The sequence below is a fragment of the Lithobates pipiens genome, unplaced genomic scaffold (genome assembly GCF_037356315.1).
Source record: "Lithobates pipiens isolate NorthernLeopardFrog02 unplaced genomic scaffold, aLitPip1_a1.2 Scaffold_27, whole genome shotgun sequence".
NCBI classification, from domain to species: domain Eukaryota; kingdom Metazoa; phylum Chordata; class Amphibia; order Anura; family Ranidae; genus Lithobates; species Lithobates pipiens.
In genome coordinates, this window is record NW_027507788.1 from 155507770 (window position 1) to 155651948 (window position 144179).

General features: G+C 44.4%; 3 protein-coding genes across 8 annotated transcripts; 2 read left to right on the forward strand and 1 right to left on the reverse strand.

Moving 5' to 3' along the window:
• The first annotated feature begins 2171 nt into the window (after nt 1–2171).
• On the forward strand, nt 2172–41693 carry CUNH1orf167 (chromosome unknown C1orf167 homolog). The gene is made up of 9 exons (XM_077457724.1): nt 2172–2241; nt 4827–6118; nt 7484–7527; nt 14283–14490; nt 19762–19898; nt 25342–25550; nt 29268–29412; nt 35619–36041; nt 39463–41693. Exons 1-9 carry the CDS (start codon nt 2202–2204, stop codon nt 39746–39748), a joined length of 2784 nt encoding a protein of 927 aa, XP_077313850.1. The 5' UTR covers nt 2172–2201; the 3' UTR covers nt 39749–41693.
• Nucleotides 41694–41813: 120 nt separating this feature from the next.
• LOC143934265 (uncharacterized) lies at nt 41814–54345 on the forward strand. The gene is made up of 5 exons (XM_077457725.1): nt 41814–44307; nt 45763–45952; nt 48757–48889; nt 51617–51727; nt 52954–54345. The coding sequence occupies exons 1-5, from the start codon at nt 44298–44300 to the stop codon at nt 53059–53061; spliced, it is 552 nt and encodes a 183-aa protein (XP_077313851.1). The 5' UTR covers nt 41814–44297; the 3' UTR covers nt 53062–54345.
• A 5830-nt stretch (nt 54346–60175) lies between these two features.
• Nucleotides 60176–118360, reverse strand: MTHFR (methylenetetrahydrofolate reductase). 6 transcript variants are annotated; one of them, XM_077457726.1, is made up of 12 exons: nt 118240–118360; nt 107150–107387; nt 95259–95497; nt 71328–71438; nt 71054–71247; nt 68747–68997; nt 68500–68634; nt 67793–67973; nt 64862–65044; nt 63922–64023; nt 63646–63765; nt 60176–61794 (listed from the first exon to the last, which is right to left on the reverse strand). In XM_077457726.1, exons 2-12 carry the CDS (start codon nt 107365–107367, stop codon nt 61597–61599), a joined length of 1932 nt encoding a protein of 643 aa, XP_077313852.1. In that variant the 5' UTR covers nt 107368–107387; nt 118240–118360; the 3' UTR covers nt 60176–61596. The 6 variants fall into 6 exon arrangements, with proteins under 6 accessions (XP_077313852.1, XP_077313853.1, XP_077313857.1 ...); XM_077457727.1 differs by lacking the exon at nt 118240–118360 and adding an exon at nt 113322–113435; XM_077457731.1 differs by lacking the exon at nt 118240–118360 and adding an exon at nt 113349–113373.
• Nucleotides 118361–144179: the final 25819 nt, after the last annotated feature.

A 144179-nucleotide genomic window follows, 5' to 3' on the forward strand; every position in this document is an offset into this window, starting at 1 on the left:
TTTGAGGATTTGCATCATTTCATTTACAGAACATGAACACAACCTTGAAGATAACAAATAGGACAAAATAACAGAAAAAGTCAATGTGCATAACTATTCACCCCCCTAAAGTCAATACTTTGTAGAACCACCTTTTTGGATAAGTCTCTATGATCTTGCCACATCTTACTGGGATTTTTCCCCATTCCACCTTGCAAAACTGCTCCAGCTCCTTCAAGTTGGATGGTTTGCGCTTGTGAACAGCAATCTTTAAGTCTTGACCACAGATTTTCTATTGGATTGAGGTCTGAGCTTTGACTAGGCCATTCCAACACATTTACATGTTTCCCCTTAACTGGTTCCCGACCAGCGCACGCCAGTGTACGTCGGCAGAATGGCACAGCTCGGCAAATGGACGTACCTGTATGTCCCTTTAAATTTGCTGCCGTGCCATCGTGTGGCGCACCAGTCAGGACCTCTGTGAGTTGGGTCGCGGGTCCTGCAGATTCAATCGGCGTGGGAATACCCGCGATCACCTCACGGATAAAGTGTCACTTGTGATCGGGAGCAGAGATCAGTGACATATCACATGTAGCCACGCTCTCCCCCACGGTTAGAAACACTCCCCAGAACACACTTAACCCCTAAACTGCCCCTAATGGTTAACCCCTTCACTGCCAGTGTCATTTACACAGGAATCAGTGCATTTGTATAGAAGTGATTGCTGTATAAATGACAATGGTCCAAAAATGTGTCAAAAATGTCCGATGTGTCCGCCATAATGTCGCAGTCACAATAAAAAAAAATCACTGATCGATTACTAGTAAAAAAAAAAATTATTAATAAAAATGCCATAAAACTATCCCCTATTTTGTAAACGCTATAAGTTTTGCGCAAACCAATCAATAAACGCTTATTGCGAATTGTTTTTGATTTTTATTTTTTTACCAAAAATATGCAGAAGAATATGCCTGTATTTAGTACCATCCATCTTTCCCTCAACTCTGACCAGTTTCCCAGTCCCGACTGCTGAAAAACATCCCCACAGCATGGTGCTGCCACCACCATGTTTCACAGTGGGGATGGTGGTGTTTGGGTGATGTGATGTGTTGGGTTTGCACCAGACATAGCATTTTCTTTGATTGCCAAAAAGTTAAATTTTAGTCTCTTCAGACCAGAGCACCTTCCTCCATACATTTTGGGAGTCTCCCACATGCCTTTTCACAAACTCAAAACGTGCCATTTTGTTTTTTGCTGAAAGTAATGTCTTTCTTCTGGCCACTGTGCCATAAAGCCCAACTCTATGGAGTGTAGGGCTTATTGTCGTCCTATGTACAGATACTCCAGTCTCTGCTGTGGAACTCTGCAGCTCCTCCAGGGTTACCTTAGGTCTCTGTGCTGCCTCTCTGATTAATGCCCTCCTTGCCCGGTCTGTGAGTTTTGGTGTGCGCCCGTCTCTTGGCAGGTTTGCTGTTGTGCCATGTTCTTTCCATTTGGTTATGATAGATTTGATGGTGCTCCTAGGGATCAGCAAAGATTTGGATATTTCTTTTATAACCTAACCCTGACTTGTACTTCTCAACAACATTGTCCCTTACTTGTTTGCAGAATTCCTTGGTCTTCATGGCAGTGTTTGGTTAGTGGTGCCTCCTGTTTAGGTGTTGCAGCCTCTGGGGCCTTTCAAAAAAGGTGTGTATATGTAATGACAGATCATGTGACACTTAGATTGCACACAGGTGGACATCATTTCACTAATTATGTGACTTCTGAAGGTAATTGGTTGCACCAGAGCTTTTTATGGGCTTCATAACAAAGGGGGTGAATACATCCGCACATGCCAATTATCAGGTTTTTATTTCTGAAAAACTGTTTTATGTATATATTTTTCTAATTTTACTTCACTACCATTGTGTTTTGATCCATCACATATAATTCAGATGAAAAAAAACATTGAACTAAAGGTTGCAATGTAACCAAATGGGTAAAAAGCCAAGGGGGGAATACTTTTGTCAGGCACTGTATATGGTGATGAAGGCCTTGTATTAGACGCTTGCCTGATTGTGCTCATTTATTGACGAGGCCCTCATTAGATGGGGGTCAGTGTGTCTATTGTCTTATACGGCGACAGATTGCAAGGCCTGCGTATCGGACTAATCGGCAGGAATAAGCAGCTTAGATGCTCCTGAGAGACCTGTCGGCAGCCATCTCTCCCAGGACACGCTATGTCTGAAGAAAGGCGCAGACACCTGAGGTCCAACCGTGGTAAGTAAAGAACCGGGACCTTTTTGTAATTAGAGGATGACCTGTTGCTGATAAGGTATTCCTGCCCCTGAATTAAATACAAGGGACACTGGGGTATCTGTGCTAGAACTGAAACGGTTCCTTATTAAAAGGGATTCTCCTTGTTTTCAGTAAACCCCAGTGATCCTCCTTTCTCCTCCTCATCTGCCATCGCCAAATCCTGAAAAGCATCAGCCGGGAAGTCCAGATTGGGTCCAATGCACATTTTAACTTTATTTTTTTTCAACTGATGTTTTGCCTTTGCAGGCAGAAAACCCTATCCATGTGTTTTTGCAGCAAAGTCTGTTACAAACTACTGTAAATCTACAATATATTGTCAAAAGTACTGGGACGCCTGCCTTTACACACACACACATGAACTTTAATGGCATCCCAGTCTTAGTCCGTGGGGTTCAGTATTGTGTTGGCCCATCCCTTGCAGCTATAACAGCTTCAACTCTTCTGGGAAGGTCGTCCACAAAGTTTAGGAGTGTGTCTATGGTAATGGTTTTGACCATTTTTGCAGAAGAGCATTTGTGAGGTCTGGCACTGATGTTGGACAAGAAGGCCTGGCTCACAGTCTCCGCTCTAATTCATCCCATGTTTTATTGGGTTGAGGTCAGGACTCTGTACAGGCCAGTCAAGTTTCTCCACCCCAAACTTGCTCATCCATGTCTTTATGGATCTTGCTTTGTGCACTGGTCCAAATCATTTGGTGGAGGGGGGGGTTATGGTGTTGGATTGTTTCTCAGGGGTTGGAATTGGGCCCTTAGTTCCAGTGAAGAGAACTCTTAAGGAATCAGCATACCAAGACATTTCGGACAATTTCATGCTCCCAACTTTGTGGGAATAGTTTGGGGATGGCCCCTTCCTGTTCCAACATGACTGCTCACCAGTGCACAAAGCAAGGTCCATAAAGACATGAATGAGTGAGTTTGGGGTGGAGGAACTTGACTGGCCTGTCCTGACCTCAACCCGATAGAATACTTTTGGGATGAATTAGAGCGGAACCTGTGATCCAGGCCTTCTCGTCCAACATCAGTGCCTGACTTCATAAAGGCGCTTCTGGACTAACGGTCAAACATTCCTGTAGACACACTTCTAAACCTTGTGGACAGCCTTCCCAGAAGAGTTGAAGCTGTTATAGCTGCAAAGGGGGGCCAACGCAATATTGAACCCTATGGGCTAAGACTGGGATGCCATTAAAGTCCATGTGCGTGTAAAGGCAGTTGTCCCAATACTTTTGACAAGATACATTTGCAAAGGTTGCCTACACTGCATGTGGACATGATTGGCAGATCCAGAAATTGAGGAAGTTGAAGTTCTAGGCAGATGTCCAGTTTTTCTGTAAAAACTGACCATGGCTCCACCGCTTCAACTGCTTGTGCCTTCATGTTGGTCAGTTAAGCTGGTCATAGATGATTCATTATTATTTGATCAGCCAGATGGCTGATTTAAAAAAAAAAATACAGATACCCCATCCACACATTTTGAGGTGGATGTAGGAATCCTGCCTGAAGCACCATTGTATTCTGACAGTGGGACTTCTTCGCTCTAGTGTGGAGTGGCACAAGTGCCTGTAATTCATCCAGACATGGGCATGGCAGGTAGCTGGTTCTTCCATGAGACAAGCTGGGAGGCAATGGTGTGCGCAGGTGTGAGCTCAAACACTCATGCGTGTGTGTGGTGTGTGTGTCTATATATATATATATATATATATAATATATTTATGGCCCTGGCATATTGAGATCCCTGCCAGCACAGTGCATAAACACTTCTCTTATGGCAGAACCTGTAAGAGGGAGTTTTTTCCCATCTCCCCGCTGCTACATAGAGCGATAATGCTAATGCATACTAGGTGATTAGGGTGTGCCCAGGCACACCTGGCATACCCTGTGTGCACACCTATGATGTGTGGTAGGGTCAGCTGGTAGCAGCTGGGGCCTGACAAGACTGACTGAATAGCCCATAGAAGGTCAGGTGCTTCTGACAGGTAGCAGGTAAAGTCAGCAGGCACAGGACTGGTAGGCAGATGGCCAGCAGGCACTTGGCTGGCAGGCAACAGTATACAGGTACTTGACTGGTCAGGGAACAGCAGGAACAGCAAGCCGGGTCAGTAACAGATTGTCCAAGAATGTATGAACAGGAGTTGGGAGAATAATCAGAGTTCAGGCAGGAGTCAGCAACAGTGAGGTGGATCAGGTATAACGGAAGGCAGAGGCGTATTCCAGGTTTGAGCGGGGGTCAGTGCAGGGGGAGTTCAGACTTAGTCAGAGGCAGGTCTGATCAGTAACGAATGGACAAGCACAGCAACAGGTTGCAGGTTACACAGGCAACACTGTAGATAACACGGTAGTGAACCAGGGCAGCAGCTCTGTTTAAATAATCAGTTTGGCGCCAGTCTTCGGGACAGGCCCATGCGCATACAACCACATGCCTGCACGCACCTACATGGTTGCCCACTGGCCTGCACACCTACATTCGCTTTGGAGCACCATCTTCTCAATGGAAAAAGCCTTCTGTTACAACCACATTTTCTGTAATTATACCATTTTTTTTTTCTGTAGACGCACTGAACATGAAACAAAACACAAAGGTCAACGTTGACAGGGGTGTCAAGTCTAAGTCTATGACAGAAACACACAAGATTATTACTCCTGTGACAGTATCGAGCAGGCAGCCTTACAGAAAGAACAACTCGCATCTACATGTCAAAGGTCAAACAAGCAATGAACCACCCTTGGTCCAAGACAATATATACAATTGGTCACAGCATCAAGGGGAAGCCCCAACTCACAATAGGCCAATCAATGTTCAAAAGCAGCAAAATAACCTTTCTCCTCTAGGAGCGTCTGCCAGATATAGTAAATGTGCTCAAAGTAAGAGATCGACTTCAGTACATCAAAAGACTTTGAGGGCAACGTCACAATCGTGCTGCCGTAAAATAAAGCAGTGCGGTCTGCATTCAATAGAAAAGAGGCCTGTTGGAGGTTTCCAGGCTGTTTCTTGCCTCAAAGATGGAGAAAACCATACAGGTTCTGAATCTGTAATAAATCAAATCAACCCTTATATCAATATCACAATTCATCCCACCACAACGGCATTGTCCATGAGGAATGAACCAACAAATTATGAGCTGGATAATTCATTCATGGAACCTCCGGGACTGACTTTTCCAGCAGCCACGGGAGAGAAATTTGTCCAATTTCCAGAGGATCTCAACTTATCATTTACAGATGGAAAGAAATGTTGTCAGACCACCTCAAATCTTGTCTCTGGTTGCCTTGGTAAGTCCCATCCCTGGTTTGGAACAGAATGCTTCCAAGATCTAGATTCTTCGGAAAATACTTGTATGGAACCCACAAGAACATCTTCATATTCAAAAGTTCCACCATCATATTCACATTTGGAATTGGCTTCTGACAGTTTCCATGAAGTTAATCATTTAGGTTTTTGTCCAAATATTAAACATCCACCAAATGTTTGGCATGCCAAAATTCAAAAACCTATGCCTGATTGTATTGTGTCCAAGCAGAATGGAGAAACCAGCCCATATTCTGACCTTTCTCTGGACTACCCAGAGAAACAACCTCAATTTTATTTTTCCACTTTTGATTATGAATTGTTGGATGGGCCAAAATTTCCTTCTGAAAATGAAATTTGTAGAACTTCTACAAACCCACCTGGAGATTTTGTCTTTGGACAGTATAGTGGAAGACAGTTTACTGGGCTTGGCCCGTTTCTGCTATCTCAAGATGATAGGAATGTCTTCCATGAAAGGTTGGTTGATTCTGAAGAAGAATATGGTGGGACTTCATTGAAGAAACGTGATGCGGAGCTTCAGAGATTTCAAAGCAATGTAAGTTTCTAGCACATCGAGAGCTGAGTTTAGAGGAAGAACTGCATGCAGCTGTGGGTTATAAATTAAACATATGTTCACATTTACGTGATTGTGCTTTACTACTCCTAAAGGTAATCTATGGTTAGAGTATACACTTCTATTTTATAACATCAGCATTGTAATTACAATAGAAATTATACTTATTTTTGAAAATTCGATATGCAGTAAGCTTACTTGAAAAATCTCCTTTCATTTTGTGAGTCCTGCCTGTCTGTTGGCTATCGATCCCTACAACTTCATGGATTCCCTGCATGTTTTGTCGCTTCTTCTCCACTGTTAATCTCAATTTCTAAAGACTACATATCCCATGGTACCTTGCTGCCTCCAAGCAGTGATTCTGGTATTAAATCTGCCTACTCCAGTCTCGGCACTTCTGATAAAAGGCAGGAAGAAGACGGGCTCTGTGAATTCTGTGACACAGCAATGCCTTCTCATATGGCATAGTGAATAGGTGCCACAGAATGTCCATTTTGTTGAAGGGACATGCTGGAAAACCGGCATTTGATCAGCACTCGCAGCCAATGGCTGCAAGCGCTGATCAGTGTATTCTGCCGGAGGAATACAGTGTTGATACAGCGATCTGTTTTTTTTTTTCAACTCACTGGGTAGAACAAAAAAAAAAACTTCCAGTGTGTACCGGGCTTTAAGAGTAAAGTTGGGTATACAATAGTAGAATTGGCAATGTAAGCACTGTATTTCTGGCCTGTATTTAGCTCCTGTTACATCAGAGTTTTTTTTAAATTTATTTTTTATTATGAGTTAGCAAATTTGCATAGCTCCCAACTGTCCCTGATTTCAAGGGACTGTGCCTGATTTGGAACAAAGTCCCTCTTTCCTCCTCACGTGTCCCTCATATTGGTCTGATCTATATAGTTGTATATAAAATGCACTACTATCTATCAAAAAGTGTTTCCCTTTCATCCAATTTTAAATTGCTGCATTTGTAAATTCCCAAAGTCTATATAAAGGAATAGTCGTGGTAAGTTGAAAGGTATGCATTTGGATTGGCTAAACATTCCCTTTGCTATAGAGTATAGACACAGCATAGAAGTACAGACTGACATTTCATAACTACCTTTATGGAGACTATCATATTCTATCAGGTCATATCTGATCCCTAGACTTGTACTGAGAGAGAGGAACAGTAGAGTGCAATCACTATGTACCACTGCTGAGCAGAAGACAGAGCCTGTAAAAAATATGGCTGACCCCCCCTCCCCCCCCCCCCCCCCCCGTGTGTGTGTGTGTGTGTATAGATATGTAGATTTAAAAAAATAATAGGCCTTGAAAATTTAATATTTGTCATTTTATTTATACTTTTAGATTGAGTCACTTCCTGAAAGAGAAGTGAAAATTCCACCTTCCAGGTAAAATATTCACCTTGTTTTGCAAATAATTGCATTTCTCATACAGTCTTTACAAGTATTCATGTGTTATCTGTATGAAAGGGTTTCCATAGCTGTACAGAACATAGTGACACTCCTCCATTGTTACCTCTCTATCTCTTTCTTTCTCTCTCTCCCCCTCCCTCTCCTATTTCTCCTTGTTCCCTCCTTCTACTTTTCTCTCCCCCTCTCTCCCTCCCTTTCTCAATCTGTCTCACCCCTTATTCTCTGCTTGCTCATCCCCCCCCCCCTCCTCACTACCACCCTAGCTCCCTCTCTCCCCCCCTTTTCTCCTCTCTCGCTCCTCCCTTCCTTCCTTCCTTCCTCTGTCCCTTCCTCTCTTTCCCTCATCCCCTCCTCCCTCTTCCCTTGCTCTCTCTCCCTCCTTCTCTCCCCTCTTGCTAAATCCCCTTTCCTTTCTCCCACCCCACCTTCATTTCTCAATTTCTCTGCCCTACTTGCTCAATCCTCCCCCTCCCTCCTTCACCCTCCCTTTCTTCATTACCTCCCTCTATATCCCTTCCTCCCCCCTCCCTTTCTCTCTCACCCTTTCCTTGCTTGCTCTCCCTCTCTTGCTATCTCTCCATCCCATTCTCTCTTCCCCCTCTTTCCATTCCTTTCTCTCTCTCCTCCTCCCCCTCTCTCCCATTCTCTTTTCCCCTCCCCCTCTCTCTCCTATTCCATCCCCTTCTCTCTACCATTCTGTCTCCCGCTCCCTCCCTTTCTTTCTCTCCCCCACCCTTTCTCCGCACTCTCTCTCCCTCGTTCCTCCTCCCCCTCTTCTCTCCCCTCCCCCTTTTTCTTTCTCCCCCTTTCTCTCTCCCCCCCTTTCTCTCTCCCCCCCTTTCTCTCTCTCTCTATCTCTCTCCTCCTCTCTCTTTCCCTCTCCCGTGTGAACTGTGAAGTTAAGTCATGGATTGTGGAAACTAACTGTTACGCCGCTGGTGTCCCGCGATCAGGTCACAGAGCTGAAGAACGAGGAGAGATCTGTGTAAACAAACCTCTCCCGTCCTTCCTAGTGTGGCTGTCACCGATCGTCTGTTCCCTGTTATAGGGAAAGGCGATCAGTGATGTCACATGCCAAGCCACACCCCCAACAGTAAAAAAAACACACATACACATCACACATAACCCCTCACCGCCCCCTAGTGGTTAACTCCTTCACTGCCAGTGTCATTTACATAGGAATTGGTGCATTTAAATAACACCGATTGCTGTATAAATGACAATGGTCCCAAAAATGTGTCAAAAATGCCCGATGTGTCCGCCATAATGTCGCAGTCACAATAAAAATCGCTGATCGCCGCCATTACTAGTAAAAAAAATATTAATTAAAATGCTATAAAACTATCCCCTATATTGTAAATGCTATTACTTTTGCGCAAACCAATGAATAATTGCTAATTGCGTTTTTTTTTTACCAAAAATATGTAGAAGAATATGTATCGGCCTAAACTGAGGAAAAACATGTTTTTTTATATATTTTTTGGGGATATTTATTATAGCAAAAAGTAAAAAAAATATTGAATTTTTTTTTTCAAAATTGTCGCTCTATTTTTGTTTATAGCGCAAAAAATAAAAACCGCAGAGGTGATCAAATACCACCAAAAGAAAGCTCTATTTGTGGGAGCCACGTCGCATGACCGCGCAATTGTCATTTAAAGTGACGCATTGCCGAATAGCAAAAAGGGGCTTGGCCCTTTGGCTGCAAATTGGCCGGGGCTTAAGTGGTTAATCGAATACGAAAATTTTAATCAGTACCAGCCCTAAATTATTTGCAATTCATCTGATCACTCTTCATAACATTCTGAAGTATATGCAAATTGCCATCATAAAAACCGAGGCAGCAGGCTTTGTGAAAATGAATATTTGTGCCATTCTCAAAACTATTGTACACAGCTGTACATTGCAGGTGGCAAGCATTGCCAGCCCTCACATGGACACAGAGTCGCGTGATTCGAGGGGAAGAACCGAGGCGTATGACACAATATTTTCTGGATTTTGCTCAACCACATGTATCTGTGTGGGGTGATTAGGCGTCCGGGATGGAGACATCCTATAGATTATCGGGCCCAGAATGACACACACTTCCTCGTAAAGAGATTTCATTTCCTGATTTCACTTTCACGTCTCTTGCTGCGTACATTGAACATGACAGTCCTCCTTCACTAAACAGCGTTCAGTCTTTAATTGCAGAGCTAAACAAATGGTGCAGCTCACATGAGAATATTTCTCACAGATATAAAACCATTACTTTCAGATTACATACTGTCAATGGCAGTTGTGTCTGCAGTAACAGGAAAACTGGCCATACACAAGACAATTTTCTGCTAATTTGATGGCTTTCAATCAATTTTTATTATCCTTCACTGCAGACCAGTTGGCTTAGTTAACGGATAGAGTCCTCCAGAGGAAAACTTAGTGATTTTAAGCCCAAAACCAAAAATGTAACATATTTCAGTTTACCAATTATGAGATTTGGTGACTGCATATGTTTTTTTTTTCTCTTTTTTTTCTTGGGCCCAATTAACAATTTTTTCCTCCCCGGTGTCATGTGACTTATTCGTGTTACAAAGTCTAAGGTGTGAATGGAGAGCAGGTGTGTTAAATTTGGTGTTATTGCTCTCAATCTCTCATTGCCCAAGAAGGTTAAGGCTGTGCTGGAAAATAATGGTGGCCACACAATTGACACTTTGGGCCCAATTTGGACATTTCACTTAGGGGTGTACTCACTTTTGTTGCTAGTGGTTTAGACATTAATAACTGTGTGTTGAGTTATTTTGAGGGGACAGAAAATGTACATTGTTATACAAGCTGTACACTCACTACTTTACATTGTAGCAAAGTGTTGTTTCTTCGGTGTTGTCACATGAAAACATATAAGAAAACATTTACAAAAATGTGAGGGGTGTACTCACTTTTGTGAGATACTGTATACCTGGAGATGTTTCAGAACTGCTGTCGCAGGTGGGAATCACTGGACATAGACCTCGTGGCTTCCAGGGTCCACAAAAAACTGAGCAAGTTTGTCTCTAGGACCAGAGTGTTGTCACATGAAAAGATATAATAAAATATTTACAAAAATGTGAGGGGTGTACTCAATTTTGTGAGATACTGTATACAGTTTACAACATCCAAGCTAAGTTAAAGTTTCTTTGGATTCATTTGTGCTCTGGCGCTCTTGATGCTATCCTTCTCTATCTGCATTCTGATTCTGCATACGCCAGTTAAAGTGGTTGTAAACTCTCCCTCACAACTTTGTCCCATGTAAATCGGCATAAAAAATCCTAATGAACACTGCTTGTAGATATTTCCTTACTTGCTTAGTATTGTTGTAATCCTTGTTGTTCTGTAGAATGAAGTCACTGAGCATGCCCAGATCTCCCCTGATTTAAGGCACACTCTCTATGTGCTTATCTATCTGTTATCAGGACTTCCTATGGCACAACACTGAACTCTGCTAATCACTCAGAGCTTCCTCTTACACACCATGTGACCTCACATACAGTCTAAACTTGGCCATTACTGCAGTCTTATCAGCTGAAGCTGATAAGTCTGACAAAGGGAAACATTAGACATCGGCACAAGTAAATACTATGAAGTAAAACAAGTCAGCTATGAACAGGGAAGCAGGGTTGCCATAGAAACGTGGGATTGAGAAGGAGGCTTGGTTAACAGTACAGGAAGTGCTCAATGTAAGGGCAGAAATACACTCCACTGTGGACTCAGAAAGCAATACTTAACCACTTAAGGACTGCCGCATGTACTTCTACGTCAGCAGAATGGCATGTACGGGCACAAGCACGTATCAGTACGTGCTTGCCTTCCAGCTGGTGGGGGGTCCGATCGGACCCCCTCCCGCTGGCTGCGGCAGTCCGTTTCGCTTCAGAAGCGATCCGGGATGAGGGGATGGCCGTTGGTTTCTGGCCATCCCCTCTTGATCGCTCCTGGCGAATGAGAAGCTTCCCCTGCCTGTGTAGTGTAAACACAGGCAGGGAGGAAGTGATGTCACTCTCCTCGGGGCGGTCTTTTTGACCGGACTGCAAGGAGAGGACATAGTAAGTGTGCACCAACACTACACTGACACGTAGGTACACATAGGCACACAAATCACCCCCCGATCCCCCCCCTCCCAGTCACAGTGTCACTGATTGCAGTGATCATTTATTTACTGATCACTGCATTTAGTGTCAGTTGTGACAGTAAAAAGTGTCAGGGCAGTTGGTGTTAGGTTCAGGGTAGCCCCCTACCCCCCCAATAAAGGTTTAACCCCCTGATTGCCCCTAGAGTTAACCCTTCTACCCCCTTTTGCCAGTGTCACTAAGCAATCATTTTTCTGATCGCTGCATTAGTGTCACTGGTGCTGCTAGGTAGCTAGTTATTTTTTAGGTTCACCGCTAGGTTTTTATAGCGTTAGGTACCCCCATATACTACCCAATAAAGATTTTAACCCCCTGATTGCCCATAGAGTTAACCCTTTCACCAGCGATCACCGTATAAGTGTCACTGGTGACGCTGGTTAGCCAGTTAGTTATTTAGGTTTCCCGTCAGGTTTTTATATAGCGTCAGGGACCCCCATATTTTACCTCATAAAGATTTTAGCCCCCTGATTGCCCCTAGTTAACCTTTTCACCAGTAAAAACCGTATAAGTGTTACGGGTGACTCTGGTTAGTTAGTTTGCTTTTTATAGCATCAGGGCACCCACCATTTATTACCCAATAAAGGTTTAACCCCCTGATCACCCGGCGGGTGATATCAATTAGGTTTTAGGGTCGGGGTCTGCGTCGCCCCAGGCAGCGCTAGGTTAGTGCCAGTACCGCTAATACCCACACGCAAAGCATACACCTCCCGTAGTGGTATAGAATCTGAACAGATCAATATCTGATCTGATCAGATCTATACTAGCGTCCCCAGCAGTTTAGGGTTCCAAAAAAACGCATTGTTAGCGGGATCAGCCCAGATATCTGCTAGCACCTGCGTTTTGCCCCTCTGCCCAGCCCACCCAAGTGCAGTATCGATCGATCACTGTCACTTACAAAACACTAAACACATAACTGCAGCGTTCGCAGAGTCAGGCCTGATCCCTGCGATCGCTAACATGTTTTTTTGGTAGCGATTTATATTTAAATCCTTTTGAAGGCGGTGCTTGGTTTCGGGGTTCCCATACGCGGCTAGGCTCCCAAAAAGTACCCCACATGTGGTATCCCCGTACTCGGGAGAAGCAGCAGAATTTATTTTGGGGTGTAATTTCACTTATGCCCATAGCATGTGTGAGCAATATATAATTTAGTGACAACTTTGTGCAAAAAAAAAAAAAAGTTTGTAATATTCCAGCAACTTGTGGCAAAATATTAAATATTTAATGGACTCAACATGCCTCTCAGTAAATAGCTTGGGGTGTCTACTTTCCAAAATGGGGTCATTTGGGGGGGTTTTGTGCTATTTTGGCATTTTATGGCCTTTGAAAATGTGATAGGTAGTGAGGAGTGAAATCAAAAATTTGCACCCTTAGAAATTCTGAAGGCAGTGATTGGTTTTCAGGGTGCCGTACGCAGCTAGACTCCCAAAAAGTCCCATACATGTGGTATTCCCGTACTCAGGAGAAGCAGCAGAATATATTTTGGGGTGCAATTCCACATATAACTATGGCATGTGTGAGCAATATATCATTTAGTGATAACTTTTTGTAAACTTTTTTTTTTTGTGTCATTATTTAGTCACTTGGGACAAAAAAAAATATTCAATGAGCTCAACATGCCCCTCAGCAATTTCCTTGGGGTGTCTACTTTCAAAAATGGGGTCATTTGGGGGGGGGGGGGGGGGGTTGTACTGCCCTGCCATTTTAGCACCTCAAGAAATGAGATAGGCAGTCATAAATTAAAAGCTGCGTAAATTCCAGAAAATGTACTCTAGTTTGAAGGCGCTATAACTTTAACCAATAAATATACGCTTATTGACATTTTTTTTTACTAAAAACATGTGGCTGAATAAATTTTGGCCTAAATGTATGACTAAAATTGAGTTTATTCGATTTTTCTTATAACGAAAAGTAGAAAATATCTTTTTTTTTCAAAATTTTTAGTCTTTTTCCTTTTATATCATAAAAACTAAAAATCGCAGAGGCAAGCAAATACCATCAAAAGAAAGCTCTATTTGTGGGAAGAAAAGGACGCAAATTTCGTTTGGGTACAACATTGCATGACCGCGCAATTACCAGTTAAAGCAGTGCAGTGCGAAATTGTAAACACACTAAATTAAAAACACCTCTGTTCCTTAGGCTGACAATTGGTCTGGGGCTTAAGTGGTTAAGATGGCGCTGCCTAACCCCTGGAAACAAGTTTTTTTAAACAGTAAGTAATATGCAATTTGGGCTGGATTACAGTGGCTATAGTCTGATAATTATTTATTATAATTGACTAAATGAAAATAAGTATCAGAGTGGGAGAGTTTTCTTCCTCTTTAAGCTGGGTACACACTGCATTTTTTTTTTAATATACAACCCTGCTGGAACCACTGTACTAACCATGCAAGGTTAGTCCAGCGATCCCCCCTGCTGAGCTTTTGTGGTCTGTTGGCAGAGAGCGCTGATGGGCAGTCAGTTGGATGCTGGTTTTCCAGCATGCACGTCCAACAGAAGCCGGCCAAACGTACCTTTGTGAATTGAGCCTTGTGTGTTCATTTTAAATTGAACTTTAGTTCATTATGACTTTATCCTTATCCTTGTCCTTGCAAACAGGTATCTGAGTCTTGCAGACAGACATCTCCTCTCCTGCTGCCTGCGATCCTGGAATAAGTTCATCGTGGAGAAATATGAGTCAGCTCGGAAGCTCTATGAGTGCCACTTATTGCGGAAAGGGCTCCGAGCTCTGGCATGGGCCGTCATCCTACAACATAGCAGAGCGGGAGTTCTACAAGGGAAGTGCAGGCATGCTGTCGATAAGTATGTAAGTCTGGACATAAAGATTAATAACATGAAAAATATCCTGTAATGTGTTCCATATGAAGCCTGAAATTATCAGATTTCACAGACAATATTGATTCTTAAGCCTCGCACACACAATCGGATTTTCTGACGGGAAATGTGTGATGACAGACCGTTCCAACTGTTTGTACGCTCCATTGGACAAATGTTGTCGGATTTTCTGCGGACAAATGGATAGCAGGTTTTAAAACTTTCCGCGGACAAATGTCTGTTGTCTGATTTTCCGAGCTTGCGTACACAAGTCCGTTGGACTAAAGTCCAAAGTACAAACACGCATGCTCGGAAGCAAGGACGAGCCAGAAGCGGTCGGTCTTGTAAACTAGCGTTCGTAATGGAGAATCAACATTTGTGACGTGACAAATTATGAAATCTCGAAATGCATCGCACAATTCTCTTCTTCTTTAATGGGATAATAATGAAGCTGCTTTGCTGGTGATACTGATGGAGTTATTGCAAACTAATTTTAAAAGGCTTTTTTCTAGTGATATCAAGAATAATATTATTATTATGCTTTTTTTTTTGGGCAAGTTACCACAACACCATTATCCCGTAGTTTTTAAGATCAAAGATACAACTATGTTGGTGTCTCTTGTTAATTTTACATTGTATTTTTTTTAAATGTAACTGCCTACTCCCAAACTGTCATTTGAAGTAAAACACATAGCCAAGTATTATTCTACACAATTTTTTTTATTGTGCATTAAAAAAAATAAAAAAAATTTAATTGGACATGCTATCTGCCAATAGAACCAAAAAGTTAATTTTATACATCCAAAAATATAGAAAATATAACAATTCCAATTATTATTATTCAACCAAAAAATAAAATAAAAGCCTTATGCACATGTCCTGCTTCTTAATATAGGGGGTCAGCAATGCCAAGAGTTGGTGAAAGCAGGAGCCTGTCATCCGAAGATAATTCTGAAAATCAACTGGATTATTCTCCTGGAGCTTCCACAGCAAAGGCATATGACATAATTGGTCACGATTAATAAAACAACCAATTTTTGGTCCAAGAACTCCTCCTCCTCCTCCTGTTCCTGGACTGGACTTGAGTCAAAGCAATAAGACCAATAATAAATAACAGGTTATCTCCTCCGATTCCGCAACATGCCTGTTTGACGAACGGCCGCTCAGAAACTAACTGAAAAGAGCTAAATGAAAAGCGAAAAATCAACACCAAACTTCTACTAACACGAAATTAGCAGCCCAAAGGGTGGCGCTAAAGAGCTGAAAATCCACATAGTATGTCACTATGTCGTGTTTGTTGGCCGACAATTCCTTGCCATTTGTATGCAAGACAAAATCCAGACACATGCCTTCAGACAAAATTCCAAGGTTTTGTCTGCGGCAAATCTAATCATGTGTACGAGGATTTAGGCTGGCCATAGATGACTCTTTTTCTTTTGATTAGCTCACAAAAAATTGAATGATTCCCCCATCCACACAAGCAAAGAGGATGGAGGAACACTCTCCATTGAGACATGGGGGTTGATTTACTTATAAGAATGCAAAATCTGGCACCGGTATGCATGGCAGCCAATCAGATTCTAACTTCAGGTTGTTCAACTAATGCCACATTTACACAAGCGTAATGTCGGACAGAAAAAGTCTGATGGAATCTTTTCATCGTATATTCCGATCGTGTGTATGCCTCATCGTACTTTTTTTCGAAAAGTCTGATGGACCTAGAAATAGAACATACGAAAGTAGACTCTGGACTGCCGCACTCTTTAGAAAAAAATGCCTTTCTTTATTAAAAAATCACATAAAAAAACCCAACAAACACAGTAGGCAAAAAAAACCACTGACGTTTCGCACTAGCAGTGGTGCTTAATCATAGCTACTATTGCAGATAAGATTAAGATAAGATCTAAACCAGTTTAGATCTTTGAGATTTAAAATGGGTCTGACATCCCCATTTGGTTTTGGAACCGTGAAAAGGTTTGAATAAAACCCTAATCCTTGCTCTTCCAAGGGGACCACCGATATCACTCTTTGAGACAAGAGATAATCCAAAGCTAGAAAGAGAGACTTCTTTTTCACTGGATCTCTGGGAACGCTCGACCTGAGAAAACGAGGAGACGGAACTCTAGTTTTTAATCTAGAGATATTGAGGAAGCCAACCATCTGTCTTGACATTGTTCCTGCCAGATCCTTGAAAACTGTAGCAAGTGGGGGTACCCCTTCATAAGGAGGCTTAGTATTTTGGTTTGTGGGTTACCTCCCCCAGGTCCTCTTTTGACCCTGGGACTGACCCTGAGGTTTACCTCTTGCACTTGACAGAGAAGGCCGTCGTGACTGCCTGGAGGTTGATTCCCCTGGCACTGGAGAAGAAGCATATCTAAAAGAAAAAAACTTCTTGTTAACCAGAAAAGGGGGACGTTACCCATTAGAAATTCTTTGGATATACTTATCCAGATCGTCTCCAAATAACCGTTCCCCATGAAATGGGAAACTGACCAAGAGCTTTTTACATGGCACTTCGGATGACCAATTTTTAAACCATAGGATTGTATGCACATGTACCAGCCCTAGCATGAGCCGCGAGGCCTGGAGAATAGAATCTTTCATAGCGTCTACTCTAAGACCCCATTCACACCTGAGCGTTTTGTAGCTTGAAGCCTGAAGCTGCAAAACGCTGGAGGGGAAAAAATGTATTATTCTCAATGGAGATGGTTCACATCTCCACTCCATGTCGCCTGAAGCCGAACGCCTGAAGCTTAAACAAGTTCCGGACCCTTTCTTGTCGCTCGAATTGAGCAGATTTGGGCGTTTTTTTTCTTTTAACATTGGTGACCTTTTGCCCTGCACAAAATTGCGGTAAAAAACGCAGCGAATCGCGGCAAAAAACGCTGCAAAATCGCGCGTTTTTCTGCTTGAGAACGCTACGCTCAGGTGTGAATGCAGCCTGAGGCTGGGTTCACACTGAAGCGATGCGGGAACGCCACGAATCCGCGGCCAGTTCCCGCATCACATGCCTCCCGGCGGCAGTTCACACTGCCCTATGCGAACTGCTGGGAGTGTCAGTGAAACGTTAATGACACCCCCAGATCAGTTCGCATATCGCAGTGCGATCTGCAAACTCGGACAGGAATCGGATCGCATGGTGTGAACACCCATGCGATCCGATTCTGCTGCGGACCAAAAAAAGGGTCCTGTGCGAGTTTGGGGCGGGTGCGATGCGAATTCAGCCATACTATCTGTATGGCAGAACTCGCATCGCACAGAGATCGGATGTGATTTGCACTGCAGTGCGGTGTGAATCACATCCGGTTCTCCTAGCCGCAGCAGTGTGAACCCAGCCTGAAACACAACGCTTCTGATATCTCAGCCAAATCTTGGGCCTGCTGATCAGGATTAACCTTGAGTACCTCCATAAACTGGTCCTTTAAGGACTAAGATACTCCGATCGCACAGGCTGAACCTGTGAGTGAAATATTGTTTTTTCTTTTTATTTTCTTTTTTTTTTCTTTTTAAAGGAATTCCAACTTCATATCTGTTGGACCCTTTAGCATATAAGCATTGTCTACTGGACAAGTCAGGTTTTTGTTTACAGAGTATGTAGCAGCGTCAATGCCCCATTTTCTTATAAAAACTTACTTCATAGGATAAAGTATGGAAAACTTTTTCGGAGGAATAAAAATGTTTATCTGGGTGCTCCCACTCAGAATACATAAGCTTTTTTAAACCATAAATGGATAAGAAAAGCATGACCTGATTGGGGAGGCTTTATTGAACCCAAACCAGAAGTGGGCTCATCGTACTGACTGCGCTGCTGGCAGTAAAAATGTGAATTCAGTGAGAGATTGTACCAACAACCTTTCCTGCGAACCTAATCTTTCCGTATTAGGTTCTTTGGAAGAGGAGACATCAGCCTCTTCCTAGTCCCCTGAGAGAAATACGTCATCTCTCACCCCTTGTTCCTCAGCATGAGGGTCCTGAGCAAATGGACGGGGACTTGATACGCTTAGTCCCACTCTGGGATGCGATTAAGCAACAATTTTTTGCTCCAAACTAAAATGGTTGAAGAAAACAAACTCCTTAGTAATATACACTGGGCCTGCAATGTTAAGAGCAGCTGCAACACTTGCACCTCCTGATGGCTCAACGCTGTGTTAAGCCCCCCAATCCCCCCCCCCCCCCGTTGCCTACAGCCCTTCCCTTCTTTTTTTTTAAAATAGCTCTTTCCCACGCAAGCACGGGCTCTGATCCTATGGGATCCACAGGGAGGGAAGAAGGAATGGCGAGGGGGGGTCTGGAAGCAGCCAAGCGCCTTTTTTTTTTTTTTTTCAATTTCATGTAGCACTCTTTCCCCAAGAAGCTAATTCAGTAAATACATCGAGTTTTCCTATTTAATATATCCCGGATGAATATGCTGAGGATCCTAGGAGCCTGACACTACTAAAGAGCCCAGAGGTGGTTCACATGCGTGCTTTGACTTAGCTTAATTGCAAAGTCGCAAGCTCTAAGGTGAGCGTTCACCAACTAAAGGGGGCACCTGAGTGATGACACCCTAGCACGTCTTGGATCACATACCAATTTGTTTTTCAAATTACATGGACTATTTTATCACGTTATTAGTGACGCAGCTGGATGCTATTCATATGCACATGAGCACCTTGTCATATGACCTGAACCAAATATTTTGCTTGTATTGCTTTTTCCAGCATGGTCATTAAAGTTCCTCCATCCTAAAAGGGTTGAGAATGGCTATACTACAGACACACGAGAATGTTGGCTTGATCCAGCTGCCAGTGGGCAATAGCTGTTTCATGCCATGGCATAGAACACCTCCTTCTAAAAATCTTGTGTACACTACTTGCTCTGGACCCAAGAAGGTCACCATGAGAAACAGACACCCATGGTCAGAAAATATAGATTTCATAGACACCATCTCCAGCTCGGAGGAAAGAGCCTGGTAGCTTGTTATTAGGTTACGCCGGACTCATGTTACCCGTTAAGCTATGGGCAAGAACAATTGCTGAAATCCAAGCTGCAAAATGTTGATGTTAACTTAAACTTTTGACTCGGGCCTGATTCTCGGAAGGAGGAGCTGAAATTACCGGCGTACAAAAGGCACCAGGTGCACAATAGTGTCTCTCTCCTCCCGAACTGTCAATTAGACTAAGAAATTCTGGGTCAGAGAGTTTATCCCGAGTGTATTTCTGTGCTTGTTGTCAGCATTAAAGCATTGTGTGCACTTAAATACTCACGGTTCATTATTTCACAGGGGTCCGGAGAGTTGGAGGTTTGTCTCCAGACGGAGGTAGAGAAAAATCTGCTGAGAAGATGTTTCATGAGATGGATGAGACATTCTAGAAACATCCAAAGTGCACAAACGCTGCATAGAATGGCCCTCCAGAGAAGGTATCCAATTTATATAGGTCCTCTGGTTTCTGTATGATAGAGTATAGATCATCCACCACCTCTGGTAGAATATAAAACCATAAAAACACAATCCATCAGCTTCGATTCTTTTTTAAATGTCTTGAGTTTAAAGCAGAACTCTAGCCAAAAAATAGCAAGTTAAAAATGAATAGCCTATCAAAAGATAAAATAACAAAACCTGCTTTTACTGCCTTCAATGTAGAGATCTCCCCTGCATTACTGTTTTCTGTCACTAGATGCCCTCAGTCTGATGGCCAGCATAATTAAGCCCACACTCTCAGAGCCCACGTCATCTTAGACCCACCCCTGCTTGAGATTGTACATTGAAAGCAGCACAGTGATGAACTAATTTCTCTGTCACTCTGCTCCTTCCTCCTATAAGAATGCTTCTAGTAAGCCCATAAACTTATTGGCTTCTTTAGCTGTTTCTTCTCCCTGCCCTCCAGCCCTGTTGTAGAGGGGCTGCAAGAAGCTGATTCAGGTGCTTGCATTTAAAAGATACGTTAAATGTAATAGAAGGCCCCATTCACACCATCAGGGCATGTGTGTGGAGTTCCCCATATCACATGTAGGGCAGCCATTGATTTTGAATGGACTGCCTTACAAGCGAGAAATGCTCAAAAGAAGTCCCTGACCCTTATGAGAAATTTTGCTGCTGTACCATGTGTTGTGGTGCACAAAAACATGCATGTTTGCAGATGCATAGAGGGTGCCATTAACAATGAATAGCACCATTGTGCGTTTGCAAAAGGGCAGTGCATTTCTGTGGGTTGCGGGAAAGCATGAACGTATGAGTATGTAGCTGCATTCATTTGTGTCTTTTGTATCTGTCTGCTAATGTTAACCATTTGACAACTGGGCACTTAAACCCCCCTCGTGACCAGACCAATTTTCAGCTTTCGGTGCTCTCACACTTTGAATGACAATTACTTACTTATGCAACACTGTAACCAAATTAATTTTTTGTCCCTTTTTTCATACAAATAGAACTTTCTTTTGGTGGTATTTGACCACCTCCGGGGTTTTTTGGGTTTTTTTTGCGCTATAAAGGAAAAAACACCGAACATTTTGAAAAAAAACATTTTTCTTTGTTTCTGTGATAAAATTTTGCAAATTATTAATTTTTCTTCATAAATTTTGATCCAATTTATACGGCTATATATCTTCGGTAAAAAATAAACAAAATTAGTGGATATTATTTGGTCTTTCTGAAAGTTACAGAGTCCACAAGCTGTGGTGAAAATCATAAAAAAATTGATCACATCTGATGTACTGGTGGCCGATCTCATTTCTTGCAACCCGAAGAGACCAGGAAAGTACAAATATCCCCCAAATGACCCCTTTTTTGAAAGTAGACATTCCAAGGTATGCAGTAAGAGGCATGGTGAGGTTTTGATGTTGTCATTTTTTCCCACAATTATTTGCAAAATGAAGTTTTTTTTTTTTCTCACAAAATTGTCATTGTAATAGGATATCTCTCACATGGCATGTGTATACCACAAATGACACCCCAACAAAAAATTCTGCTACTCCTCCTGAGTATTACGATACCACATGTGTGGGACTTTTCCACAGCCTAGCCTCTGAGAGGCCCAACATGCAGGGAGCGCCATCACATGTTCTAGGAGCATAAATTACACATCTAACTTGTTGACTACCTATTACACTTTTGAAGGTCCTGGAGCACCAGGACAATGACACGTGACACAGACGTGGCACTGATGACAGATGGCATGGCACTGATGACAGGTGGCACTAATACATGGCGCTGATGGCATGTGACACTGAAGACATATGGCACTAATATGTGACACTGATTACACTTGCCACTTATACATGGCCCTGATGAAAGATGGCACTAATACATGGCACTGATGACAGATGGCACCGACACGTGACACTGATAACAGATGGCACGTGACACTGACAGGTGGCAAGTGGCACTGATGACAGATGGCACTTGGGGACAGATGACAGCGACATGTATTGTGGGCACTTTATTTTCGTTTTTCATCGAGAGCCGGCGATGAGAGATGATCTCATATGTTTACATATGAGATCATCTCTCATTGGAAACGCAGATCGTGCTGTAAACGGCCGCTGTGATTGGCCATTTACAGCGATCTGTGACTGGCTGTGTCCAAGGGACACGGCCAGCACAGAATTTCCCCGATGCGTGCTCACGCATCGTGGAAGTAAACAGGAGTACGCCCAGGGACATCCTCCCGGCAATTGGCGTCCGCGCTGCAGCCGTCTTTCGGCTATAGCGCGGATGCCTAGTGGTTAAAGTAAACATAAATCCTAAAAAGAGAATCATTTTTAATTTGCTAAAACAGCGTTCCATGAATAATGTTTGTTAAATACATTTTTTAAATTTTATTTATCCTTTGTTGCAAATTAACCGCTTCAGCCCCAGAAGATTTTACCCCCTTCCTGACCAGAGCACTTTTTGCGATTCGCAGCTGCATTGCTTTAACTGACAATTGCGTGGACGTCTGACATTGCACCCAAACAAAAATTTTTCCCCACAAATAGAGCTTTCTTTTGGTGGTATTTGATCACCTCTGCGGTTTTCCTTTTTTTTTGCGCTATAAACAAAAAAAGAGCGACAATTTTGAAAAAAAAGCAATATTTTTTTTACTTTTTACTATAATAAATATCCCCCAAAAATATATATATAAAAAAAATTTCCTCAGTTTAGGCTGATATATATTCGGTAAAAAAAATCACAATAAGCGTATATTGATTGGTTTGCGCAAAAGTTATAGCGTCTACAAAATAGAGGATGGTTTTATGGCATTTTTTTTATTTTTATTAGCAATGGCGGCGATCTGAGATTTTTATCGGGACCGCGACATTATGGCGGACACATTGGACACTTTTGACACTATTTTGGGACCAACGTCATTTATACAGCGATCAGTGCTATAAAAATGCACTGATTACTGTATTATTGACACTGGCAGGGAAGGGGTTCAACAGCAGGGGGCGATCAAGGGGTTAAGTGTGTCCCAGGGAGTGATTCTAACTGGGGGGGATAGGCTTCCACTCGCATGAAAGCGATCACTGCTCCTGATGACAGGGAGCAGTGATCTCTGACATGTCACAAGGGAAATGCCTTGTTTACATAGGCACTTCCCCGTTTTGCAGCTCCGTGACATGATCGCTGGGAGACCAGCGGACATCGAGTCCGCGGGTCCCACAGGCACGGTCATGATGTATGCGGCGGACGCGCGCTTGCTAGCCCCGCCAATTAAAGGGGGCATACAGGTACGCCCATTTGCCCACCGCTGCCATTGTGCAGACGTATATTGGCATGCAGCGGTCGGCAAGTGGTTAATGTGGTTGATCTCCTGTACCCTCTTTGCAGCCACTTCCTCTCTACATAAACTCTAGTGATTGCTACATGGCATTTCTCAGGGTGGATTTCATGATGGTGACAACAGTGGACCTAGGGTTGCCACTTTTTCTTCAAGTCAAATCCGAACACTTTAGCGGCTCATGACATTTTTTTTTTTTTTTAGAATATAAACTATACATATATTTTGCTATTAAATAACATTTCTAATCATATGAAGTTAATAACAAGAGTCTCCCTTTATAGCAGAGTCCACAGAGTTCCCCTTTTACATCTGAACTTGCAGAGTTCTCTTTCACTGGAAGGGGGGACTCTGCAGACTCTGATATAAGGGAAAACTCTGGGGCCTCTAGCATAAGGGATGATCTGGGAACCCTGATTTAAGGGGGAACACTGAGAACTCTGATGTACTGAGAAGACTCTGATGTAAGGGGAAACACTGTGGCCTCTGGTGTAAAGGGGAAATCTGATGTAAGGGGTGCTCTGAGAACTCTAATTTACCTTAGCGTACTCACTCAGAGGCAGGAGAGAGAAGGGGGGAGACTTTGGTCACAGACAGGGATGGATGAGGAGCTCAATCACTCCTTGGCCTCTTATCCAGATGTATCTGAGGCTGCTGGATTCAAATTTCTGGACCCAACTTTCCTTTCCTGAGGCACAGCGCCGGGGTCTAGAGTGTGGGCAGACACAGAGGGGTAGAGGTGGGGGGAAGAGGTGCTGATTGAGCCCTCTCTCCTGTCTGTCTGTGTGTGTGTTTGGGGTGGGGGGAGTTGTTAGTGCTGGCTTTGGGCAGTGTGAAAGAAAGTGTAACAGACACTCTCAGCTTAGACAACAGCAGCCAGCAACCCTGCTGGGAAGCCATAGTCCAGCCTATATAATGTGTCCGGGTTTCAGGCAGTCTGAAACCCGAACACATGATTCCAAACCCGAACTGTCCGGGTGAATCCTGGACAGGTGGCAACCCTAAGTGGACCATGCCTGTGTAATGTATGTTAATACAGCCACTTGTCTCCATTGTAAGCCTGTGCAATTGGATGACGATGCAGGAGCACAATTGGGAGATGGGGACAGAGGCTCATCACCCTATAATAGGAAGTACCTGAACAAGAACCTTTATGGCAGGATCACCTGGGGTTATTGTAATGGAAGATGCAGATTTAAAAATATCTAAAATGACTTTTAAAAGGACATTACCATGTTAACATGTATATGAGATTTTAATTGATTGGGCTTAGATCTATTTTAAAACATTTGATTCAATATTTTTAGTTCCTTTCTTTTTTTTTTTTTATCGACTTAATCAAATTAAATCCTTGCGCTGCTATCGCCAATGACATTCACATCCCTACTATGAGTTTCCGCTCACACCTTATGGCGCTCTCATGCATATGTGTAGAGATTAATTAAAAACAGTGTAGCACTACTCCATATAAAAATATAAAATGAAATGCAAAAAAAATTATCTAAATAGTATTTTACCATTTTAAAAGACTGCAATAGAATGTAATTTCAGTTAAAACCACCCACATATTACTATCTATATAAGTATGAGCACATAGTGTACCAGAGTAATAGGACATCAGTGTCCGGCATCCATTCATTATTAGGGGTTACTTCCCTCTTTTATTATGTGCATGATGATCTCACTCTAAAGCAGGGATAAGCAATTAGCGGACCTCCAGCTGTTGTAGAACTACAATTCCCATGAGGCATAGCAAGATCCTGACAGCCACAAGCATGACAGCCAGAGGCAGAGGTATGATGGGACTTGTAGTTTTGCAACAGCTGGAGGTCCGCTAATTGCTTATCTCTGCTCTAAAGCTTTTCCCAACACGTTTCTTTACCAATCACATGACTTCCTCAAGGAAACTGAGGGGTACCTGAACAAGGACCTTCATGGCAGGATTACCTGGGATCATTTTAATGGAAGATGCCGATTTAAAAATATTAAAAAAAAATTAAATTGCCATGTTAACGTATATGAGATTTTAGTGATTGGGTTTAGATCCACTTTAAAAAAATTTGATTCTGTGTTTTGATTTCCTTAATTTTGTGTATTTATAGAATGTTCTCGGCTTGGTTGGGGCACACAAGAAAAGCCAAAGAGCAAACACACTTGGTGAAGAGGCTGGGCCTCTTACAAAGTGGCCGATGGGCTTTAGAGCTCTGGAGAAGGCGGCTCTTCCAGAGGAGAGAAGCGCAATTCCAGCACCAGCGGAAGAAACTAGCACTTTTTCGTGTGATCCTGACCGGCTGGCATAGATACTGCCAAAGTAAGTGGCTTCCTATATGTGGACATCTACAGTGATGTGGAGGAGACACGGAGCCAACTGCCTATCTCAGATTCCTCTGATTGAAGCTGACACTCTGACTTTTAGGTCGCGCACTGTTTCCAACCATAGAGACCTTCTGCACCTTCACATTTTGTTATAGCACACAATAAAGATTTCAGAAATCACTCAATTGGGCTTTTTTTTCTCAAGGGTCACTCCACCCAAAGCTGTTTTCGTGAGATGCTGGAGAGTTATGCCATTGGTGACTTTCCGTGAGGTGTTCAAAGCTTGGAATAATTTTATAACCTAACCCTGCTTTAAACGTATCCACAACTTTATCCCTGACCTGTCTGGTGTGTTCCTTGGCATTCATGAAAAACTCTCTAACAAACCTCTGAGGGCACCACAGAACAGCTTTATTTATACCGAGATTAATTTACACACATGTGGAGTCTATTTATTAATTAGGTGGCTTCTGAAGGCTATTGATTCCACTAGATTTTATTTAGGGGTATCAGAGTAAAGGGGGCTGAACACAAATGCATGCCACACTTTTTCAGATGTTTATTTGTAAAAAAAAAATGTATTGGTCTATCACATAAAAACCCAAGAAAATACATTTATGTTTTTGGTTGTAACATGAAAAAATGTGTAAAATTTCAAGGGGCATGAATACTTTTTCAAGGCACTGTATGTGAGGGTTTGCATCCACTTTAAGCTCTCCACAATACCCATTAGATCTACCAAAAAGTATCTAATGCTGTGGTTTCCAAATTGCGGCCCTGGGCCGAATGTGGCCCTTTGCATGCCTTTATCCTGCTCTTGGGGCTCTATTCTATCAACACTGCCACCAATGATGGGGCACCATTCCTTCCATTAACACCAATGATAGGGTGTTATTCCTCCCATTAACACCAACGTTGGGTTGCTATTCCTTCCATTGATACCAATAATTGCACACCATTCCTCCCATTGAAACCAATGATGGGGTGCTATTCTTCCCATTGACACTACTGATGGAGTACTATTCCTTCCACTGTTATCAACAATAGGGCACTATTCCTTCCACAAACACCAACGATGGGGCATTTTCTACTCCCACTGGCCACAGTCTGGCCCCCCTAAATTCTGAAGGACAGTAAACTGGCCCTTTGTTTAGAAAGTTGTAGACTCTGATCTAGTGGAAGGGCAGGCCTAATTGGTTAGAAATTGACTGGACAGCTTTGGCAGGTCCTCATATGACATAGTTTTGGCAGGTGTGAAGTTGATTGTTCAAAAATTGTATGCTAAAATATTAATGTGTATGGTGAGGCTTATGGTGGCCATACATGTTTTAATTTTATTATTGCATCAATGTGCGATTTGATGAAAACGATCGAATCAACAAACAATTCAATAGGTATAACTTCTCTTCTGATCAATTTAGACATAAATCAGATTAGAGATTAGAGTTGATTGGCCAGGGCAGAACGTTTATTGATTATTATTGATTGTGTTGCATCAAATGTCAGCACCTTTAATTAATCAGATCAGTATCTTCCAACTATTGACTGAAGTCCACTTCCCCATGTGTGGCTGATATGTGAGTTGCTGACTATAGATTGATTATTCCTACCAGGAGAGATTGATTCAGAAAAAAATCGATCATTTATCAAAGTGTGTATGGCCTCTATTAGTCAGATGTGTGCAGATACAGATCACCATGTGCAGACAATTCCAGTCTGGGGTATTCTGTCTCTTAGATGGAGATCTGTCAGGTCTTCTATGGGTTTTGCTGGGAGTCTGAGTCCTTTGCTGGTTTTAGCAGGAAAAAAGTATTTGGCCATTTTTTTTTTTATATAAAGCACCTGCTGTATAATCCGGGTGGGGGGATAACAATCAGCTTAGGGACAGCAGATGGCTGGTTCATGGCCACCATGCTGAGACAATGAGGAAGGATCATCCTGTTAAGTGACCTCTAAAAAACTGACATGACCTCTGACCCTGCCAAGGTCATCAATGGCTCTGTGTCGTTTAATGGATCTTTCCCCAATTCAGGAAAGAGGTATTAGACACCTGCACATCTAAAGCTCACAGCAATAGAGAGAATTACCCTACTCACAGACACACCAGCCAATCGTGGGACCCCCGTAACCTTCATAATGATGACCCAACCCCATGGTTGGGAAATAGTCCTTCCATTTTCAGCAGCAGGAATGAGCATCAGGGCAAACAGAAGTTCAAACCAAATCCAAAGGAAGCAATTATCTTGTGCATTAAACAAAATCGGAAATAAAATGCACTCACAGTCTCTTGTGGGAAAAGGTCACAAAGCAGAGCATGAGAATGTCACCAGGCAGCCATCCGTGGCCAGCAGTGGGGCTGCAGTAGTCAGCAGAGATCTGAGCTCTGGATCCCTGCAGTCAGAGTGGCAACTGACTCACTATAGCAGTGGTTCTCAACCAACGGGCCATGACCCGCAGTCAGCTTGGGGCCTCCTCTCCCGGCCCTTCAGCCAACTGGTGATCCCTTAACCTTCTACAGTGCCTCCCAGCTCTCCTAGTGCTCCACAACCTCCTATAGTGGCCCCAGGCCCCTTAAAAGTCCTCAACCTCCCACAGTGTCTACCAGCTCCCATAGTGCCCCCCAAACTCCCATAGTGGGCTACAGTGTCCCTAGGTTATTTGAGAGCCCTAAGCCTCCACAATCCCCCCCCCCCCCCACTGTACCATCCAATCTCCCACAGTGCCTCTTATGCCGCGTACACACGACCAGACTTTTTGACAGCAATGGTCTGACGGAACGAATCCGTCGGATTCGATTGTGTGTGGGCTCCATCAGACCTTTGCTTGCCAAAAATCCGGCGGGCTTTAGAAATAGAACGTTTTAAAATTTTCCACCGAAACTTCACCGGACCAAGAAATCCATTTTATGTGTATGCTAGTCCGACGGACAAAAACCAACGCTAGGGCAGCTATTAGCTACTGGCTATGAACTTCCTTATTCTAGTCCGGTCGTACGTCATCACATTTGAATCCGTCGGACTTTGGTGTGATTGTGTGTGGCCAAGTCCGTTCATTCGGAAAGCCCATCGGAACTCCGCCAAAAGTCTGTCGGAAAGACTGTCGGACCTAATCCCTCGAAAAGTCCGGTTGTGTGTACGCACCATTAGCCTGCTGCAGCCCCTCCATAATGTCCCTAACCTCCAACAGTGTCCCACAGTGCCCCCCCCCCTAACCTCCCACAGTGCCCCAAACCTCTCCACTGTCCCACAGTGCTCCCCTGCCCCCCCAGAAACCTCAACCTCTACAGGGCCACCAAGACTGCTTAAAAGTCCCCTAATCCACTCCACTACCCCCACCCCCGACAGGGACACCCAGCCCCATCCAGAATTTTGGTACAAGTTTTGCATCCTCATACTTTTATTGTGTGAGAAAATTAAATTCTGTACTATTGGGACGTGGACATTTTTTTTTAGGAATTTACCAGGCCCTGGTCTCAAAATTGTTGAGAACCCAATGATGGAAGAGAGCAGCAGAGTAAGCAATTTCAGTATAGGAGAGGAGCTTGTACAACTGTGCAAGACTGAGGGTAAGGTGGAGTTCTGCTTTAACCAGTTAGCCACAAATGGCAATAAATGAATTTCCAGCAGGTACTCCACACAAGTCATACCCAGTATATACCAGCCAGAGTGAAGATAATAAATATGAGACCACGCTTTGCCCTTTTCACCATCAGGGAAGAAGCAGCTCTCTGATAAGTTGGTCCTGTGGAAGGCGAGTTGTGCGGAGAGGATGAAGCGATCGGCAATGAGAAGATGGAGTGATCAGCTGACCAGAAGACTGCAAGCAGAGGACCACTGGCACCGACTAGTACTGAGCAGGTATGGCCCCTCCGTCCTTCTGTCTGCAGGAAATTCTCTGCTCTAAGGTGAGGACTCTGAGACGGCTGTGCCAGAGGACTCGGCAATATGGAACCTGTAATACATAGAAAAGTGGACACTGACATTTAATTAAGTGCTGAGTCACTGCCTGCTGGGAGGGAGAGCAAGGTGAGCTGAGCTACTGAGTAACTGCTTAGAGAGGGAGCAGAGTGAGCAGAGTTGCTGAGTCACTGCTGGTTGGAGGAACAGGGAGTTCTGTGCTGTTGAGAAATAAAGTGGTTGTATATGCAAAGTTTTTTTTTTTTTTACCTTAATCCATTCTCTGCATTATGGTAAAAAACCTTCCACGATCAGCTCCCCTCCCTCTAAATACTTACCTGAGCCTGATCTTGATCCAGGACTGTGCCTGAGAGCAGCAGTGCTGCTTCCTCTCTCCTCACTGGACTCAGAGGCAGCAGCAAAGCCATTGGCTCCTGCTGCTTTCAATCAAATCCTGTGAGGAGGAAGTGAAGGGCGGGGCCTGAGCTGCACTGTGTGTGTCAATAGATGCACAAAATCCAGCTCTGTGTTGAGCCCGCACAAGTGCTGCCATAGCAAGCGGCTTTCTGTGGGGGCACCCAGAGAAGATTTGTACATTTTCAGCAATATTGTAAACAGAATATCTGTTTTAACTGACACTTTTTTTTTTTTTTTTTTTTAAACCTCACTAAGCCTTGAACACGTGAAAACTGGAAACAATTGGAAGTTTCCTTTAAAAACCCAAATAAGAAACACATGGAAACAAATATCCAAATGAACTGCTTTGTATTAAAATTCTTGTTTGGGCAAATTCTTTGAAATGGCATTAATGTCAAACAATAGCGAAACCGATACAGAGCATAAATAACTGTTCACATTTCTTAGTATTTCAGGAAAGCGAGGTCCGCAAAAAGCAGAGTCATCTCTCCAGAATTTCCTGTTTTTGGAAAGCTTCTATATTTCATTATTAGAATGCCTTAAAGATGAACTCTGGACACAAAAACTTTAATTTGAATATATTCCTTAAAAGCCACAAAGGATATAAATACACTTCGTGTGCACCAAATGCCTTTGCAAACCCAGATATTACCTTGTAAAAGTAGCAGTGGCGCTATCACTGTGCTGTACATAGCCTGTGCAGAGAGCCGAGCAGTGGGAGGGGCCCACCAGGCTACACCCACTACAAACTACAGAAAACTGTGAAGTCTGTGTTAAAGCCAAACTCCAGCAGATAGATCAAAATCTACCCTTGCAGTGGTTGAAGCCTGATGGGCTCATTTGGTCCAGGGGAAGCTGTAGAGGCTACATTACTTACCTTAAGCCTCATACACACGATCAGACTTTGTACAAACTTTCTCGTGGATTTTTGTACAAAGGGCGTTGGCCATGAACTTGTATTGCATTCACACGGCAGGACTTTTTCAGCCAACTTTCACCAAATGATGGTGTTCTTCTGCTCTTTACTGCCACCTTTGGTAAACTTCTGTATTGTTGTCTGATGTTGTCTTTTGCATTGGTTCTGAGCATGCGTGTTTGTACTTTGTACAAAAGTCCTATGGTTTTCTGTACACGCGATCAGACTTTGTTCCATCGGACTTTTGTTGCCGGAAAGTTTGTCCGTTCGCACAGCCAACAAAAGTCAGATGAAAACTGAAAAAGTTTGTCTGATGGAGCGTACACACGGTCAGATGTTGCCTTAAAACAGCTAATTTGCATGTTTGTTGTCAAAAAGTCAGATTGTGTGTACGGGCCTTTACCTTTGCTCCAGCATGATCCAGTTCTCTTCCTCTCCCTCCGGCACTCTGAGATAAGGATACAGTGCCTTGAAAAAGTATTCATACCCCTTGACATTTTCCACATTTTGTCATGTTACAACCAAAAACGTAAATGTATTTTATTGGGATTTTATGTGATAGACCAACACAAAGTGGCGCATTATTGTGAAGTGGAAGGAAAATTATAAATGGTTTTCAAATTTTTTTTTATAAATAAATATGTGAAAAGTGTGGCGTACATTTGTATTCAGCTCCCTTTACTCTGATACCCCTAACTAAAATCTAGTGGAACCGATTGCATTTTATAAGTCACTTAAATAGTAAAAAGAGTCCACCTGTGTGTAATTTTGTCTCAGTATACCTTAAATAAAGCTGTTCTGTGAAGCTCTCACAGGTTTGTTAGAGAACCTTAGTGAACAAACAGCATCATGAAGGCCAAGCAAACACCAGACAGGTCAGGGATAAAGTTGTGGAGAAGTTTAATGCAGGGTTAGGTTATATATATATATATATATATATATATATATATATATATATATATCCCAAGCTTTGAACATCTCGCAGAGCATTGTTCAATCCATCATCTGAAAATGGAAAGAGTATGGCACAACTGCAAACCTACCAAGACTTGGCTGTCCACCTAAACTGACAGGCCGGGCAAGGAGAGCATTCATCAGAGAAGCAAACAAGAGGCCCATGGTAACTCTGGAGGAGCTGCAGAGATCCACAGCTCCAGTGGGAGAAGCTGTCCACAGGACAACTATTATGCTGCGTACACACGATCGGACTATCCGATGGACTTAGTCTGGTGGATTGTCCGCTGGACTTTGCAGCTGAGGTCCACTGGACTTTCAAGCGATTGGACTTGGCCACACACGATCACTCCAAAAGTCCAGCAGATTCTAATGTAATGACGTAGAATAAGGAAGTTCATAGCCAGTAGCAAATAGCTGCCCTAGCGCCAGTTTTAGTCCACCGGACTAGCACACAAACAGATTTTCTGCTAAAAGCCGACTCCAGTGGACAATTTTGAAGCAAGTCTTATTTCTAAGTCCGCCAGACTTTTGGAAAGAAAAAGTCTTCTGGAGCCCACACACGATCAAATTGTCCGGCGGACCACTAAGTCCGCCAGATAGTGCGATTGTGTGTACGCAGCATTAGTCGTGCACTCCACAAATTTAGTCTTAATGGAAGAGTGGCAAGAAGAAAGTCATAAGACGTCCTGTTTGCAGTTTGCAAGAGGCCATGTGGGGGACACAGCAAACATGTGGAAGAAGGTGCTCTGGTCAGATGAGACCAAAATTGAACTTTTTGGCCTAAAAGCAAAATGCTATGTGTGGCAAAAAACTAACACAACACATAACTGAACACACCATCCCCACCGTGAAACATGGTGGTGGCAGTATCTTGTTGTGGAGATCCTTTTCTTCAGGAGGGACAGGGAAGCTGTTCAGAGTTGGTGGGAAGATGGATGGAGCCAAATACAGGGCAATCTAAGAAGAAAACCTGTGGGTGGAGGTTCACCTTCCAGCAGGACAACGACCCTAAACATACAGAGCTACAATGGAATGGTTTAGATCAAAGCATTCATGTGTTAGAATGGGCCAGTGAAAGTCCAGACCTAAATCCAAATGACAATATGTGATAAGACTTGAAAATTGCTGTTCATAGACGCTCTCCATCCAATCTGACAGAGCTTGGGCTATTTTGCGAAGAAAAATTGACAACATTTTCACTCTCTAGTTGTGCAAAGCTGGTAGAGACATCCCCCAAAAGACTTGGAGCTGTAATTGCAGGGAAAGGTGGGTCTACAAAGTATTGACTCAGAGGGGCTGAATACAAATGCCCCCCACACTTTTCAGATGTTGAAAACCATTTATCGTTTTCCTTCAACTTCACAATTATGTGCCACTTTGTGTTGGTCTATCACATAAAACAAATTTACCCTTTTGGTTGTAACATGGCAAAATGTGAAACATTTCAAGGGGTATGAATACTTTTGTAAGGCACTGTACACCACATTGGTGGTCAGTGAAAGGAGAGCCTTCTAACACCAGTGATCAGTAGGGATGAGATGAGCTCAAACTTCAGTCAGGAGCCAAATGCCATGTATAGTAGTGGTATAGCTACCGCTACACTACATGACAGATCCCATGCTGTCAATGGTTGCTAAGGCAACAACAGTTGCCAGCACCCGCTACATCCTTGGCAACCAGTGATGTGAACCAGCCCCATTCATTTCATGGCTAGGGATCCCCAGATATGGAAGCAAATAGGTGGGGCCACATGCCCAAATAAGGCCATGTTCACATTTGGTCAATTACATCACCCAGGAGACCCCGAATCTTTGTTTACATATATATATATGTATCACAATGGATTCAGACGCATTCCACCAGTCAGAAGTATTTTCTTTTTTTAGGCAGGGATTGTTCATTATGATTGACTTGGATTTGCATCACATGTGATTGATGGTGGATTTGTGTCTTGGGACTCCTTTATTAAAAAAAAAAAAGACTTGTTAAAAACTGTATAAGTGGGTTTGTTTTCTTTTAAATTGTTTTTTTCAGTGAATGAATAGGGATATTATTTACCCCTTACTTATTCACTAGGGCAGGACCTAGGGGCCTATTATTGGTAATGGTGGCTTCTAGAATCCAATAAGCCCCCCTGCAGACCACTACAACTATCAGTCCAGGGTTGTGGGGAAGAGACCCTTGTCCTTATCAATATGTGAACAAGGTGCTTTGCCAGGGCGGTTCCCCTCAGAAAGGTATGCCCAAAGTAAAGAGCATGTGGCCTGGTAAGGCTCAGAAGAGGTGGGCCCACTCTCACCCCCCTCCTTTCCTGGCCTGCCATGCCATGCCAGGCTGCATGCAAGGATAAGGGTATGGTATGGGGACCTATGCTTTCTTATTTTTTTTGGGGGGGGGGGGGGTGGTGGTTTGTTGTTAAATTTTTTTTCTGTGGGGGTCCCGCTTAAAAATATAAATCAGACCTTTTATCCTTGATGACTGTCTGGTATGGATGATACCAGACACTCATCAAGGATAAAGGTCTGATATACTGTATATTTTGTATTGGAAACCAAAAAAACTGACTTTGTGGGAGTCTATAATATTATGGAATATCATATTATCATCTTTATTGGTCAATGGAAAGAGTGCCCAGTTACATTGGTGGTCAGTGATGTACATGCATGCGTTATGGAACAGAAAGAAGAATACTCCTTACATTGGTGGTCAGTGACGTACATGCACACCTTATGGAACAGTGAGAAGAATGCTCCTTACACTGGTGGTCAGTGGGAAGAATTCTCCTTACATTGGTGGTCAGTGAGGAGAATGCTCATTATATTGGTGGTCAGCTGGCAGAATTCCCCTTATATTGGCAGTCAAGGGGAAGAATACTCCCCTTACATTAGTGGTTGGTGGGAAAAATGTCTCTTACTTTGGTGGTTGGAGAGAAGAATACCCCTTACATTCATGGCCAGTGGCAAGAATGTCCCCTACTTTGGTGGTTGGAGAGAAGAATACCCCTTACGTTCATTGCCAGTGGAACTAAAGCCCCTTATGTTGGTGGTCAGTGGGAAGAATGCCCCTTACATTGGTAGCCAGTGGGAAGGATGTCCTTTATATTGGTGGTTCATGGGGAAGAATGCCCCTAACATTGGTGGTCAGTGGGAAGAATGCCCCTAACATTGGTGGTCAGTGGAAATGATGCTCCTTATATTGGCAGTGAATAGGAAGAATGCTCCTTACGCTGGTGGTCAGTGGGAAGAATGATCCTTACATTGGTGGTCAGTGGGAAGAATGATCCTTACATTGGTGGTCAGTGGGAAGAATGATCCTTACATTGGTGGTCAGTGGGAAGAATGATCCTTACATTGGTGGTCAGTGGGAAGAATGATCCTTACATTGGTGGTCAGTGGGAAGAATGATCCTTACATTGGTGGTCAGTGGGAAGAATGATCCTTACATTGATGGTCAGTGGGAAGAATGCTCCTTACATTGGTGGTCAGTGGGAAGAATGACCTTACATTGGTGGTCAGTGGGAAGAATGACCTTACATTGGTGGTCAGTGGGAAGAATGACCTTACATTTGTGGTCAGTGGGAAGAATGACCCCTTTACAGACAGCTGACATGAGCATGGGTGTTAGCATTTTTTTTTTCCTGAGTGGAAATTAGAAAAGCAGCTTCCCTAGTCTCATTCTGCTGGCAAGGTTGAGTGCAGTTCCAAAACTATGTGGGCACCATCAGACCAGAGATCGAACTGCTACTGCTGTTTGTTTAAGTAACCCCTAGCAACCGGTGATGGAACTCTAGGAGTTCCACTGATTTTGACTGAGAAAGCCTGAAATAGAATGACTTGGTAATGAAAACCAGTTCTAACATCCCTGCTTTACTCTCCAGGTGTTTTAGGTTTTGGAGAGAAAAGTCCACAGAATGTGTCCTCAGCAACAAAGTTTCTGATTTTCAGATGGCATGGAATAAAATGAAAATGAAAGTTGTGTTTGGACAATGGAAGGTTCTGTCCAGTTCCCGTCGCCAGTGCAGTGCTATCCTGAAGAGGAGGGAGTCCCGGATCTGCAGCAGAGTCATGGGACAATGGAGACAATACACCATGGAAGTGAGGGCTGAGAAGTATCTGAACAGAAGGAGATGTTGCTGGGCCCTGACAAGGTGGACGGTGAACTTTCAACTGCAGGTGGAGCTGATGAAATATCGAGAGATTAAGAACCTTCACAGGATGGGAACCTATTGGCAAATCTGGTTGTTGCAGTTGCAGCTCACAGTGGAGTGTAGGTTGCATCATCAGAGAGTTCTTAGAAAGAGGTAATGATGTCACATAAGTATTGCAAGAAATCCGCAGCAGCCTCCAACTGACCAAGCATAGTGTCACGTCCCCCGCCACGTCCATTGGCTTCTGAAAGTGAGGAAAGAGAGTCTCTTCTTTGAGTCACTCTAGATAGAAATTACCCAGGTCTAAGGACACTCTTCCCTACTCCCATGTGACAGCGCTGGGTGTCTGAGCAGCCAATCACCAAGCTCCTGTCATATGAAAGAAAGGTAAATTAGTCACATGATCACTATGACTGGAAGGGCCCGGTATTTCTGTTTACTAGGGATGAGAAAAATTGATTTTGCTGGTATTTCAGGAGTTTGTAGGGAGATTTCAGCAAAATGCCCCCCCCCCCCCTTTTTTTTTTTGCCAATATGCTTGGGAGTGGAGATTGAAATTAAAATGTTACTAAACCCACAACAGTAAAATCAGTCTATATATGCAGTAAAGCATGCTTGTTATACTCACTGTGGAACCTAAGGGGTTAAACCTCTGCTTTGTGTAAAAGGGCTGTTTAATCCTGTCTACTCTGATCCTCCCCAATCCATCTTCTGCTAAGACAGAGGCTAGGGGACAAGCTGCACATGCTCAGTGTGAGATTATTTTTATTTATTTTTTCTTGGGAGGTGCATGTGATCTGCGCAGGGCCAATCAGCACTGTACATTGATGTCAATGGTTAGGATGAAATTAAACACTCCAAAGACATGCAGGTAGGTTAATTGGCTTCTGTCCAAAACTGGCCCTAGTATATGAATGGGGACCTTGGATTGTGGGATCCTTGAGGGTTGGGACCAATGTGATTGTGCAATGTACAGGGATAGGGACAATTGTAGACACTCACTCAGGTTGAACTGGATGGACTGGGGTGTCTTTATTCAACCTTAGGGCCCCATGCCACTAAGGGGCCCCATCAGGGTTGCCAGCCTCAATAAAACCAGGTACAGTATGTAAAAATCTTCTTTTTTTTTTTTAAATCTCAAGATTATAGCTGCATCGCCTCTCCAATACCTTTTCAATGTGTATACTGTGTGGCCCCATAATCTATTTCCTGGGGTCCCCATAATCTCCTGTTGCCCAGGGGCCCCATAATCTTCTTCAATTGCCCGGGGCCCCCATGAGTTGTCAGTCTGCCCCTGTATGTAACATATATATATATATATATATATATATATATATATATATATATATATATATATATATAAAGAAGGGGCAAAATTTATTGCAGTAATCTTCTTTTTTGCTTTTTCTGGGTCCTGCGTCACTTCTCTTCACCCGTTAGGCAGTAACTGAAGATGTCACTCATATGCATGTGCACAGAAGTACAGTGTCCTTAACTCCATTGTTGGCACAGATGTTGGGGGGTACACTGCACTACATAATTATATGTGCATAAGGCAGTGTACACAAAATAGGAATTTACTAGAGGAAGGATTTTTTTATTTTTTTTTTTTTATGAAAAATGCTAAAAATCAGTTTACATTATCATGGATTATTCTGCCATAAAATCCCCATCTGTTGGAAGTGGGAAACAATAAACATGTATTGTTGAGCTTGTTGGTACTATGATGTTTCCAAATAAGGTAATCTGTGTATTTACATACCTCCCAACCAGTGGCAGCTGGTGCTCAATTTTTTTTTTGGGGGGGGGGGGGGCACAAACAGAAAAATACTGAAACCCCCCCCCCCCCCCCATCAATTGCAGCTTCACTGTGCTCGTCTTATACAGCCACTTGTGTACCCATCAAATGCAGTTACTTACCCTGGCATTAAAAAAAAAATCTGAGAGAAAAAGCACTAATTGTCTTGGACACACACCCCCACCCAGCTCTGGGCTCGCAGCTGCAAGCGGAGGTGTCTGCTCCTCTCATGCTTCCTCCGTTTGGCAAATTGGCGGGGAGGCACTGTAGTGTGAACATAGCAAAAGTCCATTCGCTATGGTCACACAATTGGATACGCTTCCTTTTTTTTTAAAGCCAATTAGAGCCTCTGGCTCTAATCATGTGCTTCAAAAAACACCCCCTCCACCCCTTGCCACAGGAATCCATGCATCCGATGTCCTGAAAGGGGCTAGGCGCATGGATAGGGATGTGGCAGCAGGGAAAGGGGGGGGGTGGTGCCCCTGCGCCCTCAATGCACGGGCCGCCACTGCTCCCAACCTTTTGAGATGGGAAGGAAAGACACCTATTAGCAAAAGTATGTAGGCATAGGACACGCCCCCTTAACTACTTAGCAGCCACACCACGTACATGTACTGTGGCAGGAAGGCTGCTCTGTGCCAGATCACGTACCTAGTATGTGATCTGACACTTCCAGGTTTGGGGCGCGCCTGCCACTGGCTGATTGGCAGCTGATTGGCTCCCATTGTGATTGGACACAGCAGGAGCCAATCGGCGGGTCCAGCAGACCTGATGTCCACCAGGGCCCGCTGATCGTTTGGGAAAGAAGCAGAATGGTGGTCTGCCTATGTAAACAAGGCCCACTGTCGTTTTGTCACTAGGGAAGGTAGTGATCCTGCGTTTCAACAAAGTAGGAACACGGATCTTTGCCTTCCCATAGTACAAGCACCTCCCCCACAGTAAGCATGCACATGGTTAGGCACCCCTTTGATCACCCCTGATGTCATCCCGGTCCCTGCCAGTGTCATTAGTACAGTGACAGTGCATATTTTTAGCACTGATCACTGTATTGATGTCGCTGGTCCCTGAAAGCGTGTTACATAGTGTCTGATTTGTGTGTCACAATGTCGCAGTCCTGCTATAAGTCGCTGATCGCCGCCATTACTAGTAAAAAAAAAAAAAAAAAATTATTAAAAAAAATACAAATTTCATAAATATATCCCATAGATTGTAGACACTATAACTTTTGCGCAAACCAATCAATATACGCTGATTGAGGATTTTTTTTACCAAAAATATTTATCAGAATACATATTGGCCTAAACTTATAGCAGAAGGTCAAAAATATTGTTTTGTTTTTTTTTGTTAAAAATTGACAGTCTTTTTTTTTTCGTTTATAGCGCAAAAAACTAAACCCACAGAGGTGCTCAAATACCACCAAAAGCAAGCTCTATTTGTGGGGAAAAGGACATATATTTTATTTGGGTACAGTGTCGCACGAGCGCACAATTTTTAGTTAAAGTAACACAGTATTACAAAAAATTGCCCGGTCATTAATGGGGTAAATCTTCTGAAAGAGTGGTTTAAGGAGCATTATACAAAAAAATGATCAATTAAACAATTTTTATTTTTTATTATTATTTTTTTATAAATGCAGCAACTTAGGAATTGGACGAAAGGTTTAGCACTTCGAAATATGTTTTTAAAGATAATATATATAAAACTATATAGATTAGACCAAATCCGGGACAGTCAGGAGTTATGGATTTACTAATGTATCTATCTCTTGTTCTGCAGGGCATTTGCCACATGGGTCTCTGCCGCCCACCTCCATGGTAGATGGAGGGAGGCAGCTGCCCGACTCCAGTCCGTGTGTCGTCACCGACTCCTACAAACATGCTTTGACCGATGGCGGACACAACTGTCTATCAGGAGGCAGAAGAGCGATTGCAAGCTTTCCGCTGTGCCTGTCATGTCACTGCATTTCTGGAGAGCAGCCACAAGAGGGCACCAAGCGCTTAGACTGCGAACGCAGAATTCTGTGAAACAGGCAAGTAGACAAGACAAATGTATTATCCAATAGTGTACAAGGCACTGACCCAGGACAAGTCTATTCCACTTGAGTTGAAAGATCAATTCTGATTGGCTGCTCTTCACGCACATTGTTAATGCTCAGAGTACTGCCATGTTATTTCCTTAGTTCATATAATGCTGACATTCGCTGCCAAGCTTTAAACAGAATGGCTCATTTGAGGATCTAAATTCTAAAGTGTATTTAAACCCCAAAAAGGGCTTCTCTTATTTGTCCCCTTTTGGTCTATCAAATATGCCATTGAAAGTGTTTTGTTATGTCTTTTTGATACTGCCCGTTGATCTTACCAGAAATCTTGTGGTCTGATAACTCCCTGTGGTCTCTGCCTGTGCTGACTGTTATCATTTACATTTTTCTCAGCCATCTCTGAGGACTAAGATCCCATTCACACCGGAGCATAGCGGTTTCAGGCAGAAAGTCACGCGATTTTTGCTGCAATTTTGACACATTTTTCTACAGGTCAAACGGTCACCAATGTAAAAAGTAGAAAAATGTCCAAATCTGCCTAAAAATTAAAAAAAAAAAGTACCAGAACTTGTTTGAGCTTCAGGCGTTTTTGGAGTGGAGATGTGAACCATCTCCATAGATAATTATTTGTATTTTTTTCCCCTCCAGCGTTTTGTAGCTTCAGCTTCAAGCTACAAAACGCCCAGTTGTGAATGGGGCCTAAAGAAGAATAGGAAAGAGGGGTGGGGTTCTGTAGTCCTCTCTTGTTTCTCTTGATACAGTATGGTGATCATCATGTGGAAATGAAAAAGCCAGAAATAAGAAAACAAAAGAAATCTAATACAGCCACCAGATTCAAGGATGTTTAAGGTTCAATTTATTCCCTTTTTTGTTGTTGGGTTTAAGTCTCAAATTATTATAGCTATGCAGACTTCATTATTAAAGACTGACATTTGCCTTTGTATTTTACTTTACATAGTTACATAGTAGGTGAGGTTCAAAAAAAAGTCCATCAAGTCCAACCTATGTGTGTGATTATATGTCAGTATTACATTGTATATCCCTGTATGTTGCGGTCGTTCAGGTGCTTATCTAATAATTTTTTGAAACTATTGAAGCCCCCAGCTGAGACCACCGCCTGTGGAAGGGAATTCCACATCCTTCATCCAACATAAGTTCAGTGCTCGCAACCTTTCCTCATAACTAATATCCTCCAGACCCTTTATTAGCTCAGATGTCCTTCTTTTTACTCGCTCCATTTCTAGTACATCCTTCCTGAGGACTGGTGCCCCGAACTGAACAGCATACTTTAGGTGCGGCCGGACCAGAGTCTTGTAGAGCGGGAGAATTATTGTTTTATCTCTGGAGTTGATCCCCTTTTTAATACATGCCAATATTCTGTTTGCTTTGTTAGCAGCAGCTTGGCAATGCATTCCATTGCTGAGTCTATCATCTACTAGGACCCCCAGGTCCTTTTCCATCCTAGATACCTTAAGCCTGACAGTTCAGCCAGAGTATTGGGGTCATCTGAAGTCTGATTGTATAACCTTAGACATTGTCTCCCAGCTCCAGAGAGCACATAACACAGCGCTGTAGATAATAGGAGTGTGAAAAACAACAGGGCTTATTATCTGAAACTGATATGCACTCTCAGGAGACGGGCAGCTGACAGAGCAGCCATTGTTAGACTGTAGGTGACCTCTGACCCCTAAATCTTAAGCTAAAGGGTCAGGCCTAGTAAAGACAAATTTGGAGAACAATTATAACAGGAAAACCTGAACAGTTTTAATAAAGCCCAGCTATAAGAAAGGTCCTCAATGAAACAAAGAAAGTTGATTCTCCTGTTAATCCCCCCACACACCAGCCGGGTGCTGGTCCAGCTCACATACTGTGTATTATAAAGGAAATGAATCCGGACAGCTGCGCTCCCAAATATCCTCTTTATTAAAGCTTCATATGAAAGGTGGTTAACAGATGGTGACAAAGAGGTAGACGCGTTTTGTGCAAATGTTAGCGCTTAGTCATTACCTATTGGAACTAGTCATCACAATCACCTACTTTATATACTGCTCTAATGTGTGAACATTAGGTTACAGGTAAACTAATGTTGTATCTGATGTATTTTTATATATATATAATATACAGAGATGTGTAAATAAATATATATATATTTTTGTTTCTTGTGACTCACACTCACCCTCAGGGGGTATTTGTCGAACAGATATCCTGGAATACTAACCAGAGGTGTCCTCTCTGCTTCCATTGTTTATACCCGTGTTCTGGTCAACTCTAAATATAGTATATGTAATAGTCTGACTTGAACTTTTGACATGGTTGCCCTATGGCATGTCTGATACAAAAGAGCCATCTAGTGGCTGAATTTAAGAATGTTACTATATTTGACATCAGTGTAAAAAGGCAGAAAAGGATACGCCCAGGTGGGATTATCTTCTCAAAATTTTCCAAATAAAAGCCAAGAACACAAACAGAGCAGGACCCTATAATGACTTAACACCAAGGAAGGTCTTTGCCAGAACCGGAAGATGCTTATCGCCCGATCTCCTGCAGTCACCTGGGGGTCTCCGTTGACTAGGGAGATCATTAAGCCTCTATAAACAGAGCAATGTAACCTTTTAGCGTATTCTTATTGTACACATACCATAGTTTTGCTAGGAAGTAGGTAGCAGTTTTCTTGTTATAGGTATAGCTGTCAGTCTTGTGCTGTATTGCTGTAATTGTATGTACAGAATTTTTGTTTAGTAAAAGCACATTATTATACCGCAGAGGTCTAAGTTTCCTTGGTTTTTACCGCAAAAAAACCTTAAAAAAAAAAAAAAAGACAAAGTGTAACACTAACCAATTAACGTATCTGGTTAGTTTACCAGTAACCTAATGATGAGACATTAGAGCAGTATATAGGTGATTATGGTGACTAGTTCCAATTGGTAATGACTAAGTGCTAACATTTGTGCGAAACGAGTCTACCTCTTTGTTGAGTTGAATCTTGATATAGCGTGGCCCTTTACCCTGCAGAGTCCCGACGCGCTTACAAACACATATACATATACACATACTAGGGTTATTTTGTAGACTGGATCTTATTAAACTAACAGCATGTCTTTGGAGTGTGGGAGGAAACCAGAGTACCCGGAGGAAACCCACACAGGCACAGGGAGAACATGTAAACTCCAGCCAGATGGTGTTGTGGTCGGGATTTGAACCAGCGACCCTATTGCTGCTAGGTGAGAGTGCTAATCACTACACAACTGTGCTGTGCTGTCCCCTGCTCTATCTGTTAACAACCTGTCACATGAGTTTCATTAAACAGGATTTTTGGAATTGCAGCCTCCCGGATTCATTTGCTTTATATCACAAAGGTCCTGTTCGCTCAGCATCCTCTAACATCTGTGAATCATCACAATGCCACAGTACATCTGCAGAGGTAAGCACTCACATGCCATTACATGAGCACCATGCTGTCCAAGAGTAAGGACTGCCCACTATCGCCACAGGGAAAAAGAAGAGGGGGAACCCATGCTGCCTGAGAACTAGTCTGAACATTGTAGAGTATCCAAGAGTAAGGACTGCCCACCACCTTTGCAGGACGGGAAGGATCCATGATTTCACTGAACTGCCCTGAAGACTTCTGGATTGTCCAAGAGTAGACTGCTCACCACTGCCAAAGGAGGAGATGAGGAAGGACCCATAAAGTCACTGAACTTTCCTGAAGACTGCTAGGTTGTCCAAGAGTAAGGACTGCTCACCAATTCCACAGAAGAAGAGAAGGATCCATGACTGAACTGGCCTGAAGACTTTTGGCTTGTCCAAGAGAAAGGACTGCTTACCACTGCCACAGGAGCAAATGAGGAATGACCCATAAAGTCACTGAACTGTCCTGAAGATTGCTGGATTGTGCAGGAATAAGGCCACTGGAGGAGAAGAGGAAGCACCCACAATGTCACTAAACGGACCTGAAGACTGCTAGATTATCCAGGAGAAAGCATTGCCCACCACCTCCACAGGGAGAGAAGGGAAAGGACCCATGATGTCGCTGAAATGGCCTGAAGGCTGTTTGATTTAAGGTATGTATCATGGGATGGTCATATTCTTACATAAGCCTAATGTATTTGGAACCATTGACCTCAGTCCCGCCCCAATGGAGCTTGTGGTCTTCAGCGCATTCTGCAGTCATGACTTCAGTGTCACACCCTACCTGCTACTGTTTCTGGTGTAGAATTGTTTTGGGATTCTGCTCTACGACACATCTTTGGTCTTTTACGTCAATGTTTTGTGGCTTAAGTTCATTTTAGCGACAGTAACAAGTTGCCCAGTGTAGCAACCCAAACCGGCCAATAGGAAGTCTTACCGACCTACTTCCATCAAACTGATTGGATACTGTGGGATTCTACACATCTCTGCTCTACACTTATAATACTTACATATTTTGCTCATAATATGTTTCACTCATTACCGGAGACTTAATGGTGTCTCGTAGGCCTGCAATTATTGGACGACAGCAGCTGCGGTCTCCCTACGTAGACGGTGTCAGCATGTTCCCGTCGGGACAAGAAAACTCAGGAAGATTTGTCTGTCAATGGCTCTAGGTACTGTAACATCTATTAATAATAACATGGTGAATCTGTGGTTGTTGTTATTGGATTGTGTCAACTATTAGAATGTATTTGTTCTGTAGAGGAGTTCTGCTTTAGATGCAGATCCAGAACTATGTGTGATGGGGCCCCACAGAAAAGCCAATAGGGCCCCCTATCTCTTTAATCTCTGTATCGAAGACAAAGCCTGTAGTGGTGCAGGATACCAATTGCTTTCAAAATAATTGCATACACTGAGGGATCTATAAAAAAAAAAAATGTCATAGCCATTTGTCGAGTAGAATCTGCTTGTAGATTCGTTCTATGCGAATGTTCTTTCATTTTTTCCCAATTCGTATAAAACGCACAGTCTCTTTTGAATGAATGTTGTTTTATTATGAATAGTAGTAAAATACTGCATTATGGCCACAAGATGGAGCTGAGGAGCCTAAGTAACACATAAATCTTTGAAACAAGAGATATGATTTCGAGAAAACTAGAGGGAATTAGCAAAAAAACATAATCTAGAATTTTCACTTTGTATATAGTCTTACAAGCATGTATGTATTTCCTATGCTCCTCAGCTCCATCTAGTGGTCATAATGTGGTATTTTACTACTGTGCATACCAAAACAAGACAAACAGAGCACTCTAAAGAACATTTCTTTTTGCCCAATGTGCACAAAAAATATACATGCAGATTCTCTGAACTAATGGTTATGCCAATTTTTTTACAAATAGAACCTCATGTATAACTTTTTTGCCAAATGCTATTGCTTCATGCATAAATCACTATTTATAAGGCCATATAGTGCTGGAACACCTCTACCTCCAGGCCCCGTAGCAATTGCATAGTCTGTTATGGCTATAGCTGTAAAACACACAGTGAAGTGCGCCATCTAAGTGCAGCATTAACACATTTATAGTATGATACAAACAAATTGGTAACTCACATGTTTGGGAAGGCAGGTAGAATATAAGACATTAGGACATCCAGAGAATCCTGTAGCAGAGCCAACCAGTCCAGGGATTGTTCAGCACTGCCACTGGCCAGGTAGGCATAAGAAGCTCAGAGCCCTTCCTGGTTGGGAAGCGACTGCAGAAGAACCCAATAGATTAGTTAGATTGTTCGATTTGTTAGCTGCTGGGGATGTCTACGCATTTCAAGGCATTCCTGCCTCTTTGTCAACACCCATGTATCCATTTTTTTTTATCTAAATGTAATTGGCAAATGCTTTTGCTTCATACATAAATCACTATGTAGCCAGACAATGCTGGAACCCCTCTACATCTGGGCCCCGTAGCCATTGCATGATCTTTTATGGCTATAGATGTAACATTTATAGGTTTGCTTGGAGTTCACCTTCCAAACCATGAGAATGGGAATTTGTACTATTTGTAAGAATATGATCTGCTGCTTGATCTCAGATGTGTCCTCTCTTCACTGGTCTTGTTCTGTGTTGTATCCAGATGGCAGTCAGGCCAGGGTTACAGGCCACACGTTCGAGCATCAGGATTACGAGGGACTGATACAGAGCGCATTCAGTCGCTGGTTACTGCTGTACAGGAGCCGCAGATGTGGTGAAGGAGGCGACCCGCAGGAATATGACAAAGGACCCCTGAACAACAATCCAGTGTTATCAGACCTGGAGAATGCACGGTAGAAGTACCCCATCGTGAAACACCCCTAGATCTTAGGAAGTGTCAGGCTGTATTCACATCTGAGCGTCAGCATGTGCTGCATACAGCTTCCAATAATAGTGAATGGCAGTATGCGGCTACGCTCTCGTAAACACTATTACTCCTTTACATTTGTGCTTGCATGCGTGTCTGCCATATTTTACTAGCACAAAAGTTTGCACTCAGAAATGACGTTGGATGCGCATTGCGTGGGCAAATTCTAATGAAAAGAAGCATATATAAGAGTATGTCTACATACAGCCATTGAGCTGTATGGTAGGCTGTACGCAGCCGCTGTGTAATATTATTTCCTATGATTGTGCCATCTACAGTACCTTGAAAAGGTATTCATACCCCTTGAAAATTTCTACATTTTGTCATGTTACCACCAAAAATGTAAATGTATTTTAATGGGATTTTATGTGATAGACCAACACAAAGTGGCACATAATTGTGAAGTGGAGGGAAAATGATAAATGTTTTTCAATTATTTTTTACAAATATGTGAAAAGTGTGGTGTACATTTGTATTCAGCCCCCCTCAAGTCAATGCTTTGAAGATCCACCTTTCTCTACAATTACAGCTGCAAGTCTTTTTGGGGATGTCTCTACCAGCTTTGCACATATAGAGAGTGACATTTTTGCCCATTCTTCTTTGCAAAATAGCTCAAGCTCTGTCAGATTGGATGGGGAGTGTCTGTGAACAGTAATTTTCAAGTCTTGCCACAGATTCTCAATTGGATTCAGGTCTGGGCTTTGCCGGGACCATTCTAACACATGAATATGTTTTGGTCGAAACCATTCCATTGTAGCTCCGGCTGTATGTTTAGGGTCGTTGTCCTGCTGGGAGGTGAACCTCCACCCCAGTCTCAAGTCTTTTGCAGACTCAGACAGGTTTTCTTCTAAGATTGCTCGGTATTTGGCTCCATCCATCTTCACATCAACTCTGACCAGCTTCCTTGTCCCTACTGAAGAAAAGTATCCCCACAACAGGATGCTGCCACCACCATGTTTCACGGTGGGGATGGTGTGTTCAGAGAGATGTGCTGTGTTAGTTTTGCGCCACACATAGCGCTTTGATTTTAGAACAAAAAGTTAAATTTTGGTCTAATCTGCGCAGAACACCTTCTTCCACATGTTTGTCCAACATGGCTTCTTGAAAACTGCAAACTGGACTTTTTATGGCTTTCTTTCAACAATGGCTTTCTTCTTGCCACTCTTCCATAAGGCCAGATTTGTGGAGGAGTTCTGCTTTAGATGCAGATCCATAACTATGTGTGATGGGACACCACAGCAAAGCCAATGTCCTGTCTCTTTAATCTCTGTATCAAAGACAAAGCCTGTAGTGGTGCAAGATACCAATTGCTTTCAAAATAATTGTATACAGTGAGGGATCTATAAAAAAAATGTGCATAGCCATTTGTCGAGGAGATTTCGATTGTATATTCATTTTATGCGAATTGGGCAAAAATGAATGTTCTTTAGGCTATTCTCTCTTTTGAATGAATGTTGTTTTATTATGGATAGTTGTAAAATACTGCATTACGGCCACAAGATGGCGCTGAGAAGCATAAATACGGTAACACATATAGCTTTGTAACAAGAGATATGATGTAGAGAAAGCTAGAGGGAATTAGCAAAAAATTTAATCTTACAAGGGTGGATGTATTTCTTATGCTCCTCAGCTCCATCTAGTGGTCATAATGTGATATTTTACTACTGTGCATACCAAAACGATATTCATTCAGAAGACAGAACACTCTAAAGAACAATCATTTTTGCCAGATGTGCCCAGAAAATATACATGCAGAGTCTCTGGACTAATGGTTATGCCAATTTTTTACAAATAGAACCTCACGTATAATTTTTGAATCTAATTTTTTTATTTTTTTTGCCAAATACTATTGCTTCATGCATAAATCACTATGAAGTCAGACAGTGCTGGAAACCCTCTACCTTCAGGCCCCGTAGCAATTGCATAGTCTGTTATGGCTATAAATGTAAAAAACACACAGTGAAGGGCGCCATCTAAGTGCAGCATTAAAACATTTATAGTATGATACAATCAAGTTGGCAACTTACACTTTTGGGAAGGCAGGTAGAGTATAAGAAATGAGGCCATCCAGAGAACCCTGTAGCAGAGGCAACCAGTCCAGGGATTGTTCAGCACTGCCACTGGCATCACATAAAATCCCAATAAAATACATTTACATTTTTGGTTGTAACATGAGAAAATGTGGACAATTTCAAGAGGTATGAATACTTTTTCACAGCACTGTAGTGGCCATAACCCAGTATTTTCTAAGTACCTCAGTCAAGAAATAAAAACAGATTGTGGCCACTAGTTGGTACTGACGATCATAGGAGATAATAATTAGATTACCCACAACGTAGCAAGTTTCATTAGGGATGTGCAGATGTTTGTCACGACTGAAAATAAAGGGAACAAAATCTTTCAAACAAAACACAGTCACCCCATCTAAGGGCTGCTAATCCACAAAATAGTACCGTTTTGTTCTTGGTTCTAGAAACTTTGAACAAAGCACATGGATGGATGGATGTGCACAGAGTGGGACAGATGGGGTACCGCACAGAACACTCGGACCCCTCTGCTGTAGATCCTGATACACTTCCTTCAAGCTTTCAACATTTTCCTAACACAGCAGATACTTCATCAGCCTGCACAGTGATAGAGCAGGGCAGATCTCATCAGTGTTTCCTGAGCAGATGAGGTCACTGTCCTGACTTGGGATTAAACTCTGAATTGGGAATGATTTCATTGCAGGGATCTGGAGGACAACGCTCATCATTCCGAGTTGTTGCAGCATTTTCAATGCAGAGCTGAACGGAGTTGTCTTGTTAGGGGATGGAGGCACTGGAAGGGGTTACATGAGACCGTATCAGTGGCACAAGTACTGGTAAATATCTATCCACCCTGGCGTGCAAAGGGCAGCCACCCTCAGGTGTCTGCTCATTTTTAGCGTGGGGAAGGGTTGGAACTTCTGAAATGTTATCATTGCTGTCTGTGCTTTCCTGTACAGGTGACTACTGCTCCCTCAATTACTTGTATGGGTGGTACTAGGACAGGAAGTAAGGGAAATCTGAGGGAAACCATGTTAATTCTTCCTTACCCTATCCACTAAAGCAGGAATATGCAATTAGCGGACCTCCAGCTGTTGCAAAACTACAAGTCCCATCATGCCTCTGGATGTCAGAGTCTTGCTATGCCTCATGGAACTTATAGTTTTGCAACAGCTGGAGGTCCGCTAATTGCATATCCCTGTGCTAAAGCTTTAAAGAGGAACTGCAGTCTGCTCACATAATCTGTAATAAAAACATCTTTGCCATTCTGAAGCTTCCCTCCAACCACTTTGCATATTATTTTATATATACTGTGATTCTGTGCTTGCCAAATATGCTGCAGAAATCTCCCTCCACTAAGTCTGGCTGCAACCATTTTAACTGAGGGCCGCTGAAGTTGCTGCCTGTTCACTTCCTGGATTAACACAGAGGCCTCCAGCTCTGCAGCTCTCATTGGCCCTCTTATGACTCACCCCCCCCCCCCCTCCTTTCCTGGCAAACTCTCATGAGAGAGAGAGAGTTGTGCATAATGTCATAAGTCTAAGCTAATGACCAGACACAAGAAGTGGGCTGTATAAGGTATATACTGACAGAAAAATGTTTTACTATCCAAAGTTAAAACAAACAAGGGCAGAAGATTTAATAGATGGAAAGTTGAAAAAATTACTTAACCACTTCGCATCCAGGCCAATTCTGACATTTCTCTCCTACATGTAAAATTCATCATTTTTTCGAACGCGTTTTTTCATGCTTAAAAAAAACAAACAGTAAAGTTAGCCCAATTTTTTTACATAATATGATAGATGAAGATACGCCGAGTAAATAGATACCCAACATGTCACGCTTCAAAATTGCACGCACTCGTGGAATGACGCCAAACTTTGCGATTTAAAAATCCCCATAGGCGAGGCTTTAAAATTTTTTACTGGTTACATGTTTTGCGTTACAGAGGAGGTCTAGTGCTAGAATTATTGCTCTCGCTCTAACGTTCGCGGCGATACCTCACATGTGTGGTTTTCACACCGTTTTCATATGTGGGCGGGACTTGCGTATGCGTTCGCTTCTGCGTACGAGCTCACGGGGACAGGGGGCGCTTTAATTTATTTTATTTTTTTATTATTGTTAATTTTACTTTTATTTTTTTAGTTTAACACTTAAAAAAAAAAAAAAAAATTAGATTACTTTTATTCCTATTACAAGGAATGTAAACATCGCTTGTAATAGAAATATGGCATGATCGGACCTATTTACAGTGAGATATGGGGTCAAAAAGACCCCACATCTCACCTCTAGGCTGGGAAGCCTAAAATGATAATAAAAAAAAAACGATCACGGCTTCCCAGCGGTGAGTCGGTAGAAGCACCGGAGGGCGGCGGGAGACGTCCCCTCCCGCCGCCTGTAAGAACGATCAAGTGGTGGAACAGCCGCTATGATTGTTCTTATGGTGCAGGGAATCGCCGGCTGAAAATGCTGATATCTGGATGATGTCTGTGGCCTCAGGCATCATTCAGATATAACCACCAAAAGTCGAGGCCGTCCCTGGACTCCCTACCGGAGCGAAGTGGTTAAAGGTCCGCCTTAACCTCATTCCTAACAGAGGGGTGCATTTAAAAAAAAAAAAGTAGAGCTATTCGACCCCTGGAACTTCATGCATATGAGTTCTGCACAAATGGGGACTAAATCAAATGTTTCAAGGCTATTTCCTCTCCAGGTGGAATGTTATTCATTCATACAGAATAGAGCACGTTAGGAAAATACTGCATCATGGCCACTAGACTGGGCTGATCCTAAGTTATAAACACCTATTGAAGTGTTCACAGCCACTCCGGTGTGAACCAGGGCTTATTTTTTAATTTTTTCTTTTACAGAATTTTGCACTTGATAAACTGTTGCTCTAATATCATGTGATTTTAAAAAAAAAAAAGTCTCTGGTAGTGAAAGGTATAAAATGACATGCATTTGTGTTTAGACATGTCCTATAAATGCAAATAATCGCACGTGCCATTGCCTTTGATTGATTTTTTTTTTTTTTTTTTAATCTGATGTGCAATTTGATCAAAACAATTGAATTAGCAAACAATTAAATAACGATCATTTCCCTTCTGATCAATTTAGACTTCGGCTCAATTGGATGCAATCAAACTGACTCAGTCGGTCAAAGCGGAATATTATCGATCATTTTGCATCAATCGGCAGCACAGAGATACTTTGTTCTTGAATACGATCAGATTTTGATTGATCAGGTCTTGAGATGACATGGTTGAAAATTGTATTTTAACTTTTGATAAAAAATCCACTTTCCCGTCTGTCGCATATTAATCAAATGGGTTGTCAGCTATACTGGAGATTGATTATTCATAATGGGAGAGATCTGTCAGAAAATAAATCGATCTTTTATGGAAGCGTGTATGATGACAATAAGGGAGAATCTGCAGCACCAAGATTACGGCATCAAGAACAGATGATTCTTTACCTGATCAGACATTATCAGTAGAGGGAAATCGGCAGGCGGAGGGTGGCAGTTTACAGTCATAGCAGACTATTAAAGAATCTTTCTATTGTAGAATCGGAGGCGCTTGGTGGAGGGAAGCTGGAAGATCTGGCGGAAGAGAAGGCTGCAGCTTGTTACAGCAATACAGTTCTTGGATTGGGAGAAGAGGTGGCTTTGTCTCAAGGTAAAGAATACAAACCCCTGTCAAGACTTTTGGATAAACGCAGTTTATTAAAAAAATTGAAAATTGGACAAATGTCCCTGATGTTCCACCCAAACAGCCACGTCATTCATGCACAGGAATCTGTGAATGAAGAAACTACAAGTCCTTTCCTTGATCACCCCATAGTGTTAATCCCTTCCCTGCCAGTGCCATTTATATAGTAATCAGTGACTATTTTTAACTCTGATAGCTGTATAAATGCAAGGAAAGGAAAAAGAGAAAAAAAAAAGAAACAGAAGAAAAATGAAGTCAGAATGGTGTCCTCCAGGACGTGTCTGCCAAATATGTCATTCAAGAAGGCACGAAAAAAGTCAAAAACTGTTGTCCCATGTTATCTCGTTTTGTTTAACCCAAAGAGACAATCTGACGTAGCCTTTTAAAATGCAGTGTCAATGTCCATTCACGTAAAACGGAAGTGAGGGAGAATCAAGAAATTCTATCCAAGGGGTACAAACTTCCCTAAACTTAGCGTGCTTTTTATTTGCTAAAGCCATCATCTCTTCCATGCACATAATATTATAATTTCCACTACCCATTCCCGTATTGATGGTGTTGTGGGGGATTTCCAATATCTGGGGATCAGTGCTCTCAGCAGAAATGTAATATTCCCATCTTGAAACATTGGAATGATCCCGGGATCACGGATAGGAGAGCTACTTCTGGGGTCTCTGGCCATATCTTGCCCGTGATCATATGACTAAGCTGGAATATGACCGACCAAAATGGTTTTATTGATGGGCATGTAAATGTATACCTCTTGACTCGCCACATCAACATAAATCTGATGTAGTTGGATTGATTTTTTTTTTTTTAATAAAGTCGGGCAGCAAAACCATCTGGTTAGTATTTTGTAGTTTCTTTCCTGTCAATGGGAAGCTAAAGTGGACTTGAACGTAAAGGTGAAAGCTAGCAATAATTACTCCTCCCTGCAAGGACCGCGGCACTATACCCCCCCCGGGAAAACACAATAGCTCCACGGGAGGGATTCCCCCATCAACATTGTCTGTGTTGATGGGGTAATTGGATGGAATTGAGAGGACCGGTTGCAGGAAAGAAAACTGCATCAGCTATGGCCTTAGTTTGGCTCCAATTTCAAGAAGGAAAACACCAAAATCCATTGCAACATCTTTTTAAACAGACTTGTATAGTTCATTATAAATGTGACTAAATGTTTATTTTGCCCTCAGGCCTTTACAAGATGGCAGCAGCGCATGGTGACCAGACGAGGACTGGGAAGAATAATGGGGATACCAGCGAGGATGGGAACTGAAGATTTGCCGGGAGCTGGGCAATGATGGGGTGCAGTGGAAGCTCATCCAGCACTGCTCCAGTCACACTTCCTTGGACATAAAATTCCTGACATACTACAGAGAGGCTTCACTGCACAGCCACCCAGAGAGGATGCTTAATACAAAAGAGCAAATCCCGGGAAAGGTAGTAGTGCCAGGATGTCCACCACCTGGAAAAGAACTACAAGTCTCAGTCTGTACTGTATGGTGGTTTGTAGTATCCCAACCCAGGAGAGGTATGCTACATCTGTGTTCAGTCCCTGCAATGAAAAAGGGTCCTGAAGATTGGTTAACCTTACCTCCAGCTCAACAGTTGGAATACATACAAGGTGTGTCTAAAAAGTTCAGTGAATGGTATCAGAAAACAAATAAAATAGAAGATACAAATTACCTCTTATTGGCCTTCAAAATAAATCCCCATCCTTCACAACACACATTTAGAAAAACTTTTCCTAAAGCTGCTGGAAATTGTCAAAGGCCTCTTTAGGAATCAATTGCAGAACCACTGTGACGCGTTCTTGGATTGCTGCCATGTCTGCAAAACATTGTCTTGAACCTAAACGTTTGCAGGGGGCTTTTATTGGGTCGCGGGGAAGTCGGTGAACTCCATTCCAGTGATTGCTGCTTGAATTCTGGATTGAACTCTCATCCCCTGCGATGATGGTTTGCAGAGAGGATGGATCCTGGTCACACATGGTAATGAAGTCTCCAGTTTTCCATCAGTTTTACTTTGTCCGTCGGTCAGCTTGTGTGGCACAAACCGGGAACAGATCTTCCACTTAACCAAATCTTCGTGGACGATTGTGTTTACCCTGTCCTTGCTAATGCCCAATTCCTCTGACGTCATTCGCCGATTTCATGCCAGCAATTGTCGCACTCGCTCAAACGTGTCTGTGCTTCTGCTTGACGGTGGCTAACCCTAACGTGGCTCATCCTCAGTTGTTTCCTCGTAAACACATTTTCTGCTCGTGGCTTCCATCCTGTACACTTGCACCAACATTTCATGCGTCTCAGTTGCCGTTTTCCCCAACTTGTAGTAGAACTTGATGTTTACTCGTTGCTCCATTGCACTGTGACCCTACCTCTCACACACAGACTACAGGCAGCGGATTTACCCCCGACGGTCACGTGTACTCTACGCTAGGCCCAATGCGTTTCATCACTAGTAACATGACTTTCTCAAGGAGTGAATTGTGTTACTCCTTAAGGCAGGGTTCACACTATTACAAATTGGATGCGGTTTCTATTATGTTATTTGATTATCTTTAAATAAAAAATGATTTTATGCAAGTCAGCAGTATGTTTGGCTTTTTTTTTTTTTTTTAACTCTTTGAGCATTGTTTGTACGAGGATGCTTGCACAATCAGAAGCAAGCCTCCCTTAGACGGGAGGAAAGTTGAGATCACCCATAAGCTGCCTGCCATTTAATACCCCTAAGGGGAAGGCTTGTTTAGACCTTGAGCAGGTCTGAATGTGAGATGAGCAAATATATATTTCCTGGTGGAGGGACACTAGGCGTTTATCTAAGAATCAATATCTACAGGAGTGTGTCCACTGAATAGGACATTTTCACCTTTATTGTTTGAATCTAATACAAGAGTTCTTTCCATACCCAGTTTCATTACTAGGTGGTGTGTAAGCATCCGTTATTTATTTTTTAACTTAATTGTCACACAGTATTTATGTTACCAATGTATCATGTTTGAGTATATCATACAGTATTGGGGGTTTCCACTATTGCTGCATGTCTATTTTTCATGCTGTTTTGTAACATTTTGCTTGGGGGTTCCAACCACTGTTGTATATGTTCAATTTGCTCATAATACAAATAGGAGTAGTTCTTTGCATTTACAACAAACATCAGTATTTTAGAGGGCTAGCACTTCACCTATTTTCTTTATTTACAGTCAGTCTAACATACAGAACAATAATCCCTGGTCTCTGTCATTCAGCTCACAGCAGAGTTGGGGGGTGTCGGGGGCGCATAAAGCTTTGTCTAGATGTAATCTTGCCTATGCTGGTTACATGATCAAAAGGACAAGTATTAGGTAACATGAGGTTCAGGGTTTACATGGACCCATGCTGTTTGTTTTTTGTAGAAACTGTCCAGTCGGCCTGACTACTAGTTTCTGTTTATCCATCAATCTAATTCAGTCTGCTAAAAAAAAAAAAAAAAAACACACAGAAGGAGATCTGTCCTGTTCTGTTTAGGCAGAATGGAAGAGAGTCGGGTTTAAATGGACAGATGGTGTCGGTTTACACCCCGTTCCCCCCCATAGAGCAGAGCAGAGCAGGCTCTGTCAGTGTTCGCTCTGCAGAAACTCAGCAGACACATACGTGTCACCCGTGCTCGGAATTGTTTAGGTTTGGCACTCATTTTATACTTGACTCTTTATAGGTTCTTAAAGCTGAACTCCAGCCTTCTGTTTAGACTTGCATCCTTGTACAGGCTTCACTGCACCCTGTAAGCGTTTCACAATTTTTTGAAACAGCTGAAGTCAAATAGAGGCTGCCTTATGACCTGGCTAAAAAAACATCCAGCTTTCCTCCCCAGTCCCACATTCTCAAACCCCGGACAATTCAGTTATTTCTTCAATGCTAGAGGTCTCCTGCAAGGTGACCCAACTCAGATTCAGTAGGACAATGGCTTACTCCAACCATCAGGGAGGAACCAAACGTCTTGCAGGTCAAAAAGTAGTAGATCTCATTCTGGCTGGGGCAGAACTTTATGTCCCAGCCCTGACCACCATACACATGACAGGTGGACTTCCTCAGTTATCAGCACCCAGAGAATGGTCTCACTTTAAGGTGTTTCAAGACCCCTGTTGCCAGTGGGCCGAATATGGACCTCCTACTTTCCAGGCTCAACAAGCAGAGCAGGTGTGGCTCCAGCTCCAGGAATCCTCTAAGCCTTTGCAGTGGATGCTCTGATAACGCAGTGGGATGAATTTAACTTGATCTACATTTTTCCTCTGTAGGAACTCAACCTGGTTCTTTAAAAATGACCTTTTAAACCAATTAGGAATTTTCCTATGTCTGTCCTTATTCAAGAGGTTGCCTCTCTCATCGCCACCATTTCTGCTAAGCAAGTTTCTGCGTTAGTAGCCTTAACCTGTAAAGAACCCTTTCTTGTGCTACACAAGAACTAGGTTGTGTTGAGGGCTCAGGGCCTCATTTCTTCCCTTCACCAGGATTTTGTTCTACCTTCTCTCTGTTCTGCTTCTAAGCATCCTAACGAGATTTCCCAACATTGCCTGGATGTGGGACACACTGGGAGTTTATCTCTCAGCTGCAGCTCCCTTTCGACAGTCTAACGCTCCAGTTGCTGTTTTCTTTAGGATCCTGTAGGAAACAGCCTGCTTCTCATTCCACTATCACTAGGTAGACTCAGCTGCTTATCCTTCAGGTTTATGTCCTTAAGAGTAAGTTTCCTCCACTGCACCAGATCAGTTAGTGCTTCTTGGACTATTCTGCATTCGACATCTGTTACTTATATTTTTAAGGTTGCAGCTTGTACTCTCTTTATACTTTTGTTCTGTGAGGTGGACGCTTATCTGATGTTATTGCAGACATATCTATACATTCTGCTGAGCCACATTTGTGAACCTGCTGGTTACTGTGGGGCCTGGAGGACTGCTTTTTAGACATCCCTATGTACCTGAATATATTATCCTACGGAATCCTGCAATAGCCAATTAAGAAAATCCTATTTTTTTCCCCCAAAATGTGCAGCTTTGATAATAATGTCTGGTAATCATGAGATGACCATTTTTAAAAGGCACTTCATGTTGCCGGCTGACAACTGTCTCTCAAATTGTGTCGTTACCTCCAGATGGTGGAGACTACAAGCGGCTGCACAGAACAATGATGGCTAGCCAAAGCTGGAGAAAAGGAAGTGGTTGATGGAGATCAGTAGCAGGAAGACCCAACAAATGGAGAAAACAAAACAAAACATGGAAATAGGTTTGATACACAATACTTTAGCAAACTAAAATGTTATCCTGTTAGGGTTTACATCTAAAAACAAAAACACGACCCCCCACACAATAAAAATATATCCTGTAGAAATTAGATTTTCTATGAAAGCTCAAATAAATTATAAATGATGGGGGGAAAAAAAGCGAGCACACAATCAAATCTCACAAAAAGATGTATTTTTTCCACTGTAAATCACTTTACACATCTTAAAAATATATTTCAAAAGACTACTCTTCAGAAAATCTGCTTAGAAAATATAAGAATCATACAGGTTTTAACAGTATAAGGTCTTGTGTAGATGTGAGTTATCAAATGTTTTGCATTTGAACACAGAGCTGCTAAAAACCATGCACACAAAAAAACAAAAACAAAACAAAAAAAAACACACAGCAAAAAGCCACAGTCCGCGCGCTTTTCCAGCAAAACAAATTCCTCACTGGGACCTGCAACTTCCAGAGAAAAGCAATTCCACTCAAACACAGCTTCAGATCGGTCATCCACACTGCACCATAGAAATAAGTGAGACTCTGCTGGCCTGTGTTTGATGTGCGCTTCAGCACAGGAAAACAACACCCTCTTCCACCAGCCTTAAAGCTTAAGTGTAGCTAAAAATCAACACAAGTGACATAACCTACAGCTAGTATGATGTGAATCATATCAAAGCTATGAATGGAGGGGAGAGAGCTATCATTTACTTGTCCCCCATTCAAGGATAGTCTGCCATTTTTAGAAGCTATAGTACAGCTTGTATGGATGAGCAGCACAGTGGTATAGTGGTCAGCACTCTGAAAAGGGTCGTTGGTTCAAATCCCAACCACGACACTACCTGCCTGGAGTTTGTATGTTCTCTCTGTGCCTGTGTGAGTTTCCTCCGGGTACTCCGGTTTCCTCCCACACTCCAAAGACATGCAGGTAGCTTAATTGGCTTCTGTCCAATAAATTGGCCCTAGTATATGAATGGATTGTGAGCTCCTTGAGGGTAGGGACCGATGTGAGTGGGAAATGTACAAGGATAGGGACAATTGTAGACACTCACTCAGGTTGAACTGGATGGACTGGTGTCTTTATTCAACCTTACTAACTATGTATCTGGCAGGAAAGGGTGGGAACAGTCACGCTCCTGCCATACCCTTTTAGTTGTATGATCTCCTGCAATACTGGAAGATTTCTCCTAAAGGAAAAGTCAGCACAAGGGACACAGCCTACTAATTGTGAATTATGTCCCTTATGTTGATTGTATGATTTTAAATTTAGCTAAAACTTAGCCTTTAAGATCAGCTTTTGTAAAGGACGATCTGGTTTTCCAGTAAACACATGAAAAGCTGCTATCTGGGAGCACAGGGCCAAGTACTATGTAGTGACATCTCTCATGATTACCGCTCCCAGGTCAGATAAAAGGATCCTTTTCCTACTTGCCCCTCTGGCACAACCTATTATAAAATAGTGTTATTTAAGGTCTTTACAATATTTTTTTAATATACATTTCTAAGTATCATTAGTGAGGTGGACAAAACCTGAGTTCCATTCAGAATCCAGTAAGCTCAATCTGGGAGTTACAAAACAGGGTACCCTTCCACAATTTTCTTTAAGCACTTCCCACCAACCTGGTATTGTTCTCTTCAGCCAGTGATTCCCTGCACCACAAAAACAATCATATCAACAGTTCAGCCGCTTGTTTGTTCTTACAGGCGGCAGGGGGGGACGTAGTTTCCCCTTCAGGGCTTCTACCAGCTTGCCTGTGCAAGCCAGAGAAGGAATCCACCTGCGTAAGAAGTTGACCATAGGGATTTCCGAGGAACAGATGGTCCCTGGTCATCTCTATGACTCTCTGAGGTCCGGGCGCAATGTTATGACGTCACGTCTGGCCTGGTAGTTGTAAATACTGCCATAAACTCTGCTGGAAAGCTGAGACAGTCCTTTATTTTTTATCTCAGGCTTTTCAGCATGGAGGAGAGATGTGGGGTCTTCTTGACCCCACATCTCTCCATAAAGAGGACCTGTTACGCACTATTCCTATTACAAGGGATATTTACATTACTTATAATAGGAATAAAAGTGATCAAAAAATGTTTTTTTGTGGTTTTGTTTTAAAGGGAAATTGTAAAAATAAAAAATATATTAAAATAAAATAAAAAATATATTATATACACGTGTATTATATATATATATATATATATACACACACATATACATACATATATACGCACACACACACACACATATATATACATATATGTATATATATATATATATATATATATATATATATATATATATATATATATATATATATATATACACACACATACTTTTTTTTTTAATTCTTGAAACTTTCCCCCCCCAAAAATGATGATTTTTACATGTAGGAGCGAAGTGCCAGAATTGGTGGGAAGTGGTTAAAATCCCACAAGCTATATTGCGTGTAGTGTAAACACACAAAGCCAGACTGTGGCACATCTTTCAGTGTCAGACCCTCTCCTATCTCCTATTCCTTAAGACAGGTTAAGTCATAAAGATGGAGTAAGGTAGGGAGATTCATTTATAGACACACACACCGCCTCCTACCCATGTGGCTAAGGAGTATGAGAGGGCCTGGCACTGAACAATGTGCCAGTTCAGCTTTGCACTAATTACAGCCTGCGGAAGAGCAGCCTATTTGTACCTGCATGCAGGAAGGAACATATCTCAGGATGTATACAACTGCAGATGGTGGATAATCTATGAGACCAACTGGAAAGGCAATGGGATTGATTTACTAAATCTGCAGAGTGCAAAATCTGGTGCAGCTCTGCATGGCAGACAATCCGCTTTTAAATTCAGTTTGTTCAATTAAAAAAGAAGCTCACCTTTCATAATATGTTACACCAATATTAGGGGTGTAACATGTTATGAATGCATCGGCTCCCACTCCCCCGCTGTACCAACTAGATTCCTTCTACCCAAGTCAAGGTTCGTGCCCTGGTCAGCTAGCCACCATAGGCGTGTATTCCATGACAATTGGTCTATGCACAGCTGCACCAGATTTTACTCTCCAGTTTTAGTAACTCAACCCCAATATATTTATGTATGTCAATCTGGGAGTTGCCAGACACACCTTTGTGGCCCAGGCATTTGGGCCAGTAAGTAAAAGCAGGTAAAACTTTTCAAGACAACAAATTAGCAGCTGTAATTATTTTTTTTACTATATTACCGGGGATTTGTTAAGCACTGGTAGTAGTCTATTACTTGATACAGAGTTCCAGAAGTTAACTTGTTCACAGTCTAATTTATAAAAAAACAGATCGGAAAATAGTTCTGAAATGTATACTTGTAGAGTATTGTGATAAGATAGTTAAATGTAGTCCATAGAGCATTTTCTTTAAGTAGAATTTTGGTAACTATTGCACTGTATTTGTATTAGAGTTGGTTTCTTAAAACCAGAAAGACATCCTATTTAAAAAAACAAACAAACACACACAGCGAAAAAAGGGAAAGAAATTAACAGTTTGAAACTTGGAAAAAACTATATGGCCAAAAGTATGTGGACACCCCTCCAAATGATTGAGTTCAGGTGATTTCAGTGAAGGGTACTACTAATGCTACATCAGGCAAAGATATTGTGCATTTTCAACCGTGTGGGGAAGACCCTTTCCTGTTCCGGTATGACTGTGTACAAAAGCCAGCTCCATATAGACATCCTTTAACCAGTTTGATGTAGAGGAACTCGAGTGACCTGCACAGAGCCCTGCCCTCAATCCTACTGAACACCTTGAGAATCATTTGCCACACGGATTGTGAGGCCAGGTCATATCATCCAACCTGACCACACAAATGGGCACAAAACCCACAGACACTACAAAAATCTTGTGGGAAGCCTTCCCAGAAGAGTGGAGGCTGTAATAGCCACATATTAGGCAATGCCCATGGTTTTAGAATTGGATGTCCAACAACCTCATATAGGTGTGAGGGTCAAGTGTCCATAAACCTTTGGCCACATATCTGGCTCTTTCAAGCAGTCCTCTTTACATTCACCTATGTATTAAAACACACTAATACAACGGTTGGGGAAATTGGCTTTTGGACTGTGCTTAAGCTTTCACATTCCATTACAGTCAACCATTAGTATATTTTCTTCCTGGATGCAGGATTTAGTTATATTGCACATTTCAGGGGAGGCTTTGTAGCTATTGTGGGCTTTCTATAGCATGGACCACACAACAATAGCAATAACAATGGCTCCAAATCTAAGAGCCATTTCTAAGCTTGCGTTATAAGAAAAAAAATGCATTCATAGGAAGAGCTGGGAAAAAGGTTTGTAGTAGTTAACCAATAACATGATTTGTTGCTCAGTTCCTTTGATTAGGATGTAGTTACGTATTGCATAGTATATTGGGCTTTGTGTCCTAAGACTAGGTGGAATCCTGCTGGACGGACCATATCACAAAATCACAGGAGAGTTGCTTAAAGTAACCAGAGGCAGACATTATCCATAGAAATGAGGAACAGGGTTGGGCATCCCTACCACTGGCAGGGGTCTGCTCCATGTACTACGAGGTAGTAGTGGCAGTTACAGGGTTCTCATTATCATTGTTCTGTTGGGTTGTCATGTTCTTGAAATGTGTCCTCCATCACTTGCCACAGGCAGTTCTCCAAGGGGAAGTCATTGTCCACCAGGTTAACCAGGAAGTAGTTATCATGGATGTACTGGATGATCATTCGAGATGGCGATTCCTCCTCATAGAGCTTTGCCCATTGCTCGATCCATAAGGCAAAGGCTTCATCCTGCGCAAGAAAGGTTTCATCAGATACTTAAATCCTAATTAAACCTCTTTTTTTATATACTAGAAAAAAAAAAAAAAGAAGTATCCAGACTACAGATACAGTCATAAATATGGGGCGTTTTCAGCTGCCAAATACTGAAGTAAGGCTTAAAAGGAGAAGTCTACCCTGAGCTTATTTGGCTAGACTTCTCCTATGGGTCACAGGAGTGCAATTAGTTTTGCACTCCTGTGACCTATTTTCAGCAGAGAGTGGACTTCAGTCCACTCTCTGCTGATGTCACTGAAATCAGTCCAGGTACCGCGTCATCACGACAAAGTCTGGATCCACCAGGTGCCTGGACTGACACCTGTCTCAGCGAGCCGCTGAGAGCCTGAGATGGCCAATCCCGCACTTCCATAGCTCAGCACTTCAGTGAGTGTGGAGGAGCAGAGAGAACTGCTGATTAACAGTCAGCAGCTCTCTGCTTGGGGAGCTGTGAGAATGGAGCCATCGGTGGTGTTAGACGGCTTGGTTCTTAGTGTAGAGGCGCCGGGGGGACAGATGCAGCATTGGTCCCATGCTGCATCCACCTAGGTAAGTATACTTCTCTTAATATACCCCATCCTAGCAGCACATTGGAGAGTTTGACCAAAGCTCTTGTTTTTATACTTACACACAATACAGCGATACAACTCTCCAGCATTTAACAGAAGCTTCCCCCACACACAGCTCCAATCAACATCACCGCTCAAGGAGCACTGTTGATTAAAGCTTTGTTTGCAATGGATACTGGCTCCTCACTCCAATGACCTTGTTTTCTCTTATCTATGCACTCTGCAACCTCTTTAACTATCCTTTCCCATTCGCTGGCCAGCACCCGATAAGTTTCACTCTCTCCCCGTCATCCACCTCCTCTCCTTCCAACTGCCTAACAGTTACCTATAGAAACCTTAACCACCTCAGCCCTTCTCTTATCTGCTGATCACCTCTATGACAAAATCTCTCCCCTGTCCTGCCCCACCTAGCTACTTCTGCCCCAACTCACTACATGAAGAATCAGGTCCTGATCTCTACAACCCTGGCAAACAGACGACACCCAAAGTTCTCAGAAAACCTCCCCATTTAACACCTCCCATGTCCACAGGCACAATCATTACTTCCCTCATTCAACCCTGCTATTAACCATTTAAAGACCGCCCATGTACATTTACTGCAGCCCTGAAGCACAAAAAAAAAAAAAAAAATCACATACATGTACGTGATTCTGGGTCACAGCTCTGGGGCGTGTGGCACCCATCACAGCACTTCTGCTGTGATTGGATACAGCGGGGGCTGAATCAGTGGGTCTGGCGTCCACCTGCGATCACTCTCTGGAGAGATAGAATGGTGGTCGGCCTATGTAAACAAGGCAGACCCTCATTCTGTCAGACTGGAAAAGAGACATGCTTAATCAGGAACACAGATGTCCCTCTTCCTCGAGTCAGTCCAGATGATCTCTGAAAACACACTTACCTGGCCCCCACCTAACTGTACATTTATTTTCTAAATCGGCACATCCCCCACAGTTATTACCTCTTGACCTCCCCTCTTAGATTGCAAGCCCTAACTTGCAGGGCTCCCTGATTACTAATGTATTAAAGTGTATTGTAGAGTCTACCCTCAAGTTGTAAAGCACTGAGTAAACTATCAACACTATATAAATTCTGTATACAAATAAAAACTTCAGGTAATACTGCAGTCTGCCAAACTCAACTTTCCCTTTGAGTATGCTTTGTGGCTGATTCTGTATTTAAGTATTTTATTCCCAAGGGCAAAAACAGGCACATCGGTTTTCATACAGAAGGCCAGTAGGACTTCAGAATTGGTAGGTACCTTCCAGTACATGAAGCTGTCTGGGTCCACCACTGTAGGCTGGATAATTTCACGGCCAGGAAAGATGCCCCATGTCACAGCATTTGGTTGGAGGTCGGGGGCATTGGTGATGTTTTTACCCTGCGGGGAGAAAGAAGTTAACACAATTTCATAAACTCATTTCATAAAATAATCTTCATCAACCGCTCTGAATGTCTTCATTTACTTAACACATGCAACCCAGAATGGAGGAGAGTCATGTTGCAATATACATGACAAGAGGACATATATACATACATGTACATCAACGATATGGTAGTTGACACGAGGTTCATATTTCTTCAGGACTTTGATCAGAGCCGTCACCATCTCGCTGGATGTAAAGAACTCCAGGTAGGCCTGTATACACAGAAGGCATTCAGTACCTCGCATGATATTATTCTTATACGGAATTGAAACCAAACGTTTGCTCATTGCTTTACAATATAAAAGGGGGACTGTACAATTACAATTCAAGACAAAGAGGACCCTGTTTGAGAAAGATTAAAATCTAAATCTAAAAGAGGGGCACGTGACACAAAAATAAATACTTTTGGGAATGAGATGGACAAAATTCCATACAAGTTGGTGCTGATGCTAATGTATGCCTTGCAACGGTGGCAAGGAAAGGGCTATAGAGCAATAATCCCCATTTCTGGATGCGCACACCTATCTTTATTACTGATGACACATGTAATGTAAGGTTCTGATTTCACAAGCTGGTCTGACTCTCCACTAAGAGCCAGGCTACAGAGTCCAAGCAGTGAAGAAGAGGGTCCCCATCCCTCACCAGCATCTTCTTCTGTGTGCCCGTCTTCGGCCATCTTCATTGGTTGGCGTGGGATGACGTCACTCTTGTGCATGCCCAGGAGGCCAGTCATCCCAGCATACAGGGATCAGCCTGGCACCGTAAACTGAGCTGCACGTGCACAGCTCAGATTGCATGCTGGAGATTGCTGGCACCAAGCAGGTACGTGCATATTATTGCAGAAGAGACATAAAATGTCTCTTTTGCAATAACAGCCCGCCTGCTTGCGGTCAGTCTTAAAGACGATTTCAGTTCCACATACAGTGAATTGCACACGCAAATCTATTTACATTTTTTTTTAACTCACACCGATCATGAGATTAAGGTTGCTGCATTTAATACTTTTTTTTTTTTAAAGGTGGATTAACTCTCCTTGTATTAACAAGATACCTTCTGGAACACATAGCCCTTGCTGGGGCCCCAGCCAACAATTGGATCCGTGGAGGGCTTCCCGTTCACATTAGGTTGCGAGTTAATGGTCAGGATTCCTCTTTTGTTGACCCTCTCAAGCTGTTCCTTCAGCAAGTTGGTTTCTGGGGCCAATGGATCATCGTTCCAAGGCAAACAGGTCACCTGTGGAGGAGGAGGGGAAAATGTCATCAGTTACCTTTAAATGTCTAACACAAGGTTGGGGGATGGAGGGAGCAGAGTTTGGAAAAAATGACAACCAGACCACCCTGATTCATCAAGAGACACAACACCTACTCCATTACTAGGACACTATGAGAGCAGAGCACCTATATCAGTGGCGGTCAATTTAGTAAATATAGAAGGCCTCGTGTGCTGCACCCAACATGACAAGAAGTTTGCACCATAATTTTAATTTTTCAGTCATCAGTTTGGCATTAATAAGATAATTCATTAATTTTATACTGTATATTGCTTTTAGGAGGTATTTAATAAAATTAACATTTTGTGTAAAATACATTCCATAATAACACCAAAAAAAAAAAATCACAAAAAGATTGAAAGACATACAGTGTGTGTGTGTGTGTGTGTGTGTGTGTGTGTGTGTGTGTGTGTGTGTGTGTGTGTGTGTGTGTGTGTGTGTGTGTGTGTGTGTGTGTAAATCCATTCAAAGTACTGAGGTGTGAAGGCAGTGCAGAGGTGAATTGCTATTGTTCTTACTTTATCTGCTGGCATTCATTCCTATAAATGGCTTGGTTTACCTTCAAATCCATTTGTACTTCAGACCCATTCATAAAGTTAACAAAGCCATTCCTACTAACAAAGGTGGGTTAATCAAACCCTACAAAGTCCTGATCTGTGTGTTATAATGAATTAGCCAGCAGCTTTGTTCACACAAATACAGTGCTTTGCAAAAGTATTTAGCCCCCTTGGCTTTTTACCTATTTTGTTACATTACAGCCCTTTGTTAAGTGTTTTTTTAATCTAAATTATATGTGATGGATCAGAACACAATAGTCTAAGTTGGTGAAGTAAAATTAGAAAAATATATACATAAAATAATTTTTCAGAAATAATAAAATGATAATTGGCATGTGTGTATGTATTCACCTCCTTTGTTATGAAGCCCATAAAAAGCTCTGGTGCAACCAATTACCTTCAGAAGTCACATAATTAGTGAAATGATGTCCACTTGTGTGCAAAGTGTCACATGACCTGTCATTACATATACACACACCTTTCTGAAAGGCCCCAGAGGCTGCAACACCTAAGAAAGAGGTACCACTAACCAAACACTGATATGAAGACCAAGGAACTCTCCAAACAAGTAAGGGACAATGTTGCTGAGAAGTACAAGTCTTTGCTGATCCCTAGGAGCACCAACAAATCTATCATAACCAAATGGAAAGAACATGGCACAACAGCAAACCTGCCAAGAAGACAGGCGCACACCAAAACTCACGGGCCGGGCAAAGAGGGCATTAATCAGGGAGGCAGCACAGAGACCTAAGGTAACCCTGGAGGAGCTACAGAGTTCCACAGCGGAGACTGGAGTATCTGTACATAGGACTACAATAAGCTGTACATGCCACAGAGTTGGGCTTTATGGCAGAGTGGCAAGAAGAAAGCCATTACTTTCAGCGAAAAACAAAATGGCATGTTCTGAATTTGAAGGTGCTCTGGTCTGATGAGACTAAAACGGAACTTTTTGGCCAAAGAAAACAATATGTCTGGTGCAAACCCAAAACATCACATCACCCAAACAACACCATCCCCACAGTGAAACATGGTGGTGGCAGCATCCTGCTGTGGGGATGTTTTTCAGCAGCCGGGACTGGGAAACTGGTCAGAGTTGAGGGAAAGATGGATGGTGCTAAATACAGGGATATTCTTGAGCAAAACCTGTACCAATTTGTGTGTGATTTGAGGCTAGGACAGAGGTTGACCTTCCAGTAAGACAATTACCCCAAACTCACTGCTAAAGCAACACTTGAGTACTTTAAGGGGAAACATGTAAATGTGTTGGAATGGCCTAGTCAAAGCCCAGACCTCAATCCAATATAAAATCTTTGGTCAGACTTAAAGATTGCTGTTCACAAGAGCAAACCATCCAACTTGAAGGAGCTGAAGCAGTTTTGTAAGCAGGAATGGGCAAAATCACAGTGGTAAGATGTGGCAAGTTCAGGGACTTATCCAAAGCAACTTGGAGCTGTGATAGCTGCAAAAGGTAGCTCTACAAAGTAATGACTTTAGGGGGGTGAATAGTTATTCACCTTGACGTTTTCTGTTATTTTGTCCTATTTGTTGTTTGCTTCACAATAAAATAAAAAATAAAAAAAACACACACACACACACATCGTCAAAGTTGTCAGCATGTTCTGTAAATTAAATGATGCAAAACCTCAAAACAATCCATGTTAATTCCAGGTTGCGAGGCAGCAAAACACGAAAAATGAATACTTTTGCAAGGCACTGTAAAATAGTACTTATATTGGCTAAAACAGGAACTCAGCAGTCACTTGGATAGAAAATTTCAGGTGGCAATTGGAACTGTTCTGGGTGGATCACACAAAGTAACAAGGAGCGAAGTACATCGGACAACATGTTGCATATGGGTAGGATGCATGTAGCTCACGGGCCACGTGTTGGGCACCAGAGAATATGGCTGGTGATATAGCAACAGTCTATAATAAACCATCATGAGAGTTTACCGTTTGCAGAAAATAAAACAGTCCCATCTTCAAATATCCTGTAAAAAGGTAAAGCCAATCATAGGTCCTCCCTTCGCATTATTTCCTGCTACTGTGAGACAACTCCCCCACCCCCACTACCACCCTTCCCCTGGCCCCGTACTGTTCATTGCCCAGGCAAGGAGAATTTGTGACTCATTACTCCACCTCATGATGAACATACTTTGTGTGCGTTCTTGTTGGGGTTCCCGGATATATAGCTGGTGAAGACCTCATATACGCTCTCCTCACTGCTTAGCTCCTCCCCCCACATTTTCAGCAACTGATCTCGTGGGGACTTGCTCTTCAGGTAGAAAAGATAGTAATCCTTCAATTCTCCAAAGGCTGGAGACGACGAGTTACCCCTTTATAATCAAACAAAACATTATAACGGAAATTATATAGGCATAAACACATCTTCAAGGTATGTTGCTAGGTAAAAAAAAAAAAAAAGCAAATGCAAAGTTTAATATTTTTATTTGATGCAATACTCCAGCTCAGAACAATCCCCCTCAGTACTACTTTTTTGCTATCCCATGTCTCTTTAGTCATCCAGGTTAAATGATAGCTAGATTTATTCACCCCACTTTCTCTTAGCCCAGGCCGTCATGGATCCACCCCTCGTCTGATAGGACAGTGAAGAAGAATCATTGTGTATTGAACTCCTCTTTCTCACCATTTTCTACACTCATCAGCATGCTTCTTTTAAAAGTGCTGTGTAATAAAGTTGTCACAATATAAAATACTGGAAATAACAAACCGTGCAACACTGATATACAGGATATTATAGAATCCTCCCCCTGCCCCTTTAAATGGCCTCATTGCCTGTCCCAGAAATCTACACAAAGTAATTTCCTTCTACCAATCCAATCTTTTCATCCATACACGTACCAGCGCCCGTTTGGGAAGTCATCCCACTCCTGTGTCCTATGAATGTAGCTCTTCGGTCTGGAGGCCCAGAAAATAGGGCGAACATCCTCCACCCTCCTCTTTGGATGTGCGCTGACCGCCCATGGGAGAGGTCGTCTGATGTGTATTGGGAAGAAATGTTCAACATCAAAAAACATAACCTAAACCCAGAAGACGACATGAAAACAGGTACACTCATGACTTATATAATAATAGGAGCATCACCCACCTGGGGTCCTCCTGCCATAACCCTAGACGCCTCAGCACCTCTATGGTAGCAACCTCCCGGTTCAGAGTGTAGAAGTGCAGTCCATGCACCACTCCGCTGTCCAGCAGCTCCCTGCACATAGACACCGCCAGGTCAATACCGTAATTCCTGATGGCAGCATCATTGTCCTTTATGGGTTCAATCACATCTGTGATTTCTTTGGGTACCTCGAGCTTGGAGAGTTTCACCAACTGCCGCAATGAACAATAACCCTAAATGAGGGCAGAGGAGGAGAGGTCAGACGACATCTTATTGACTGTTCACGACTATGTAAACTCTTACAGTAAACTTCTGTTATTTGCTGCCTTTTAGTCTGCTGAAGCAGAACTCCAGCCTTCCCTTCGGTCTTGCACAGGTGTACATGCTCCTCTGTCCTGTACGGAAATTACTTAATGCTATTTTATTGCACACATTGATGGAGTCTGCCTCATTTCCTGGCTGGAGAATGTCCAGCATCATCTAGCCCTTTCCTCGCTAGCCTGACTGTCCTTGGCCCACCTCTTCTATTCACGGCATATCAGTTCGGCCAATGGTGGAAGCTCAGCAGCACATGTGGATGTTACCTAGGGGGACCTGCATGCAAATACATGCCGCTGAGGAATGCCCACTCTTCCAGACTGGTATCCCACCCAGCAAGCCATTTTAATATTTGTAAATCTCCTTCCAACAGGCAGCCCACTACTTACATTAGGGTTGAGGGCTCTGAGAGAGAAGGTCGAGAGAAGTCATAGTGCTGTGATATTTTCTGGAAGCTATGCACAGCAACCTGCCAGTCCCTCCCAGAAACTATGGTCTGATGTATTGTAAATAGAAGCACAAAGACCCAATAACATCACTAGGTCAAAAATAAAATAACAATTGATATGTAATGAAAATATGTATTAAAAAAAGTCATTAGACTGACGAGAACAAGAAAAAAAAAAAAAAAAAAAAAAAAAAAAAACACAGGGAAGGCAAAATATAAGAAGATTAAACTAAACTTCAGTTTTAAATTGCTCTGAAAATTTCCTGTATAGTCAAAAAAAAACAATGTATAGACAGACAATACAGGGGGTAGTGGCGCAAAACTGTGGCATACAACGTACACGCAAGTCCATATAAGAGTCTTTTGAGCTGTGTTGCTCTAGTGTGAGGCGAAGGTCTTTTGTGCCCAGGGCAGCCTAGCAGAGGGAGTTGAAGCAAACTACAAAACATGTGAAAAAGGAAATAAAGAGAAAAGGCGCCACTTAAGTAAAACTGTACATTTTTAATGCACAAGATGCATTAAAAAACTCTCACATGGAGGCATCTTAATAAAGGCATAGTAATGGCCAGCAACATCAGTGTCTTTTTGTAGGGCCGTGTAGAGCAGAGTCGGCATCCTATCCATCAGGTGTCTTCAGGCTCTCAGCGGAAACCAGAACGAGGTCTTGAGCGCAGTCAGCAGGCCCAGGAAGAGGGCTGGAGTGCAGCGTATGGCTGGATGACGTCACGGATGCGATGCGTTTCAGAGTGGTGAGATGGAAGCACTGTGCGCTCCTTTTTCAAGCTAATCTGTATAGCATGGGTCTTCAAACTACGGCCCTCCAGTTGTTCAGGAACTACAATTCCCATCATGCCTAGTAATGTCTGTGAAAGTCAGAGCTTTACAATGCCTCATGGGATGTGTAGTTTTGCAACAGCTGGAGGGCCGTAGTTTGAGGATCCCTACTGTATAGGCTGTGAACATATATGCCTCGGTGGTATCGCCACCTTGTGGGAGTAAAAAAAAACAAAGAAGGAGTGCACAGTGCTTCCATCTCACACTGCGCACGCTCTGAAATACGTAGTGTCCATGACGTCATCCAGCCATACGTTGCGCTGCAGCCCTCTTCCTAGGCCTGCTGACTGCGCTCCAGACTTCAATCTGGTTCCCGTCCGCGAGCCTGAAGACACCTGGTGGACAGGATGCCGGCGCTGCTCTACACGGCCCTACAGGAAGGCACTGATGTTGCTGGCCCTTACGGACACTGACGTTCCACTGGACTTCACTATGCCTTTATAAAGACACCTCCATGTGAGTCTTTTAATGCATCTTGTGCATTAAAATCGTACAGATTTACTTAAGTGGCGCCTTTTCTCTTTGTTTCCTTTTTCAGGTGTAAACAGACAAGTCAGTCATAAGAACAGCAAGACAGCCACACGGGTGAAATATTTACAAAAGGTTACACACATAGCATTTGCAACACAATTTTCCTTTAAAAGTGATGCAGTGCAAAAAAGTGAAGACATTTCCCATCACAGACGCACCTGGATGGGGAAGATTCCCGGCATGATGGGGCAGGTTATCCCTATGGCTCTGCAGTCCTTCAGGAACTTTAGGAAAGTCTCTGCACGGAAGAAAAGCTGTGTGATGATGAAGTCAGCCCCAGCATCTATCTTCTCTTTCAGGTGCATCAGATCTTGTTCGTAGCTTTTCGCCTCAGGGTGGCCTTTGGGGTAACCTAAACAAAAAAAAAAAATCTGCCGTTTTTACCATCAACACAGAATCTCAATTGTAAACCAAGGAGAGTGCTAAACTTACCAGCAACACAGATGTCAAAGTAATGGTCAAACTCCTGCCGGATGTGTTTTACCAGGTCAACCGCATAATTAAATCCATCTGCCTCATCTTCCCATTCTTCTCCAACAGGATCTAGAAAATAAAATGTATAAAATTACAACAATGAAGCCAATTCAATGATTTTGTTTGGTTACTAGTTCCCGGGGAACTACACGACTCAGCATGTCAAACACCCATTAAAAAAAGTAACTTAATTCCTTAACCACTTCAGCCCCGGAAGAATTTACCCCCTTCCTGACCAGAGCAACCGGACTCAGGGAGCTTCCCGCGGGCGGGCGCCCCCGCCGTCTCTTAAAGGGCAATGTACAGGTACGCAATTCTGCCTGTACGTGCCCTTCTGCCGTCGATATCGGCGTGAGGCGGTCGGGAAGCGGTTAACCAAGTATGTAGGACTTCTACTTAAAGTGGTTCTAAAACTCAGAATGTTTTTGTACCTTAATGCCTTCTCTGCATTAGGGTACAGAAAAACACCCAGTATTTGTCCTAGCCCCCCCCCAAACACTTCACTGAATTCCGTCACCAATCCAGCACTGTCCTGGCTGCAGCACTGCTCTTCCGTCTCCCTGGTCTCACAGAAGACACTGAGGGTAGGGAAAGCCTAAGGCTCCTGCTGCTGTCAGTCAAACTCCTGTGGGGAAGGCGGGTGGGTGATGGCTTGCCAGTTCTGTGTGTCTATGGATGGATACAGTCCGTCTTGGAAGCGAGCCTGCACGGACACCACTATAGCATAAATCTCAAACTTGCTAGAGGACACTCAGAGGAAGGCGTGGACAGAGACAGAAAGTAAGGCACTGCTCTGTGCAGAATCATTGCACAGAACAGATAAAATAAAAAGGAGGTTATAATTAACTGAAATAAAAAAAATTGGATTTTTAACCACTTAACTGCTTCAGCCATGGAAGAATTTGCCCCCCCCCCCCCCCCCAGAGCACTTTTTGCGATTCGGCACTGCGTCGCTTTAACTGACAATTGCGCGGTCATGCAATGTGGCTTCCAAACAAAATTGATGGGTTTTTTTCCCCACAAATGAAGCTTTTGATGGTATTTGATCACCCCTGCGGTTTTTATTTTTTTTGCACTATAAACAAAAAAAAGAGTGTCTATTAAAAAAAAAAAAAAAAACATAATTTTTTTACTTTTTGCTATAACATCCACATTTACCAAAAATATGTAGAAAAGAAATAAAATAGCAATAAGCGATTATTGATAGGTTTGCGCAAAAGCTATAGTGGTTACAAAATAGGGGATATATTTATGCCATTTTTATTAATATTTTTTTAAATGGCGGCGATCAGAGATTTTTATCGTGACTGCGACATTATGGCGGACACATCAGACATTTTTGGGACCATTGTCATTTATACAGCAATCAGTGCTATACAAATGCTGATTCCTGTGTAAATGATGCTGGCAGTGTAGAGGTTAACCACTAGGTGGCAGTGTAGGGGTTAAAGCGGAGGTCCACCCTAAAGTGGACCTTCCGCTCATCGGAACCCTCCCCCCCTCCGGCGCCACAATTGGCACCTTTCAGGGGGGAGCAGGTACCTGTACAGCACAGGTATCTGCACCCACTTCCGGGATAGCTCTCTGCGGAAAGGGGCGTAGATTACGCCCCTTTCCGAAAGTCCCCCGCTGCCTGCTGGGAAACACACAGATCCCAGAGGCAGCGGGGACCGTCCTTATTGCACAGCGTGACTCGCGCATGCGCAGTAGGGAACCGGGAAATGAAGCCGAAAGGCTCCACTTCCTGATTCCCATACCCAAGATGGCGGCGGCAGCACCCGAGAGACGATCGAGAGATCGGCTTCGGGTGCCGACATCGCGGGCGCGCTGGACAGGTAAGTGTCACTATTTTAAAAGTTAGCAGCTGCAGTATTTGTAGCTGCTGGCTTTTAAAAAAAAAAAAACGCGGAGGCCCGGCGGACTCTCGCTTTAAGTGTGTCCTAGGGGCGTGTTGCTAACTGTGGGAGGCGTGGCTGTGTTTTACAGATCACTGATCTCTGCTCCAATCACAGGGAGCAGAGATCAGTTGATAGAAAGGATGAATCACCGCTCCAAAGTAATCCTTCGAAGACTGAAGCTCTGTCTCCTATTGATGAGCCCCAGGTGCTGACCATTACACACACCATGAGCAAACAAGCAGGACAAAACTAGTCTGGATAGCTGCACACTGGAAAAAGACTTGAAATCCTATCTTTAATTGAAACAACGTGGGTCACATCAAAACAGGATCAAAACAAAATCAAAAAATCCACAGCAAAAGAATAACAGGGTACAGGAAAATGCTGATGCGTTTTGCACTGTAATCAGTGCTTACTCATAGCTTAGCAGAGACCAGTGTCACTGTTGCTAGGCAGAACAGGGAGATGCTTGTTTACTTTAGCATCTCCCCGTTCTTCCTCTCCATGAGGCGATCGCGGGTATCCCCGCGGCAATGGAGTCCACGGGACACGCGACCGGAGTGATGGAGCTTCCCGTGGGCGCGCGATGTATATCGGCGTGAGACGACCGGGAAGTGGTTAAGGAGCAGCCTCGTTTTGAGAGTTCGGTGTTTACATGTTTTTTGCTAGAAGATTACTTAGAACCCACCCCCCCCCCCCCCCCCCCCCCCAAACATTTTTTTTGTAACGCCCTAGAGAATAAAATGGTGGTCATTGCAAAACTTTTTTTTTTTTTTTTTTTTATTTGCGTAGCGGTCTTACAAGTGCAATCACTTATGAATTAAAAAATATATAAGACGAGTAAAATTAGCCCAATTTTTTTTTATATTGTGAAAGATAATGTTACGCCGATTGCCCAACATGTCACGCTTCAAAATTGTGCCTGCTCGTAGAATGACGACAAACTTTTACCCTTAAAAATCTCCATAGACGATATTAAAAAAAAAAAAATTCTACAGGTTGCATATTTTAAGTTACAGAGGAGGTCTAGGGCTAGAATTATTGCTATCGCTCTACGTATCGCGGCGTGTGGTTTGAACAGTTTTCATATGCGGGCGTTACTCACATATGCGCTCGCTTCTGCATGCGGAAAAAAAAAATTATTTATTTTACAGTTTTAAAAAATATATATATTGTCACTTTTATTCATATTACAAGAAATGTAAACATCACTTGTAATAGAAAAAAAGATGACAGGACCTCTTAAATATGAAATCTGGGGTCAAAAAGACCTCATATCTCATATTTAGACTAAAATGCAATAAAAAAAAAAAAAAAAAAAATTGTGAATTAAAATAAATAAATAAATGGCCCTTTAACCACTGGGCACTTAAATCGCCTCAATAACCAGACCAGTTTTCAGATTTCGGTGCTCTCACATTTTGAATGACAATTACTCAGTCATGCAACACTGGACCTATATGAAATTTTTGTCCTTTTTTTCACACAAATAGAGCTTTCTTTTGGTGGTATTTAATCACCGCTCGTTTTTTTATTTTTTGTGCTATAAAATAAAAAAATACAGAAAATTATGTAAAAAAAATGAATTTTCTTTGTTTCTGTTATAAAATTTAGCAGATTAGTAATTTTTTCTTCATAAATTTTGGCCAAAATTTATACTCCTACATATCCTTGGTAAAAATAAGTACACATTGGTGGATATTATTTGGTCTTTGTGAAAGTTATAGAGTCCACAAGCTATGGTGCCAATATCTGAAAATTGATCACACCTGAAGTACTGACGGCCTATTTAAATTCTTGAGACCCTAACATGCCAGAAAAGTACAAATACCCCCCAAATGACCCCTTTTTGGAAAGAAGACATTCCAAGGTATTTAGTAAGAGGCATGGTGAGTTTTTTGAAGTTGTCATTTTTTCCCACAATTCTTTGCAAAATCAAGATTTTTTTTACTTTTTATTTATTTATTTATTTTCACAAAATTGTCATATTATCAGTTTATTTCTCACACACAGCATATGCATACCACAAATTACACCCCAAAACACATTCTGCTATTACTCCAGAGTACGGCGATACCACATGTGTGAGACTTTTACACAGTGTGGCCACATACAGAGGCCCAACATGCAGGGAGCACCATCAGGCGTTCTGGTGCACCCAGGCCAATTCTGACATTTCTCTCCTACATGTAAAAATCATCATTTATTTGCTAGAAAATTACATAGAATCCCAAAACATTATATATGTTTTTTTAGCAAACACCCTGGAGAATACAATGGTAGTCGGTAGCAACTTTTTATCTCGCACGGTATTTGCGCAGCAATTTTTCGAATGCTTTTTTTTGGGGAAAAAAAACAGTTTTGTGCTTAAAAAAAAAAAAAAAACACAGTACAGTTAGCCCAATTTTTGCAAAATGTGAAAGATGAAGTTACGCTGAGTAAATAGATACCTAATATGTCACTCTTCAAAATTGCACACGCTCGTGGAATGGCGCCAAACGTCGCTACTTAAAAATCCCCATAGGCGACTATTTCATTATTTTTTACTGGTTATATGTTTTGAGTTACAGAGGAGGTCCAGGGCTAGAATTATTGCTCTCGCTCTAACGTTCGCAGCGATACCTCACATGTGTGGTTTTGAACACCGTTTTCATATGTGGGCGGGACTTACGTATGCGTTTGCTTCTGCATGTGAGCACATGGGGACAGGGCACTTTTAAAAAAAAAAAACATTTTTATTGTTCATTTTACTTTATTTATTTTAGTTTGACATTTTTTTCCCCAAAAATAAATTTTTGGATCACTTTTATTCCTATTACAAGGAATGTAAACATCCCTTGTAATAGGAATATGGCATGACAGGTCCTCTTTACAGTGAGATATGGGGGTCAATAAGACCCTGCATCTCATCTCTAAGCTGGGAAGCCTGAAAAAAAATAAAAAAATAAAAAAAGATTCTGTCTTTGATCGTATTGGCGAGTCGGTAGAAGCACTGGAGGGGGATGTCTATGGCTGGGTATTGCAGGGTGTCTCCGAGTATGGCTGGGTATCTCAGAGTATGGCGTTGCAGAGCATTGCAGGATATTGGCGGGTGTTGCAGAGCATTGCAGAGTGTTGCAGAGTGTTGCAGGGTATTGATGGGTGTTGCAGAGCATTGCAGAGTGTTGCAGGGCATTGGCGGGTGTTGCAGGGCATTGGCGGGTGTTGCAGGGCATTGGCGGGTGTTGCAGGGCATTGGCGGGTGTTGCAGGGCATTGGCGGGTGTTGCAGGGCATTGGCGGGTGTTGCAGGGCATTGGCGGGTGTTGCAGGGCATTGGCGGGTGTTGCAGGGCATTGGCGGGTGTTGCAGGGCATTGGCGGGTGTTGCAGAGCGTTGCAGAGTGTTGCAGGGTATTGCAGAGTAATGCAGAGTATTGCAGAGTAATGGCAGGGAATTGAGGGGTTAAATTTCGGTGAGCAGCGATGTGGGCACTGCAGATGCAGCCCACAGCGCTGCCGACACCGATCTCTTCCCCCTCCGCTGTACCGATCGGTACAAAGAGGGGGAGGAAGGAACCGGCATCATAAGATGACGCCGGTTTGTTTACAAGTGATCACTCCGTCATTTGACGGAGCGATCACGTTATTTTAGTGGGGGGGGGAGGGGGGCGTCCCTTCTCGCCTCCTGTAAGAACGATCAAGCAGCGGAACAGCCGCTACGATCATTCTTATGGTGTAGGGAATCGCCGGCTGAAAAAGCTGATATCTGAATGATGCCTGTAGCTGCATCATTCAGATATCCCTGCACAAAGTCAAGCACGCCATATGATGGCTGGCGGGCGGGAAGTGGTTAAAATGCATTTTTTTTTTAAACATAAAGTTGTATATTTATACAATATTTCTAACACATAGCATGTACATAGCAAAAATGGCACCCCAAAAAAGATTCTCCTACTCCTCCTGTGTACGGCGATACCACATGTGCGAGACTTCCACAGCCTGGTCACATACAGAGGCCAAGTACAGCCGAGCATGGCCGAGCATGGCTGGGTATTGCAGAGTATTATCGGATATGGCTGGGTATCACCGAGTATGGCTGGGTATGGCAATTTACGGCAGATTATTGGCAGGGCACTGCTGGGTTAATTGTCGGTGAGCAGCGCTGTGGGCACTGCAGATCCAGCCCACAGCGCTGCTGACACCGATCTCTCCCCTCTCTCTGTACCGAGAGGGGAGGGAGGAACCAGTGTCATAACATGACGCCGGTTTGTTTACAAGTGATCGCTCCGTCATTTGACGGAGCAATCACATGGTAAACACCCGTGATGAGCCGGGTCCTGTGGACCCGGCGGTCACGGATGCTCTCGCATCTCATGGATGCTTCCAGGGGTCGTGTGAGAGTGGAATTCTGGGAGGACGTACTATAAAGTCCTCCCAGAGTTAAGCAACCGCCCTGTAGCCGTCATTCGGCTATGGGCCGGTTGTTAAGTGGTTAAGAGCTGTGGGCGGAAATGACGTCGCTTCCCGCCCAGCAATTGTATGGAGACGGGTGGGGCCCATCTTCTCCTCAACCGTCTCCATACCTGACAGGAGACAACATGCGACCGCCTCCGCCAGCGGCTCTGGTAAAGCGCCCCCGGATTGCGGCGGGAGTGATCTTGCGGCGAATCTGCGGCAGACCACTTTTATCTTGTAGCAGTCTGCCCGCTGAAGACGAAGATACCAGGGTTATGGGAGCTAGCTGCTGCCATAACTACGATAACCTCCTTCAAACAGCCGCAGTAAAACTGCAGCGGACGGTCCGTAAGTGGTTAATACAGCTTACATGTGAAATCCTTTTCTTGGAGTACATTACGGGAGACAGCAGTCATAGTAATTACTATGTGGGTTAAACGCCACCTATAGATGAATGGACACAGACAGGAAGTCCCCCTCTATATAACCACTCCCATACCTTTTTAGCAAAGTAATGTATATCCCAGCAAGAGGGGAGGGACCTCCGTTTCCCGTGATGTACTCCAAGAAAAGGATAGAGGTAGAGTGCAATCGCGTTTGAAAAGTTGGAACCCTTTTAAATCCATAAGCCTGAACTATAACCTGACAAATCCACTGGGAAATAATCGATTTTGACGCTGCCTGCCCTTTTTCGGGCCCATCTGGCAGCACAAATAAAGCATCAGTCTACCTTATCTGAGCTGTCGCCCTTAGATAGATCCTGACAGCTCTCACCACATCGAGAGAATGCAACAATTTTCTTCTGTATTTTTCTGGGAAAAATGAAGGCAGGAAGACGCAACACCACCTTGTGAATAATTTTGTTAATAAGTTTGGGTCTTTACAGGAAAAAGCTGCCAGTTCTTGCCGAAGTTACTTCAACTAAGAAAACCAACTTCCTTGTCAAAAGGATCAAGGGAATATGGAGCAAAGGGTCAAAGGGTTGTCTCTGCAAGACCGATAAAACTAGATTCAAATCCCATGGGCACAATGGCCACCTAACTGGCAGAGTTATACGAGTTACCTCTTGTATAAAGCCCGGAATAAAATAATGCGAAGCAAGCAGTCTTTGAAAAAATACTGCCAAGGCTGAGATCTGACCCTTGATGATACTCAAGGTTAGCTTCATTTCTACTCCCAATTGGAGAAAGGTAAGAGTTCTCCCTATAACATAATTTCGAGGATGCTAGCTTTTGACTTCACACCAGGAAACATGGGACCTCCAGATCCTATAATAAATGTCCCTAAAAGCCGGTTTCCTTGCATTAATCAGGGTAGTTACCACTAAACCTGAGAGCCTCCGATACTTTAAATTTTGGGCTTCAATAGCCAATCCGTTAAATTTAGTGATTACAAGGTATGATGGAACACCGTTCCTTACGAAAGCAAGTCTAGACAGAGTGGAAGAGTCCACAGTTTCCCTACTGACAACTTAAGAGCCCTGCATACCTGGCTCTTCTGAGCCACGCCGGAGCTACCAGTATCACTGGCTTCCCTTCCTCCTTGATTCTGTGTAAAAGCCACAGTAGGCGCTAAACTGGAGAAATCCATAAATCAGTGAAAACTGATCAAGGGGTCACTAGCGCATCTGTCCCAAATGTGGATCCCTTGTCCTTGACACAAAGCTGTCCAACTTCTTGCTGAACCTGGACACCAATGGATCTATGTCAGGGGTACCTCACCTTTGGCATATGGCTGAAAAAAACTCAGAATGCAGGGACCATTCCCCCGGGGACAACTCTTGGCGGCTCAAGAAGTCTGCCTGACAATTCTCCTCCCAGAATGAAGATCGCTGACAGGCACATGCTTCTCTGCCCATGTCAGAATATGGTCCACCTCCCTTTGGGCCTGACTCCTGGTACCCCCTTGGTGGTTAAAATGTAAGCCACAGCTGTGGTATTGTCTGATTGTATCCTGACAGGGCAACCCTGCAAACTGAAAGTCCATGATATTAGAGCCAGCCGCACTTCCCGAATCTCTAGAATGTTGATGGTCGGAGAGCGAAAAAGCCTTGCCCACTTGCCCTGGACAGTGGCCTCCTCCAGAACCGCTCCCTAGCTCAACAGGCTGGAATCCATTGTTACTACCTTCCAGGCTACTGGCATGAAGGATTTCCCCTTCTGCAAATTTCTGGTCATCACCAACTGAAACTCAAACTTTTGGGGACAAATACATTGGGTAGTCCAAAGTTTGAACCCTTTTGTTCCAAGCAGACAGAATACTGTTTTGCAACAGTCTTGAATGAAATTGGGCATAGGGAATAGCTTTGAACAAAGCTACCATTTTCCCCAGCAACCTCGCGCAAAAGCGAATGGAGAGACCCTTCTTTCCCTTGACCACACGGACCAGATAACTTATAGCCCTGACCTTCGTCTGAGGCAAAAAAAAAATATAGCATTTTTTTGTACTCACCGTAAAATCCTCTTCTCTGTAATTCACCGACCGACACAGCTCCTCTCTTAGCCATTGGGTTGTTATGCCCTATTACTAGGAGATACTAGGCATTAGTAGTAATACAACACTCAGAACTCTTTGGTTCCACCCAGGGGGCGGTCCCTTGGACAACAACCCTCCAGCCTGCCATGCAGTCATCGGTACGTCAACAAGCAGTATAACGTAAAGAGAAAAAAGGAGGTGCGGGTGCTGTGTCGGTCGGTGAATTACAGAGAAAAGGATTTTACGGTGAGTACAAAAAATCCTATTTTCTCTAATATTCACCGACCGACAAAGCTCCTCTCTTAGCCATTGGGATGTCCCCAAGCAGTGGCAAACAAGGGGTGGGAAAAACAGCATATAAAAATTCATCCACCACGGCAAGTGGGAACTAGTGAGACTTTACCCACAAAAAACAACAGTGCGTGGAGAAATCCACCACAAAACCAGGGTACCCTCAACAGGAGTGACCCACAACAATACCAAAAACTGCAGAATGTAATGCAACAGCACATTAACTTAACGGTATTGCGTTTTTAACGGAAAAACAGGAAAAAATAAAATATATTGCATATTCAATTGCAACTATACGGCCGTCTGCAAAACTTTGCGGCCAAAACAAGCATCAGCCGATGCACTGACGTCTACCTTGTAGAACTTGGTAAACATGTGGACAGACTACCAGGTCGCCGCTTTACACACTTGAGCGACAGATGCTTGGTGTCGGAAGCAGAGGCGTATCTAGTGAAAATGGCACCTATGGCACTGAAACTGCGCCCCTGTCAAAACATTTTTAGCATACAGGGCCATGTTTTCACTGCATGATATGCACACAGCTATTCTGTACATCCACGGGCAGGCAGACCAATTCAAATCAATTGGAATGCAGCCCCTGCTCTCGCCTTGATATCTGTTTGGGTGCAGGAACATGCCCCCGAGCACAGACAGTGTGCATTCAAGGACATCCACCCGCACCCGCACCCAAATGGATGTCAGAAGACCAGTGACAATAATGACACACAGCGCCTAGCACAGGCGGTGACAGGTCTCCTGACAGTAACTCACTTTCTGTGACCTGGCTTAGGCCTAGGACATGCTCTGGTCTCAGCTCCTTCAGGCCTAACAACTCCTGTTTGGGGATCGCAGCCACTCTCCAGAGTTCCCCATCACTGTCCTCCCTCCCATGCACGCACCTTTATGCCAGTCAAAATGAACTGCCAGAGGCAGGATTGCAACAAGGCTGCCAGTTGGTCCCTCTGGAATCACTCCCACCGCTAGTGAAGATTCTGTAGTATTCTGAGAAGAAGCAATTCCATAGAGGTAGGTGGAAGGTTCTCTGCCACTGAAGCTTTATCACTAAAAACAGTCTCCCACCTGACATCAGCCTGAGAGGAAGGGGCTTCTCTGCAAAAATGATGCTGTGACAAAACTAATGCATTCATACAGACTGGGAGGTAGAATGTAAGCTCTGGTCCTCGGCTCTAACCCCATAACTGCCTACCTGAGTCTCTATCCCTCTCTGTCCTCCTCAGTTCAGTACCTCCAGGATCCTGCTAGCGTCTTCCTCCTGTAGGAAGCTGATTTCCAGCGGTCTATGCCTGGGTCAGTCAGATCTGTGGCGGGATCTTTCTATGTACACACATGACTTTGCTGCTCAAGATGCACAGAGCAGCCTCGTCCATGGAGAGGAAGCCAAAAGCAGGCACGTCTACAGGGATCCCGGGGATGTCAAGCTCCATATAAACTGGGCAGTGTTGTGTCACTGTGATTTGTCTTGTCCTGTCGCTCTGTGTGCAGGGATGCCAGACCCTGGCTTTATGACCCCCCCTCCTCAAATCTCAGCCTCCCTGTACACACAGCTCCTACAACTTTGCACCAGCAGCCAGGACACATCTACAGGCTGACAAGTCTCCACTGCCAATCTGTGTGGAGCTTGGCACATGCAGCCATGCCCCCCTCAGGCTGTTCTTTGTCAGAAGCACGCCTAACATCTCTGCACCTGAGGACCAGAGCAGGGCAGAGAATCTCTCCGCCAGCCAGGACCAATTGAGTAGCGGGGCAGCTTGATGTACATGCGCCCCGAAAATGAAGAAAAAGTCCCTTCTTTACGCTCACTTCTTGGGCCCTATTTTGACCTGATGGGGCCCAGGAAACTAATTGCATCCCCCCCATAAGCAAGTAGGAACGGGAAGAAGTTTACAAAGCTCTACTTTTAAATTCAGTGAAGAACTCAGGAGCGCCCCCCTTCATATGGCGCCCATGGCACTTACCATATGTGCCATACCCTGGATACGCCACTGGTCGGAAGGCTCAAGACGTTTTGATTGCCCTTGTGGAGTGGGCTGTGACCGGAAGGGGGGCATCTTCAAGGCGTAGGCTTGTACTACAATCTGTCTGATCCACCTGGAAATGGTGGCCGACGAGACCGCCATGCCAAGGCTGAAATTTGCCCCTTAATGGTGCTTAACGCCAATTTCTGGTCTACTCCCTGCTGAAGAAACAGCAGTATCCTGGATATGGAAAAGGAGCATGGATGCCATCCTTTCTCCTCACACATGGAGATGAAGGCCTTCCGGGTACGATAATATATATTCCGAGAAGAAGATTTCAATGCCCTCAACATAGTTGGGATCACTGAGTCCGATAGACCCCGGTTCCTCAACACCTGGCTCTCAATAGCTATGCTGTTAAAGCCAGCAATGGTAAAGCAGGATAGAGGATCGGACCTTGAGACAGAAGGTCCTCTCGTAACGGCAGTTGCCTCCTTCACCAGGCAAAATAAAACTGATGACTGCATGGCAGGCTGGAGGGTTGTTGCCCAAGGGACCGCCCCCTGGCTGGAACTAAAGAGTTCTGAGTGTTGTATTACAACTAATGCCTAGTATCTCCTAGTAATAGGGCATAACAACCCAATGGCTAAGAGAGGAGCTGTGTCGGTCGGTGAATATAAGAGAAACTTGTTCTTGGTCTATGACCAGACCCAAGTATACTAGCCTCCTTACTGGCTGCAAGGCTGAATTTGCTAGGTTGAGAATCCAACCCAGGTTCTCCAAATACCTGACCATGCTGAACACACTGCAGTCTAGCCGCATGACCGACTGATCTTTAAGCAGCAGGTCGTCTAGGTATGTCATTACCGATATACCCTGAAACATTAATCTTGCCAATACCGGGGCAAAAATCTTTGTGAACAGCCAGGGGGCGGTGACTAACCCGAAGGGCAAGGCAACAAACTGAAAATGATGCTGTTCTACCTTGAATCGCAGAAGTTCCTGGTGAGCGGGGTAGATTGTCATATGCAGATATGCATCGTTAATGTCTATTGATGCTAGAAATCCTCCTCCTCTCAGGACGCGATTGACCGGATTGACTCCATGCGAAAAGAGCAGATGGTTAGGAATCAATTTAGATCTTTGAGATCTAGAATAGGTCCGACATCTCCATTTGGTTTTGGCACCGTGAAGAAATTTGAATAAAACCCCATACCCTGCTCCTCTGTTGGAATTTCTGTAATCATACCTCGTGATGTCAACCGGTCCAGTGCCTGGAACAAAGACCTTTTATTAACGGGTCTCTGGGAACATTCGATCTTAGAAAGCGAAATGGTGGAAACTCTCGAAACTCTAGCTTGTAGCCTAGAGATACTGTGGAGATAACCCATCTGTCCTGGATCTTTTCCCGCCAAGCTCCTGAAAACTGTAGAAGCCTTCCCTCCACTTGAGCGAGTGGGGGCGCTCCTTCATGAGGAGGCCTTAGGACTCTGCTTTGTATGCTTCTGCCCCCAGGGCTTCTTCTGACCTTGAGGCTTACCTCTTGAACCGGACGACGGAGGCCGTAAAAACTGCCTGGAGGCTGCAGTACCTCATGCTGGGGAAAGAACGACATTAAATGAAGAATGCTTACTCCTTTTAACCGGTAAAAGAGGACTCTTACCACCTGAAATTGTTTGGATATACTTATCCTAGTCATCTCCGGAACAACGCTTCAACCAGAGAATTCTGCGCATATGCACAGATAAGAGGGCAAAGCGTGACACCTGTTGAATAGAATCTTTAGGGGCGTCCACCTCATAAGGCCCTGTGCAGCTCCTCTAACGCATGGGCTGCTTCCCCTTCAGGGACACAATGACTTGCTTGAGCTGGTCTTTTAAGGACTGACAAACCCCTAATCGCTGCTACTGCAGGCTGTACTGCTGACCCAGCTATAGAAAAAGAGGCTTTAAGTAAAGATCCCAGCTTCTTGTTGACTAGATCTTTGAAAACCTGGGCATTGTCTACTGGACAAATCCTATTTACAGAGGAAATGGCAGCATCCACTGCTGGCAAACTCCACTTTTTACTGAAAGTTTCCATTAGATAAAGAGAAAATCTCCCAGGAGAGATAAAATGCCTATCTGGGTGATCCCAGTCTGCATATACTAGTTGCTCCAGTAGTGGGTGTAAGCATGTGGCCCTGTGAAGGCCTCAAAGAAGAAAAGGGGGCCTCAGCCACCTCCGTTGGGGGAAATTTATATGCCGAACGGACCAATCTCATAAGGTATTGGACCAGCAGTTTTTGGGGTTGCGAGACTGAGAAGGGCTCATCTGAGATTGAGCACTCAGAAGAGGAGTCATCTGCCTGCCCCTCTTCCCGGTCGCCCAATGGAACCTCAATGTCATCTGCCCATTGTTCCAAAACTGGAAGGTCGAGGAGGAGGAGAAGGGGACCTTTCACATTTTTTCCCAGACTAGGAGACAGACACGATCATGTTGGCTATTTTTCCCTCCAACCCAGCTAATGCTGAAGCTGAAGCCAAATCATCCATGGTGACGTATGCAGAGGCTGAAATGTTAGATGTAGCCACTATGCCCGATAGCCTCAATGGCTCGGACCGGTCAGTTGCACCTGGCCTTTCAGGGGAGGATAATACTGTGAAAGCATGACTAGGATACTCAGACCCCGACAGCGGCACTCTTGGGCTCCTCCCTGCTGCATTCCCCCCACTTTTTTTTTTCGGAAAGACTATCCTAAGCACAAAATGCAGAGGTACTCACAATATGCATTCACTGCTGAGCTGTAGTTCAGCAAAAAAAAACAAAAAAAACAGCTGTCATTGGTCAGCCTGATGGCCCGTAGACGTGCCTTTACATGTATACTGTAAAATGAAGCTTCCATATACCCTAATAGCTCAGTTTTTTCCACTGACATGGTCACATGACTGCTCTCTCCGATGTTAGATGGTCACGTGACCGCTCTCCTCCACCAAGCTAAAGCTCGGAGGAGGAGGAGAGGGAGAAGGAGAGCAGCTAGAAAAAAAAAACTAAGATATTGAGATATTTACAAGCTTAGGTTCATAATGACACTGACACAGGAGGAGTGGTGTATGAGAAGGGGCGGGCAAGAGATTTTGTTTTTATCAACTTTAGACTATGCAGGCAGTGCTGTCCCAGGGCCAGGAGAGGGACGGCTGGCCTGACACCCCCCCAATGGGTGGCTCCTGGGGCAACCCACCCGATCCCCGCCCCCCGTTGATAAAACATAATATCGATGTATAACACGCAGGCATCGTTTACCCTCTGTTTTATGGGGTACAAAAGTGTCAATAAATACAGTATTTTTCCTAACAAATTAATTCAAGAACATGTTGCAAACATGATTACAACCCAATGAAAGTCTTGGGGGCAAAGCTACATTTTAGACAATAAAATCCTAACAAGAATTTAACTACAGGTGAGTCTAAAGATTCATTAAACACGTGTCTAGCAGACAGGTGATTATAAAAGGGCATTACTTAAATAAAACCCCTTTCCATTTCATGCTGTCAGCAATGGCATCACATGGAAGCGAAATGTCACAAGGTCAGACAGAATACTGTCGCAAAAGCGATACAAAAATTTAACAAAGATGGAACTGCAACCATCTCACAGACATCCAGGCTGTCCATGAAGGTTAACACCTCCACAGGAGCATCTTCTGATGAGAAGGGTTGAAGAAAATCACCATGCAAGTTCACTGCAGTTATCTAAAGAAGGAGAAAGCCAAACTGGGGCGACTGTCCCGTGAAACAATACAGCATACACTGCATAGGAATGGCATGCATGGGTGTTGTCCTTGAAGGAAGCTTCTCCTAAAGCGCATGCACAAAAAAGTCTGGACAGATTTTGCCAGGGCCCATGCTGAAAAAGAAGAGGACTACTGGGACTCTGTACTCTGGAGTGAGGAGATCAAGATAAATGTTTTATTGGAACTGATGGCTTCAAAACTGTATGGTGTCACAAAGGTGAAGAGTACAAAGAAAAATGCATGGTGCCTACAGTGAAACGTGGTGGTGGCAGTGTCCTTCTGCAGGCCTGCATGAGCAATGTTGGTGTTGGGGAGCTGCATTTTATTGACGATATCATGAATCCACAGATGTACCGCTCTATTATTGAAAGAGAAGATGCTACCATTACTCCGTGCCCTGGGTTGTCATGCACTTTTACCAACATGACAATGATTCAAAACGCACATCTAAGGCCACTGATGCATTTCTGAACAGGGAGAAAGTGATTCAGTAGCCAAGTATGTCTCCTGATCTGAACCCAATCGAACGTCTATGCAGAATTCTGAAGAGACAAGTTGAACCTAACTCTCCATCCAGGCCTAAAGAGGTAGTTCTTGAAGAATGGAAGAAGATAAATGTTGCAATATGTCGCCAACTTGTTCATTCCATGTCTAGAAGACTTGGTGATGTCCCTAAAAATCATGGAGGTCATACAAAATACTAGATGTAGTAGTTTTTGTTGTGGGGTGTATTCATTTTACATCAATAATTTGAGTAAAACTGATAAAGATTTTGCAATCCAAGTTATATTAACCTTACTTTCATGTAATGAGCTAAACAAATGTTCTATAAAACTCAGTTTTGCATACATTTTTGAATTTTCGCTTGTGTTCATTGAGCTATTGATGTGTTCATTGAGCTATTGATTGAAATCTTACTTTACATAAAAGGGGTGTACTCATTAATGCTGAGCTATATATATATCAGCATTCATAAGTCCCTTTGTTTGAGTACATCATGGGACACAGAGTCAGGCTAATATTAATTACCTACAGGGAAAGCCCAAATCAATAGCCTTGAGGGGAGGGGGGCACCCTGCCAAACATAAGCGATCAGAACTTATATGGCAGCCCACAGTACACTGCGGCCGAAAGCCAAATCTTCAGCTGCTCGAACATCCACTTGATAACATTTTGTGAACGTATGCACTGAAGACCAAGTATCAATTTTACAAATCTGAGCCAAATAACAGATGGTGAAAAGCCCAGGAGGTTCGTACACCCCTGGTAGAATGAGCTTTATGTTGCAGACCGTAGGCCTGAATGATCATTTAGGGACCCAATTGGCAATGGAAGCCTTGGAAGCTGCCTGCCTCTTCTTGGGCCTTTTGGTAAAACATAAAAGACTGCCCGGACTGAAGAGTGCAGTCTCTCTTCCGCCGAGTGAGGCTGAAAGAAAAAAGAAGGTAAAATAACGTCCCGATTTAAATGAAAGGCTGACACCACTTTTGGCAAAAAGGATGGAACAGGTATGGTATGATCAAGTATGGTTCCCAGCACGAAAGGGCCGCCAACTCTGACACCCTTCTAGCTGAGGTGATAGCCATCAGGAAGGCTAGCCTGCGTTAAAGTCTAATGGAATTTCCTTGATAGGTTCAAATGATTGTTTCAGTAACACAGACACCACCAAGTTCAAGTTCCAAGGACACATAGGTGACCTAAAAGGGGAAGCAAGTGAGTTTCCCCCTGCATAAAGGTTCGGATCAGGGAATGGGAGGCTAAAGGCCATTGGAAGAATACTGATAGGGCGGAAACTTGACCTCTGATTGTACTCCAAGCCAATTTGATTTCCACAGCTGACTGTAGAAAAGAGAATTCTCCCAATCACGTATTTCCAAGGATGCCATTTTCTGGCTTCACACCAAGCAATATCAGTCTTCCAGACCTTATAACTTTTCCTAGTGACAGCTTTTCTTAAGCCCCATACACACTATCAGTTTTTCTGCTGAGCTTTTCCTTCAGGTTTACCAAAACCATGTAGTGCAAGGGCCTGCCTGATTGCATGCAAATTGAAACTCCTAAGGTTTGACCTCATATTATATGGTTTTGGTAAATCTGAAGGAAAGACTCGGAAGAAAAACTGATAGTGTGTATGGGGCTTAACATTGACTAGGGTAGACACTATTGTTCCCGAGATGCCACGGTCCTTCTGCACCCTGGCTTCAATAGCCATGCCTTCAAATTTAGAGACTGTAAATTGGGGTGAAATATAGAACCTCGAGACAGTAGTTTGAGGCGACGTGGAAGCGTCCATGGCCCATCTCACAATCTTCAGGAACCAGGGCCTTTTGGGCCAGGCTGGTGCCACCAGAATGACTGGAACCCCCTCTTTCCGAATTCTGAGCAACAAATGTGGAAGGAGAGGGATCAAAGGGAAAGCATAAACCAGGGAGTACTGTCTCCATGGAACTATCAGAGCATCTGCTCCAATTGCCAGAGGATACCTTGTTCAGGACACAACTTGCTGTAGCTTGTGGTTTAAATTGGATGCCAATAGATCGACCTCTGGCCATCCCCAGCACTGGCAAATTTCCTGGAACACCCCTGGGTGTAGGGACCTTTCCCCCGGGCAGATCTGCTGGCGGCTGAGATAATCTGCCTTCCAGTCCTCTACTCCCGGGATATGGACTGCTAATATAACATGTCCCTCTGCCAAGGCTAGTATGTGGTTCACCTTCTTCAGAGCTGAATGACTCCTGGTACAGCCTTGGTGGTTTATATAGTGGCATTGTCAGACTGAACCCTGATAGGGCAGTCCTGAAGCTCCACCGTCCAGGACCGTAGGGCCAGACCTAATGCCTGTAGCAGGATCTGTTCTGTCACTGACCATTTCCCCTGAGCTGTGAGCCCTACTAGGGTTGCTCCACAGCCTGAGAGACTGGCATCTGTAGTCAGTACTCTCCAAGTTACCAGGAGAAAGGATTTTCCCTTTCGCAGGTTTTGGTCTGGCAACCACCAGTTTAGGCTTAAGAGTGCCTGAGGAGATAAGCAAATTGGATAATCCAGGGCTTGTCCTCTTCTGTTCCAGGCCAACAAGATTAGAGGTCGACCGATATATCGGCCGGCCGATATATCGGCCGATATTTGCCGTTTTTTAAATAATCGGCATCGGCCGATTTGTGCTGATAAAAAGCCGATTTAGAACTACAGCGGGACTTTGAAATGACTTCTGTATAGAATGGTCTAAGTTGACTGAGTCGTCATAGCAACCCTTTCCTCCACTCTGGGCAGGCTGCCAAGAAAACAACAGAAAGATACAATGTTTACACTTGAATGAATTAAGTCATCTCTGTGTGTAGAAGTTCTCAGTTTAACCATTTAAAGACTAAATCTTTTCTGACACTTGTTGCTTACAAGTAAAAAATCCTGTATTTTCTGCCAGAAAATCACTTAGACCCCCCAAAAAAGGATATATATTTTTTTAGCAGAGATCCTAGGGAATAAAATAGCGGTTGTTGCAATATTTTATGTCACACGGCATTTGCACAGAGGTCTTTCAAATGCATTTTTTGGGGAAAAAAATACACCATTTAAAAAATAAAAATAAAATAAAAACAGTAAAGTTAGCCCATTTTTTTTTTTTTGTCCAAAAATTTTGACTACCTGTTTTTATTTAATATATATATATTTTTTTATCTAAATCATACATACAAGTAAACTGATTGGAGGTTTGTTTTGTTTAATAAATGTTTAAGTGTAAGAAATTTTCTGTATCACGTATGAAGGCCGCTTTCACACTGGAGCGGACAGGCGTTGATGGTAAAACGCAAGTTTTAGCGGCTCTTTACCATCATTTTAGCGGTGCTATTTGGCTGCTAGTGGGGCACATATAACCCAGCTAGCGGCCAAGGAAGAGGTTAAATGCGCCCATGAAGCACCGCTGCCAAATCGCATTGCATGCGCTTCGGCAGTGGTGCCCATTTATATCAATGGGCAGGAGTGGTGGAGGAGCGGTATACACCACTCCAAACGTGCTGCTTGCAGGACTTTTTTTTTAAGATCCTGCCAGTGCATCGCCTCAGTGTGAAAGCACTCTGTCTTTCACACAGACTGCAGGGGAGCCATTTTACAGGCACTTTACAGGCGCTATTTTTAGCCCAAAAGCGCCTTAAAAAACGCCCCAGTGGGAAAGGTGTGTTAGATCAAGGGGGATTAAAAATAAATAAAATGAAATCGGCCTAACATATCGGCCCAAAAAAATCGGCATCATATATCGGCTATCGGCCGCCATGATTTCTAAATATCGGCATCGGCATCGGCCAGAGAAAAACCCATATCGGTCGACCTCTAAACAAGATGTTGTGTTGTAAAGGCCTGGAATGGAACTGGGCATAGGGCACTGCCTCGAAGGAAGATACCATCCTCCCGAGAAGACTCATACAGAGCCGAATGGAGGGTTTGTCTGGTGCCACTTATCGGACGCACCTAAACCTTCAGGGCACAGATCCTTACAGGTGGCAAGAATACTCTTGCTTGAACCATATCTAGGATCAGACCTAAATATTTTCGATTTTGAGCTGGTTTCAAGGCTGAATTTTCGGTATTTATGATCCAGCCTAAGCTTTTCAAATAGGGTAGAGCCACAAACTGAAAATTACATTCCTCTACTGCAAAACATAGGAACCTCTGATGAGGATGAAAGAAAGGTATGTGTAAATATGCATCTTTTATATCGATGGAGGAAAGAAAGTCTCCCCTCTGGAACAAGGCTACCACTGAGTGGACAGACTCCATCCGAAAGGACTATCAGTAGATACTTGTTCAGGTATCTGAGGTCCAAAATGGGCCTTGTAACCCCGTTTGGTTTCTGCACCGTAAACAGGTTTCAGTAAAACCCTGTGCCCCTTTCGGATACTTGAAGCAATAAGGTTTCTTTTTGGAGGATCCAAGGGAACGCTGAATCTCAAAAACCTCTGAGGGGGAACCCCCCGCAACTCCAGCTTGTAACCGCAAGATATAATTAAGGCAGGGCTCGACAAAACCCGGGCGCCAGGTCGCATTGGCGACTAGAAATAGCGACCTCGCGCCTGGGGCAGCACAGCTGGGGGTATCCTGTCTCTGTGGACCCCCCCCAGCGTGATCGCGTCGGGCCGTTCCGCCGGCGGCCGAAAATTTAGGCCGCGGCTTTGAGGCCTTCTGCGGTCCTATGATTCCTTATGGAATCTGGCGCCCTCTTGTGGTCGCTGTTGGTATGACAAACCAGCAATGCTAATTTCCTCTGCAAAGTTTCCTCTGCCTGTTTTATATTACCTGCCTCTTCTTCCCTTTATTTAGAACCCCCTAAACATTATATATATTTTTTATTCTAACACCCTAGAGAATAAAATGGTGGTTGTTGCAATACTGTCTGTCACACCGTATTTGTGCAGCGGACTTACAAGCGCACTTTTGTTGGGAAAAATAATTTAGTTAATAAAAAAATAAGACAACAGTAAAGTTAGCCCAATTATTTTTTATATTGTGAAAGATAATGTTACGCCGAGTAAATTGATACCCAACATGTCACGCTTCAAAATTGCACCCACTCATGGAATGGCGACAAACTTTTACCCTTTAAAATCTCCATAGGCGACGTTTAAAAAAATTCTACAGGTTGCACGTTTTGAGTTACAGAGGAGGTCTGGGGCTAGAATTATTGCTCTCGCTCTACCGATCACAGCGCTACCTCCTATGTGTGGTTCGAACACCGATTTTATATGCAAGCAGGACAGGGCACATTTAAAAAATTATTATTTTTTCTGCTTATTTTAACTTTTTTTTTTTTTCCACTGTTCTTTTAAAAAAAAATGTTGTGTCACTTTTATTCTTATTACAAGGAATGTAAAAATCCCTTGTAATAGAAAAAGCATGACAGGTCCTCTTAAATATGAGATCTGGGGTCAGAGAGACCTCGGATCTCATATTTACACTAAAATGCAATTGAAAAAAAAATTGTCATTTGAAAAAAATAAATAAAATGTCCCTCTAAGAGCTAAGGGCAATGACTTGGAGACGGGGGGGGGGGGGGGGGCGGCGACGGCGCTGCTATCTTCCCCTCACTCGTCTCCATGTCAGGCCAGGGACAGGTCCGGATCGCCGCCACGGACCAGGCTCCTAACTTTTTAAGCTGGCTCCTAGATTCCAAGCAAATTTGTCAACCCCTGAATTAAGGTGACCCACTCGTCCTGAATTATTGTCCTCCAAATGTCCGCAAAGTGCAGCAGCCTTCCCCTCACTCGATGGAGTGGGGTGTCCCCTCAAAAGGAGGGCTTGGTGCGGTGTTTAGAAGAATTTTGGACTCAGGGCTTCTTCTGGCCTTGTGGCTTGCCCCTGGCCCTAGCGCTCTGTTGGCAGCAGAACCGCCTTGATGCTGGGACACTGGAGAAAAATATCTTACTTTCAGGCAGATCATCCTTCCGGTTAGGCCTAACAAGCCCTTTGACCTGATCCTTTACTGACTGGCAGATACAAATTGCTGCAACAGCTGGCTGAACAGCTAAACTGACCAAAAAAAAAAAAGGAAGCCTATAATAATAATAATAATGACTCCAATTTCTTGTCAACAGGGTCTTTCAAACACTGTGTATTATCTACCAGACAAGTTAAGTTCTTGTTTAAGGAAGAGACTGCTGCATCTACTACTGCTAGCATGCTCCATTTATTTATGAACTTTTTATTCATGGAATCAAAAAGGGAAAATCTCTTTGGGAACATCCCGACAGGATTTTTGTTCCTAATCAGCATACACCACCTGTTCCAACAAGGGGTGTAGAGGAAAAGCCTGTGCAGCCTGAAGAGGCCTCAGGGATCCCAAAGAGGACCAGGGGGACTCCGTCATCTCTGCAAGAGGCAACTTAAAGGCAGAACGAACCATTTCGGTCAGAGTGAGGATCAAAAGCCCCTCCAACTGAGAGGCAAACATCAACTGGATATCTTCTTGTCCAGATTGCTCAGAAGCAGACTCCTCTGCTGGGCCCTCCACAGAGCCCTGATCTTTAAGCCCTTGTACACACGGTCGGAGATTCCGATGGAGTGTGTCCTATCGGACCATTTTGTCGGATATTCCGACTGTGTGTGGTCTCCGACGGACCAACTTTTCCAACTTGCCGGTAAAATTTTCAGACAAAATGCTCCGATTGGACATACTCCGATCATGTGTAGCCTACTCCGACGGACAAAGTGCCACGCATGCTCAGATCACATTCCTAGACCAAAGCTATTGGCTACTAGCCTGAACGTAGTCCCGTTGTAACGAAATAATGTCATCACGTTATGTACAATCGGATTTTCCGACAACTTTGTCTGACCGTGTGTATGCAACAGTTTCGGACAAAATCCAACGGATTTGGTTGTCAGAATGTCCGACCGTGTGTACAAGGGCTAAGAGTTTCCGCATCCTCAATCCATTCCTGCTCTAGACTAGACTACTCCGGGGAGGGGGATCTGTCAAGCTTACTGCCACCATGCGGGATGGAGGCAATCATGCCAGAAATCCTGTGCTCTAACTCGGCTAGGGCAGAGGACAGTTTATCCTTGGTGATAAAGGGTGAAGCAGCAGCGTTGACTATAGGCACAATACCAGAAAGGTGCAGCAGCTCAGATTGGCTGGAAGCCTCTGGTCTTTCAGGGGATACGACTAGGTTCATCAGGAACTACTGAGGACATAGGTGCGCCCTTCCCTGTAGTGTTGGTCCCGCTACTCTTTTCTGAAGACATTTACCTTGACAAAAAGAGAGTGCATGGGTGTAGTATTAAAAACACCTCAGAAGGGAGACCCCTTAATAGGGCTTGCGAAGCTCCTATGTAACAATCCTGCTAAGCACTTTTAGCCTGCCAAGCAACACTTTGGTGACTCACGTGAACCAGTGCAAGGAAAAAATGAACCGCTGCAAGTGTCTGTTCAGAGCCTGCTCTGTGTCCCACAGCTGCCTTCTGGAAGCACTGCATGCTTGGCCTACACAGCTTAAATAAGCTGGGTGTGTGCTAGAATGTTCTGACGCGAATCCTCGTGCGCCCAAATAAAGGCTACTGCACATTGTGCAGTGAAACAGAGTGCGCCATGGCCACCAAAACAAACATCTGCCAAGTTCAGCTGCGCTTTTGCAAATGCACCATGGCCAACAAACAACTGCTGAGCACAGTGGAACTCTTGCTAATGCACACAGGCCATGGTGAACCAAGGCAAAATGGAGCACTGACACGCGCCTTCATACAGGTAAGAAACAGCCAAACACAAGCAAAAAAGTTACACGTTGCAAACACCCACAGCTAGCCCAAAACGTTCCCCGTATGGTCACCGTGCACAGGTGTCCAGCCTCTAGCTAGCTTGACTGATTGTTACAATCACTGGGACACCCCACAATAATAAGTAAAGTGTTTTCACTTACCCATCCTGGCACAGAGCAGCTTAGAAACTTCACCCATCATGGCGGGTTCCTGTCACTTGAGGACCTTCAAGGACTGGGTACCTTTCATGTTTGGGGTCCACTCCCTTGGATCTGCACAGTACCCTGCAGGAATGCCTTAGCGCTGTGGTGTCCAGGATTCCACTTCGCAGGGTCCAGCACCCGGAGGCTGCATTACAGGCAAAACCTTGCAGGATCTTGAGTCTTCTTTGCAAGGCTCGGGTAACATTTATCTAAGCATACAAAGCTTGTGCCAAATGGATCCAATCAGTCAATCCCTTGATTCATTTAAGAACAATTTGTGGGACTAGAGACCTGAAGCTCAGAGAGCTCAAACAAACCATGCCATACACCTTGCAGACACTGGTAAAAAAAAAAAATGAATTGTTTCTTGTGTGCTAGGGGTTATATAGGGGATCACATCCTGTCTGAAGACCTTTGGTCTACGGTGTCCATTCACCTGGAGATGGAGTATAACCAAGTAATGAATATTAGCCTGACTCTGTGTGCCATGATGTATGAAAATGTACATTTTTTTTAACCACCAAGAACTACAACCATTATCGGAGTGTGCAGCTACTAAAATCATCTTTAATTACTGCCAGTCACATTATCTCACCCCCTCGAAGAGCCATTATATTCTTCAATCCTTGATGTTTGGCCTTCTGTAGGTGCCTTGTGATCTCCTCCTTGGTTTGTTGACAACATGTCATGTGCAAAACTGTCTCAAGGCCACAAAATTTGACAGCCGTGCTTGCAATCATCATGGAAGAGGTGTCCTTATCGGAGCCAGGGTCCCCTGCAGGGTGCCAGGTCACATCGATAAAGAGGGGCCCACCAGAGCCCATTCGATCAAACCTGCAAAACAGGAGGAAATAATCAGCTAAATATACTACAAAGTTTTACATTCAGTTTTTCAGTGATCTACTACAACTATGGCTTATTCTGGAGGCAAGAAGGACACATACTAACTCTTAAAGGATTAAGTTGACCTTTTCTAACATGTTACACCCGTATTCAGGGTGTAATATGCAACATGTAATATATGATCCACTAGAGAGAATACTCTGTGTGAAACAGCGCTTGCTACTAAAAAAACAAAGTGATTAACAATAAAGTAGAAAGTATATAAAAAAAAAGTTTCTTAATTTACATACATTTAAAAAAAAAAAAAAAATTAATTCATGTTAAGTCCAAAACAATGAAGTATTAGAATCTCGGTGATCATAAATAATATTTTGTGCAAAAGTTCTCTCAGGCTTACAAGACTGGCTCAAAGACAATGTGGGCTGCATGCACTAACAGTTGTTTCACAATGGAAAGACCCACCAGCGAAAGGCGAATAAAAAAAAAAAAAGCCCACTCAGACATTGTTGACTCTTAGCCTGGCAAAAGGATAATAAGGCTTAATGGTCTCTGTGAAAGGGAAGAAAACCCACCAGTCTTCACACCCTCTCCTCACGGTAGTACGTGGTTCTGGGGATAGGGGCTCTAAAGCCCAATACAGACCCTGAAACTGAGCTGCAGCACGGTGGCCAAGACCATACAGCGGTTTAACAGGACAGGTTCCACTTAGAACAGGCCTCATCATGGTCGACCAAAGAAGTTGAGTTCACGTGCTCAGCTTCATAAACAGAGGTTGTTTTTTGGGAAAGGTATGTAGACGTTTGAGTGCTGCCAGCATTGCTGCAGGGGTTGGGGGGGTGGGGTCAGCCTGTCGGTGCTCAGACTATACGCATCAAATTGGTCTGTTGTCCCAGAACGGAGCCTCTTCTAAAGATGATGCACAAGAAAGCCCACAGTTTGCTGAAGACAAGCAGACTAAGGACATGGATTACTGGAACCATGTCCCGTGGTCTGATGAAACCAAGATAAAACTTATTTGGTTCATATGGTGTCAAGCGTGTGTGGCGGCATCCAAGTGAGGAGTACAAAGACAAGTGTGTCTTGCATAAAGTGAAGCATGGTGGTGGGAATATAATGGTTTGGGGGCTGCACGAGTGCTGCTGACACTGGGGAGTTACAGTTCATTAAGGGAACTATAAATGCCAACATGTACGGTAAAATTCTGAAGTAGAGCATGAGCCCCGCCCTTTGGGGACTGGGCCGCAGGGCAGTATTCCAACATAACCACCCAAAACACACCAATACGACCACTGCCTTGCTAAAGAAGCTGAGGGTAAAGGTGATGGACTGGCCAAGCATGTCTCCAGACCTAAACTCTATTTAGCATCTGTGGGGATTCATCAAACAGAAGGTGGAGGAGCGCAAGGTCTCTAACATTCACAAGCTCTGTGATCTCATCATGGAGGAGTGGAAGAGGACTCCAGTGGCAACCTGTGAAGCTCTGATGAACTCCATACCCAAGAGCAGCGATTCTCAACCAGGGTTCCGTGGAAACCCTAGGGTTCCTCCAAAGGTTGCTAAGGGTTCCTTCGGCATTAGGCAATTTTTGCCTCTCATATAAGTTCCCACTGACACCATTGATCTTTTTAGCTATCTGTAAGGATGTAATTCTTCCCAGTGACCACAAGTGTAAGGACCATTCTTCCCACTGACCATCACACTAATGTATAATGAGTTGTAGAGTTCTAATTTTTAGCAGGGGTTCCTCAAGACCAGAGAACTATTTCAAAGGTTCCTCTGTGTTGAAAAGGTTGAGAAAGGCTGCCCAAGAGGGTTAAGGCAGTGCTAAAAAAAAAAAAAAAAAAAAAAAAAAAAAAATGGTGGACACACAAAATAGACACGTTGGGCCCAATTTGGACATTTTGTACTCACTTTTTTTGCCAGTGGTTTAGACATTGATTGTCTGTAGAGTTATTTTGAGGGAACAGCAAATTTACACTGTTATACAAGCTGTACACTCACCATGTAATGTGATGTCTTCTCTCTCTCTCTCCTTGCCTGTCAGGAATCCCCAGTGTGAACCGAGTTAAAATGCTTGTAAAATCCTATAATCCACTCTTACAGTAGTATATAATGTACAATGTGTGCGTTTCTGTAATATAAATGTGCCAAATACCTTCGTTATAGCACTGCTCAGTATTTCTGTGACCCGCCGGAGCTCTCTTCCCCGCTCCGAGCGCTGAGGGGGCGGCATGCTGTACTGTATACTGCAGAAATAGTAGATTGTAGGATTCTGCAAGCATTATAAACTAGGGCTTACATTGCAGCTCTTATTTTCGGGAAAACATGAGAGAGAGATTATATTATTATTTTTTTTACACACACACACACACACACACACTCCCAAGTGACAGTTCCACAATCTAACCTGTGAAGATATATAGGGAGTTTAGTGTTTGGATTGATCAACACTATGCAAGTGGACACAGAATCTTCCAAAATGTGCAGATGAGCAAAATTATAGATTTCAGAAGTATAAGCCATTAATCCAGGTGAAAAGTTCCATGTATTCCATTTAGCACCACAAGTCACATTATTTGGATCAAAGACACTTTAGCCAAATTTACACAATGCTGCATAAATGGCTTAACACACACCTAAACCCAAAAGCAAAAATGTAATAATTGCAGCTTACCAGTCCTCGGTATGGTGGCTGAACTTGCTGTGTTTTTTCAAGCGTCTTTGGTTTTATTTTCTCCTGGCAATCCTGCAAATTACACACTTTCTGTCCTTAGATGCATCTATGGAGGAAGCCAAGGTTGTTACACTAGGCTGTTCTTCTGATCTACAGACTGTCCACATTTGATCATTGCCCATCACATGTGGAAGCAGCTGTTATATTACAGAACATAGCTAGGAAGGAAGATGTTCTTTAGTGCAACAACCACATCTAAGGACTGTAAACATTTTACATTTTTGTTCTTGGGTTTCATTAAAGTTATACTAAAGTTATTTTTTTTTACATTTATTTTTAGTTAAAAAAGAAAAAACAAGTCACACTTACCTGCTCTGTGTAATGGTTTTGAACAGAGCAGCCCTGATCCTCCTTTTCTCAGGTCCCACTTCTGTGCTCCTGGCCCCTTCCTCCTGTTTAGTGGCCCCACAGCAAGCAGCTTGCTATGGGGGCACCTGAGCCGAGCTGCAGCTCCCCGCATCCATTCAGACATGGAGCCACAGCCCAGCCCCCTCTCTTCATTGGCTGGCTGACTTTGACAGCAGCGGGAGCCAATGGCGCCGCTCTGCTGTCTCAGCCAATGAGGAGGGGAGTCCCAGGCAGCCGAGACACTCCTGCAACTTTGCTGGATCTAGATGTGGCTCAGGTAAGTATTAGGGGTACTGCTACACACAGAAGATTTTTTTTATCTTAATGCATAAAATGCATTAAGATAAAAAAAAACACCCTTTTTGCCTTTACAACCACTTTGACCTTTAACCAGTTGCAGACTTCCTCCTGTAGATTTACTGCTACAGGATGGCCACTGTGCGCAGAATCACGTATTCTGCATCACAGCACATGCCGATCACCCGGCCCCGGCCAATGATTGACTCCCAGCACCCATCGCTTTCAAACACAGCCCTGTAAATGTGAACAGTAAGTCGACAAAACAAACAGAGATTTCACCGCTCCAAGTCAAAACCACTGACAGGCTGCTAACTCTCCAAATAGATGGGGGTTCCAGGTGCAGGCTGATTGCATAAGCCAAATGTGTAGAAACAGAACGAAACTCTGGATAGTCGCACTCCGGATTGTGTAAAAATTAGATGCCTTTATTTCTTCAAAGTGCAAGTACAAAACTCCGTTGAACAAAACATTACAGCAAAAAGGGAACAAAAAAGGATTTTTGAACAAAATTGCTAATTGTTCAAAAATCATTTTTTGTTCCCTTTTTGCTGTGATGTTTTGTTCAACAGAGTTTTGCACTTGCACTTTGAAGAAATAAAGGCATCTAATTTTTACACAATCCGGAGTGCGACTATCCAGAGTTTCGTTCTGTTTCTACACAAATGTGAACAGTACCGAGCTTTGTTCAGTGACGGGGATCTCGTTTGTTCATACCCTGCTAAGCAGACAACTAGATCCCCAGTAAAAGCAGCACACAGTACACACAAACTTAACCCTTTGATCGCGCTATATGTTAACCCCTTCCCAGACAGTGTATATTATAGGTACTGATCACTGTAATAATGGCACTGGTGATATCAGTAGCAGTTAGTTCCCCCCAGCATCAGTGTCAGATCAGTGCACTAGTGCAGTCCCATTATAAATCACTGCCAGAAAAAAAAAAAAAAAAAATACAAAAACAAATTCCAATATATATATATATATATATATATATATATATATTCCATAGTTCATAGACAATATAACTAATGCAAACCAATCAATATACAAATTTTTGGAATTATTTTTTCTTTTTACCAAAGACATGTAGGCCATGTTGGCCTAAATGTATTAAGAGATTGGATTTTTTAAATATATAAAAAAAAGAAATTCAATTATTATATAAAAAACTGACAAATAAAAAAAATGAAATGATTATTAATATATTATATATATAAAAAAAAAATTTTTTAAAGTGTCAGTTTTTGTGTTTATATAAAATTAAAAAACAAAAAAACCCAGCGGTGGTCAAATACCACCAAAAGAAAGCTCTATTTCTGTGAAAAAAATAACTTGTTTGGGTACAATGTCGCAAGACCAGGGTGGATATAAATCAATTATTTTTATTAAATTTATTTTAAAAAAAATGCTCTGTAGGAAACAGCGCCAGCCATCTTTAAATTTCCTCCTCCCCTGCTCAAGTTTTTTTTTTTTTTATTAAAAGAGCATCTCCAGTCAGCTGAGGAGACACAAGAACATATGATACACAGTCAACTATAATACATTTCCTGTCAGGAAATCTCAAGTAACTTGTACATTTGGGTGGGTACCGGTGCTGTCCTGAAAGACTCTGGGAAAGAACGTTACCAGTAAGTAACTTGGTTTTTCCCCTAATTGTTTTTCAGGACAGCCACCTGAGAAGATAATTGAGCACTTACCCCTAGGGTGGGACTATGACTTGTAAGACCTTGCGTTCAAGGGTCTGATCCTTTGCAAACCAAAAGTGGCAAAGCTGGACCATGTTGCTGCTTTACAAATTTGTTCCTGCGTTGCTCCAGCTCTCTCTGCCTGCGACGCTGCCAATGATATCATAAAGTGTGCCCTAATACCCTCTGGGATCTGCATACCTCCCAATGTATAGGCCTGGCCAATAGCCTCTCTAAGCCACCTGGCTATGGTGCACTTTGAGGCCTTGTGCCCTTTCTTGGCTTCCGAAATTAAAATAAATAAGGAATTTGTCTTCCTAAAGGCTTTTTTTTGTTTAAATAATGTAGAATGCATCTCCTGACATCTAACATATGGAACTTAATTTCTTGTTCCCTGGAAGGATTTGTACAAAAGGGTAAAATATCTTAGCCTCTGAAATTTTGAGGCTACTTTAGGCAAAAAGGCTAGATCCATCTTAAAAACTATGTGATCTGGGAAAACCAGAAAAAAAAAAAAAAAAAAAAAAGGAGGTCTGATTGATATATCACAGACTTTCCTGGCTCTAGTAACTGCCACCAAAAAGCCTGCTTTAAGTGTTTTCAATGCACAGTTTTCCTGTGGTTCAAAAGGGTCCACTGTCATAGTTTGTAGCGCTAATGACAGGACCCATTTTGGGAAGGCCGGACCTCGTATTGGTCTCTGCCTGCTCAAGGATTTAAAGAGTCTAATTATCCATGGATTGGACGCTAGCTTTCTTTCCTGATATATGGACAATGCTGAAACCTGACTTTTCAATACGCTGAGGCTCAGACTCTTAACTGCTCCACTCTGCAGGAACTCTAGGACCGCCAATGAACTCTGTCTTAAAGGAGTTTTCTGTACTCCATTTGTTAAAACATTTCCATACCCTCTGGTACATGGTGCAAGTTTCCATTTTTCTGCTTTTCAGCAGTGTATCAATTAAGCCGTTCGAGAAGCCCTTAGCTTCCAGCAGCTGCGCTTCAGAAACCAAGCGGCCAGGTTCCACCTATCCACTTGGGGACAACATACTGGGCCCTGGGAGAGGAGATCCTCCTGGATTGGTAATAACCAAGGGGGTTCGGCAGCAAGTTATTTTAGAATAGAGAACCATGGCCTCCTGGGCCAGTGTGGTGCAATAAGAATCAGTGAAGTGTTCTCTGTATGGAACTTTCTTAGCACTGTTGGTAGGAGCAGTGGTGGGGGAAAGGCATAGCATTTGTTGGATGTCCACTTCTGTGCTAGCGTGTCTACCCCAAGCGCTCCATCTTCCCTCTTCAGGAAGAAGGAACAAACCTTTCTGCTTTATTTTGAGGCAAATAAGTCCACCTGTGATGTTCCCCATTTTTGCGTTATCAGCTTGAGCACTTCCTGATTTAATACCCAGTTACTTTCTCTCAATTTCTTTCTGCTGAGGTAATTCAGCCACTCTGTTCAGTTCTCATTTTAAGTGTACTGCTGACAGGGAGACTAACGTTTTTCTCTCCCCAGTTTAGGATTTTCTCTGCTAAGGTCCGCAGGGTTACGCTCCTTGTTCCCCCATTTGCTGATGTAGGGGACTACTGATGAATTGTCAGACCTGACCTGTGTAAGCAATGACGCTCAGTTCTTTCTGGAAGGATTGGAGTGTTAAAAGTACTGCCTTCAACTCCTTCTAATTGGATGATCTCTTCATCTCTTCCCTTTTCCAAGTTCTCTGTTACCTGGGAGCTTAGATGATGTGTGTGTGTGTGTGTGTGATCTCCTCCACCACTAAGATGAACATCTGTAGGGGCCAAAAATGCAAGCCCGGCAATTGTACTGCCAGGATTGCCAAGGTTAGTAATCCAATGTTGACATTGTTTGTCTTATTGTCTTATTATAGTTTATTGCCCTGCAACGTTTTCATTGCCTCTTGAACTTTTTGTACCTTCTCCCTGGGTAGAAACACTTTTTGTTGTGCCAACTCTAGGACAAACCCCAAGTATTATACTTGCTGAGTGGGGTTTGTGTTGGATTTTTCTATGTTCACCAACCAACCTAGATTTTCTAAAAAGGCCTGCGTGTACTTCAGATTCTCTAGTAATTTCACGGGAGAGGTTGCAAATAGTAGATAGTAGATCGTCTAGATAGGAGATGGATATGCACTCGATTCGAAGTGTCGCCATGGCTTCTGCCAAAATTTTTGTAAACATTCAGGGCAATGAGGAAACACCAAAGGGAAGGGCCTGAAACTGAAGGCGCATGGTTTCCTTTGTTTTTATTGATAGCTCATAGCTACCAAAAATGTCTAAGGTTATCGGTATGTGTAAGTACGCATCCTTTAGATCCAGGGAAGCCATATAGCAGTTTGGAGATAATAGTGCCTTTACTGAATATATGGAGTCCATCCTGAATCTTTTGTAAATTATAGATAGATTTAGAAGTGGAGTACCGGCCTGAACATTCCTGAGGGTTTTTGTACCCCAAATATGTGGGAGTAGAATCCCTGACCTCTTTCTTCTTGTGATAACTTGGTTATGACTTTCTGTTCTTCGAGTTCTTTTATGGCTATCATTAATCCTCTGGTCTTTTTTGTTTTTCAGGAGTTCAGGGATGCAAAACCTGTTCAGGAGTGATCTTGAGAACTCTGATGCCGTGTACACACGACTGGTCTTTCCAGCAGAAAAAGGTCCGGAGCAGTTCCGACAGACTTCCTGTCGGAACAGACTTGCCCCCACACGAGCGGACCAAAGTCTGTTTCGTTTTGAACGTTCATTTGCCAATAGCTGCCCTTGTGTCATATTTGGTCCGTCGGACCAGCATACAGACTAATGGTTTTCCTGAAAGGAACAGATTTGAAACATGTTCTATTTCTAGGTCTTTCGGAATTTTTGAAGAAAAAAAAGTCAGCCCACACATGATTGTAATATCCAATGGAATGATTCCGTCAGACCTTTTCTGACGGAAAGTCCGGATGTGTGTACGCGGCATAAGCGATACCCATTCCCCATCATACTCAATATGAACTGGTTGGAGGATATCTTTTTCCATTGTGGGACCCCCTGTCTTCCCCCAATGTGACTGGTTTGTCATTGCTTGTTGCGGGATTGCTCAGGAGGACAAAAAATTGCTCCTCCTTTGCCCTTTCCTCTCTGTGCCCAAGGTCTTTTTGGTTTTCTGCCTTGATTTTTGCCTTCTGCCTATGTCTCTTTTTTTTTTTTTGCTGTCCCCAGGCTGGTTTGCGCTTCAGCGCAAATGCTTTTTTCTTATCCTCCATGCGATCCAGTACCTTCTCCAGCCCTAGTCCAAATAGCAAGTCCCCTGTAAATGGGATCCCACGAAGTTTGGCTTTGGATGCACAGTCCCCCGCCATGTCTTTAGCCGCAGGGCTCTCCTTGCGGCATTGGATAAGGCCAAGGATCTAGCTACCATCCGTACGGATTCCGCTAATGCATCTGCGATATGAGCGATGCCTCGAAGTAGCATGGGGAAAGAGGAAAGAATTTGCTCTTTTGGTGTTCCCTCCTCAGTGTTGGCCTGTATCCGAGTCAGCCAGAACTCTACGTTTCGGGACAGTACAGTTACTGCCATAGCTGGTTTTAGGCTTACCACTGTGGAGTCCCAAGACTTTGGGAGTCCATCTTTTTGTCCATTGTGTCGGATAGGACCCCCCCCCCCCCCCCCCCCATCCTCGAAGGCCAAGTCTATGTGCCTTAAGACTTGGGAGAAAGCTGCGTCCAACTTTGGGGTCTTTTTTCAAACGGACGCTGGATCATTTGCAAATGGAATCCTTCTTTTCCATGTTTTTGAAAAGAAGGGTTTACTTTCCAGATCCTGCCATTCTTTCTTAATCGCCTCTACTAAAACCTCATGGACTGGAAAAATTTTATTTTCTTGTACTCCCAGGCCCTCGTACATTTGGTCATGTAGAGAAAGTGTCTTGGTAAGTGTGGTATAAATGCTGCCCCCCCATCCCCCCCGGAGGGCCTGCACTAGTGGATGATAACGCTACCTGCTGCATTGGAAGAAGAGCAGTCTGAGGCTGCATGATCTGAAACCCCGCAAAGAAGGTTTTAAAGGATTCAAACTTATTAGAAAGTTCCTTTACTGATGCCACTAGCTCACTGCCCTGCTCAGTGGTATGTTCCTGCACTAGTTTGTTAATACATTCTCCAGTTTGAGACCCCTGCTCTACATAGTGTTTTTCCCCAGGAGTCCTCAAGTGTAGTTTTACAGGAGGGGCACCTCCTCTGAGGGGTTCTGGGTTTGTCTGTTTTGTTATTAAAGACAAAGAAAAACCCCATCAGAGATGTGGGGGCAGCGATCTTCACCAGGTAACTTCCCTGGCCATGTCCAAGGAGCCTCTGCCCCCTTTCAGGACTTTCTGCCTGAGCCTTCCTTGATTTCCTGGCTTGGATCCAAGTGGTGTCTCCCCTATGGAGGAAACACAAATAACTGAGGAGCCAGCAGGAGGAAATTTAAAGATGGCTGGTGCAGTGTTTCCTACAGAGGGGAGGAACCAAGGTCTCAGGTGGCTGTCCTGAAAGACGATTAGGGGAAAAAAAAAATCTAAAACAGTTTTCCATTTAAGATACATCAATAATTTTGTTTATTGAGCATGAAATGGAGCTCAGTAATGTAGCATGAGGCTGTATATTCTGCAATATTTCATTTTTTTGGTAAACTCATTCAATGAATTCAAGCTCTTCAAACTGAGATACCATGTGCTGAATCAATGCATTCACACAATGTCCCTGTAACAATGAGATAAACCAAAGTTCAGGAATATTCTTTATACCATTGTTTTGCAAATCTACGTACACAACTGTATGATTGAATGGGTTCCGATATCGCTGTTTTACTAACCTGACAGATTATTCTAAAATCGGAAACCTTAATTTTGTTTGTAAATATTAAAGCTTCTAACTACCAGCAAGAATAAGTCCTTACATTTAAAGAGCACCTGTAATTTCATATCCATCATGGCACCGCCTGTTAGTGGGCATCCACTCACCTGCTCCCGCCACGTCCCTCACCAGTGCAGTATAGTAAAAAATGGTCTCGTCAGGAAGGGGATAAAACCTTCCGGAGCTGAAATGGTTACATAAACTCTAGGTTCTCTGATGAATATCATTTCAGAAGGTGGCCATTGCTTTTGTGCATATTTACATGGCCTTCAACAGTACTTGTGATAAGGAATTTGTTTTTCAAGGCGATGCACTTCAAGAAAGCTTGCCTTCAAAAGGGTTAGATGGCATAGCTTTGCAACCCATGCATTATAGCCATAGCTATTGTGGTAGTGTGATACCCCACCAGTGTATGGACCCAGGATTCTCAACCAGGCAGGCTGAGGGGCACCAGTTTATTTGCTTATTTGAGAGCAAACTGGCTTTTCAGTTTTCTCATTATTTACTTTGGGACCTGGAGCCTGGGGATTTTGTAGCGATCTGGGTGGGATGAAATCCCCAGTCCTGATTTTGAGACTCACCAGCACACTGACTGGTCAGGTGTGTGCTGGACCATTTGTAGACATCTGACCATAGTCCTGGGCTCCACCCTCCACCCGTCCAAGGAGTCCAGGCAAGCAAGGGAGAAGTGTGCATGTCTGCACAGTTCCGTCTGTCAGAGCAGTGCTGAGGTACAGGGTTTGTACAGGAACTCTGTTATACAGCCAAGAGGGCTGAAGCATAAGCCTGAGCAGCAGTGCTGCTCGAGAGCCAGGTGGCTTGTTTTTTTTTTTTTTTTTGCGTTTATTACTACATTACTGCTGTGAAGTTGAAACCCCTGTGTGGGAATTCTGGATGGACATTTTCTTTCTTTAATAAAAGTGGGCCTACAAGCCCTTAAAAGACATATCTGGTGAGGATTCCGCTCACTGGTACACTGAGCTAAACAACCCCCAACTTTACAATATGTAGGTGTCACACATCATTTACTGTATATATTGTTGCAGCATCTACACACAACATAAGGGCCTCTTTCACATAGGCGTACCTTAGCATACACCCGTGCGAGGGCCATGTTTGCACAGCTGTAGGCAATTCCGTTTAGATTTATCGGGAGCAGCGGCTGCACAGACACGGTCACTACTTGCAATTTGAAATCTTTGCAGGTGCATGTGGGCATGTGTCCCCGAACTCAAAATGTCTGCATTCTGATACATGCACCCAACAGAAATTAAAGGGACTGCCTGCACACAAAACACCTGTGCATCCCATATGTGTGAACATGGCCCTTCACACCAGGTGTACGCCTAAATACACCTGTGTGAACAAGGCTTAAAGGTTTAGTGAATCTGTTGTAGACTGAAAAAAATCTAAGTCCATATACTCTCTCAATACTCAGTGTGGCTCACAGTCATCAATATTATTGTTGTCTGTGTCCCCGCTGCAAAGATTCCCCCACTCTATGAATACTGGTCACCAGTGTCGCCAGAACAAAAAGTGATAGGAACCAACTGTTACAGTTGCCAACAGTGGAGAAAGAGAATTTCAGCAACTTACAGTAAAGGGTGGCCTGTGATATATCCAGACCAGAAGCAGATTCTGCAAAAAAAATAAAAAATCTTTATGAGAGCACCTCATCTGTGTACGTACCTGGAGATGAGGTTGACGGCACCGCTGGCTGTGCGTGGAGGGAAAAACTCCAACGAGAACCATTTGTCTCCAGAATCGATGCGCCTGCGCATTTTATCCTGGAGACGTTCATGCCGTTCAAGGTCGAGGATGGGGGTTGAACATCGTGAGCTTTCCTTGGAATCTGTGCTGCTGCTACAACTGGCGCTGCTGCTGTCGATGAGGCTGGCGTTCACCATGGCGAGGTCTGCAGATCAGTCTGAAGAGGGAAGAAACAATGGGAGAAAGAATTAGAGTCATGGTCTTCTATAGACACAAAGAGGCACTCTGGCAAAAAGTGATATTTAAATTTTTGGTAGCTGCTGAAATATTAAAAATCCAACTTCAGCCAAAACTTTTTTTATTATTAATTTTGTTTTGGACAGACCAAGGAAGAGTTACAAAGTCAGTTAGGTTTTCATAGCCGTGTCCCCATGGGGATTACTTTGATGCAGTTGGTCAGCTTAAGCATGTATTGCAATATATACAAACTAAATATCCCTGTTTTTCATTGCATAGTTTGCTGGAAAGGGTTACAGCAGTGTGCATAGGGTCCACCCAGAATTTGTAGTGTTAATATGTGGTCACACCCCTTTAGCTCCCGGTAGTTTTTTTGCTGTGTGTTTACCTTGTTAATCTGTCTTTATTGTGGCACTTCCTGTGTGTGACAACGCGGGAGTAGGCATGTATATTCTTCACCCTCGGCAGCGTACCGTCTCCAGTGTCAGCATTGCCAGGAGTCAGTGCAGATCGCCACTGTTTCCCTTGCCATCACAACGGGGCGGGAACTTTTGATGCCGCCCGTTGTGACAGCTCCACGCTGTTAACACTGAGCATGTGCGGGAACAAGCGGTGAATGCTGGTAGCTCAGCATTCACTGCATCCAGGAAGTAAATGCTTGTGGGCTTCACATGCCCACAAACAAGATGGAACTGGCCATCCATAATTTATTTATTTTTTATTCGAAACCAGACATCATGGGACATAGTTCACCTAACAAGTGCGTGTTACATTGTTATGTCACTTTTCCGCATGGTTGAAAAAATAAAAATGAATGGTCGGTGGACCTCCGCTTTAAATACATGTACAAGCTATTGAGATTGGAGCACAGGTATATCTTTTCCCCATGGGGGAGATTTCACCCCATTTCCTTTCAGGACAGGGAGAGGTGGAAAAAACAACCACAGTGACAGGCAAATATACAAAAAAAAAAAATCTGGAGAAGGATCAGAACTGCAGACAACTGTCATTGCTGTTCATGGCTTATTGTCACAACAACCACCACCAGTTTTTGCAAGGCTATCAAAGAAACCTGAAGTGAGGAGCGAGATCTCATCACTGAAGTCCTCAGAGACCGGACAGAAGCAACTGACTGCCCAACCAACTCAACTCCACCCCTAGGTTATGCTGTACGTGTAGTTTAACACCCACTTTGTGTCACCCTCAAAAAGACAGAAAAGCCCAGGACTGTATCATGTGACAACACGCAATCATTTGACAAGACGCCCGCTAAATGTTTCTGTAGTTGTATAAACACATTCAAAATACTGTATATCTAAAGCATTTTAAGTTCTGGATGGAGATGTGAGGGATTAGATGGAACCTGTCAGGTTTGTATAGCTGTCTGTGGGAGACTTACTTTCTGTGTATCCAGGAAATCACCGGGACTGAAAGTGAGGCAAAATGAAAAGTTTCCCAGGTGGAAAATTGAATGATACCTCCATTCCTGTCCCGGTAACATCTGCCAATGGGGAAACTTGTTTGCATTACAACAGTCAAAGATTTCCATTCATTTTAGAGATATTTCTCGTATGCTGTTGTGGCTCCAAGAGAGGAAGTTAAAGCGGAACTTCCGCTCATCGGAACCCTCCCCCCCTCCGGTGTCATGTATGGCACCTTTCAGAGGGGGAGGGGGGGTGAAGATACCTGTCTAAGACAGGCATTTGCACCCACTTCCGGGCATAGACTCCAACGGGAGTTTATGCCTCTTCCTGTCCCGGCGCGCTGTCTGCTGGGACACACACGGGTCCCAGAGACAGCGTGGACCATTTCTATTGCGCCGCGCAACTCACACATGCGCAGTAGGGAACTGGGAAGTGAAGCCGCAACGCTTCACTTCCTGATTCCCTCACCGAGAATGGCGGCGGCAGCAGCCGAGCGATCTATCTGCCTCAGCTGCCGACATCGCTGGATCCTGGGACAGGTGAGTGTCCATTTATTAAAAGTCAGCAGCTGCAGTATTTATAGCTGCTGGCTTTTAATAATTTCTTTTCCAGTGAAATCCCTCTTTAATCTCTTCAAAAGGAAACAAAACGAAAAATAAATAAATAATCAAACCATGGCCTGGTGGGCAGGCACACAATGTTTTTTTCAGGGACACCCAGAAGCGACACTGCAATAGGCTGTAACTGACAACTCACTAGGCTGTAAAAGCCTGGCCTGATCATCTGCTCATAGTCCATCCATCTCTCTTATGTCACCGACATTCATGTGCCTGCCTTTCTATCTGTACCAGCCTAGGCCCTCCAGCGGCTACAAACATCGGTGTGTGTCACAAAGCCGCCCATTAGCCTATCCTCTTATTCATCTATCAAAAAGCTAATTTCAGTAATTCAATTCAAAATGTAAAATTCATATATTTTATATAGATGCTTTACACAGAGTGATATATTTCAAGCCTTTCTTTAAAATTTTGTTGATTATGGCTTACAGCTAGTGAAAACCTAAAATTCTGAATCTCAGAAAATTACATAAGACCAATAAAAAAAAAAAAAAAAAAGGGATTTTCAATACAGAAACGTTGGCTTACTGAAAAGTATGTCCATATAAAGTATAGTATGCACTCTTGGTAGGGGCTCCATTTGCATGAATTATTGCATCAATGCGGGGTGGCATGGAGGTGATCAGCCTGTGGCACTGCTGAGGTGTTATGGAAGCCCAGGTTTCTTTGATAACGGCCTTCAGCCCGTCTGCATTGTTGGGTCTGGTGTCTCATCTTGCTCTTGACGCTACCCCATAGATTCTATATGGCGTTTAGGCGAGTTTGCTGGCCAATCAAGCACAGTGATACCACGATCATTAAACTGGGTATTGGTACTTTTGACAGTGTGGGCAGGTGCCAAGTTCTGCTGGTAAATTAAATCAGCTTCTCCATAAAGCTGGTCAGCAGAGGGAAGCATGGAGTGCTCAAGAATTTCCTGGTAGAGGGCTGCCCTGACTTTGGACTTGATAAAACACAGTGGACCAACACCAGCAGATGGCATGGCTCCCCAAATCATCACAGACCAAAGAACATTTTGCATTTAATTTGGAAATCAAGATCCCAGAGTCTGGAGGAAGAGTTTAGAGGCACATAATCCAAGTTGTATGAGGTCCAGTGTGAAGTTTCCAGTGTCAGAGATGTTTTGGAAGCCATGGCATCTGCTGGTGTTGGTCCGCTGTGTTCTATCAAGTACATCATCAGCGCACAATTTGGGTCTGATCTGAAGGTGCATGAATTTGGCCTATGTTGAGGGCTAAGGGTTCAGGAAAAGGGGCTAATCCTGGGGTCTGAAGGTGAAAAAATTCAGGAAGTTTAACTTACCATTAGCAATAAAACTGAGTGCAAAAAAATTAAAACAAGGCATACAAATGCAATGCACTAAAGTTCACTGGCTGTCTAATCTGTGCAAATGAAAACTTAAAGTCGAAAAGGTTGGTGACACCTGCCCTACTCTATCCAAAAACTACAGATAGCTTACTTTGAGCTGATTGGACCATCTGATGTTACATGAATGCAAGGTTTCCAGCCCAGCCATTCACTGACTGATATTACTGGTCGCTCTTTAAATCACGCCAGACCGCGCTACTGCAATAAAACCACGAGTGTTCAAAAGGCACACTACAGCAATTAGCATACTGCACGTTCGTGATGCCGGGTGGGAGTCACCAAAGTTTATCTCTGACCGACAACAGTGCAAGTGATTCTGGGATAACAAACTATTAGCCTGATAGAAAGCCGGTCACATTAGACTTTAGCCGCTGACTTGTCATTTTTCTGAGGTCCTTCAGTTCACAGACATTATATATATATATATATATTATATATTATATATATATACACATACATACAAAATTACTTGGAACCCCCAAACATATATACACATTATATATATATATATATATATATATATTACAAGGGGCCCTAAGGAATAAAATGTCAATTGCTACAATATTTTATGTCACACTATATTTGCCCACCGGTCTTCCAAACGCAGTTTTTGGGGAAAAAATACACTTCAATGAATGAAAAAAGAAAAAAAAAAAAAAAGAAAAGAAGAAACTGTAAAGTTATCCCAATTTTTTTTGTTAATGTGAAAGATGATGTTACACCGCAAGAATCGTGAGAGAATTGTGATCCATCTTCTAAGCAAAATATCTTGAGTCTCATTTTAGCCAGAATCATGCAGCTCTACAATCACGTGTTGTGGCAGCATGCAATTTTTTCCATGTGAATGGGCAAAAGATGCAGGATAAAAACAATGAAATGCAAAAACGATAAATGTCAGGAATAAAAAAAAAAAGAAAAATAGTGAGTGTTCATGTTGAGGTAAGACTACTACAACTGGCTACAGAGCTTCCAACATGGAGAGGAGGTTTGGTTGCTATTTTCGGCGTCAGATGATATTTGATCCATGTGAAGTCCTAGCTTAGTTCTGTTTAAACATCTTATCAGTACAGAATTTTCTCAGAATTTCTCAGGTATGCAGGATTAACCCTTCACCCGCCCCCTTTTATCCCTTCAACTTGCACTGTGTGAGCACAGACATTGGCACAGCAGTGCGAAGCACATGCAATCACAAGCGATGTCTGTGCCATGTGATTTCAGCCATACAGTTTTATGGCTGAACTCGCATTGGATTTGCAGGAAAATAGTGCAGGGACTTTTTTTTCTCCCGAACTGGAATCGGATCACACGGGTGTTCTCACCCATGCAATCTGATTCCTGTGCGAGTTCACAGTTCACACTGCGATTTTTGAATCGATCTGGGGATGTCATTAACATTGTATTGCCACCTGCAGTGGTTCGCAGAGGGCAGTGTGAACTGCCTATGGGAGAGATGAGAGGAACCGGCGCTGTAATCTTGCTGGTTCCCGCATTAAAAAGGCAAATCTATCAAATCTCCTCAGAATGAAAACAGGGTCTGTGTTGGCCAATTGATTTTATCTCAGTGGGTATTTTGACCAGTCTTGTGTCCTTGGAGGCTTATTCCCATCACTTTTTTTTTTTTTTTTTACAACCTGCGCAGACTTCAGATCTCTGAGATTATCTACTGTGACCCAAGCACCGCCCAACTGTTTTGCATATTGGGCCCTTTCACACAGGCAGCAAAGGGGTGGTAAAAACAGGCAGTTGCACTGCAGTTTTACTGCCTACCATACATCTGGGAGGGGGTGTTTGCATACCTTGGCTGTGATGCTTTGCATTGCAGCAAACTTAAACTCACACATTTAAGTCAATGAGACTGCACAGGAACTATGAGGCTCACACTTGTGGCACATTACTGCCATAGAAAATTGCAGTTTGTCTATCCAGCCAGAGGTGGACACACCGATGCACTGTTTGGGAACCAATGTACAACAGTCCACTGCTTTTTTTACCGCAGGAACGTGGGGGAACGTAGTTCCGGCACCTCCAGCACTGAGTGGGGTGCACTGGAGGGTCTATTGATCACGGTTGCTGGGGGATCTATTGTCGCTGGGGGTGGGTCACTTGTTGCTGGGAGGCATCTATCTATTGTTCCTGACTGTAGGGGATCATGCTCGGAGGCGGGTAGGGGACGGAGACAAGGGGTGAGGAGGAAAAGTGCCCTGCAACAGTCAAAATAGAAAAGACAAAGAAAAGGGGGGGGGGGAGAAGGTTGTCCCGGTATGTGCAGCGAAAGTTCTGGGTGAATTTATTCTATTTTATTTCTTCTGTATGCGCAGAGACACAGTACTTGTGTATGAACAGGGGGGCACAGGGACTACTCTTGTTTCCTCAGCTGTATGGCATATGTATGGATGTGGAGCTGTATGGGATGTGAATGGAGACAAGTAACACTGTCCACCTGGCTCCTGAGAATCTTCCTGATCTGCAACAACATTGAACAATGATGAAAGTCCCTATACTCACTTGAGCCCGACGACTGCAACAACAAACCTGCATGAGATCTCCAAATCGCTGCGAGGCACAGTACAGCTTTGGCTGTCCTTCCTCAGACACATGCGTGTTTTCAGCATAGACTGCAGACATGGAACTAGGGCAAAAGTCAGCGTGCCGTGCCAAGTCTTGTGTGCTTACAGCGCTGGAGCATTCAAAGCAGCCAAATCCAACTATTTCACGCAAGCCTGACTGAGCAACCTGCCTAAATCTCTAGGTGAAGGAGTTATCCTGCGGGCCATAATGACAATCACTAGAAGAAGCTCTATATCAGCTGACCATTCTGGACCTACCACTGAGGGTACATGAGACACTCAGGTCCTGGCATGTCAGCTGACTATGTAAAAATCCACATCCCTCCACTAAACTGGAAAAACCTTTATTTGGTGTACAGCTTCCCGCCCCCCTCCCCCGGTCTTCCCAATCCCACCTGGCATCTGTAGCACTCAGACCACCAACCTTTAGGCTACAGAATGGCTGAGCTACAGCTTTGACCCATGACAGCAGGGTTTAAATCTGAACTCTGCCCGCAACACAAAAGGTTTAACTGCTTGTTAAGTCTAAGGAATGACAAGAGCATTTGCTTACCTGATCCTCCGCTCCCCTACAATCTGGCAGTGGACTGTCCTGTGTCCTCATGTCCAATGCAGAGCTATGGTCCCTTCTTTATGATGTCAAAGGACCTTAAGCCCCATAGACACTATCAGATTTCTGCAGATTTTTGTCTTCAGATTTAACAAAACCATGTAGTGCAAGGGCCTGCCTGATTACATACAAATTGAAACTCCTAAGGTTTGACCTCATATTATATGGTTTTGGTAAATCTGAAGAAAAAAAAAAAAAATCAGCAGAAAATGTGACAGTGTGTATGGGGCTTTAGACTGCCAGAGTTCAGGGGAGAAAAAGGCTGTAGGGAGTGGAGGATTGGGTAAGGCCCCTTTCACACTTGCGCGACTTTTCCTACGACTTTGGAAATCAGAGTCGGATTGACAAGTTGTAACCCAGGATTCCCAATGAGTATCATTAATATCTGTGCGACCTCAAGTCACACCGACTCCAAGAGTAGTTTCTATAATACTTCAGTCCAACTTTGATGCAAGTTTACACAGGCATTCCCTGATATCACGTCAAAATCGCTGCAAAATCACGCAAATTTCAATTCAGAGAAGTGTGAAAGAGGCCTAAGTAAAATGTACTTTTCATGATCCCCCTAGACGTATGCAAGCAGTCAACCCCGGCAGTGTAGGGGCAGCCCCACTACAAGGGAGGACTTTTTAGTTTTTTGGCGTGCAACTTTAACTCTACAGATGGTATAAGCGTGTACCTTGGGTTCTCCACGGTCCTAGAACAGCCCCTCCCGTGACCAAATGCCAATGAAATTGGTCATGTGACTTTATAACAGAGGGTGGACAAATAGGACTCATTTATGTAGAAAATTCAGCTGCACTTTGCAGGATCCATGGACTGGTCATACGAGTCAGTGGTTGTCCCAGTGCGGTCCATGCGACTTTCCGTGGTGATCTTATCAGGGTAGTCCCTGGACCTCTTTAGAGTTTTTCTTCTATTTTTTTTGCCATGGCTATGCAATTCAGATGTCTACAGCCACATATTGATTCAAATTTTTAATTGTTTATATTTCAATACATTTTAATTCATCCCAAAGGTGTTCTAGCAGGTTGAGGTCAAGACTCTGTGCAGGCCAGTCAAGTTACATAATTGGAGAGGTTGAAAAAAGACACAAGCCCATCAAGTTCAACCTGTGTGTGCGCGTTTATGTTAACCACTTCGTTACCGAACCTATTTCTGAGATTTGGTGGGTTTACTTCTTCTTTGTCTCCCTGCAAAGGTAAAGCATAATGGATTACTATGCATCGTATAGTAGCCCATTATGTGTCGCTTACCTGACACAGGAGCCAGCGATGTCGCCGCTGTCCCCTTGTGTACGGAGCCTCCATCTTCTTCCGGGTATCACTGCTCTGGCCACTCAGAGATCTGGAGCAGCGTTGACGTTACTCCCGGGCATACGCACAGGAGCCGCCACTAATGGCATGTCGCCATTAGCAGCGGCACACTCAGTGTGCTTGCGTGCCACTGTCTACGGCGGTGACTGTCTTTTTGTAAATATCTCCTAAACCATATAGATTTAGGAGATATATCTTGGACTTACAGGTAAGCCTTAATCTAGGCTTACCTGTAGATCAAAGTGGTTTGTAAGGGTTTACAACCACTTTAAAAAAAAATATTTTTTTTGCTAGAAAATTACTTAGAACCCCCAAACATGATATATATATATATATATATATATATATATTATATAAAAAATATACTTTTTTTGAAATAAGACAACAGTAAAGTTAGCCCATTTTGTTTTATATATTGTGAAAGATGATGTTACGCCGTGTAAATTGATACCCAACATATCACGCTTCAAAATTGCGCCCGCTCATGGAATGGTGACAAACTTTTACACTTTAAAATCTCCATAGGCAATGTTTAAAAAATTCTACAGGTTGCATGTTTTGAGTTACAGAGGAGGTCTAGGATTATTGCTCTCGCTCTACTGATTGAACACTGTTTTCATATGCGGGCGCTAATCACGTATGTGTTCACTTCTGCGCACGAGCTCAGCAGGACGGGGGGGCATTTACATTTTTGTTTTCTTATTTATTTTACCTTTTATTTTTTCCCTATTCTTTAAAAAAATAAAATAAAATTGTGTCACTTTTTATCCTATTACAAGGAACTTAAACATCCCTTGTAATAGAAAAAAAAAGTATGACAGGACCTCTTAAATATGAGATCTGGGGTCAAAAAGACCTCATATTTACAGTAAAAATGCAATTAAAAAAATATATATTTTTTTCCAAATGACAAAAAAGTCCCTTTAAGAGGTATGGGCGGAAGTAAAGTTTTGACGTCGCTTCCACCCTGCAGTGTTATGGACATGGGTGGGGGCCATACGACCCCCACCCCCCAGTGCGGCCCCTTCCGGTGTCAGTACGACCCCCAGTGCGGCCCCTTCCGGTGTCAGTACGACCCCCAGTGCGGCCCCTTCCGGTGTCAGTACGACCCCCAGTGCGGCCCCTTCCGGTGTCAGTACGACCCCCAGTGCGGCCCCTTCCGGTGTCAGTACGACCCCCACCCCCAGTGCGGCCCCTTCCGGTGTCAGTACGACCCCCACCCCCAGTGCGGCCCCTTCCGGTGTCAGTACGACCCCCAGTGCGGCCCCTTCCGGTGTCAGTACGACCCCCAGTGCGGCCCCTTCCGGTGTCAGTACGACCCCCAGTGCGGCCCCTTCCGGTGTCAGTACGACCCCCAGTGCGGCCCCTTCCGGTGTCAGTACGACCCCCACCCCCAGTGCGGCCCCTTCCGGTGTCAGTACGACCCCCACCCCCAGTGCGGCCCCTTTCGGTGTCAGTACGACCCCCACCCCCAGTGCGGCCCCTTCCGGTGTCAGTACGACCCCCAGTGCAGCCCCTTCCGGTTTCAGTACGACCCCCACCCCCAGTGCGGCCCCTTCCGGTGTCAGTGCGACCCCCCACCCCCAGTGCGGCCCCTTCCGGTTTCAGTACGACCCCCAGTGCGGCCCCTTCCGGTGTCAGTGCGACCCCCCACCCCCAGTGCGGCCCCTTCCGGTGTCAGTACGACCCCCAGTGCGGCCCCTTCCGGTGTCAGTACGACCCCCACCCCCAGTGCGGCCCCTTCCGGTGTCAGTACGACCCCCAGTGCAGCCCCTTCCGGTTTCAGTACGACCCCCACCCCCAGTGCGGCCCCTTCCGGTGTCAGTGCGACCCCCCCACCCCCAGTGCGGCCCCTTCCGGTGTCAGTACGACCCCCAGTGCGGCCCCTTCCGGTTTCAGTACGACCCCCACCCCCAGTGCGGCCCCTTCCGGTGTCAGTGCGACCCCCCCACCCCCAGTGCGGCCCCTTCCGGTGTCAGTACGACCCCCAGTGCGGCCCCTTCCGGTTTCAGTACGACCCCCAGTGCGGCCCCTTCCGGTGTCAGTGCGACCCCCCACCCCCAGTGCGGCCCCTTCCGGTGTCAGTACGACCCCCAGTGCGGCCCCTTCCGGTGTCAGTACGACCCCCACCCCCAGTGCGGCCCCTTCCGGTGTCAGTACGACCCCCAGTGCAGCCCCTTCCGGTTTCAGTACGACCCCCACCCCCAGTGCGGCCCCTTCCGGTGTCAGTGCGACCCCCCACCCCCAGTGCGGCCCCTTCCGGTGTCAGTACGACCCCCCAGTGCGGCCCCTTCCGGTTTCAGTACGACCCCCACCCCCAGTGCGGCCCCTTCCGGTGTCAGTGCGACCCCCCCACCCCCAGTGCGGCCCCTTCCGGTGTCAGTACGACCCCCAGTGCGGCCCCTTCCGGTTTCAGTACGACCCCCAGTGCGGCCCCTTCCGGTGTCAGTGCGACCCCCCACCCCCAGTGCGGCCCCTTCCGGTGTCAGTACGACCCCCAGTGCGGCCCCTTCCGGTGTCAGTACGACCCCCACCCCCAGTGCGGCCCCTTCCGGTGTCAGTACGACCCCCGCCCCCAGTGCGGCCCCTCCGGTGTCAGTACGACCCCCCACTGCGGCCCCTCCAGTGCCAGGATGACCCCACCATCAGTACCCCCCATGGCCCCCCTCAGTCACATTCCAGGTGGAGTCCCTCCACAGGATAGCTCCCCTCCCCCCACGTGCTCCTGTTATGTAATTCGCATACATTGTATACACCTTCATTCATTCTTTCCCTCACACATGCGGAGTCCTAGGAAGGACTACAATTCCCAGCATTACCACCACATATGAAGAGCCGCTTTGCTGGGACTTGTGGTTCTCCGTTATCTGCACCCCGCACTCGGGGGAAATTACCCCTCATTAACCCCTCCGATGCCGAGTCCTCCTTACCTTCTCCAGCTCTCCTCACAACACAACTAAACCAGGCTCGCTCCCGCAGCCACCATGTACGCGCACTAGCCCTGGGCCGCCCAGGACGCGCGCGCGCGCGCACACACACACGTGAGCTTACATGTCCGTACAGCGACATGTCCGCCTCCAGTCCGTACACAGGGGGAGTCATGTGACGCGCGGTGGGCGTACATTAGCAGATTGTACGCAGAGATGGGAAGCTTGCGGGGAAGAACCCTGCGGCTCTGTTGTTATATGACACTACAGTGGCCTGCGGTTGAACCTGAAAGACGGAAGCTGTTATTTTGTTGTGTCAAATTATATCAACCCACGTGTTTATCAAACACACATTTTCATTTTCACACATTTAAGGAAAATCTAAAAAAAAGTTAATGTGACCGCACCATAGAGATGTGCACCATGGGGATTTGTTCTCATTTCGGATTCTTTTGTTAAAGCGGAGTTCCACCCATATAAAAGTCAGCAACTACAAAAAAAGAGTAGCTGCTGACTTTTAAAGAGGAAGTAAACCCTGATGAGTTTACTTCCTCTTTCATTCCCTGCAAAGGCAAAGCATAATGGACTACAATGCATCGCATAGTAGTCCATTATGTGTCACTTACCTGACACAGGAGCCAGCGAAGTCGCCGCTGTCCCCTGTAGTCCGCCGCATCCATCTTGTTGGTGGTGTCTCGGAGCTCCGCCGCTGTCATTCGGGGAAGCCGCGATGATGTCACTCCCACGCATGCACACGGGAGCCGACACGCGCGGCAGCTCCGTCGCTGAGAATGCCGCGCTCAGTGCGCCTGCGCGCCGCGCCCTAGACAGCGGTGCCTGTTTTCGGGCAAATATCTCCTAAACCATATAAGTTTAGGAGATATTGCTTGGACCTACAGGTAAGCCTTAATCTAGGCTTACCTGTAGGTCAAAGTGGTCTGTAAGGGTTTACAACCACTTTAATAATCAGACGCTCACCTGCATAGTTGCCAACATTGTAAAAAAAATTTAGGGACAATTTTTTGGCTGTAGGCAGAGTCGCATTATAATTAGAGGGTAGGGCATGCACTTGTAGGCATGGCACAGGAAAAATAAAACTGCAATGAGCTGAAAAAACAGGCGTGGTTTATGTGGAATGGCGGGTGTGGCTTAAATGGCCATGGCTCAAGGGTGTGTGGTTAGAGTCTGAAATGAATGCGAGATGGAGAGGGAAAGGGGGGGGGGAGGGATTGAGGGACAGCAGCCCCAGATCCTACATCACAATAGAAATGTGTTTATTCCAGAGTTTAACAATCAGCACATGAAGATACTCCAAACACCTGGTGTTAGTGCATCAATAATCCCAGCACCATGATTGTTATGGTGTCAGGATGATTGAAGCGCATTATTTCTATTATTACATTGCAATATAAAATTAAATCATTCGGGGGCGTGGCCTGGACATGGCAGAGTGAGGTTGTGTATTTCCCGAGCTCCCGTTCTCCTCCCGGCTATCGGAGCCTAATATGATCCTCACACCCATCGCCTGATCGCGGCATGTCTACAAAGAAGCAGAAGACGAAGGGAAAGTCCAGGCAGGCTAGACCACGGGAGACCGGCGGGCCGATAACACAGTTCATGACACAGCCCCGGCTGCCTCCCGCTACCCCTAAGATGGCGGCCGCACGTGCGGAGGGAGAGGAGACACTGGAGAGCAGCCCGTCTTCACGGGCTGCTTCACTCGGCTCGGACTCGCTCTCCGACATTCCTCCTGCCCTGCAGTCGAGTTCCGCACCCCCGCTAATGTCCGCGGCGGGTACCGAGGGGAAAGTGGAGTTGTGGGCGCTTCTTAGAGCACTCCCTACCCGGACTGATATCGAATCTCTCATCGGCCGCCTGGAGACACAACGCCGCAAAGACCTACAGGAGGTGAGAGGCGAACTGAGCTCCATCACAGAGCGCCTGGTGGCGGGGGAAAACTCGGCAGCGGATTTGGAATCCAGGGTTTGTGCGCTGGAGAGACTCCAGGATGCCCACATAGATGCCGCTACCCTGCTTCAGCTCCATCAAGAAGAAATTGAAGACAGGTGCAGGCGGAACAATCTCCGTCTGCGGGGTCTCCCGGAGGCGACCGGATCTGAAGACCTGGCCGTTACGGCCACCGCCATCTTCCGTATGCTGCCGGGCTCACCGCTGCCGCAGACCCTGGAATTTGACAGGATTCATAGGGCGCTGGGGCCAAAGTCGCAGGACATTAATAGACCGCGGGATGTCATCTGCCGCCTCCACCACTACTCCCACAAGGAGCTGATCCTACGCAGAGCGCAGAACCAATAAAGGTTTAACCCCCTGATCACCCGGTGGGTGATATCAATTAGGTTTTAGGGTCAGGGTCTGCGTCGCCCCAGGCAGCGCTAGGTTAGTGCCAGTACCGCTAACACCCACACGCAAAGCATAAACCTCCTGTAGTGGTATAGAATCTGAACAGATCAATATCTGATCTGATCAGATCTATACTAGCGTCCCCAGCAGTTCAGGGTTCCAAAAAAACGCATTGTTAGCGGGATCAGCCCAGATACCTGCTAGCACCTGCGTTTTGCCCCTCTGCCCAGCCCACCCAAGTGCAGTATCGATCGATCACTGTCACTTACAAAACACTAAACACATAACTGCAGCGATCGCAGAGTCAGGCCTGATCCCTGCGATCGCTAACAGTTGTTTTGGTAGCATTTTATATTTAAATCCGGAAGGCAGTGCTTGGTTTTTGGGGTCCCGTACGTGGCTAGGCTCCCAAAAAGTCCCCCACATGTGGTATCCCCGTACTCAGGAGAAGCAGCAGAATTTATTTTGGGGTGTAATTTGACTTATGCCCATAGCATGTGTGAGCAATATATCATTTAGTGACAACTTTGTGCAAAAAAAAGAAAGTTTGTAATATTCCCGCAACTTGTGGCAAAATATAAAATATTCCATGGACTCAACATGCCTCTCAGTAAATAGCTTGGGGTGTCTACTTTCCAAAATGGGGTCATTTTGGGGGGTTTTGTGCTATTTTGGCATTTTATGGCCTTCTAAACTGTGATAGGTAGTGAGGAGTCAAATCAAAAATTTGCACCCTTAGAAATCCTGAAGGTGGTAATTGGTTTTCAGGGTGCCGTGCGCGACTAGACTCCCAAAAAGTCCCACACATGTGGTATCCCCATACTCGGGAGAAGTAGCGGAATATATTTTGGGGTGCAATTCCACATATAACCATGGCATGTGTGAGCAATATATCATTTAGTGACAACTTTTTGTAAAAAAAAAAATTTTTTTTATTTTTTGTCATTATTCAATCCCTTGGGACAAAAAAAAATATTCAATGGTCTCAACATGGCCCTCAGAAAATAGCTTGGGGTGTCTACTTTCCAAAATTGGGTCATTTGGGGGGGGTTTGTGCCATCTTGGCATTTTATGGCCTTCAAAACTGTGATAGGTAGTGATAGGTAGTGAGGAGTAAAATAAAAAATGTATGCCCTTAGAAATCCTGAAGGCGGTGCTTGGATTTTGGGGTCCCATACGCGGCTAGGCTCCCAAAAAGTCCCACACATGTGGTATCCCTGTACTCAGGAGAAGCAGCAGAATGTATTTTGGGGTGTCATTTCACATATGCCCATAGCATGTGTGAGCAATATATCATTTAGTGACAACTTTGTGCAAAAAAAAAAAAGTTTGTAATATTCCCGCAACTTGTGGCAAAATATAAAATATTCCATGGACTCAACATGCCTCTCAGTAAATAGCTTGGGGTGTCTACTTTCCAAAATGGGGTCATTTTGGGGGGTTTTGTGCTATTTTGGCATTTTATGGCCTTCGAAACTGTGATAGGTAGTGAGGAGTCAAATCAAAAATTTGCACCCTTAGAAATCCTGAAGGTGGTGATTGGTTTTCGGGGTGCCGTGCGCGACTAGACTCCCAAAAAGTCCCACACATGTGGTATCCCCATACTCGGGAGAAGTAGCGGAATATATTTTGGGGTGCAATTCCACATATAACCATGGCATGTGTGAGCAATATATCATTTAGTGACAACTTTTTGTAAATTTTTATTTTTTTTTGTCATTATTCAATCCCTTAGGACAAAAAAAATAAATATTCAATGGGCTCAACATACCCATCAGCAATTTCCTTGGGGTGTCTACTTTCCAAAATGGGGTCATTTGGGGGGGATTTGTACTGCCCTGCCATTTTAGCACCTCAAGAAATGAGATAGGCAGTCATAAATTTAAGGCTGTGTAAATTCCAGAAAATGTACTCTAGTTTGTAGACGCTAAAACTTTTGTGCAAACCAAAAAATATACGCTTATTGACATTTTTTTTACTAAAGACATGTGGCTGAATAAATTTTGCCCTCAATGTATGACTAAAATTTAGTTTATTCGATTTTTCTTATAACAAAAAGAAGAAAATATTTTTTTTTTTCAAAATTTTCGCTCTTTTTCCATTTATATCACAAAAAATTAAAATCGCAGAGGCAATCAAATACCATCAAAAGAAAGCTCTATTTGTGGGAGGAAAAAGGACGCAAATTTCATTTGGGTGCAATATTGCATGACCGCGCAATTACCAGTTAAAGCAGCGCAGTGCGAAATTGGAAAAAGACCTCTGGTCCTTAAGGTGTTTATTGGTCCGGGGCTGAAGTGGTTAAACTATTCACCAAGATATTAGCAACCCGGTTGGCCAGACACGTACAGTCCCTAGTCCATCAAGATCAGGTGGGTTTCATTCCCACGAGGGAGGCCAGAGACAGCACAACCAAGGTATTGAATTTGATCCACATCGCGAGCCAGAGCCCCACTCCTTCCGTTTTCCTAAATACAGATGCTGAAAAAGCCTTTGACAGGGTTAACTGGACGTATATGTTCACTGTCCTCCAACATATAGGCTTAGGTGAGAAAATGATTAGGTGGATAGCCCAATTATATGCTGCCCCAACAGCACAGATTAAAGTGAATGGGATCCTGTTGGAGCCCCTGCTGATTAAAAATGGAACCAGACAGGGCTGCCCATTGTCACCCCTTCTTTTTGCCCTTTCCTTAGAACCCTTTCTATGTAAAGTTAGGAATAACCCCGATATCCAAGGAATTGTTGCGGGTGATGCCCAATTCAAGGTCTCTGCGTATGCGGACGACCTGCTGTTCTCCCTCTCCAATCCAGTGATATCCCTCCCGAATCTCCTCCGGGAATTCGAGGAATACGGGCAGGTCTCTAATCTAAAAATTAACTACACTAAATCGGAGGCCATGGGAATAGCACTGTCGCAAGCGACCATGCGAGGGCTTCGGTCCAGCTTTAATTTTAAATGGACGTCCACTGCTCTGTCGTACCTGGGGACTTTTGTCCCTGCAAATCTAAATCACGTCTTTAAACTTAATTTCCCTCCCCTGCTGGCCAGAACCAGGACTCTTTTGGAATCCTGGAATAAAGGCCTCCATTCCTGGTTTGGCAGGTGTAATCTTCTTAAGATGTGCATCTTGCCCAAATTTTTATATCTGCTGCAAGCACTCCCTATTTTGGTCCCTACGATATATTTTAGACAGATACACGGTTTGTTCACTGGCTTTATCTGGGCATATAGAAAACCGAGATTGGCCCGGACTTTACTCTCCATGCCCAAACTCTTCGGCGGCCTCGCCGTTCCGGATGTAAAGAAATACTATCAGGCGGTGCACCTCGGTAGAATTGTAGACTGGTGCCGACACCGGGATCTGAAGCTGTGGATCCGTTTGGAGCAGGCCCAGGTCCAGGTGCCGTTACCAGGGGCTGCCTGGTGTTATAAACACCTCCCGGCCCACATGAAGAGGCATCCCCTGATAGGGACGACGCTCCGGGTGGGGTCACAGATTTGCTCAAAGGAGTCGTTATCCACGCCTAATTCTCCGCTATTTCCTATTATGGGGAACCCGCAATTCTCCCCTGGAATGGACCCCCAACTTCTGAAGGCCATGTCGAGTAGCAAGTGCACACAAGCACGATATTTCCGGGCGAATGGGCACTGGCCGTCCATAGAGGCGCTCTGTAATACATCGGGACCCTATAAACTAGCTTTTTGGACTGCTGTCCAACTTAGACACTTTCTTCGAGCTCTCCCATCCCCCCTCCGATTTGACGACCCGTTGACCGCCTTTGAGGAATGTTGCTCTGGCAACGGGGTGCTTCCAAGAACGCTGTCCACAATGTACAACCTTCTTATCACACCCAGGGATGACGCTCATTTGACCTTCCTGACAAAATGGGAGAGGGAATTGAACTGTACATTTACTCCGAGCCAGACTCAAAATATTGTAACATTGGCCCTAAAGTCTACCATCTGCACAAACATACAGGAAACAAACTATAAACTTCTGACGAGATGGTACTTAACCCCTCAGGCTCTACATTCCTTCTACCCAACCACCTCTGCGCTTTGTTGGAGATGCGGACTAGAACAGGGCACGTTGTTGCATATATTTTGGTCATGTTCGAAGTTGTCTCACTTTTGGTCCACAGTTAGGACCGTTATTCAAAAATTTACGGATTATAATGTCCCCAATGACCCGGCCTTCTTTCTCCTGCACGTAAATACCATGTCCACTAAAAAGTACAAAAAATCCATTCTATGTCACCTAGTAAATGCCGCTAGAGCATGTATACCGCTCCACTGGAAAAGCCAGGCCCCTCCATCGGTGGCGTCCTGGATTCGTAGGGTGGAGGACATTAGTAAACTGGAGGACCTGGTGCTTACGGGGAGGCAACAGCAGGAAAAATTTAGGAAAACATGGGCGCTCTGGCACCAGTTTATATTCTCGCCCGAAGGAGTATCTCTGAGGACCTTGTAATATGGTCAGCATTATAGACTACATGTGGGTTAGGGCAGTCCTGAATCAACCAGAATCCCCCCCCTCCCCCCCTCTCCTTCCCCCCCCCTCTCCTTCCCCCCTCAGTTTCCCTCTTCAGTGTCCCTTCCCCCACCTCCAATGGTCTCTGCCCTTGGTACTGGGTTTTTGCCGGGGTGTTGAGGTTCTGACGAGAGCCGGAGATGGGGGGAACTGAACGGATCTAGGCTCTCGAATACACTTCTGGCTTCTTAATGAAGATTTTATGCTTAGACACGCGGTTATCCCCAGATGACAGATTGACTTAGGTCTTTCATGGAGGTATAATTGGTATGCCATGTACAGTGTCTTCTATGAACCTACCTCTCCCTTGCTCTCGGCAATATGTGCTCCCCTTTTCCTCCCTCCCCTTTATGTATCCCACTTCTATGTTGTACGATATGTCCATGCCCATGTTGGGCATTGTTTGAAATTAATAAAAATTTATATTTGAAAAAAAAAAAAATTAAATCATTCAACTCATCATAATTCAGAATCAATGGGACCCCTGAGCGTGTCACCTGCCACCAGCAGAGTCCGTCCTTACATCATGTGTCCCCAGCAGAGTCCGTCCTTGCATCAGGTGCCCACAGCAGAGTCCGTCCTTGCATCAGGTGCCCCCAGCAAAGTCCATACTTGCATCAGGTGTCCCCAGCAGAGTCCATCATTGCATCAGGTGCCCCCAGCAGAGTCCATCTCTCCTTGCTGATTGGTGGGTGCAGGTGGACATCCACTGGCCGGCACCCGCTGATTGGCTTATGCTGTGTCTAATCACAGCCGCAGCGCGCACAACCCCTACCCGGAAGTGTTGGATTGCATCAGGTTCCCCCAACAAAGTCCGTCCTTGCATCAGGTGTCCCCAGCAGATTCCGTCCTTGCATCAGCTGCCCATAGCAAAGTCCGTCCTTGCATCAGGTGCCCCCAGCAGAGTCCGTCCTTGCATCAGGTGTCCCCAGCAGATTCCGTCTTTGCATCAGGTGTCCCCAGCAGAGTCCATCCTTGCATCAGGTGCCCCCAGCAGAGTCCGTCCTTGCAACAGGTGTCCCCAGCAGAGTCCATCCCTGCATCAGGTGCCCCCAGCAGAGTCCATCTCTCCTTGCTGATTGGTGGGTGCAGGTGGACATCCACTGGCCGGCACCCGCTGATTGGCTTATACTGTGTCTAATCACAGCCGCAGCGCGCACAACCCCTACCCGGAAGTGTTGGATTGCATACTAAGTACGTGATCCAGCACAGGAGAGTCGCCTTGCTGCCATACATCTAAGTGATGTGGATGGCGGGCGGTTAGTGACCCCTATCACGCACTGGGGTCACTGGAAGGCACAAAGTGTTCTGCACTGAATTCATGGGCACACAGTTGTCACTAGTAGACACATGAGGCTCTGCAATGTAGTCACGGATGCCCAGAGACTGTAGACTGGCATGGATGCCAATGCAGCCATGATGATTTATAGGAGTACAGTAGCAGGAGGGGGTTCAGCAGAAGCATAGCAACGTATTGCTTGACTACCAAGCCACGCATCACTTTGCACTTTAGAGTGACACTAAACAATATCCTTATTCTCCAAAAATAATCCATACACATCAATTACTTAACTGCTTGCCATCCGCCCAATGTACATTTACTGTAGACAAAGGTGACCAGATTTGTAAAATGAAATCCGGCGACATTTTTTTTTTTTACTAGTAATGGCAGCAATCAGCGACTCATAGCGGGACTGTGATATTGTGGTGGACAAATCAGACACTAAGTGACACTTTGTGGGAACCAGTGACACTAATACAGTGATCAGTGCTAAAAATATGTACTGTCACTGTACTAATGACACTGGCTGGGAAGGGGATAACATCTAGGGCAATCAGTGGGTTAAATGTGTGCCTAACAAGTGTTTTCTCACTGTGGGGGAGGTGCTTTTACTAAGGGAAAACATAGATCCCTGTACTTGTTTTGCAGGAACACAAGATCAATGTCTTCGACACTGACAGAATGGCGAACTGCCTTGTTTACATAGGCAGACCACTAGGTGAGTCCGCCGTATCCGCTGATTGGCTCTGATTCCCAGAAATGCAGGATCACGTATATAAGTGATCCTGCACAGCGCGACCACCAGGTAGCAGTAAATCTGCTATCAGGTGATTGGAAACTGGTTAAGATCATCAGCATTATGACAACTCACAGGCAGCGGGCATTCTATCATGGCTCTATCAGAGTGGCACATAACATGGCTGCTGGGTGTTGATTTTGTTAACTTCTGACCAATAAGTGACTGCTGTCTGTGAGTTCTGATACCATCCATTATGCCAGAGAGACAGGCACAGTGCAATGTAGTCTATTCAGACACCCCCAAAACACACCTGTGTTGAAGCCTTGAAGGCACTGGCAGCCCCACGATTGGATCTTCTTCCCCTCTATTCCTGCTGCTGGACATCAACTGAGCTCAGCTGCCTCTCTCTGCCCGTTGCCACCTCCGCCGGCCTTACAGCCTCTCACGTCTCACTCTCTGGGCCCCGGCTACTACTGGGTGGAAGGAAAATGACTCTGCCGGAGAAGGCAAGGAGATAATCAGGCAGGCGACTGGCTGGGATTTGAGCCAAGGCAGAAGAACATGTGAGCGGAGCTGAATGGGCATGTACCGGAAACTGAAGAAATAGTCCATCCGCTCTGACCAGCACATCAACATCAGAAAGGGACACAGATAATGGAAAAAATACATCCCCCTAAGCTAGTAGAAGCGGGGGTGTGTAATTCAGATTTTATTTTTTTTATTCTGCACTGACTGTCTTTGAAAATTGCCCCAGCAACAAGTACAGTGTCAGTATAGTTTTTCTGATCACTGAAATCTCTTATACGTTGTCCACAAAATCGCAGTGTTAGCAAGTAGGGATGGCCGAACGGTTCGCCCGGCGGTCGTTTCGTGGCGAATTTCGGCTGTTCGCCATCCGCCCGATCGGCGGACTATTGCCGCCGTTCGCCCGGCGGACTTCCGTGTTTACTGTGTAAAAACTTTGACCTATGATGACACATCCATCATGGGGTACAGGACAGCCAATTGAGACATTACAGCACATGGACACTTGGACATTCCCCCTAACTTATAAATAGACCCGATCCGGCGGCCATTTTACATTCTTTCTACTGTCACTATAGGGAGAGGTTGGTGTGTGGAGCAAGGAGAGACTTCAGTGACCCAAATCGCTAGCTATTAGGTCCACAAAAGTTCTTTTAAGGACTGGTATTATGGTATAGGTGTTAGGTGTAGTTCAGGATATAGGTTTGAGGCACTGCTGTGCTAGTGATTGTTGCAGCAGCCTGAGTGTCTATTGTCAGTGTAGAGAAAGGGACAGGACGCTGTGTGCAGCAGGGACAGTCAGTTTAATCATTAGCTGTTACTATTAGGTCCACAAAGGTTATTTTCAGGACTGGTATGGTAATAGGCTTGTACATGTATAATATTCTTTCTTCCAAATATAGAAAGAATATTATACTTGACTGCTGCCCTTCTGCTGCAGTAGTCCTTTATGAGTATAGGGACTGAGGTACAGTCTGCTAATCATTCACAACCTACTAGTTCCACAAAGGTCCTTATAAGGACTGGTAAGGTCTAGGGTACTACAGTACATAGGGTTGAGTGAGATACAGTCTGCTATTCCTTAAGGACTGGTATAGGTCCACAATATATAGGGTTGAGGTGCACTACTGCTGACTGCTGCCCTATACTGCAGCAGTCCTTTATCAGTATAGGGACTGAGGTACAGTCTGCTAATCATTCACAACCTACTAGTTCCACAAAGGTCCTTATAAGGACTGGTAAAGTCTAGGGTACTACAGTACATAGGGTTGAGTGAGGTACAGTCTGCTATTCCTTAAGGACTGGTATAGGTCCACAATATATAGGGTTGAGGTGCACTACTGCTGACTGCTGCCCTATACTGCAGCAGTCCTTTATCAGTATAGGGACTGAGGTACAGTCTGCTAATCATTCACAACCTACTAGTTCCACAAAGGTCCTTATAAGGACTGGTAAGGTCTAGGGTACTACAGTACATAGGGTTGAGTGAGATACAGTCTACTATTCCTTAAGGACTGGTATAGGTCCACAATATATAGGGTTGAGGTGCACTACTGCTGACTGCTACCCTATACTGCAGCAGTCCTTTATGAGTATAGGGACTGAGGTACAGTCTGCTAATCATTCACAACCTACTAGTTCCACAAAGTTCCTTATAAGGACTGGTAAGGTCTAGGGTACTACAGTACATAGGGTTGAGTGAGGTACAGTCTGCTATTCCTTAAGGACTGGTATAGGTCCACAATATATAGGGTTGAGGTGCACTACTGCTGACTGCTGCCCTATACTGCAGCAGTCCTTTATCAGTATAGGGACTGAGGTACAGTCTGCTAATCATTCACAACCTACTAGTTCCACAAAGGTCCTTATAAGGACTGGTAAGGTCTAGGGTACTACAGTACATAGGGTTGAGTGAGATACAGTCTGCTATTCCTTAAGGACTGGTATAGGTCCACAATATATAGGGTTGAGGTGCACTACTGCTGACTGCTGCCCTATACTGCAGCAGTCCTTTATCAGTATAGGGACTGAGGTACAGTCGGCTAATCATTCACCACCTACTAGTTCCACAAAGGTCCTTATAAGGACTGGTAAAGTCTAGGGTACTACAGTACATAGGGTTGAGTGAGGTACAGTCTGCTATTCCTTAAGGACTGGTATAGGTCCACAATATATAGGGTTGAGGTGCACTACTGCTGACTGCTGCCCTATACTGCAGCAGTCCTTCATCAGTATAGGGACTGAGGTACAGTCTGCTAATTATTCACAACCTACTAGTTCCACAAAGGTCCTTATAAGGACTGGTAAGGTCTTGGGTACTACAGTACATAGGGTTGAGTGAGATACAGTCTGCTATTCCTTAAGGACTGGTATAGGTCCACAATATATAGGGTTGAGGTGCACTACTGCTGACTGCTACCCTATACTACAGCAGTCCTTTATGAGTATAGGGACTGAGGTACAGTCTGCTAATCATTCACAACCTACTAGTTCCACAAAGTTCCTTATAAGGACTGGTAAGGTCTAGGGTACTACAGTACATAGGGTTGAGTGAGGTACAGTCTGCTATTCCTTAAGGACTGGTATAGGTCCACAATATATAGGGTTGAGGTGCACTACTGCTGACTGCTGCCCTACTGCTGCAGCAGTCCTTTATGAGTATAGGGACTGAGGTACAGTCTGCTAATCATTCACAACCTACTAGTTCCACAAAGGTCCTTATAAGGACTGGTAAAGTCTAGGGTACTACAGTACATAGGGTTGAGTGAGGTACAGTCTGCTATTCCTTAAGGACTGGTATAGGTCCACAATATATAGGGTTGAGGTGCACTACTGCTGACTGCTGCCCTATACTGCAGCAGTCCTTTATCAGTATAGGGACTGAGGTACAGTCTGCTAATCATTCACAACCTACTAGTTCCACAAAGGTCCTTATAAGGACTGGTAAGGTCTAGGGTACTACAGTACATAGGGTTGAGTGAGGTACAGTCTGCTATTCCTTAAGGACTGGTATAGGTCCACAATATATAGGGTTGAGGTGCACTACTGCTGACTGCTGCCCTACTGCTGCAGCAGTCCTTTATCAGTATAGGGACTGAGGTACAGTCTGCTAATCATTCACAACCTACTAGTTCCACAAAGGTCCTTATAAGGACTGGTAAGGTCTAGGGTACTACAGTACATAGGGTTGAGTGAGGTACAGTCTGCTATTCCTTAAGGACTGGTATAGGGCCACAATATATAGGGTTGAGGTGCACTACTGCTGACTGCTGCCCTATACTGCAGCAGTCCTTTATCAGTATAGGGACTGAGCTAAAGTCTGCTAATCATTCACAACCTACTAGTTCCACAAAGTTCCTTATAAGGACTGGTAAGGTCTAGGGTACTACAGTACATAGGGTTGAGTGAGGTACAGTCTGCTACTCCGTAAGGACTGGTATAGGTCCACAATATATAGGGTTGAGGTGCACTACTGCTGACTGCTGCCCTACTGCTGCAGCAGTCCTTTATGAGTATAGGGACTGAGCTACAGTCTGCTAATCATTCACAACCTACTAGTTCCACAAAGGTCCTTATAAGGACTGGTAAAGTCTAGGGTACTACAGTACATAGGGTTGAGTGAGGTACAGTCTGCTATTCCTTAAGGACTGGTATAGGTCCACAATATATAGGGTTGAGGTGCACTACTGCTGACTGCTGCCCTATACTGCAGCAGTCCTTTATCAGTATAGGGACTGAGGTACAGTCTGCTAATCATTCACAACCTACTAGTTCCACAAAGGTCCTTATGAGGACTGGTAAGGTCTAGGGTACTACAGTACATAGGGTTGAGTGAGATACAGTCTGCTATTCCTTAAGGACTGGTATAGGTCCACAATATATAGGGTTGAGGTGCACTGCTGCTGACTGCTGCCCTATACTGCAGCAGTCCTTTATCAGAATAGGGACTGAGGTACAGTCTGCTAATCATTCACAACCTACTAGTTCCACAAAGGTCCTTATAAGGACTGGTAAGGTCTAGGGTACTACAGTACATAGGGTTGAGTGAGATACAGTCTGCTATTCCTTAAGGACTGGTATAGGTCCACAATATATAGGGTTGAGGTGCACTACTGCTGACTGCTGCCCTATACTGCAGCAGTCCTTTATCAGTATAGGGACTGAGGTACAGTCTGCTAATCATTCACAACCTACTAGTTCCACAAAGGTCCTTATAAGGACTGGTAAAGTCTAGGGTACTACAGTACATAGGGTTGAGTGAGGTACAGTCTGCTATTCCTTAAGGAATGGTATAGGTCCACAATATATAGGGTTGAGGTGCACTACTGCTGACTGCTGCCCTATACTGCAGCAGTCCTTTATCAGTATAGGGACTGAGGTACAGTCTGCTAATCATTCACAACCTACTAGTTCCACAAATGTCCTTATAAGGACTGGTAAGGTCTAGGGTACTACAGTACATAGGGTTGAGTGAGATACAGTCTACTATTCCTTAAGGACTGGTATAGGTCCACAATATATAGGGTTGAGGTGCACTACTGCTGACTGCTACCCTATACTGCAGCAGTCCTTTATGAGTATAGGGACTGAGGTACAGTCTGCTAATCATTCACAACCTACTAGTTCCACAAAGTTCCTTATAAAGACTGGTAAGGTCTAGGGTACTACAGTACATAGGGTTGAGTGAGGTACAGTCTGCTATTCCTTAAGGACTGGTATAGGTCCACAATATATAGGGTTGAGGTGCACTACTGCTGACTGCTGCCCTATACTGCAGCAGTCCTTAATCAGTATAGGGTCTGAGGTACAGTCTGCTAATCATTCACAACCTACTAGTTCCACAAAGGTCCTTATAAGGACTGGTAAGGTCTAGGGTACTACAGTACATAGGGTTGAGTGAGGTACAGTCTGCTATTCCTTAAGGACTGGTATAGGTCCACAATATATAAGGTTGAGGTGCACTACTGCTGACTGCTGCCCTATACTGCAGCAGTCCTTTATCAGTATAGGGACTGAGGTACAGTCTGCTAATCATTCACAACCTACTAGTTCCACAAAGGTCCTTATAAGGACTGGTAAGGTCTAGGGTACCACAGTGCATAGGGTTGAGTGAGGTACAGTCTGCTATTCCTTAAGGACTGGTATAGGTCCACAATATATAGGGTTGAGGTGCACTACTGCTGACTGCTGCCCTACTGCTGCAGCAGTCCTTTATCAGTATAGGGACTGAGGTACAGTCTGCTAATCATTCACAACCTACTAGTTCCACAAAGGTCCTTATAAGGACTGGTAAGGTCTAGGGTACTACAGTACATAGGGTTGAGTGAGGTACAGTCTGCTATTAGGACTGGTATAGGTCCACAATATATAGGGTTGAGGTGCACTACTGCTGACTGCTGCCCTATACTGCAGCAGTCCTTTATCAGTATAGGGACTGAGGTACAGTCTGCTAATCATTCACAACCTACTAGTTCCACAAAGGTCCTTATAAGGACTGGTAAGGTCTAGGGTACTACAGTACATAGGTTGAGTGAGGTACAGTCTGCTATTCCTTAAGGACTGGTATAGATCCACAATATATAGGGTTGAGGTGCACTACTGCTGACTGCTGCCCTACACTGCAGCAGTCTTTTATCAGTATAGGGACTGAGGTACAGTCTGCTAATCATTCACAACCTACTAGTTCCACAAAGGTCCTTATAAGGACTGGTAAGGTCTAGGGTACTACAGTACATAGGGTTGAGTGAGGTACAGTCTGCTATTCCTTAAGGACTGGTATAGGTCCACAATATATAGGGTTGAGGTGCACTACTGCTGACTGCTGCCCTACTGCTGCAGCAGTCCTTTATCAGTATAGGGACTGAGGTACAGTCTGCTAATCATTCACAACCTACTAGTTCCACAAAGGTCCTTATAAGGACTGGTAAGGTCTAGGGTACTACAGTACATAGGGTTGAGTGAGGTACAGTCTGCTATTCCTTAAGGACTGGTATAGGTCCACAATATATAGGGTTGAGGTGCACTACTGCTGACTGCTGCCCTATACTGCAGCAGTCCTTTATCAGTATAGGGACTGAGGTACAGTCTGCTAATCATTCACAACCTACTAGTTCCACAAAGGTCCTTATAAGGACTGGTAAGGTCTAGGGTACTACAGTACATAGGGTTGAGTGAGGTACAGTCTGCTATTCCTTAAGGACTGGTATAGGTCCACAATATATAGGGTTGAGGTGCACTACTGCTGACTGCTGCCCTATACTGCAGCAGTCCTTTATCAGTATAGGGACTGAGGTACATTCTGCTAATCATTCACAACCTACTAGTTACACAAAGGTCCTTATAAGGACTGGTAAGGTCTAGGGTACTACAGTACATAGGTTGAGTGAGGTACAGTCTGCTATTCCTTAAGGAGTGGTATAGGTCCACAATATATAGGGTTGAGGTGGAGGAAGAGGCAGGCCCTTCCGCAGGGGTGGTAGGGGTAGGGCAGGAGCAATAGGCTTGAGCCAAAGTGGGAAGTTGCAAAAGGTGCGTTCAATTACTTTAAAGGACGCACCAGACTTGGTTGAGTGGCTCACTCAGCCTTACTCTTCTGCACCTTCCTCATCCTCTCGATCTGCACCCTCTTCTTCACTCTCTGCTATGTGCACCCCAAAGACACTACCACCAACAACACCACCACCGCCACCACCACATACCTTCCGCTTGAGTCACAGGAATTATTTTCCAATCCATATCAAGACATTTCTGATGCGCAGCCACTCTTGGCATTGGATCAGGAAGAGGAGGTAGCAAGAACCGCCACTCAGCAGTCTGATGACAGTACCCAGATCAGCCCAGGGAGGAGGTTGGTCCCCGGTGTTGCTGCCTACTCCGAGATCTCTACTTATAGCGGTGGGGAAGGTGACGTCGATGATGACGTGTCTAGTGATGTCACGTGGGTGCCCACAAGAGAGGAAGAGGAGGGGAGTTCAGAGGGAGATATGGACCAGCAGATAGGGAGGAGAAGCAGGAATAACTTACATTGCACAGGAGGGACAAAGCAGACTGCTAATGTATCAGGAGCGAGTCATCGACCATGTACGGTCACATCTGGCGCTCCCAGGACGCCGGCACATGCCTCCGCAGTGTGGGCTTTTTTTAACGTGTCCGCTGCTGACAATAGCGTTGCCATCTGCAATCTTTGCAGTCAACGCATTAGTCGCGGTAAGCCCAACACTAACCTAGGGACGACCGCCTTAAGAAGGCACATGAGCAGCCATCACCGAGCCCAGTGGGAGCAACGGAACCCACAAAGCCACACTCCAGGCTCTCACCGTCCAGCCTTGTCTTCTACTTCTCCTTCTCCTCTCTCCTCACAATTGTCCTCCACTCCACCTTCCATCACGCCAAGCTCACGTTTTTCTGCAAAAAGGCAGGCTTCCGTGGGCCTAATGTTCCAGCGTAAAAAATGATGACGCCGGATAACCCTCTTGCCCAACGGTTGACGGCTGGCTTGTCAGAACTCATAGCCCGCCAACTACTGCCATATAAACTGGTGGACTCGAAGGCCTTTCGAAAATTTGTGGCCATTGGAACACCACAATGGAAGGTCCCAGGAAGGAAGTATTTCTCAGAGAAGGGCATCCCAGAGCTATATGGCCATGTTCAGCGGGAAGTGAAAGTATCTCTGGCACACAGTGTCGGTGCCAAGATACATCTGACCACAGACACTTGGTCTAGCAAACACGGGCAGGGAAGGTATATCACTTTTACTGCCCATTGGGTGAACCTTCTGACGGCCGTCAAGCATGTAACCAGTGGCACCCGTGTAGATTTGGTTTTACCGCCACGGATTGCATGCAGGCCTGGCTCTTCTCCTCCTCCTCCTCCTACTCCATCCTCCTCCCTCTCCTCCTCGGCTGACTCCTCCTTTTCCGCTGCTAGCGTCTCTTCCGCTGCGCCGCCCCAAGCTCCCCAGAACCTATTCGACATGCCAGGTGAGACGTTGCCATGCCGCGTCTGTTGTGCCTGGAAGCCAAGAGCCACACTGGCCCGGCACTCCTTTCAGCTTTGCGTTCACAGGCAGATCAGTGACTAACACCGCTCAATTTGACAGTTGGTAAAGTGGTGTGTGACAACGGTGCCAATCTGCTTAGCGCATTGAAACAGGGCAAAATGACGCACGTGCCATGCATGGCACACGTCTTAAACTTGGTCGTGCAGCGATTCGTTGTCAAATACCCTGGGGTCCAGGACATCTTGCGGCAGGCAAGGAAAATCTCGGCCCATTTCAGAAGATCTTACACGGCCATGGCTCGCCTTGCTGACATTCAGCGGCGACACAATCTGCCGGTCAGACGTCTTATTTACGATTGCCCGACGCGATGGAACTCAACCTTCTATATGCTTGATAGGCTGCTCCAGCAGAAACGTGCAGTTAACGTCTACCTGTATGAACTCTGTGGCAGAACAGGTTCTGGGGAGCTGGGTTTTTTTTCACCGCGCCAGTGGCTGCTCATGCGCGACGCATACAGACTTCTGCGCCCATTTGAGGAGATCACCAAACTGGTCAGTCGCAGCCATGGCGCCATCAGTGACATGGTACCTTATGCCTTCTTTATGGAGCGTGCATTGCGTCGTGTCATTGATCAAGCTGTGGAGGAGCAGGAGCGGGAAGATGAGGAAGTCGCAATGCTGGATGAATTCCCAGGGGGGGCTACTCTATCTGAGACAAGTGAACAACAGGAGTCTGAAGAGGAGTCAGAGGAGGATGGTGCCGGGGCGGATGAAGAGGAGCAAGAAGAGCATGCTTTAAACCTTTCTGGGATCCCTGTTGTGCGTGGATGGGGAGAGGAGAATGAAGAGGACGACATTATCCTGGATGATGAGCAGGAGCCAGGCCACCACACCGCTTCCAGTTTAGTGCAAATGGGGGCCTTCATGCTCCAGTGTTTTAATAGGGACCCCCGTATAAAAAGCATAAGGGTCAAGGACCAGTACTGGGTGGCAACGTACTTAGACCCCAGGTACAAACACAAAATGGCGGAAATCTTACCGCCGTCACAGAGGGCTGTCAGAATGGAGCACTTCCAGGCCTTGCTTCGAGAAATGCTGCATTCTGCTTTTGCGTGCGCTGGCAGAGGAGCAATTCCCACTCCCAGAGAAGGAGTTGCGGGTACCAATCCAACAGCGCCTGCAAGAAGAGGCCGGTTTGAAGATGTGTTGGTGACTTCGGATATGAGGTCATTCTTTCAGCCGATCCATCGACAGGTGTCATCCGGGTCCAGCATTAGGGAACGCCTAGACCGTCAGGTGTCCGACTACATCGGGTTAACGGCCGATGTGGACGCTCTGAGGAGTGATGAACCTCTGGACTACTGGGTGGGCAGGCTTGACCTCTGGCCAGAGCTTGCCCAATTTGCAATCGAACTGTTGGCTTGCCCCTCGTCCAGTGTCCTGTCCGAAAGGACGTTCAGCGCAGCAGGGGGGATCGTGACTGATAAGCATACTCGCCTAGCTCATGACAGTGTTAACTACCTCACATTTCTAAAAATGAATGAGGCATGGATCTCGGAGGAATTCAACACATGTGACCAGTAGACCATGTATATGTCTAGAAACAATTTTTTTAATCGAGCACACAGACCTTCTTTCTTCATTTGGCTCACTTCCTTGTCCAAAAAAAGCACACCGTACTATATGCCCGTACCCTCCTGTTTGAAGAGGTTGAGCGGTGTCATATTTCTACTGGGGCTGCTTATTATGAGGGGCTCCCACCATCCCTGTGCTGTGCTGACTTCCTCCTGGCGCTGCTTATTATGAGGGGCTCCCACCATCCCTGTGCTGTGCTGACTTCCTCCTGGGGCTGAACCTCTGCTGTGCATATTATGAGGGGCTCCCACCATCCCTGTGCTATGCTCATTATGAGGGCTCCCACCATCCCTGTGCTGTGCTGACTTCCTCCTGGGGCTGCTTATTATGAGGGGCTCCCACCATCCGTGTGCTATGCTGACATCCTCCTGTGGCTGCTTATTATGAGGGGCTCCCACCATCCCTGTGCTGTGCTGACTTCCTCCTGGGGCTGTACCTCTGCTGTGCATATTATGAGGGGTTCCCACCATCCCAGTGCTTTGCTGACATCCTCCTGGGGCTGCTTACGGTGCAGGTGTCAGTGCTGTATATCACGGTGCTGGTGTGAGTGCTTTATGTCACGCTGCTGATGTCAGTGCTCTCTATCACGGTGCTGGTGTCAGTGCTGTATATCACGGTGCTGGTGTGAGTGCTTTATGTCACGCTGCTGATGTCAGTGCTCTCTATCACGGTGCTGGTGTCAGATCACTCTATCACGGTGCAGGTGTCATTGCTGTATGTCACGCTGCTGAAGTCAGTGCTCTCTATCACGGTGCTGGTGTCAGTGCTGTATATCACGGTGCTGGTGTGAGTGCTTTATGTCATGCTGCTGATGTCAGTGCTCTCTATCACGGTACTGGTGTCAGATGACTCTATCACGGTGCAGGTGTCATTGCTTTATGTCACGCTGCTGGTGATCATCTCCTGCACCCTCTTCTTTGCCTACCCTGACCTTCCCTCTCCTCCATTGCCTTCATTCGCTCCACAGTCCTGAATTGTCACAACAATTTCACATATAAAATAAGAATGCTTGTAGTTGTCGATCCCAGATTCACCTCATACATGTGTTATGTCATTGGCCATGTGGTGGGACTATGTTTGCACAGCTAGTAATTATTTTGTGGCTGCAAATTTGACCTGTAGGTTTGCAAAGTTCACCTCCCATTGAAGTCAATGGGGCTCACCGCGAACGTTACGGTTCGCGAACTATCAGCCGCATTCGCGGTCCGCGTTCGCGAAACGTCCCGTCGGAAGTTCGTCCATCACTATTAGCAAGATTAGGCCTGATCTTTGCTAGCAATAGCAGTTAATTATATTTCTAGCACACAAAGACCTGAAGCGCCAAACTGTATGTTGTCTACCGGGCGCTCGGGTTCGGCACATCACGGATCTGGTGGACATATTACTGGGAAGGGCTGGGGAAGACCCAGCTGTCACTGTGCATGTTGGCACCAATGTCAAAGTCAGAGGAAGATGAAGTGTCCTAAAAAACGATTTTAGGGACTTAGGAGCTAAATTGAGGAAAAGGACCTCCAAGGTAGTATTCTCATTAATACTACCAGTACCTCGAGCCACACCAAAAAGGCAGTGTGAGATTAGGGAAGTAAACAAGTGGCTGAGGAGCTGGTGTAGAAAGGAGTGGTTGTGGTTCCTGGAGAACTGGGCTGACTTCTCAGTCGGTTACCAACTCTTTAGCAGGGGCGGACTGCACCTAAATGGGGAAGGTGCAGATCGGCTGGGAGAGAAGATGGCCGACAATTTAGAGGGGCTTTTAAACTAGGCGACGGGGGAGGGTCCAGAGGTAGAGTTAGTGCGGAACAAGAGGGTATTATTGGGGGCATAAGTGGTAGATTGACTAAAGCACCTAGACCCGAGGTAAGTACTGTAACAAGTCCTATTTGCAACCTCAGAACACTCAATAAGGAGATAGTATGCCTCCAGACTAAACTACGTGGCATGTTCACCAATGCCAGGAGTCTGGCAGACAAGATGGGAGAACTAGAGCTGCTATTGTACAAGGAGGATTTCAATTTTGTGGGTATTTCAGAGACTTGGTTCAACAGCTCTCATGATTGTCTGGCAACCATTCAAAGGTATTCCCTATATCGCAGGGATTGGGAGGGTAAAAAAGGGGGAGGGGTATGCCTGTATATAAAAAAATGATGTACACGTGAATGTGAGGTACAACATCACTAATGGAGCAAGGGAGCATGTGGAATACTTATAGGTAGTGCTACAAAGGGAGGAAAATAAGAGGAAAGTAATACTGGAAGTATGCTATAGGCCCCCTAACCAGACAGGGGAGGGGGAGGCGGACCTCCTATCACAGTTTGGAATGGCGACAAGGATGGGAAGTGTTATTATAATGGGGGGTTTTAATTATCCAGACATAGACTGGGTGGAAGGAACTGCAAATTCATCTAAAGCTCGCCATTTCCTAAATTTTTTGCAGGACAATTTCATGGGTCAGATGGTAAATGCACCAACAAGAAACAAATCGTTACTAGACCTACTGATTACCAACAATACAGACCTGATCACAGATGTGGAAGTACAGGGCAATTTAAGAAACAGCGATCACAGGTCAATTAAGACACTGAATTTCAAAAAAAGCCAACTTCCCTAAACTACGCTCCTTGCTAGAAGATATTAAATGGGACAAAATCTTAGGAACATAGAACACAGAGGAAAAATGGGTCTGCTTTAAGAGCATATTAAATAAGGGTATTAGCCAGTGCATCCCAATGGGAAATACATTTTTAAAGAGCTAATAAAAGTTCTGGGTGGCTTAACTCCAAAGTAAATTTTTTATTTATTTTTTATTTTTTTAAATTGTATTTTTATTAGTTTTCAAATCAAATACAAAGTATTCGAGCATTAAAGTAATCAATAAACAGAAATGAAAATAGAACATAGCACAAACAGTGGCTACAAAAGACAGAGAATAGCGTCCATATATGCAGGCACAATGGTGAACTGCATAACCAAATCATGTAGAATGATCAATAAACAGTTTACTAAAACCAAAATGTTGTTTGACAAAAGGCCGTAGGCCAAAAGGAGGCATAGAAACATAACATTTACACGGTCATCATGGTAAGTCTCAGGGGAGGGGAGCGGGGGGTAGTTTACCAGGATTAGTACATAAAGAAGAGGTAAATATGAGGGGGGGGGGATGAGAATAAATGACAGAAAGGGGTTGTTACATCTGGTAGCTATGATCATAAAGGAAGCACAGGTAAGAGAGCCCCATAACTCGACCGATCCCAGGGCCCCATACCTTATCAAATTGGGGGATCAAGTCATGCACCGAGGCTGTCAGGTATTCCATTCTCCGAATATCGGACACCAATTGAAGAAGTCTAGGCCATGGGGGCGTTCCACCCGACAGCCAGCACAGTGGGATAAGCCTCTTAGCTGCCAATAGAATATAGGAGACCAACCTATTTGTAATTTTAGGTAGGCCAGAAACAGGGAGACCCAACAGACAGTGTAAGGGATCAATGGGGAGGGACACCCCCGTCACCTCCGCCACCAGAGACCCCACCGACATCCAAAAGGGACGTATCAGGGGGCATTGCCAGAAAATATGAAATAGTGACCCAATGTCTAGCCCACATCGCCAGCAGCATGGCGACACTGAGGGGTCATATTTGTGGATGACATCAGGAGTCCTATACCAAAACATGAGAATTTTAATTGCCGTTTCCCTTTGCGTAACACACCTGGAGGATTTAAAGGTAGAGGACCAGATCCTATCCCAAGTCTGCAGGGTGATAGGTTTGTCTAACAATCGAGACCACCTATCCATAGATGTGAAAGTTCATTTAAGGTGTTCAAAAGCTGTGGGGTTATCAAGGGTTAAAGTCGGAGACTTGGAGCTGAAGAGATGCCTGACCTGTAGATAGAAGTAAAACGAATGTTTGGGGATGCCATCTCCAAAGTAAAATTACATATAAAAAGCAAAGGAGAAGGCCTTCAAAAAATACAAGGCTGAGGGGTCATCATCAGCATTCCAACTTTACAAAGTATGCAAAAAGAAATGTAAGGATGCAATTAGGGCGCTAAGTTAGAACACAAAAGACACATAGCGGAGGAGAGTAAAAAAAATCCCAACAAATTCTTTAACCAGTTGCCGCCCGCCCTATAGCAGAAACACGGCGGCATAGTGGTTTCAAAATCCTGACCGGACGTCATATGACGTGATCAGGATTTTGAGCCGCTGCGCGCCCCCCCCCCACCCCGCAACTACGATCTCAGTAAAGAGTCTCCGACGGAGACTCTTTACCACGTGATCAGCCGTGTCCAATCACAGCTGATCACAGTGTAAATAGGAAGAGCCAGTGATCGCCTTTTCCTTACTCGCATCTGTCAGACGCGAGTAGAGGAGAGCAGATCAGCTGCTCCTCTGACGGGGGGGGGGTTTGTGCTGATCGATTATCAGCGCAGCCAGCCCCCTGAGGATGCCCACACTGGACTACCAGGGATGCCACCAGACCACCAGGGATGCCCAGCACCAGGTATGCCACCTTAGACCACCAGGGATGCCAATCAGTGCCCACAATGGATGCCAATCAGTGCCCACAATGGGCATCACTGATTGGCATGCATTATTGTTTGGCACTGACTGGCAACCATTAGTACAGTATAATACAATAAAATGCCGCCTATCAGTGCCCATCCGTGCCGCCTATCAGTGCCCATCTGTGCCACCTATCAGTGCCCATCCGTGCCACCTATCAGTACCTATCCATGCTCATCCGTGCCAGCTATCCATGCCCATCTGTGCTGCCTATCCATGCCGCCTATCCATGCCAATCCATGCCAGCTATCAGTGCCAATCTGTGCCACCTATCAGTGCCCATCCGTGTCACCCATCAGTGCCACCTATCAGTGCCCATCAGTGCCGCCTATCAGTGCCACATATCAGTGTCCATCAATGCCACCTCATCAGTGCCACTTCATTGGTGCCACCTCATCGGTGCCCATCAGTGCCGCCTTATCAGTGCCCATCAGTGCAGCCCCATCAGTGCCCATCAGTGAAGGAGAAAACTTACTTATTTACAAAGTTTTGAAACTGAAACAAAAAAAAACAGTCTTTTTTTATTTGTTTAGCAAAAAATAAAAACCGTAGAGGTGATCAAATACCACTAAAAAAAGCTCTATTTGTGGGGAAAAAATAATTTGGGTACAGTGTAGCATGACCACGCAATTGTCATTCAAAGTGCGACAGTGCTGAAAGCTCAAAATTGGTCTGGGCAGGAAGGTGTTTAAGTGCCCAGTATTGAAGTGGTTAAGTATATACAGTAAATAGTAAAAAAGGGTGGTCAGATCATATTGGCCCCATAAAGAATGATAAAGGGAATCTGGTTACAAAGGATGGAGAGATGGCAAAGGTATTGAATTTATTTTTCTCCTTAGTCTTCACGAGGGAAACAGGGTCTTCAGTGACCAAAACTGCAAGGTTTATCCTCGTGACACATCACAGGAAGCACCCTCATGGCTAACAGAGGATAGAATTAGGAATAGACTTGAAAAACGTAACATTAATAAGTCACCGGGACCAGATGGCTTGCACCCGAGGGTCCTTAAGGAACTCAGTCAATTAATTGCCAGACCATTGTTCCTAATTTTTACGAACAATCTACTGACTGGAATGGTACCAGCTGATTAGCTTAACGTCAATAGTTTGTAAGCTCTTGGAGGGGATGATAAGGGACTATATACAAGATTTTAGTAATGAAAACAGTATTATTAGCAGTAATCAGTATGGATTCGTGAAGAGTTGTTCTTGCCAAACCAATCTATTCACCATCTATGAGGAGGTGAGAAGCCATCTAGATAAAGGAAGGCCTGTAGATGTGGTGTATCTGGATTTTGCAAAGGCATTTAATACAGTTCCCCACAAACGTTTACAATACAAACTAAGGTCTGTCAGCATGGATCAAAGGATGAGTACATGGATTGAAAACTGGCTACAAGTTCAAGTTCAGAGGGTGGTGATAAATAGGGAGTACTCTGAATGGTCTGGTGTGGAAAGTGGGGTCCCCTGGGGTTCTGTCCTGGGAACCATCCTATTTAATTTATTCTTAAACGACCAGGAGGATAGGATAAACAGCTCAATCTCTGTATTTGCAGACAACACTAGGCTAAGCAGGGCAATAATTTCTCTGCAGGATGTGAAAACCTTGCAAGAAGATCTGAACAAATTAATGGGGTGGGCAACTACATAGCAAATTAGTGTAAAAAAAATAAAAATGATGCATATGGGAGGCAAAAATATGAATGCATTTCACTCATTGGGGGCGAACCTCTGGGGGAATCTAGGATGGAAAAGAACCTAGGGGTCTTAGTAGATAACAGGCTCAGCAATGACATGCAATGCTAGGCTGCTGCAAGCAAAGCCAACATAATATTAGCATGCATTAAAAAGGGGATTGTCTCTAAAAAAATAATTCTCCCACTCTACAAGACTCTGGTCCGGCAGCACCTGGAGTATGCCATCCAGTTTTGGGCACCAGTCCTCAGGAAGGATGTGCTGGAACTGGAGAGAGTACAGAGAAAGGCAACAAAGCTAATAAAGGAACTGGAGGACCTTAGTAATGAGGAAAGATTACGAGCATTAAACTTATTATCTCTGGAGAGGAGACACTTGAGAGGGGATATGATTTCAATGTACAAATACCGTATAATGTACTGGTGACCCCACAATAGGGATAAAACTAAAGCCCCGTACACACAAGAGGACTTATGTCCGACAGACTTCCGAAGGAGTTCCGTCGGAGTTCTGCCGGAGTTCCGACAGCGTTCTGACGGACTTTTCGGCTGAGCGGACTTGGCCACACACAATCACACTAAACTCCGACGGATTCGAACGTGATGACGTACG

What these genes read in the sequence shown, in the direction of transcription:
- CUNH1orf167 (XM_077457724.1), top strand. Translation starts at nt 2,202, where the DNA reads ATGTCTGAAGAAAGGCGCAGACACCTGAGGTCCAACCGTG. An exon ending in ACACCTGAGGTCCAACCGTG is followed by an intron (nt 2,242 to 4,826) that starts GTAAGTAAAGAA and finishes TTTTTTCTGTAG; the next exon opens with ACGCACTGAACATGAAACAA. An exon ending in CTGGCATAGATACTGCCAAA is followed by an intron (nt 25,551 to 29,267) that starts GTAAGTGGCTTC and finishes TTTCACCATCAG; the next exon opens with GGAAGAAGCAGCTCTCTGAT.
- MTHFR (XM_077457726.1), bottom strand. Translation starts at nt 107,367, where the DNA reads ATGGTGAACGCCAGCCTCATCGACAGCAGCAGCGCCAGTTGTAGCAGC. An exon ending in CGGGAATCTTCCCCATCCAG is followed by an intron (nt 68,998 to 71,053) that starts GTGCGTCTGTGA and finishes GCCCTCATTTAG; the next exon opens with GGTTATTGTTCATTGCGGCA. An exon ending in GACTTCCCAAACGGGCGCTG is followed by an intron (nt 67,974 to 68,499) that starts GTACGTGTATGG and finishes TTGATTATAAAG; the next exon opens with GGGTAACTCGTCGTCTCCAG.
- LOC143934265 (XM_077457725.1), top strand. An exon ending in TCAGACCTGGAGAATGCACG is followed by an intron (nt 45,953 to 48,756) that starts GTAGAAGTACCC and finishes ATTTCATTGCAG; the next exon opens with GGATCTGGAGGACAACGCTC. An exon ending in AGAGGTGGCTTTGTCTCAAG is followed by an intron (nt 51,728 to 52,953) that starts GTAAAGAATACA and finishes TTTTGCCCTCAG; the next exon opens with GCCTTTACAAGATGGCAGCA.